General features: G+C 52.6%; 3 protein-coding genes, 1 long non-coding RNA gene and 3 pseudogenes across 4 annotated transcripts; 5 read left to right on the top strand and 2 right to left on the bottom strand.

Annotated features, from left to right (window-relative positions):
• Positions 1 to 61770: 61770 nt before the first annotated feature.
• Positions 61771 to 71751, top strand: LOC139669980 (ESF1 homolog; annotated as a pseudogene).
• LOC139669548 (arginine-hydroxylase NDUFAF5, mitochondrial-like) lies at positions 68456 to 77768 on the bottom strand. The gene is given in 11 exon segments (XM_071550048.1): positions 68456 to 70864; positions 71524 to 71663; positions 72883 to 72943; positions 73528 to 73677; positions 73680 to 73727; positions 75293 to 75332; positions 75843 to 75928; positions 76032 to 76079; positions 76710 to 76773; positions 76986 to 77039; positions 77389 to 77768. Coding segments are annotated over 9 exon segments (930 nt in total). The 3' UTR covers positions 68456 to 70864; positions 71524 to 71663; position 72883.
• A 74-nt stretch (positions 77769 to 77842) lies between these two features.
• On the top strand, positions 77843 to 87354 carry LOC139669979 (ESF1 homolog; annotated as a pseudogene).
• LOC139669981 (centrosome-associated protein CEP250-like) lies at positions 86594 to 104005 on the top strand. Its single transcript, XM_071551005.1, has 5 exons — positions 86594 to 86680; positions 102210 to 102337; positions 102520 to 102662; positions 103211 to 103342; positions 103892 to 104005. The coding sequence occupies exons 2-5, from the start codon at positions 102226 to 102228 to the stop codon at positions 103955 to 103957; spliced, it is 453 nt and encodes a 150-aa protein (XP_071407106.1). The 5' UTR covers positions 86594 to 86680; positions 102210 to 102225; the 3' UTR covers positions 103958 to 104005.
• Positions 103979 to 116237, top strand: LOC139669547 (serine/threonine-protein kinase PAK 3-like). The gene is made up of 12 exons (XM_071550047.1): positions 103979 to 104005; positions 104281 to 104377; positions 104987 to 105027; positions 105945 to 106083; positions 107444 to 107507; positions 108778 to 108826; positions 110185 to 110294; positions 111116 to 111233; positions 113324 to 113423; positions 113854 to 114050; positions 114881 to 115018; positions 116021 to 116237. The coding sequence occupies exons 1-12, from the start codon at positions 103979 to 103981 to the stop codon at positions 116201 to 116203; spliced, it is 1263 nt and encodes a 420-aa protein (XP_071406148.1). The 3' UTR covers positions 116204 to 116237.
• A 9218-nt stretch (positions 116238 to 125455) lies between these two features.
• Positions 125456 to 127957, top strand: LOC139669982 (uncharacterized). Its single transcript, XR_011697373.1, has 6 exons — positions 125456 to 125566; positions 125738 to 125868; positions 126089 to 126265; positions 126389 to 126547; positions 126703 to 126786; positions 127324 to 127957. It is a non-coding gene; the product is annotated as an uncharacterized lncRNA (long non-coding RNA).
• Positions 127958 to 128132: 175 nt separating this feature from the next.
• On the bottom strand, positions 128133 to 129295 carry LOC139669546 (splicing regulatory glutamine/lysine-rich protein 1 pseudogene; annotated as a pseudogene).
• Between the last annotated feature and the right edge of the window lie 10535 nt (positions 129296 to 139830).

Below are 139830 nucleotides of genomic sequence, written 5' to 3'. Positions count from 1 at the left end.
GGAACCGCTTCTAAACCGCCCCTTTTCGCCTCACACGTCGGCCCGCCCACTCCTTTTCCAGCGCTCGAGTGCCCACTGTTCTGAATGCCAAAGGCAAGCGATTCCAGGAAGTGCGGGTAAACGGGGGGAGTAGCTGGGACTCTCTGAAAGTGGGCGAGATAGGCACCGGCCGCAGCCTCACGCCCGCGGGCACCGGGGTTTGCCGCCTCTTTTCCGCCGAACAGGTCTTCCCGGCCCCTGCGGTTGGTTGTTAGGATGGAAAGGCTTTTTTCGGACCTCGGCTCTGCCCGCCGAGTTGCGGAAATCAGGTCTACCCGCCGGCTCGCGGGTGCCAGGTCTACCCGCCGGCTCTCGGCGACCAGGTCTACCCGCCGGTCTTCGTCGACCAGGTCTACCCTCCGTCTTTCGGCGAACAGGTCTACCCGCCGTATTTGGGTAAGCGCGTCTCTTCCTCTCCTCTGCGAGACCAGCTCTAACCCGGAGCTTTCGGATCCGCTTCTAAACCGCCCCTTTTCGCCTCACACCTCGGCCCGCCCACTCCTTTTCCAGCGCTCGAGTGCCCACTGTTCTGAATGCCAAAGGCAAGCGATTCCAGGAAGTGCGGGTAAACGGGGGGAGTAGCTGGGACTCTCTGAAAGTGGGCGAGATAGGCACCGGCCGCAGCCTCACGCCCGCGGGCACCGGGGTTTGCCGCCTCTTTTCCGCCGAACAGGTCTTCCCGGCCCCTGCGGTTGGTTGTTAGGCTGGAAAGGCTTTTTTCGGGCCTCGGCTCTGCCCGCCGATCTGCGGAAATCAGGTCTACCCGCCGGCTCGCGGGTGCCAGGTCTACCCGCCGGCTCTCGGCGACCAGGTCTACCCGCCGGTCTTCGGCGACCAGGTCTACCCGCCGTCTTTCGGCGACCAGGTCTACCCGCCGCCTTTGGGTAAGCGCGTCTCTTCCTCTCCTCTGCGAGACCAGCTCTAACCCGGAGCTTTCGGAACCGCTTCTAAACCGCCCCGTTTCGCCTCACACGTCGGCCCGCCCACTCCTTTTCCAGCGCTCGAGTGCCCACTGTTCTGAATGCCAAAGGCAAGCGATTCCAGGAAGTGCGGGTAAACGGGGGGAGTAGCTGGGACTCTCTGAAAGTGGGCGAGATAGGCACCGGCCGCAGCCTCACGCCCGCGGGCACCGGGGTTTGCCGCCTCTTTTCCGCCGAACAGGTCTACCCGGCCCCTGCGGTTGGTTGTTAGGCTGGAAAGGCTTTTTTCGGGCCTCGGCTCTGCCCGCCGATCTGCGGAAATCAGGTCTACCCGCCGGCTCGCGGGTGCCAGGTCTACCCGCCGGCTATCGGCGACCAGGTCTACACGCCGGTCTTCGGCGACCAGGTCTACCCGCCGTCTTTCGGCGACCAGGTCTACCCGCCGCCTTTGGGTAAGCGCGTCTCTTCCTCTCCTCTGCGAGACCAGCTCTAACCCGGAGCTTTCGGAACCGCTTCTAAACCGCCCCGTTTCGCCTCACACGTCGGCCCGCCCACTCCTTTTCCAGCGCTCGAGTGCCCACTGTTCTGAATGCCAAAGGCAAGCGATTCCAGGAAGTGCGGGTAAACGGGGGGAGTAGCTGGGACTCTCTGAAAGTGGGCGAGATAGGCACCGGCCGCAGCCTCACGCCCGCGGGCACCGGGGTTTGCCGCCTCTTTTCCGCCGAACAGGTCTACCCGGCCCCTGCGGTTGGTTGTTAGGCTGGAAAGGCTTTTTTCGGGCCTCGGCTCTGCCCGCCGATCTGCGGAAATCAGGTCTACCCGCCGGCTCGCGGGTGCCAGGTCTACCCGCCGGCTATCGGCGACCAGGTCTACCCGCCGGTCTTCGGCGACCAGGTCTACCCGCCGTCTTTCGGCGACCAGGTCTACCCGCCGCCTTTGGGTAAGCGCGTCTCTTCCTCTCCTCTGCGAGACCAGCTCTAACCCGGAGCTTTCGGAACCGCTTCTAAACCGCCCCGTTTCGCCTCACACGTAAGCCCGCCCACTCCTTTTCCAGCGCTCGAGTGCCCACTGTTCTGAATGCCAAAGGCAAGCGATTCCAGGAAGTGCGGGTAAACGGGGGGAGTAGCTGGGACTCTCTGAAAGTGGGCGAGATAGGCACCGGCCGCAGCCTCACGCCCGCGGGCACCGGGGTTTGCCGCCTCTTTTCCGCCGAACAGGTCTTCCCGGCCCCTGCGGTTGGTTGTTAGGCTGGAAAGGCTTTTTTCGGGCCTCGGCTCTGCCCGCCGATCTGCGGAAATCAGGTCTACCCGCCGGCTCGCGGGTGCCAGGTCTACCCGCCGGCTCTCGGCGACCAGGTCTACCCGCCGTCTTTCGGCGACCAGGTCTACCCAACTCTTTACGGCGAACAGGTCTACCCGCCGCCTTTGGGAAAGCGCGTCTACGCCTCTCTTCTGCGACACCAGCTCTAACCCGGAGCTTTCGGAACCGCTTCTAAACCGCCCCTTTTCGCCTCACACGTCGGCCCGCCCACTCCTTTTCCAGCGCTCGAGTGCCCACTGTTCTGAATGCCAAAGGCAAGCGATTCCAGGAAGTGCGGGTAAACGGGGGGAGTAGCTGGGACTCTCTGAAAGTGGGCGAGATAGGCACCGGCCGCAGCCTCACGCCCGCGGGCACCGGGGTTTGCCGCCTCTTTTCCGCCGAACAGGTCTTCCCGGCCCCTGCGGTTGGTTGTTAGGATGGAAAGGCTTTTTTCGGACCTCGGCTCTGCCCGCCGAGTTGCGGAAATCAGGTCTACCCGCCGGCTCGCGGGTGCCAGGTCTACCCGCCGGCTCTCGGCGACCAGGTCTACCCGCCGGTCTTCGTCGACCAGGTCTACCCTCCGTCTTTCGGCGAACAGGTCTACCCGCCGTATTTGGGTAAGCGCGTCTCTTCCTCTCCTCTGCGAGACCAGCTCTAACCCGGAGCTTTCGGATCCGCTTCTAAACCGCCCCTTTTCGCCTCACACCTCGGCCCGCCCACTCCTTTTCCAGCGCTCGAGTGCCCACTGTTCTGAATGCCAAAGGCAAGCGATTCCAGGAAGTGCGGGTAAACGGGGGGAGTAGCTGGGACTCTCTGAAAGTGGGCGAGATAGGCACCGGCCGCAGCCTCACGCCCGCGGGCACCGGGGTTTGCCGCCTCTTTTCCGCCGAACAGGTCTTCCCGGCCCCTGCGGTTGGTTGTTAGGCTGGAAAGGCTTTTTTCGGGCCTCGGCTCTGCCCGCCGATCTGCGGAAATCAGGTCTACCCGCCGGCTCGCGGGTGCCAGGTCTACCCGCCGGCTCTCGGCGACCAGGTCTACCCGCCGGTCTTCGGCGACCAGGTCTACCCGCCGTCTTTCGGCGACCAGGTCTACCCGCCGCCTTTGGGTAAGCGCGTCTCTTCCTCTCCTCTGCGAGACCAGCTCTAACCCGGAGCTTTCGGAACCGCTTCTAAACCGCCCCGTTTCGCCTCACACGTCGGCCCGCCCACTCCTTTTCCAGCGCTCGAGTGCCCACTGTTCTGAATGCCAAAGGCAAGCGATTCCAGGAAGTGCGGGTAAACGGGGGGAGTAGCTGGGACTCTCTGAAAGTGGGCGAGATAGGCACCGGCCGCAGCCTCACGCCCGCGGGCACCGGGGTTTGCCGCCTCTTTTCCGCCGAACAGGTCTACCCGGCCCCTGCGGTTGGTTGTTAGGCTGGAAAGGCTTTTTTCGGGCCTCGGCTCTGCCCGCCGATCTGCGGAAATCAGGTCTACCCGCCGGCTCGCGGGTGCCAGGTCTACCCGCCGGCTATCGGCGACCAGGTCTACACGCCGGTCTTCGGCGACCAGGTCTACCCGCCGTCTTTCGGCGACCAGGTCTACCCGCCGCCTTTGGGTAAGCGCGTCTCTTCCTCTCCTCTGCGAGACCAGCTCTAACCCGGAGCTTTCGGAACCGCTTCTAAACCGCCCCGTTTCGCCTCACACGTCGGCCCGCCCACTCCTTTTCCAGCGCTCGAGTGCCCACTGTTCTGAATGCCAAAGGCAAGCGATTCCAGGAAGTGCGGGTAAACGGGGGGAGTAGCTGGGACTCTCTGAAAGTGGGCGAGATAGGCACCGGCCGCAGCCTCACGCCCGCGGGCACCGGGGTTTGCCGCCTCTTTTCCGCCGAACAGGTCTACCCGGCCCCTGCGGTTGGTTGTTAGGCTGGAAAGGCTTTTTTCGGGCCTCGGCTCTGCCCGCCGATCTGCGGAAATCAGGTCTACCCGCCGGCTCGCGGGTGCCAGGTCTACCCGCCGGCTATCGGCGACCAGGTCTACCCGCCGGTCTTCGGCGACCAGGTCTACCCGCCGTCTTTCGGCGACCAGGTCTACCCGCCGCCTTTGGGTAAGCGCGTCTCTTCCTCTCCTCTGCGAGACCAGCTCTAACCCGGAGCTTTCGGAACCGCTTCTAAACCGCCCCGTTTCGCCTCACACGTAAGCCCGCCCACTCCTTTTCCAGCGCTCGAGTGCCCACTGTTCTGAATGCCAAAGGCAAGCGATTCCAGGAAGTGCGGGTAAACGGGGGGAGTAGCTGGGACTCTCTGAAAGTGGGCGAGATAGGCACCGGCCGCAGCCTCACGCCCGCGGGCACCGGGGTTTGCCGCCTCTTTTCCGCCGAACAGGTCTTCCCGGCCCCTGCGGTTGGTTGTTAGGCTGGAAAGGCTTTTTTCGGGCCTCGGCTCTGCCCGCCGATCTGCGGAAATCAGGTCTACCCGCCGGCTCGCGGGTGCCAGGTCTACCCGCCGGCTCTCGGCGACCAGGTCTACCCGCCGTCTTTCGGCGACCAGGTCTACCCAACTCTTTACGGCGAACAGGTCTACCCGCCGCCTTTGGGAAAGCGCGTCTACGCCTCTCTTCTGCGACACCAGCTCTAACCCGGAGCTTTCGGAACCGCTTCTAAACCGCCCCTTTTCGCCTCACACGTCGGCCCGCCCACTCCTTTTCCAGCGCTCGAGTGCCCACTGTTCTGAATGCCAAAGGCAAGCGATTCCAGGAAGTGCGGGTAAACGGGGGGAGTAGCTGGGACTCTCTGAAAGTGGGCGAGATAGGCACCGGCCGCAGCCTCACGCCCGCGGGCACCGGGGTTTGCCGCCTCTTTTCCGCCGAACAGGTCTTCCCGGCCCCTGCGGTTGGTTGTTAGGATGGAAAGGCTTTTTTCGGACCTCGGCTCTGCCCGCCGAGTTGCGGAAATCAGGTCTACCCGCCGGCTCGCGGGTGCCAGGTCTACCCGCCGGCTCTCGGCGACCAGGTCTACCCGCCGGTCTTCGTCGACCAGGTCTACCCTCCGTCTTTCGGCGAACAGGTCTACCCGCCGTATTTGGGTAAGCGCGTCTCTTCCTCTCCTCTGCGAGACCAGCTCTAACCCGGAGCTTTCGGATCCGCTTCTAAACCGCCCCTTTTCGCCTCACACCTCGGCCCGCCCACTCCTTTTCCAGCGCTCGAGTGCCCACTGTTCTGAATGCCAAAGGCAAGCGATTCCAGGAAGTGCGGGTAAACGGGGGGAGTAGCTGGGACTCTCTGAAAGTGGGCGAGATAGGCACCGGCCGCAGCCTCACGCCCGCGGGCACCGGGGTTTGCCGCCTCTTTTCCGCCGAACAGGTCTTCCCGGCCCCTGCGGTTGGTTGTTAGGCTGGAAAGGCTTTTTTCGGGCCTCGGCTCTGCCCGCCGATCTGCGGAAATCAGGTCTACCCGCCGGCTCGCGGGTGCCAGGTCTACCCGCCGGCTCTCGGCGACCAGGTCTACCCGCCGGTCTTCGGCGACCAGGTCTACCCGCCGTCTTTCGGCGACCAGGTCTACCCGCCGCCTTTGGGTAAGCGCGTCTCTTCCTCTCCTCTGCGAGACCAGCTCTAACCCGGAGCTTTCGGAACCGCTTCTAAACCGCCCCGTTTCGCCTCACACGTCGGCCCGCCCACTCCTTTTCCAGCGCTCGAGTGCCCACTGTTCTGAATGCCAAAGGCAAGCGATTCCAGGAAGTGCGGGTAAACGGGGGGAGTAGCTGGGACTCTCTGAAAGTGGGCGAGATAGGCACCGGCCGCAGCCTCACGCCCGCGGGCACCGGGGTTTGCCGCCTCTTTTCCGCCGAACAGGTCTACCCGGCCCCTGCGGTTGGTTGTTAGGCTGGAAAGGCTTTTTTCGGGCCTCGGCTCTGCCCGCCGATCTGCGGAAATCAGGTCTACCCGCCGGCTCGCGGGTGCCAGGTCTACCCGCCGGCTATCGGCGACCAGGTCTACACGCCGGTCTTCGGCGACCAGGTCTACCCGCCGTCTTTCGGCGACCAGGTCTACCCGCCGCCTTTGGGTAAGCGCGTCTCTTCCTCTCCTCTGCGAGACCAGCTCTAACCCGGAGCTTTCGGAACCGCTTCTAAACCGCCCCGTTTCGCCTCACACGTCGGCCCGCCCACTCCTTTTCCAGCGCTCGAGTGCCCACTGTTCTGAATGCCAAAGGCAAGCGATTCCAGGAAGTGCGGGTAAACGGGGGGAGTAGCTGGGACTCTCTGAAAGTGGGCGAGATAGGCACCGGCCGCAGCCTCACGCCCGCGGGCACCGGGGTTTGCCGCCTCTTTTCCGCCGAACAGGTCTACCCGGCCCCTGCGGTTGGTTGTTAGGCTGGAAAGGCTTTTTTCGGGCCTCGGCTCTGCCCGCCGATCTGCGGAAATCAGGTCTACCCGCCGGCTCGCGGGTGCCAGGTCTACCCGCCGGCTATCGGCGACCAGGTCTACCCGCCGGTCTTCGGCGACCAGGTCTACCCGCCGTCTTTCGGCGACCAGGTCTACCCGCCGCCTTTGGGTAAGCGCGTCTCTTCCTCTCCTCTGCGAGACCAGCTCTAACCCGGAGCTTTCGGAACCGCTTCTAAACCGCCCCGTTTCGCCTCACACGTAAGCCCGCCCACTCCTTTTCCAGCGCTCGAGTGCCCACTGTTCTGAATGCCAAAGGCAAGCGATTCCAGGAAGTGCGGGTAAACGGGGGGAGTAGCTGGGACTCTCTGAAAGTGGGCGAGATAGGCACCGGCCGCAGCCTCACGCCCGCGGGCACCGGGGTTTGCCGCCTCTTTTCCGCCGAACAGGTCTTCCCGGCCCCTGCGGTTGGTTGTTAGGCTGGAAAGGCTTTTTTCGGGCCTCGGCTCTGCCCGCCGATCTGCGGAAATCAGGTCTACCCGCCGGCTCGCGGGTGCCAGGTCTACCCGCCGGCTCTCGGCGACCAGGTCTACCCGCCGTCTTTCGGCGACCAGGTCTACCCAACTCTTTACGGCGAACAGGTCTACCCGCCGCCTTTGGGAAAGCGCGTCTACGCCTCTCTTCTGCGACACCAGCTCTAACCCGGAGCTTTCGGAACCGCTTCTAAACCGCCCCTTTTCGCCTCACACGTCGGCCCGCCCACTCCTTTTCCAGCGCTCGAGTGCCCACTGTTCTGAATGCCAAAGGCAAGCGATTCCAGGAAGTGCGGGTAAACGGGGGGAGTAGCTGGGACTCTCTGAAAGTGGGCGAGATAGGCACCGGCCGCAGCCTCACGCCCGCGGGCACCGGGGTTTGCCGCCTCTTTTCCGCCGAACAGGTCTTCCCGGCCCCTGCGGTTGGTTGTTAGGATGGAAAGGCTTTTTTCGGACCTCGGCTCTGCCCGCCGAGTTGCGGAAATCAGGTCTACCCGCCGGCTCGCGGGTGCCAGGTCTACCCGCCGGCTCTCGGCGACCAGGTCTACCCGCCGGTCTTCGTCGACCAGGTCTACCCTCCGTCTTTCGGCGAACAGGTCTACCCGCCGTATTTGGGTAAGCGCGTCTCTTCCTCTCCTCTGCGAGACCAGCTCTAACCCGGAGCTTTCGGATCCGCTTCTAAACCGCCCCTTTTCGCCTCACACCTCGGCCCGCCCACTCCTTTTCCAGCGCTCGAGTGCCCACTGTTCTGAATGCCAAAGGCAAGCGATTCCAGGAAGTGCGGGTAAACGGGGGGAGTAGCTGGGACTCTCTGAAAGTGGGCGAGATAGGCACCGGCCGCAGCCTCACGCCCGCGGGCACCGGGGTTTGCCGCCTCTTTTCCGCCGAACAGGTCTTCCCGGCCCCTGCGGTTGGTTGTTAGGCTGGAAAGGCTTTTTTCGGGCCTCGGCTCTGCCCGCCGATCTGCGGAAATCAGGTCTACCCGCCGGCTCGCGGGTGCCAGGTCTACCCGCCGGCTCTCGGCGACCAGGTCTACCCGCCGGTCTTCGGCGACCAGGTCTACCCGCCGTCTTTCGGCGACCAGGTCTACCCGCCGCCTTTGGGTAAGCGCGTCTCTTCCTCTCCTCTGCGAGACCAGCTCTAACCCGGAGCTTTCGGAACCGCTTCTAAACCGCCCCGTTTCGCCTCACACGTCGGCCCGCCCACTCCTTTTCCAGCGCTCGAGTGCCCACTGTTCTGAATGCCAAAGGCAAGCGATTCCAGGAAGTGCGGGTAAACGGGGGGAGTAGCTGGGACTCTCTGAAAGTGGGCGAGATAGGCACCGGCCGCAGCCTCACGCCCGCGGGCACCGGGGTTTGCCGCCTCTTTTCCGCCGAACAGGTCTACCCGGCCCCTGCGGTTGGTTGTTAGGCTGGAAAGGCTTTTTTCGGGCCTCGGCTCTGCCCGCCGATCTGCGGAAATCAGGTCTACCCGCCGGCTCGCGGGTGCCAGGTCTACCCGCCGGCTATCGGCGACCAGGTCTACACGCCGGTCTTCGGCGACCAGGTCTACCCGCCGTCTTTCGGCGACCAGGTCTACCCGCCGCCTTTGGGTAAGCGCGTCTCTTCCTCTCCTCTGCGAGACCAGCTCTAACCCGGAGCTTTCGGAACCGCTTCTAAACCGCCCCGTTTCGCCTCACACGTCGGCCCGCCCACTCCTTTTCCAGCGCTCGAGTGCCCACTGTTCTGAATGCCAAAGGCAAGCGATTCCAGGAAGTGCGGGTAAACGGGGGGAGTAGCTGGGACTCTCTGAAAGTGGGCGAGATAGGCACCGGCCGCAGCCTCACGCCCGCGGGCACCGGGGTTTGCCGCCTCTTTTCCGCCGAACAGGTCTACCCGGCCCCTGCGGTTGGTTGTTAGGCTGGAAAGGCTTTTTTCGGGCCTCGGCTCTGCCCGCCGATCTGCGGAAATCAGGTCTACCCGCCGGCTCGCGGGTGCCAGGTCTACCCGCCGGCTATCGGCGACCAGGTCTACCCGCCGGTCTTCGGCGACCAGGTCTACCCGCCGTCTTTCGGCGACCAGGTCTACCCGCCGCCTTTGGGTAAGCGCGTCTCTTCCTCTCCTCTGCGAGACCAGCTCTAACCCGGAGCTTTCGGAACCGCTTCTAAACCGCCCCGTTTCGCCTCACACGTAAGCCCGCCCACTCCTTTTCCAGCGCTCGAGTGCCCACTGTTCTGAATGCCAAAGGCAAGCGATTCCAGGAAGTGCGGGTAAACGGGGGGAGTAGCTGGGACTCTCTGAAAGTGGGCGAGATAGGCACCGGCCGCAGCCTCACGCCCGCGGGCACCGGGGTTTGCCGCCTCTTTTCCGCCGAACAGGTCTTCCCGGCCCCTGCGGTTGGTTGTTAGGCTGGAAAGGCTTTTTTCGGGCCTCGGCTCTGCCCGCCGATCTGCGGAAATCAGGTCTACCCGCCGGCTCGCGGGTGCCAGGTCTACCCGCCGGCTCTCGGCGACCAGGTCTACCCGCCGGTCTTCGGCGACCAGGTCTACCCGCCGTCTTTCGGCGACCAGGTCTACCCGCCGCCTTTGGGTAAGCGCGTCTCTTCCTCTCCTCTGCGAGACCAGCTCTAACCCGGAGCTTTCGGAACCGCTTCTAAACCGCCCCTTTTCGCCTCACACGTCGGCCCGCCCACTCCTTTTCCAGCGCTCGAGTGCCCACTGTTCTGAATGCCAAAGGCAAGCGATTCCAGGAAGTGCGGGTAAACGGGGGGAGTAGCTGGGACTCTCTGAAAGTGGGCGAGATAGGCACCGGCCGCAGCCTCACGCCCGCGGGCACCGGGGTTTGCCGCCTCTTTTCCGCCGAACAGGTCTACCCGGCCCCTGCGGTTGGTTGTTAGGCTGGAAAGGCTTTTTTCGGGCCTCGGCTCTGCCCGCCGATCTGCGGAAATCAGGTCTACCCGCCGGCTCGCGATTGCCAGGTCTACCCGCCGGCTATCGGCGACCAGGTCTACCCGCCGGTCTTCGGCGACCAGGTCTACCCGCCGTCTTTCGGCGACCAGGTCTACCCGCCGCCTTTGGGTAAGCGCGTCTCTTCCTCTCCTCTGCGAGACCAGCTCTAACCCGGAGCTTTCGGAACCGCTTCTAAACCGCCCCGTTTCGCCTCACACGTCGGCCCGCCCACTCCTTTTCCAGCGCTCGAGTGCCCACTGTTCTGAATGCCAAAGGCAAGCGATTCCAGGAAGTGCGGGTAAACGGGGGGAGTAGCTGGGACTCTCTGAAAGTGGGCGAGATAGGCACCGGCCGCAGCCTCACGCCCGCGGGCACCGGGGTTTGCCGCCTCTTTTCCGCCGAACAGGTCTACCCGGCCCCTGCGGTTGGTTGTTAGGCTGGAAAGGCTTTTTTCGGGCCTCGGCTCTGCCCGCCGATCTGCGGAAATCAGGTCTACCCGCCGGCTCGCGGGTGCCAGGTCTACCCGCCGGCTCTCGGCGACCAGGTCTACCCGCCGGTCTTCGGCGACCAGGTCTACCCGCCGTCTTTCGGCGACCAGGTCTACCCGCCGCCTTTGGGTAAGCGCGTCTCTTCCTCTCCTCTGCGAGACCAGCTCTAACCCGGAGCTTTCGGAACCGCTTCTAAACCGCCCCGTTTCGCCTCACACGTCGGCCCGCCCACTCCTTTTCCAGCGCTCGAGTGCCCACTGTTCTGAATGCCAAAGGCAAGCGATTCCAGGAAGTGCGGGTAAACGGGGGGAGTAGCTGGGACTCTCTGAAAGTGGGCGAGATAGGCACCGGCCGCAGCCTCACGCCCGCGGGCACCGGGGTTTGCCGCCTCTTTTCCGCCGAACAGGTCTACCCGGCCCCTGCGGTTGGTTGTTAGGCTGGAAAGGCTTTTTTCGGGCCTCGGCTCTGCCCGCCGATCTGCGGAAATCAGGTCTACCCGCCGGCTCGCGGGTGCCAGGTCTACCCGCCGGCTATCGGCGACCAGGTCTACCCGCCGGTCTTCGGCGACCAGGTCTACCCGCCGTCTTTCGGCGACCAGGTCTACCCGCCGCCTTTGGGTAAGCGCGTCTCTTCCTCTCCTCTGCGAGACCAGCTCTAACCCGGAGCTTTCGGAACCGCTTCTAAACCGCCCCGTTTCGCCTCACACGTAAGCCCGCCCACTCCTTTTCCAGCGCTCGAGTGCCCACTGTTCTGAATGCCAAAGGCAAGCGATTCCAGGAAGTGCGGGTAAACGGGGGGAGTAGCTGGGACTCTCTGAAAGTGGGCGAGATAGGCACCGGCCGCAGCCTCACGCCCGCGGGCACCGGGGTTTGCCGCCTCTTTTCCGCCGAACAGGTCTACCCGGCCCCTGCGGTTGGTTGTTAGGCTGGAAAGGCTTTTTTCGGGCCTCGGCTCTGCCCGCCGATCTGCGGAAATCAGGTCTACCCGCCGGCTCGCGGGTGCCAGGTCTACCCGCCGGCTATCGGCGACCAGGTCTACCCGCCGGTCTTCGGCGACCAGGTCTACCCGCCGTCTTTCGGCGACCAGGTCTACCCGCCGCCTTTGGGTAAGCGCGTCTCTTCCTCTCCTCTGCGAGACCAGCTCTAACCCGGAGCTTTCGGAACCGCTTCTAAACCGCCCCGTTTCGCCTCACACGTAAGCCCGCCCACTCCTTTTCCAGCGCTCGAGTGCCCACTGTTCTGAATGCCAAAGGCAAGCGATTCCAGGAAGTGCGGGTAAACGGGGGGAGTAGCTGGGACTCTCTGAAAGTGGGCGAGATAGGCACCGGCCGCAGCCTCACGCCCGCGGGCACCGGGGTTTGCCGCCTCTTTTCCGCCGAACAGGTCTACCCGGCCCCTGCGGTTGGTTGTTAGGCTGGAAAGGCTTTTTTCGGGCCTCGGCTCTGCCCGCCGATCTGCGGAAATCAGGTCTACCCGCCGGCTCGCGGGTGCCAGGTCTACCCGCCGGCTCTCGGCGACCAGGTCTACCCGCCGGTCTTCGGCGACCAGGTCTACCCGCCGTCTTTCGGCGACCAGGTCTACCCGCCGCCTTTGGGTAAGCGCGTCTCTTCCTCTCCTCTGCGAGACCAGCTCTAACCCGGAGCTTTCGGAACCGCTTCTAAACCGCCCCTTTTCGCCTCACACGTCGGCCCGCCCACTCCTTTTCCAGCGCTCGAGTGCCCACTGTTCTGAATGCCAAAGGCAAGCGATTCCAGGAAGTGCGGGTAAACGGGGGGAGTAGCTGGGACTCTCTGAAAGTGGGCGAGATAGGCACCGGCCGCAGCCTCACGCCCGCGGGCACCGGGGTTTGCCGCCTCTTTTCCGCCGAACAGGTCTACCCGGCCCCTGCGGTTGGTTGTTAGGCTGGAAAGGCTTTTTTCGGGCCTCGGCTCTGCCCGCCGATCTGCGGAAATCAGGTCTACCCGCCGGCTCGCGGGTGCCAGGTCTACCCGCCGGCTATCGGCGACCAGGTCTACCCGCCGGTCTTCGGCGACCAGGTCTACCCGCCGTCTTTCGGCGACCAGGTCTACCCGCCGCCTTTGGGTAAGCGCGTCTCTTCCTCTCCTCTGCGAGACCAGCTCTAACCCGGAGCTTTCGGAACCGCTTCTAAACCGCCCCGTTTCGCCTCACACGTAAGCCCGCCCACTCCTTTTCCAGCGCTCGAGTGCCCACTGTTCTGAATGCCAAAGGCAAGCGATTCCAGGAAGTGCGGGTAAACGGGGGGAGTAGCTGGGACTCTCTGAAAGTGGGCGAGATAGGCACCGGCCGCAGCCTCACGCCCGCGGGCACCGGGGTTTGCCGCCTCTTTTCCGCCGAACAGGTCTTCCCGGCCCCTGCGGTTGGTTGTTAGGCTGGAAAGGCTTTTTTCGGGCCTCGGCTCTGCCCGCCGATCTGCGGAAATCAGGTCTACCCGCCGGCTCGCGGGTGCCAGGTCTACCCGCCGGCTCTCGGCGACCAGGTCTACCCGCCGGTCTTCGGCGACCAGGTCTACCCGCCGCCTTTGGGTAAGCGCGTCTCTTCCTCTCCTCTGCGAGACCAGCTCTAACCCGGAGCTTTCGGAACCGCTTCTAAACCGCCCCTTTTCGCCTCACACGTCGGCCCGCCCACTCCTTTTCCAGCGCTCGAGTGCCCACTGTTCTGAATGCCAAAGGCAAGCGATTCCAGGAAGTGCGGGTAAACGGGGGGAGTAGCTGGGACTCTCTGAAAGTGGGCGAGATAGGCACCGGCCGCAGCCTCACGCCCGCGGGCACCGGGGTTTGCCGCCTCTTTTCCGCCGAACAGGTCTTCCCGGCCCCTGCGGTTGGTTGTTAGGCTGGAAAGGCTTTTTTCGGGCCTCGGCTCTGCCCGCCGATCTGCGGAAATCAGGTCTACCCGCCGGCTCGCGGGTGCCAGGTCTACCCGCCGGCTATCGGCGACCAGGTCTACCCGCCGGTCTTCGGCGACCAGGTCTACCCGCCGTCTTTCGGCGACCAGGTCTACCCGCCGCCTTTGGGTAAGCGCGTCTCTTCCTCTCCTCTGCGAGACCAGCTCTAACCCGGAGCTTTCGGAACCGCTTCTAAACCGCCCCGTTTCGCCTCACACGTCGGCCCGCCCACTCCTTTTCCAGCGCTCGAGTGCCCACTGTTCTGAATGCCAAAGGCAAGCGATTCCAGGAAGTGCGGGTAAACGGGGGGAGTAGCTGGGACTCTCTGAAAGTGGGCGAGATAGGCACCGGCCGCAGCCTCACGCCCGCGGGCACCGGGGTTTGCCGCCTCTTTTCCGCCGAACAGGTCTACCCGGCCCCTGCGGTTGGTTGTTAGGCTGGAAAGGCTTTTTTCGGGCCTCGGCTCTGCCCGCCGATCTGCGGAAATCAGGTCTACCCGCCGGCTCGCGGGTGCCAGGTCTACCCGCCGGCTATCGGCGACCAGGTCTACCCGCCGGTCTTCGGCGACCAGGTCTACCCGCCGTCTTTCGGCGACCAGGTCTACCCGCCGCCTTTGGGTAAGCGCGTCTCTTCCTCTCCTCTGCGAGACCAGCTCTAACCCGGAGCTTTCGGAACCGCTTCTAAACCGCCCCGTTTCGCCTCACACGTAAGCCCGCCCACTCCTTTTCCAGCGCTCGAGTGCCCACTGTTCTGAATGCCAAAGGCAAGCGATTCCAGGAAGTGCGGGTAAACGGGGGGAGTAGCTGGGACTCTCTGAAAGTGGGCGAGATAGGCACCGGCCGCAGCCTCACGCCCGCGGGCACCGGGGTTTGCCGCCTCTTTTCCGCCGAACAGGTCTACCCGGCCCCTGCGGTTGGTTGTTAGGCTGGAAAGGCTTTTTTCGGGCCTCGGCTCTGCCCGCCGATCTGCGGAAATCAGGTCTACCCGCCGGCTCGCGGGTGCCAGGTCTACCCGCCGGCTCTCGGCGACCAGGTCTACCCGCCGGTCTTCGGCGACCAGGTCTACCCGCCGTCTTTCGGCGACCAGGTCTACCCGCCGCCTTTGGGTAAGCGCGTCTCTTCCTCTCCTCTGCGAGACCAGCTCTAACCCGGAGCTTTCGGAACCGCTTCTAAACCGCCCCTTTTCGCCTCACACGTCGGCCCGCCCACTCCTTTTCCAGCGCTCGAGTGCCCACTGTTCTGAATGCCAAAGGCAAGCGATTCCAGGAAGTGCGGGTAAACGGGGGGAGTAGCTGGGACTCTCTGAAAGTGGGCGAGATAGGCACCGGCCGCAGCCTCACGCCCGCGGGCACCGGGGTTTGCCGCCTCTTTTCCGCCGAACAGGTCTACCCGGCCCCTGCGGTTGGTTGTTAGGCTGGAAAGGCTTTTTTCGGGCCTCGGCTCTGCCCGCCGATCTGCGGAAATCAGGTCTACCCGCCGGCTCGCGGGTGCCAGGTCTACCCGCCGGCTATCGGCGACCAGGTCTACCCGCCGGTCTTCGGCGACCAGGTCTACCCGCCGCCTTTGGGTAAGCGCGTCTCTTCCTCTCCTCTGCGAGACCAGCTCTAACCCGGAGCTTTCGGAACCGCTTCTAAACCGCCCCTTTTCGCCTCACACGTCGGCCCGCCCACTCCTTTTCCAGCGCTCGAGTGCCCACTGTTCTGAATGCCAAAGGCAAGCGATTCCAGGAAGTGCGGGTAAACGGGGGGAGTAGCTGGGACTCTCTGAAAGTGGGCGAGATAGGCACCGGCCGCAGCCTCACGCCCGCGGGCACCGGGGTTTGCCGCCTCTTTTCCGCCGAACAGGTCTTCCCGGCCCCTGCGGTTGGTTGTTAGGCTGGAAAGGCTTTTTTCGGGCCTCGGCTCTGCCCGCCGATCTGCGGAAATCAGGTCTACCCGCCGGCTCGCGGGTGCCAGGTCTACCCGCCGGCTATCGGCGACCAGGTCTACCCGCCGGTCTTCGGCGACCAGGTCTACCCGCCGTCTTTCGGCGACCAGGTCTACCCGCCGCCTTTGGGTAAGCGCGTCTCTTCCTCTCCTCTGCGAGACCAGCTCTAACCCGGAGCTTTCGGAACCGCTTCTAAACCGCCCCGTTTCGCCTCACACGTCGGCCCGCCCACTCCTTTTCCAGCGCTCGAGTGCCCACTGTTCTGAATGCCAAAGGCAAGCGATTCCAGGAAGTGCGGGTAAACGGGGGGAGTAGCTGGGACTCTCTGAAAGTGGGCGAGATAGGCACCGGCCGCAGCCTCACGCCCGCGGGCACCGGGGTTTGCCGCCTCTTTTCCGCCGAACAGGTCTACCCGGCCCCTGCGGTTGGTTGTTAGGCTGGAAAGGCTTTTTTCGGGCCTCGGCTCTGCCCGCCGATCTGCGGAAATCAGGTCTACCCGCCGGCTCGCGGGTGCCAGGTCTACCCGCCGGCTATCGGCGACCAGGTCTACCCGCCGGTCTTCGGCGACCAGGTCTACCCGCCGTCTTTCGGCGACCAGGTCTACCCGCCGCCTTTGGGTAAGCGCGTCTCTTCCTCTCCTCTGCGAGACCAGCTCTAACCCGGAGCTTTCGGAACCGCTTCTAAACCGCCCCGTTTCGCCTCACACGTAAGCCCGCCCACTCCTTTTCCAGCGCTCGAGTGCCCACTGTTCTGAATGCCAAAGGCAAGCGATTCCAGGAAGTGCGGGTAAACGGGGGGAGTAGCTGGGACTCTCTGAAAGTGGGCGAGATAGGCACCGGCCGCAGCCTCACGCCCGCGGGCACCGGGGTTTGCCGCCTCTTTTCCGCCGAACAGGTCTACCCGGCCCCTGCGGTTGGTTGTTAGGCTGGAAAGGCTTTTTTCGGGCCTCGGCTCTGCCCGCCGATCTGCGGAAATCAGGTCTACCCGCCGGCTCGCGGGTGCCAGGTCTACCCGCCGGCTCTCGGCGACCAGGTCTACCCGCCGGTCTTCGGCGACCAGGTCTACCCGCCGTCTTTCGGCGACCAGGTCTACCCGCCGCCTTTGGGTAAGCGCGTCTCTTCCTCTCCTCTGCGAGACCAGCTCTAACCCGGAGCTTTCGGAACCGCTTCTAAACCGCCCCTTTTCGCCTCACACGTCGGCCCGCCCACTCCTTTTCCAGCGCTCGAGTGCCCACTGTTCTGAATGCCAAAGGCAAGCGATTCCAGGAAGTGCGGGTAAACGGGGGGAGTAGCTGGGACTCTCTGAAAGTGGGCGAGATAGGCACCGGCCGCAGCCTCACGCCCGCGGGCACCGGGGTTTGCCGCCTCTTTTCCGCCGAACAGGTCTACCCGGCCCCTGCGGTTGGTTGTTAGGCTGGAAAGGCTTTTTTCGGGCCTCGGCTCTGCCCGCCGATCTGCGGAAATCAGGTCTACCCGCCGGCTCGCGGGTGCCAGGTCTACCCGCCGGCTATCGGCGACCAGGTCTACCCGCCGGTCTTCGGCGACCAGGTCTACCCGCCGTCTTTCGGCGACCAGGTCTACCCGCCGCCTTTGGGTAAGCGCGTCTCTTCCTCTCCTCTGCGAGACCAGCTCTAACCCGGAGCTTTCGGAACCGCTTCTAAACCGCCCCGTTTCGCCTCACACGTAAGCCCGCCCACTCCTTTTCCAGCGCTCGAGTGCCCACTGTTCTGAATGCCAAAGGCAAGCGATTCCAGGAAGTGCGGGTAAACGGGGGGAGTAGCTGGGACTCTCTGAAAGTGGGCGAGATAGGCACCGGCCGCAGCCTCACGCCCGCGGGCACCGGGGTTTGCCGCCTCTTTTCCGCCGAACAGGTCTTCCCGGCCCCTGCGGTTGGTTGTTAGGCTGGAAAGGCTTTTTTCGGGCCTCGGCTCTGCCCGCCGATCTGCGGAAATCAGGTCTACCCGCCGGCTCGCGGGTGCCAGGTCTACCCGCCGGCTCTCGGCGACCAGGTCTACCCGCCGGTCTTCGGCGACCAGGTCTACCCGCCGTCTTTCGGCGACCAGGTCTACCCGCCGCCTTTGGGTAAGCGCGTCTCTTCCTCTCCTCTGCGAGACCAGCTCTAACCCGGAGCTTTCGGAACCGCTTCTAAACCGCCCCGTTTCGCCTCACACGTCGGCCCGCCCACTCCTTTTCCAGCGCTCGAGTGCCCACTGTTCTGAATGCCAAAGGCAAGCGATTCCAGGAAGTGCGGGTAAACGGGGGGAGTAGCTGGGACTCTCTGAAAGTGGGCGAGATAGGCACCGGCCGCAGCCTCACGCCCGCGGGCACCGGGGTTTGCCGCCTCTTTTCCGCCGAACAGGTCTACCCGGCCCCTGCGGTTGGTTGTTAGGCTGGAAAGGCTTTTTTCGGGCCTCGGCTCTGCCCGCCGATCTGCGGAAATCAGGTCTACCCGCCGGCTCGCGGGTGCCAGGTCTACCCGCCGGCTATCGGCGACCAGGTCTACCCGCCGGTCTTCGGCGACCAGGTCTACCCGCCGTCTTTCGGCGACCAGGTCTACCCGCCGCCTTTGGGTAAGCGCGTCTCTTCCTCTCCTCTGCGAGACCAGCTCTAACCCGGAGCTTTCGGAACCGCTTCTAAACCGCCCCGTTTCGCCTCACACGTAAGCCCGCCCACTCCTTTTCCAGCGCTCGAGTGCCCACTGTTCTGAATGCCAAAGGCAAGCGATTCCAGGAAGTGCGGGTAAACGGGGGGAGTAGCTGGGACTCTCTGAAAGTGGGCGAGATAGGCACCGGCCGCAGCCTCACGCCCGCGGGCACCGGGGTTTGCCGCCTCTTTTCCGCCGAACAGGTCTACCCGGCCCCTGCGGTTGGTTGTTAGGCTGGAAAGGCTTTTTTCGGGCCTCGGCTCTGCCCGCCGATCTGCGGAAATCAGGTCTACCCGCCGGCTCGCGGGTGCCAGGTCTACCCGCCGGCTCTCGGCGACCAGGTCTACCCGCCGGTCTTCGGCGACCAGGTCTACCCGCCGTCTTTCGGCGACCAGGTCTACCCGCCGCCTTTGGGTAAGCGCGTCTCTTCCTCTCCTCTGCGAGACCAGCTCTAACCCGGAGCTTTCGGAACCGCTTCTAAACCGCCCCTTTTCGCCTCACACGTCGGCCCGCCCACTCCTTTTCCAGCGCTCGAGTGCCCACTGTTCTGAATGCCAAAGGCAAGCGATTCCAGGAAGTGCGGGTAAACGGGGGGAGTAGCTGGGACTCTCTGAAAGTGGGCGAGATAGGCACCGGCCGCAGCCTCACGCCCGCGGGCACCGGGGTTTGCCGCCTCTTTTCCGCCGAACAGGTCTACCCGGCCCCTGCGGTTGGTTGTTAGGCTGGAAAGGCTTTTTTCGGGCCTCGGCTCTGCCCGCCGATCTGCGGAAATCAGGTCTACCCGCCGGCTCGCGGGTGCCAGGTCTACCCGCCGGCTATCGGCGACCAGGTCTACCCGCCGGTCTTCGGCGACCAGGTCTACCCGCCGCCTTTGGGTAAGCGCGTCTCTTCCTCTCCTCTGCGAGACCAGCTCTAACCCGGAGCTTTCGGAACCGCTTCTAAACCGCCCCTTTTCGCCTCACACGTCGGCCCGCCCACTCCTTTTCCAGCGCTCGAGTGCCCACTGTTCTGAATGCCAAAGGCAAGCGATTCCAGGAAGTGCGGGTAAACGGGGGGAGTAGCTGGGACTCTCTGAAAGTGGGCGAGATAGGCACCGGCCGCAGCCTCACGCCCGCGGGCACCGGGGTTTGCCGCCTCTTTTCCGCCGAACAGGTCTTCCCGGCCCCTGCGGTTGGTTGTTAGGCTGGAAAGGCTTTTTTCGGGCCTCGGCTCTGCCCGCCGATCTGCGGAAATCAGGTCTACCCGCCGGCTCGCGGGTGCCAGGTCTACCCGCCGGCTATCGGCGACCAGGTCTACCCGCCGGTCTTCGGCGACCAGGTCTACCCGCCGTCTTTCGGCGACCAGGTCTACCCGCCGTCTTTGGGTAAGCGCGTCTCTTCCTCTCCTCTGCGAGACCAGCTCTAACCCGGAGCTTTCGGATCCGCTTCTAAACCGCCCTTTTTCGCCTCACACCTCGGCCCGCCCACTCCTTTTCCAGCGCTCGAGTGCCCACTGTTCTGAATGCCAAAGGCAAGCGATTCCAGGAAGTGCGGGTAAACGGGGGGAGTAGCTGGGACTCTCTGAAAGTGGGCGAGATAGGCACCGGCCGCAGCCTCACGCCCGCGGGCACCGGGGTTTGCCGCCTCTTTTCCGCCGAACAGGTCTTCCCGGCCCCTGCGGTTGGTTGTTAGGCTGGAAAGGCTTTTTTCGGGCCTCGGCTCTGCCCGCCGATCTGCGGAAATCAGGTCTACCCGCCGGCTCGCGGGTGCCAGGTCTACCCGCCGGCTCTCGGCGACCAGGTCTACCCGCCGGTCTTCGGCGACCAGGTCTACCCGCCGTCTTTCGGCGACCAGGTCTACCCGCCGCCTTTGGGTAAGCGCGTCTCTTCCTCTCCTCTGCGAGACCAGCTCTAACCCGGAGCTTTCGGAACCGCTTCTAAACCGCCCCTTTTCGCCTCACACGTCGGCCCGCCCACTCCTTTTCCAGCGCTCGAGTGCCCACTGTTCTGAATGCCAAAGGCAAGCGATTCCAGGAAGTGCGGGTAAACGGGGGGAGTAGCTGGGACTCTCTGAAAGTGGGCGAGATAGGCACCGGCCGCAGCCTCACGCCCGCGGGCACCGGGGTTTGCCGCCTCTTTTCCGCCGAACAGGTCTTCCCGGCCCCTGCGGTTGGTTGTTAGGCTGGAAAGGCTTTTTTCGGGCCTCGGCTCTGCCCGCCGATCTGCGGAAATCAGGTCTACCCGCCGGCTCGCGGGTGCCAGGTCTACCCGCCGGCTCTCGGCGACCAGGTCTACCCGCCGGTCTTCGGCGACCAGGTCTACCCGCCGTCTTTCGGCGACCAGGTCTACCCGCCGCCTTTGGGTAAGCGCGTCTCTTCCTCTCCTCTGCGAGACCAGCTCTAACCCGGAGCTTTCGGAACCGCTTCTAAACCGCCCCTTTTCGCCTCACACGTCGGCCCGCCCACTCCTTTTCCAGCGCTCGAGTGCCCACTGTTCTGAATGCCAAAGGCAAGCGATTCCAGGAAGTGCGGGTAAACGGGGGGAGTAGCTGGGACTCTCTGAAAGTGGGCGAGATAGGCACCGGCCGCAGCCTCACGCCCGCGGGCACCGGGGTTTGCCGCCTCTTTTCCGCCGAACAGGTCTTCCCGGCCCCTGCGGTTGGTTGTTAGGCTGGAAAGGCTTTTTTCGGGCCTCGGCTCTGCCCGCCGATCTGCGGAAATCAGGTCTACCCGCCGGCTCGCGGGTGCCAGGTCTACCCGCCGGCTATCGGCGACCAGGTCTACCCGCCGGTCTTCGGCGACCAGGTCTACCCGCCGTCTTTCGGCGACCAGGTCTACCCGCCGTCTTTGGGTAAGCGCGTCTCTTCCTCTCCTCTGCGAGACCAGCTCTAACCCGGAGCTTTCGGATCCGCTTCTAAACCGCCCTTTTTCGCCTCACACCTCGGCCCGCCCACTCCTTTTCCAGCGCTCGAGTGCCCACTGTTCTGAATGCCAAAGGCAAGCGATTCCAGGAAGTGCGGGTAAACGGGGGGAGTAGCTGGGACTCTCTGAAAGTGGGCGAGATAGGCACCGGCCGCAGCCTCACGCCCGCGGGCACCGGGGTTTGCCGCCTCTTTTCCGCCGAACAGGTCTTCCCGGCCCCTGCGGTTGGTTGTTAGGCTGGAAAGGCTTTTTTCGGGCCTCGGCTCTGCCCGCCGATCTGCGGAAATCAGGTCTACCCGCCGGCTCGCGGGTGCCAGGTCTACCCGCCGGCTCTCGGCGACCAGGTCTACCCGCCGGTCTTCGGCGACCAGGTCTACCCGCCGTCTTTCGGCGACCAGGTCTACCCGCCGCCTTTGGGTAAGCGCGTCTCTTCCTCTCCTCTGCGAGACCAGCTCTAACCCGGAGCTTTCGGAACCGCTTCTAAACCGCCCCTTTTCGCCTCACACGTCGGCCCGCCCACTCCTTTTCCAGCGCTCGAGTGCCCACTGTTCTGAATGCCAAAGGCAAGCGATTCCAGGAAGTGCGGGTAAACGGGGGGAGTAGCTGGGACTCTCTGAAAGTGGGCGAGATAGGCACCGGCCGCAGCCTCACGCCCGCGGGCACCGGGGTTTGCCGCCTCTTTTCCGCCGAACAGGTCTTCCCGGCCCCTGCGGTTGGTTGTTAGGCTGGAAAGGCTTTTTTCGGGCCTCGGCTCTGCCCGCCGATCTGCGGAAATCAGGTCTACCCGCCGGCTCGCGGGTGCCAGGTCTACCCGCCGGCTCTCGGCGACCAGGTCTACCCGCCGGTCTTCGGCGACCAGGTCTACCCGCCGTCTTTCGGCGACCAGGTCTACCCGCCGCCTTTGGGTAAGCGCGTCTCTTCCTCTCCTCTGCGAGACCAGCTCTAACCCGGAGCTTTCGGAACCGCTTCTAAACCGCCCCTTTTCGCCTCACACGTCGGCCCGCCCACTCCTTTTCCAGCGCTCGAGTGCCCACTGTTCTGAATGCCAAAGGCAAGCGATTCCAGGAAGTGCGGGTAAACGGGGGGAGTAGCTGGGACTCTCTGAAAGTGGGCGAGATAGGCACCGGCCGCAGCCTCACGCCCGCGGGCACCGGGGTTTGCCGCCTCTTTTCCGCCGAACAGGTCTACCCGGCCCCTGCGGTTGGTTGTTAGGCTGGAAAGGCTTTTTTCGGGCCTCGGCTCTGCCCGCCGATCTGCGGAAATCAGGTCTACCCGCCGGCTCGCGGGTGCCAGGTCTACCCGCCGGCTATCGGCGACCAGGTCTACCCGCCGGTCTTCGGCGACCAGGTCTACCCGCCGCCTTTGGGTAAGCGCGTCTCTTCCTCTCCTCTGCGAGACCAGCTCTAACCCGGAGCTTTCGGAACCGCTTCTAAACCGCCCCTTTTCGCCTCACACGTCGGCCCGCCCACTCCTTTTCCAGCGCTCGAGTGCCCACTGTTCTGAATGCCAAAGGCAAGCGATTCCAGGAAGTGCGGGTAAACGGGGGGAGTAGCTGGGACTCTCTGAAAGTGGGCGAGATAGGCACCGGCCGCAGCCTCACGCCCGCGGGCACCGGGGTTTGCCGCCTCTTTTCCGCCGAACAGGTCTTCCCGGCCCCTGCGGTTGGTTGTTAGGCTGGAAAGGCTTTTTTCGGGCCTCGGCTCTGCCCGCCGATCTGCGGAAATCAGGTCTACCCGCCGGCTCGCGGGTGCCAGGTCTACCCGCCGGCTATCGGCGACCAGGTCTACACGCCGGTCTTCGGCGACCAGGTCTACCCGCCGTCTTTCGGCGACCAGGTCTACCCGCCGTCTTTGGGTAAGCGCGTCTCTTCCTCTCCTCTGCGAGACCAGCTCTAACCCGGAGCTTTCGGATCCGCTTCTAAACCGCCCTTTTCGCCTCACACCTCGGCCCGCCCACTCCTTTTCCAGCGCTCGAGTGCCCACTGTTCTGAATGCCAAAGGCAAGCGATTCCAGGAAGTGCGGGTAAACGGGGGGAGTAGCTGGGACTCTCTGAAAGTGGGCGAGATAGGCACCGGCCGCAGCCTCACGCCCGCGGGCACCGGGGTTTGCCGCCTCTTTTCCGCCGAACAGGTCTACCCGGCCCCTGCGGTTGGTTGTTAGGCTGGAAAGGCTTTTTTCGGGCCTCGGCTCTGCCCGCCGATCTGCGGAAATCAGGTCTACCCGCCGGCTCGCGGGTGCCTGGTCTACCCGCCGGCTCTCGGCGACCAGGTCTACCCGCCGGTCTTCGGCGACCAGGTCTACCCGCCGTCTTTCGGCGACCAGGTCTACCCGCCGCCTTTGGGTAAGCGCGTCTCTTCCTCTCCTCTGCGAGACCAGCTCTAACCCGGAGCTTTCGGAACCGCTTCTAAACCGCCCCGTTTCGCCTCACACGTCGGCCCGCCCACTCCTTTTCCAGCGCTCGAGTGCCCACTGTTCTGAATGCCAAAGGCAAGCGATTCCAGGAAGTGCGGGTAAACGGGGGGAGTAGCTGGGACTCTCTGAAAGTGGGCGAGATAGGCACCGGCCGCAGCCTCACGCCCGCGGGCACCGGGGTTTGCCGCCTCTTTTCCGCCGAACAGGTCTACCCGGCCCCTGCGGTTGGTTGTTAGGCTGGAAAGGCTTTTTTCGGGCTTCGGCTCTGCCCGCCGATCTGCGGAAATCAGGTCTACCCGCCGGCTCGCGGGTGCCAGGTCTACCCGCCGGCTATCGGCGACCAGGTCTACCCGCCGGTCTTCGGCGACCAGGTCTACCCGCCGTCTTTCGGCGACCAGGTCTACCCGCCGTCTTTCGGCGACCAGGTCTACCCAACTCTTTACGGCGAACAGGTCTACCCGCCGCCTTTGGGAAAGCGCGTCTCCGCCTCTCTTCTGCGGCACCAGCTCTAACCCGGAGCTTTCGGAACCGCTTCTAAACCGCCCCTTTTCGCCTCACACGTCGGCCCGCCCACTCCTTTTCCAGCGCTCGAGTGCCCACTGTTCTGAATGCCAAAGGCAAGCGATTCCAGGAAGTGCGGGTAAACGGGGGGAGTAGCTGGGACTCTCTGAAAGTGGGCGAGATAGGCACCGGCCGCAGCCTCACGCCCGCGGACACCGGGTTTTGCCGCCTCTTTTCCGCCGAACAGGTCTACCCGGCCCCTGCGGTTGGTTGTTAGGCTGGAAAGGCTTTTTTCGGGCCTCGGCTCTGCCGGCCGATCTGCGGACATCAGGTCTACCCGCCGGCTCGCGGGTGCCAGGTCTACCCGCCGGCTCTCGGCGACCAGGTCTACCCGCCGGTCTTCGTCGACCAGGTCTACCCTCCGTCTTTCGGCGAACAGGTCTACCCGCCGTCTTTGGGTAAGCGCGTCTCTTCCTCTCCTCTGCGAGACCAGCTCTAACCCGGAGCTTTCGGATCCGCTTCTAAACCGCCCCGTTTCGCCTCACACGTCGGCCCGCCCACTCCTTTTCCAGCGCTCGAGTGCCCACTGTTCTGAATGCCAAAGGCAAGCGATTCCAGGAAGTGCGGGTAAACGGGGGGAGTAGCTGGGACTCTCTGAAAGTGGGCGAGATAGGCACCGGCCGCAGCCTCACGCCCGCGGGCACCGGGGTTTGCCGCCTCTTTTCCGCCGAACAGGTCTTCCCGGCCCCTGCGGTTGGTTGTTAGGCTGGAAAGGCTTTTTTCGGGCCTCGGCTCTGCCCGCCGATCTGCGGAAATCAGGTCTACCCGCCGGCTCGCGGGTGCCAGGTCTACCCGCCGGCTCTCGGCGACCAGGTCTACCCGCCGGTCTTCGGCGACCAGGTCTACCCGCCGTCTTTCGGCGACCAGGTCTACCCGCCGCCTTTGGGTAAGCGCGTCTCTTCCTCTCCTCTGCGAGACCAGCTCTAACCCGGAGCTTTCGGAACCGCTTCTAAACCGCCCCGTTTCGCCTCACACGTCGGCCCGCCCACTCCTTTTCCAGCGCTCGAGTGCCCACTGTTCTGAATGCCAAAGGCAAGCGATTCCAGGAAGTGCGGGTAAACGGGGGGAGTAGCTGGGACTCTCTGAAAGTGGGCGAGATAGGCACCGGCCGCAGCCTCACGCCCGCGGGCACCGGGGTTTGCCGCCTCTTTTCCGCCGAACAGGTCTACCCGGCCCCTGCGGTTGGTTGTTAGGCTGGAAAGGCTTTTTTCGGGCCTCGGCTCTGCCCGCCGATCTGCGGAAATCAGGTCTACCCGCCGGCTCGCGGGTGCCAGGTCTACCCGCCGGCTCTCGGCGACCAGGTCTACCCGCCGGTCTTCGGCGACCAGGTCTACCCGCCGTCTTTCGGCGACCAGGTCTACCCGCCGCCTTTGGGTAAGCGCGTCTCTTCCTCTCCTCTGCGAGACCAGCTCTAACCCGGAGCTTTCGGAACCGCTTCTAAACCACCCCTATTCGCCTCACACGTCGGCCCGCCCACTCCTTTTCCAGCGCTACGAGTGCCCACTGTTCTGAAATTCAAAAGCAAGCGATTCCAGGAAGTGCGGGTAAACGGGGGGAGTAGCTGGGACTCTCTGAAAGTGGGCGAGATAGGCACCGGCCGCAGCCTCACGCCCGCGGGCACCGGGTTTTGCCGCCTCTTTTCCGCCGAACAGGTCTACCCGGCCCCTGCGGTTGGTTGTTAGGCTGGAAAGGCTTTTTTCGGACCTCGGCTCTGCCCGCCGAGTTGCGGACATCAGGTCTACCCGCCGGCTCGCGGGTGCCAGGTCTACCCGCCGGCTCTCGGCGACCAGGTCTACCCGCCGGTCTTCGGCGACCAGGTCTACCCGCCGTCTTTCGGCGACCAGGTCTACCCGCCGCCTTTGGGTAAGCGCGTCTCTTCCTCTCCTCTGCGAGACCAGCTCTAACCCGGAGCTTTCGGAACCGCTTCTAAACCGCCCCGTTTCGCCTCACACGTCGGCCCGCCCACTCCTTTTCCAGCGCTCGAGTGCCCACTGTTCTGAATGCCAAAGGCAAGCGATTCCAGGAAGTGCGGGTAAACGGGGGGAGTAGCTGGGACTCTCTGAAAGTGGGCGAGATAGGCACCGGCCGCAGCCTCACGCCCGCGGGCACCGGGGTTTGCCGCCTCTTTTCCGCCGAACAGGTCTACCCGGCCCCTGCGGTTGGTTGTTAGGCTGGAAAGGCTTTTTTCGGGCCTCGGCTCTGCCCGCCGATCTGCGGAAATCAGGTCTACCCGCCGGCTCGCGGGTGCCAGGTCTACCCGCCGGCTATCGGCGACCAGGTCTACCCGCCGGTCTTCGGCGACCAGGTCTACCCGCCGTCTTTCGGCGACCAGGTCTACCCGCCGCCTTTGGGTAAGCGCGTCTCTTCCTCTCCTCTGCGAGACCAGCTCTAACCCGGAGCTTTCGGAACCGCTTCTAAACCGCCCCGTTTCGCCTCACACGTCGGCCCGCCCACTCCTTTTCCAGCGCTCGAGTGCCCACTGTTCTGAATGCCAAAGGCAAGCGATTCCAGGAAGTGCGGGTAAACGGGGGGAGTAGCTGGGACTCTCTGAAAGTGGGCGAGATAGGCACCGGCCGCAGCCTCACGCCCGCGGGCACCGGGGTTTGCCGCCTCTTTTCCGCCGAACAGGTCTACCCGGCCCCTGCGGTTGGTTGTTAGGCTGGAAAGGCTTTTTTCGGGCCTCGGCTCTGCCCGCCGATCTGCGGAAATCAGGTCTACCCGCCGGCTCGCGGGTGCCAGGTCTACCCGCCGGCTCTCGGCGACCAGGTCTACCCGCCGGTCTTCGTCGACCAGGTCTACCCTCCGTCTTTCGGCGAACAGGTCTACCCGCCGTCTTTGGGTAAGCGCGTCTCTTCCTCTCCTCTGCGAGACCAGCTCTAACCCGGAGCTTTCGGATCCGCTTCTAAACCGCCCTTTTTCGCCTCACACCTCGGCCCGCCCACTCCTTTTCCAGCGCTCGAGTGCCCACTGTTCTGAATGCCAAAGGCAAGCGATTCCAGGAAGTGCGGGTAAACGGGGGGAGTAGCTGGGACTCTCTGAAAGTGGGCGAGATAGGCACCGGCCGCAGCCTCACGCCCGCGGGCACCGGGGTTTGCCGCCTCTTTTCCGCCGAACAGGTCTACCCGGCCCCTGCGGTTGGTTGTTAGGCTGGAAAGGCTTTTTTCGGGCCTCGGCTGTGCCCGCCGATCTGCGGAAATCAGGTCTACCCGCCGGCTCGCGGGTGCCAGGTCTACCCGCCGGCTCTCGGCGACCAGGTCTACCCGCCGGTCTTCGGCGACCAGGTCTACCCGCCGTCTTTCGGCGACCAGGTCTACCCGCCGCCTTTGGGTAAGCGCGTCTCTTCCTCTCCTCTGCGAGACCAGCTCTAACCCGGAGCTTTCGGAACCGCTTCTAAACCGCCCCTTTTCGCCTCACACGTCGGCCCGCCCACTCCTTTTCCAGCGCTCGAGTGCCCACTGTTCTGAATGCCAAAGGCAAGAGATTCCAGGAAGTGCGGGTAAACGGGGGGAGTAGCTGGGACTCTCTGAAAGTGGGCGAGATAGGCACCGGCCGCAGCCTCACGCCCGCGGGCACCGGGGTTTGCCGCCTCTTTTCCGCCGAACAGGTCTACCCGGCCCCTGCGGTTGGTTGTTAGCCTGGAAAGGCTTTTTTCGGGCCTCGGCTCTGCCCTCCGATCTGCGGAAATCAGGTCTACCCGCCGGCTCGCGGGTGCCAGGTCTACCCGCCGGCTCTCGGCGACCAGGTCTACCCGCCGGTCTTCGGCGACCAGGTCTACCCGCCGTCTTTCGGCGACCAGGTCTACCCGCCGCCTTTGGGTAAGCGCGTCTCTTCCTCTCCTCTGCGAGACCAGCTCTAACCCGGAGCTTTCGGAACCGCTTCTAAACCACCCCTATTCGCCTCACACGTCGGCCCGCCCACTCCTTTTCCAGCGCTACGAGTGCCCACTGTTCTGAAATTCAAAAGCAAGCGATTCCAGGAAGTGCGGGTAAACGGGGGGAGTAGCTGGGACTCTCTGAAAGTGGGCGAGATAGGCACCGGCCGCAGCCTCACGTCCGCGGGCACCGGGTTTTGCCGCCTCTTTTCCGCCGAACAGGTCTACCCGGCCCCTGCGGTTGGTTGTTAGGCTGGAAAGGCTTTTTTCGGACCTCGGCTCTGCCCGCCGAGTTGCGGACATCAGGTCTACCCGCCGGCTCGCGGGTGCCAGGTCTACCCGCCGGCTCTCGGCGACCAGGTCTACCCGCCGGTCTTCGGCGACCAGGTCTACCCTCCGTCTTTCGGCGACCAGGTCTACCCGCCGCCTTTGGGTAAGCGCGTCTCTTCCTCTCCTCTGCGAGACCAGCTCTAACCCGGAGCTTTCGGAACCGCTTCTAAACCGCCCCGTTTCGCCTCACACGTCGGCCCGCCCACTCCTTTTCCAGCGCTCGAGTGCCCACTGTTCTGAATGCCAAAGGCAAGCGATTCCAGGAAGTGCGGGTAAACGGGGGGAGTAGCTGGGACTCTCTGAAAGTGGGCGAGATAGGCACCGGCCGCAGCCTCACGCCCGCGGGCACCGTGGTTTGCCGCCTCTTTTCCGCCGAACAGGTCTACCCGGCCCCTGCGGTTGGTTGTTAGGCTGGAAAGGCTTTTTTCGGACCTCGGCTCTGCCTGCCGATCTGCGGAAATCAGGTCTACCCGCCGGCTCGCGGGTGCCAGGTCTACCCGCCGGCTCTCGGCGACCAGGTCTACCCGCCGGTCTTCGGCGACCAGGTCTACCCGCCGTCTTTCGGCGACCAGGTCTACCCGCGCCTTTGGGTAAGCGCGTCTCATCCTCTCCTCTGCGAGACCAGCTCTAACCCGGAGCTTTCGGAACCGCTTCTAAACCGCCCCTTTTCGCCTCACACGTCGGCCCGCCCACTCCTTTTCCAGCGCTCGAGTGCCCACTGTTCTGAATGCCAAAGGCAAGCGATTCCAGGAAGTGCGGGTAAACGGGGGGAGTAGCTGGGACTCTCTGAAAGTGGGCGAGATAGGCACCGGCCGCAGCCTCACGCCCGCGGGCACCGGGGTTTGCCGCCTCTTTTCCGCCGAACAGGTCTACCCGGCCCCTGCGGTTGGTTGTTAGGCTGGAAAGGCTTTTTTCGGGCCTCGGCTCTGCCCGCCGATCTGCGGAAATCAGGTCTACCCGCCGGCTCGCGGGTGCCAGGTCTACCCGCCGGCTCTCGGCGACCAGGTCTACCCGCCGGTCTTCGGCGACCAGGTCTACCCGCCGTCTTTCGGCGACCAGGTCTACCCGCCGCCTTTGGGTAAGCGCGTCTCTTCCTCTCCTCTGCGAGACCAGCTCTAACCCGGAGCTTTCGTAACCGCTTCTAAACCGCCCCTTTTCGCCTCACATCGGCCCGCCCACTCCTTTTCCAGCGCTCGAGTGCCCACTGTTCTGAATGCCAAAGGCAAGCGATTCCAGGAAGTGCGGGTAAACGGGGGGAGTAGCTGGGACTCTCTGAAAGTGGGCGAGATAGGCACCGGCCGCAGCCTCACGCCCGCGGGCACCGGGGTTTGCCGCCTCTTTTCCGATAAAAAACAGGTCTACCCGGCCCCTGCGGTTGGTTGTTAGGCTGGAAAGGCTTTTTTCGGGCCTCGGCTCTGCCCGCCGACTTGCCGACATCAGGTCTACCCGCCGGCTCTCGGGTGCCAGGTCTACCCGCCGGCTCTCGGGCGTCAGGTCTACCCGCCGGTATTCGGCTGCCAGGTCTACCCGCTTTGTTTTGGCGACCAGGTCTACCCGCCGAGTTTCGACGACCAGGTCTACTCGCCGTCTTTCGGCGACCAGGTCTACCCACCGGCTTACGGCGAACAGGTCTACGCGCCGCATTTGGGCAAGCGCGTCTACGCCTCTTCTCTGCGACACCAGCTCTACACCGGAGCTTTCGAACCGCTTCTAAACCGCCCCTTTTCGCCTCACACCTCGGCCTACCCGCGGCTTTTCCAGCGCTACGAGTGCCCACTGTTCTGAAATTCAAAAGCAAGCGATTCCAGGAAGTGCGGGTAAACGGGGGGAGTAGCTGGGACTCTCTGAAAGTGGGCGAGATAGGCACCGGCCGCAGCCTCACGCCCGCGGGCACTGGGTTTTGCCACCTCTTTTCCGCCGAACAGGTCTACCCGGCCCCTGCGATTGGTTGTTAGTGTTGCCGTAGAAGTCTGTAAAAAAGACTCCGAGCCAAGTTTTGTAGGAGATAAGATAATGGGCAGGCACTTTAATGAGCAGCCCCGCTTATCCAGGAATACATCCCTGCGCGCGCAGCAAGCTCTAAGTTGTATAGCTTTTATAATATAACCTATCCAATCACTACTGTCCACATGTCCAGTTCCACCTCTGTCCCCTTCCAGTTCCCACCCCCGTTGAATTGGGGCTGGGGTCGTTGGGACCCTCTGTTTTCATCCACCTCCTCTTCTTCAGTACACAAAGGTCTCTTGAACGCTCTCCAGGGCTTTGGGTCACACTGCTCCATGTTTATGTTCTCTTCTGATATGCTTTAATCAGGTACCTTGTGGAAGAGACTAAACAGCTGGCAGATCTTAGCTGCCTGTTCTGGAGCAGGGGTAGAGATAGAAGGACTTTGTCCTACAAGCTGCTAAATATTAATTCACTAAAATCTACAGCATTGCATCTACTGTGTCTCTAAAATCTACAAAATATGAAAATTGAAAAGTTAAAAAAACCCTTTCGGCATCATGTCCCCCCTTTTAGAAACGGACAAAACTCAAAATTTTGTTCGCTTCTACTTTCCAAACTTGAAATTGTACCAAAGAGATGAACAGCATTTGCAACATTTGATCATGCAATAAGCGATTATGCAAACACTAATTATATATATCACTACCAAAAACAGCTGTTTCATCCAGGTCCAGTTCGGCAACCATGACGTGAGCTTGTGGAAAACATCATCCAGGCCTAATGAGACATTATCAAGGGTTACCGGATGCAGAATTTTGGTTTGCTTCCGAATTGCAGCCAGATCTTTCTCAATTCTCCCACTTTGGTCTATGTAGGAACAACAACTAGTGTTAATGACTTTACACACACCTCCCTGTGAGGCTAGTATCAAATTCAGGGCCATTCTATTTTGCAGAACTACACGAGAGAAACTGTGGACCTCTTCTTTCAAAGCTGTAATAGCATCTGTGGTTTTATCTTGGAGGTTTTCGAGGATAGCTGAGATATTGACAACTGCTTTTTCTAATTCACTTACTCCCAAGGATGGAATTGCAGCTCTGACTATGCTGTGGAAAAGTGTGGGACGATCTATAAGGGGATTATTGGTTCTCTTTACCCTTCTGAGATAGATTCCTCCCCACCCTTCTTGTTCATCAATTTGGTCAAAGATTGTTATGTTTGGTATCACAGCTCCTAAAGTGCAGACCCTGTCTTTATTGAGGGGTAAAACTTTCCAGGCTTCATTTTCACAGATCCAGTACCACCCTGAGCCCTGTTTAGGGACTATTCTCCAGGGTCGTGCTGCCATTTTTATCACCATCTTTGGGGTTAACCCCTTGGTAGCTGTGCTGGTGTCACAATAGGTAGGAAGGGTGACGTTTCCTGTAACATTAATATACAGACAGGGAACAGTTTGATCGTCTTGACCGAGAATTACATTGCTCAGGGGTATTGAATAATAGGCTCTCTCAACTAGTTTCCATGTCCCCGGGACTCCGAAAGTCTCACCAAAGTTTGTCTCGTTCATTAGAATACCAATCAGGGGCCAATCAGTCTCATTATCATCAATTGCTGGTGTTTGTGTACAAATCCAGCAGTCAGTTTTGTGAAGGATTTTAGACACATTTTGCACCAGGGTCACATGTAAATTTTAATTCCACACTCGCATCATAGTTACCGACTGTACAGACCACATGAACAGAAGAAGCAGTCTAAGCCGCATCATCGTCATCAGTGTCCGGTTCTGCTTTGTCAATTGTCCCAGGAATTGATGCTTTCTTCACTCTGGAGTAATGGAACCAGGGTCCTTTCCCGGCAACTTTAACTGCAGTAAAAGAAGTCAGCAGGACTTGGAAGGGTCCTTTCCACTTAGCTCGCAGCGGATCGTTGTCCCACCATTTGACGTAGACCCAGTCTCCGGGCTGGAACTGATGAGCAGGTGAGTCTAGTCCGATCGGTCTGGATAGCTCAACAAATTTCTGGAGTTTCTGTAAAGTAGAGCTTAAAGCCATTAAATACTTTTGTAAATCAACTTTCCCTTTTATGTGAATGTCCCCCGGGAGGTGCGGAGCTTGGTATGGTCTCCCATACAGTATTTCATAAGGGCTTAAGTTATCCCTCCGCCTTGGTTGAATATGAATTCTCAGGAGAGCCAGAGGCAGAGCTTGAACCCATGACATGGATGTTTCTTGACAAATTTTACTGATTTGCATTTTGAGGGTACCATTCATGCGTTCAACTTTGCCACTCGCCTGAGGCCTGTAGGGGGTATGCAAGTCCCAAACAATTCCGAGGGTACGACACACCTCCTTAACTATGGTTGCAATGAAATGTGTCCCTCTGTCTGATGACATTCCCAGAGGAACTCCAAATCTTGGAATTATGTGGTTAAGTAGAGCTTTTACCACTTCCCTTGCTGTGTTGGTGCGACAGGGGTATGCCTCAGGCCATCCACTGAATGTGTCAACTAGTACCAGTATGTACTTATACCCTTCTCTGGGTGGTAACTCAGCAAAATCTATTTGCCAGTAATCTCCAGGAAAGTCTCCAGCCTTTGTTACCCCTAGCACCACTCTCTTGGTTGTGTCAGGATTATTTTGCCTGCAAATTTCACATTTGCTAACAGTGGATTGCACGACCTCGGTCATGCCTGTCCCTATGATTACCTTTTTTAGGTGCTTTAGAAGGTTTTCACTTCCCCAGTGTGTAGCTTCATGTTCCTGCAGAGCTATTTCTCTAAGGATTGGGGCTGTAACTACGACCTGTCCTGTGGGTGTAACTGCCCATCCACTTTCTTTAATTTCTGCATTAAGGGACTTAATTAACTGCTGGTCTTTTTCATGGTATTTTGGGGTGAATCCTGTCAAGTCAATTTCTTTTTGTGGTATTACTGGCAGGATGCCTTTTTCTGCAGCCCTTTTTGCTGCCTGATCAGCAAAATGATTTCCCAATTCAGGGGCTGTTTTCCCCTTCTGGTGAGCTCTGCAATGAATGATAGACACCTTCTCTGGTTTCCAAATGCTTTGCAGAAGTGCATTAATTTGGTCTGCGTGTTTGATTCCACTGCCCTGAGCAGTTAACAGGCCTCCCTCCTTCCAGATTGCTCCATGGGCATGAACCACGCTGAAAGCATATTTAGAATCTGTCCAGATATTTACCTTCTTTCCTTCGCTTAGTTCCAGGGCTCTCGTTAATGCAATTAGTTCTGCTTTCTGGGATGATACATCTGGTGGTAAGGCTTTTGCTTCAATCACCTCATCTTTCGTTGTGACGGCATATCCTGTCAAACGCTTACCATCCTGCATGAAGCTGCTCCCATCTGTGTACAGCTCCCAGTCTGGATCCTCAAGGGGTGTGTCCTTCAGGTCTGGTCTGCTGGCGTAGATCTCCTCTAGTGTCTGTAAGCAATCATGCTCGGGCACGCTGTCAGTTAGTGTCGAGGACAGAAACATGGCAGGATTTACATTGGATGTTGTTTTCAGGGTAACATCATCCTGTTCCAACAACACAGCTTGGTACTTGAGCATTCTGCTAGGGGACAACCAGTGACCCCCCTTTCGCTCAAGCACTGCCTGAACTGCATGGGGTACATACACGACAATGCACTGCCCCAGGGTGAGTTTCCGAGCTTCTTGGATTAGGATAACAGTCGCAGCCACAGCTCGCAAACATCCCGGCCACCCCTGGCTGACATTGTCTAGCTGTTTGGAGAAGTAAGCCACAGCCCTGCGCTGGCATCCTAGGGTCTGTGACAGTACCCCCAGGGCAACACCTTGTTGCTCGTGTGTGAACAGTTCAAAAGGTTTGGTTAAGTCTGGCAGTCCCAGTGCTGGAGCTGACATCAAGGATTGTTTCAGCTGTTTAAATGCAGCTCTAGTTTCGTCAGTCCATTCCACGACTCCTCCCTGGGCTGCTTTCAGTGCTCCATATAAGGGTTTGACTAGTAGTCCATAATTAGCCACCCAAAGTCTGCACCATCCTGCCATGCCCAGGAAAGCCTGCGTCTCTCTGACGGTGTGGGGCTCTGGGAGACGGCAGATGGCTTCTTTCCTGTCTGCACTGAGCCGTCGATGTCCCTTGTATATTTCCAGCCCCAGGTAGATGACTAGTTCCTTTGCAATTTGTGCTTTCCCTTTTGAGACTTTATATCCATTTAAACCCAAAAAATTTAAAAGACTTACAGTGAGTCTGATGCATTCATCCCGGCTTCTCGTGCCGAGCATCAGATCATCGACATACTGTAGGAGGATTCCCTCTGGCTCCTGCCTTCTCCATTCCTCCAGCTCCTTAGCGAGTTGGTTCCCGAATAGCGTTGGGCTGTTCTTATAGCCTTGGGGTAGAACTGTCCAGGTGAGTTGGGTCTTTCTTCCTGTTTCAGGGTTCTGCCATTCAAAAGCTAAGAGCTCTTGGCTGTCTTTATGCACAGGAATACAGAAGAAGGCATCCTTGAGATCAAGCACAGTAAACCACCCTAAATCATCAGTTAATGTGGTGAGCAGGGTATATGGATTAGCCACTACAGGGTGTATGTCCTCTGTTATTCTGTTAATTGCCCTTAGATCCTGCACTAAACGATAGCTCTTGCCATCGGCCTTTTTCACAGGCAGGATAGGGGTATTATATTTGGATTCACATTCTACCAATAGCTTGAATTTGAGAAACTTTTCAATTAGGGGTGCTAATCCTTTCAAGCTCTCTAGGCTCAAAGGGTATTGTTTTTGTCTTACCGGTGTTGCTCCTGGCTTGAGAGTGATGCTTACTGGTTCTGCTTGCCTGGATCTTCCAGGGTAATCACTGGCCCATACTAAGGGGATGACAGCATCCTCTACCTCTGCTGGGATTTCCTCGTGGCTTTCCTGTATGAAAAAGGTAGCTGCTTCGATATATTTAGTATCAGGAATTATGACTTTTATTTTCCCCCCTTTGCAGAATTTAATCTCAGCCTCCAACTTTTCTAACAAATCTCTGCCTAGTAAAGGCTTGAGAGAGTTTGGCATATAAAGAAATTGATGAGTTACCCAGTGCTTGCCTAATTTAAACTTCAGAGGCTTAAAGAAAGGCCTGGTTTCACTTACCCCGGTAGCACCAACTACAGTTATAGAATCATGACTCAGTTTCCCTTCCAAAGTGTTTAACACCGAATAAGCTGCACCTGTATCAACCAAGAATTCAACTTCTTCTTCCCCCAGCTTAGCTATAACCAGAGGTTCTGCTGGGGTAGTAACCTCCGGTCTGCTTCATGCATTCTGACTCACAGTCAGCTGGGGGGCTGGAGGGGGAAGAAGAGGGTTTTCATCCTTTCTCAGGTCTGGGCAATCCTTTCTCCAGTGCCCCTTCTTTTTACAGTAGGAACACCTATCATATTGGTAATGATGTTTACACCCCTTATTCTGGGTATTGTGTTTACGACGCTCCTGGCAGTTACAGTGTCCATGACCGTCATCTTCTTCCAGTTCCAACACCTTTGTTTTGCCCTTTTGTTCTCTATTCCGGTATACCACCCAAGCTATATCCAGCAACTCACTAATATCCTTTTTGTCCCCTGCCTTCTGCAGTTTCCTCCTTATGTCATCTGCAGACTGGCCTATGAACAAATTAACCAAATGCTTTTTCCCTGTGTCTGATTCTGTATCTATGTCTGTGTATTTTCTTATGACATCTTTCAGCTTATTCAGGAAATCAGTAGGAGATTCATTTTTGTCCTGCTTTACCTCATACATCTTAGCCCAATTCACTGCTTTTGGGATAGCATGTCTGAACCCATAAACCACATACTCCTGGTATCGTGTCAGTGCTTCCCTCTGTGCTGGCACATTAGGATCCCATTTTGGATCCATTGGGGGAAATATCTGCAGAACTTCCCCCGAAATCTGCCCAGCTGCCCTCAGCAGCTGAATTCCAGCTTTTGCTGCTCTCTTAACCATTTCTTTCTCTGTGCTGTCCAATAGGGTGTCCATCAGCACTTCAAGGTCGAACCAATCAGGATCTTGAGTCTTTATTGCCCTTTCTACATAGTTAGCAACTTTATCGGGATTGTCTCTATATGACCCCACTGAAGCCTTCCACTGCTGCAGCTCTACCAGTGAAAAAGGAGTCTTTATATACATAGGACCTTGGTTTCCCATAGCCTGCCTTAAAGGAGCTTCTAGCACAAGCTTTTCCTTCCCTTTTCTTGTTCTCCTAGCTATGGGATCAGGATCTGATAAGGCAGTCAGCAATCTCTTCCCTGCTTTCCTAGTGGGCGCCGCAGAAGCTTTCACTTTTGGCTTTACCACAGGAGCTTCTTCCTCCTCTGAGCTATCCGATTCATCGCCTGAAGGCTCCACGTCTGATTCCTTATTCCTGGGGAACAAAAGTGGGGTGAGGCTTCCCCTCCTCTGTTCCCTTGCTCCCTGTTGCTGTGAGCTCGAAGCAGGAAATTCCCCCGCTGCCCCCCCGCCTCTGCTCCGTGGCTCTGTATGCCAAGGCGGAGCAGTGGGGACAACCCCACCTCCACTGTACCCCCCTGGGTACAGATATAATCCATACGGGTAAGGAACGGGAGGTGTTAAGGGGAAGGAGGCATGCCTGGCCCTGCCTTGGAAGGCAGGATCGAAAGCTCCCAGGTTGTATGGAGAAGGTCTCTCGATTTTGGGTACCACCTCAACCCCTCCTGCGGCTCCTGCCACCACACCATCGCTCGCACTGAACTATAAGATCAGCTGGTCCTGCTGGCTTTGCCGTCCCTGGGGGGTCGAGCACAGCCCCTCCAGGTCCATGATCTCCCCTTCCCACGGGCTGATCTGTTCTAGCCGTGAGATCCGTTCCAACCTGAGCCCCTGCCCCGGCTCCAGCCGCTCCTATGGCCCCTGTTGCTATGGTAACCACGCCTCGCTGATCGAACGCCCCGGCTTTCCCCGCCGTGGTAGGCTGCAAAGCCGCAGCCCCATCAATCGCTTGCAGAGCGTCAGCCCCGCTTCCACCAGCCTGCACGCTCTGTGCCACCAGCTCCGGCCTCGGCAAGGGGACAAGCAACTCCCTGTCTCCAGCAGCCACCCCCGCTGCTGCTCCACCAGGTCCCGCCGGCAGCCCTGGGCTGGGAACTGCTGCTCCAGCAGCCCCTGCCCCCACGCTAGGACCAGATCCAGCAGCCACCGCTGCCCCCGCTCCAGGACCGGATCCAGCAGCCCCTCCGGCTGCTCCAGCCCTCAAGTTTGGAGCAATTAAGAGGTCCCAATCCTCTTCCTTAGGAATATAAACCTGGCTAATATCTTCTTTCTTGGTTTTTCCATGCCGTTTCCCCTTTGCCTTTCCCAGAACAAACACAGGCTCTCTCGAGTCCCCAGCAGGCGAGCCAGCCTTAGAAATACCCTTCTCATACCCTCTCATCCATTCTGGATGGGACAAAAAGGCCAAAAACAACTCAGCATACTTCACTTCATTCCATCTCTCCTCTGTATGCATGATCGAAATTAGCTGTAACACATCCTCTAGCACAAAAGACCCAGTTTCGGGCCAAACCTTTCCCCCACGCTTACAATGAAGTGGCCACATATTAAGACAGAGCCTACACAGTTCCTGTTCCTTCAAAGATGTTTCAGAACCAGTAAGAGGACTCCAGTGATCTAAAACCAAGCCTAAAGGGGAATCTTTTGGTATCTCGTCCTCTGAACTTTGGACACAGCCCATAGTGATTCTTTAGCAACACCACCACCAGTGCCTCAGGCTAAACCAAACAGCTTTGACTCCGGAGTTCACAAGAGGCGTCCCCCTTGCAGCCGGCTTCCCAGCCTGCTACCCTCCTGCAAATGCTGCGTGGTCTGCCCTTCCCGAGGCTCAAGGGACAACCCCGTCCCTCCCAGGCGAAAACCCTCACCCTCCCAGGCCAGGAAACTGGCTAGGCCTAAGGCCAGTTCTCCCTCCCGGCCCTTCCGTATTCCTACCAGGGGCAAAAATCCCCCCTTTCCGTAGCCAAATGCCACAGAAACCCAAAGTAACTGCCCGTTATCTCACCTCCGTGGTCCGGACCAGGAATTTGAAGTGAATCAGGTCCTGCTTCCACCGTTCGTGCAGCCAAACTGTTGCCGTAGAAGTCTGTAAAAAAGACTCCGAGCCAAGTTTTGTAGGAGATAAGATAATGGGCAGGCACTTTAATGAGCAGCCCCGCTCATCCAGGAATACATCCACGCGCGCGCAAGCAAGCTCTAAGTTCTATAGCTTTTATAATATAACCTATCCAATCACTACTGTCCACATGTCCAGTTCCACCTCTGTCCCCTCCCAGTTCCCACCCCCGTTGAATTGGGGCTGGGGTCGTTGGGACCCTCTGTCTTCATCCACCTCCTCTTCTTCAGTACACAAAGGTCTCTTGGACGCTCTCCAGGGCTTTGGGTCACACTGCTCCATGTTTATGTTCTCTTCTGATATGCTTTAATCAGGTACCTTGTGGAAGAGACTAAACAGCTGGCAGATCTTAGCTGCCTGTTCTGGAGCAGGGGTAGAGATAGAAGGACTTTGTCCTACAAGCTGCTAAATATTAATTCACTAAAATCTACAGCATTGCATCTACTGTGTCTCTAAAATCTACAAAATATGAAAATTGAAAAGTTAAAAAAAATCCTTTCGGCATCATTAGGCAGGAAAGGCTTTTTTCGGGCCTCGGCTCGGCCCGCCGATCTGCGGAAATCAGGTCTACCCGCCGGCTATCGGGTGCCAGGTCTACCCGCCAGTTTTTGGCGACCAGGTCTACCCGCCGCGTTTCGGCGACCAGGTCTACCCGCCGTGTTTCGAGAACCAGGTCTACCCGCCGTCTTCTGGCGACCAGGTCTACCCGCCGTCTCTCGACGACCAGGTCTACTCGCCGCTTTTCGGCGACCAGGTCTACCCGCCGGCTATCGGGCGTCAGGTCTACCCGCCGGTCTTCGGCTGCCAGGTCTACCCGCTTTGTTTCGGTGACCAGGTCTACCCGCCGTTTTCCGGCGAGCAGGTCTACACGCTGTGTCTGGGTGACCAAGTCTACCCGCCGTTTTCGGCGAACAGGTCTACCCGCCGCTTTTCGGCGAAGAGGTCTACCCGCTGCCTTTGGGCAAGCGCGTCTACTCCTCTCTTCTGCGACACCAGCTCTAACCCTGAGCTTTCGGAACCGTTTCTAAACCGCCCTTTTTCGCCTCACAGGTCGGGCTGCCCGCTCCTTTTCCAGCGCTACGATTGCCCACTGTTCTCAATGTCAAAGGCAAGCGATTCCAGGAAGTGTGGGTAAACGGGGGGAGTAGCTGGGACTCTCTGAAAGTGGGCGAGATAGGCACCGGCAGCCGCCTCCCGCCTGCGGGCACCGGGCTTTGCCGCCTCTTTTCCGCCGAACAGGTCTACCCGGCCTCTGTGGTTGGTTGTTAGGATGGAAAGGCTGTTTTCCGGCCTCGGCTCTGCCCGCCGACCTGCGGACTCAGGTCTACACGCCGGCTCTCGGGTGCCAGGTCTACCCGCCGGCTATCGGGTGCCAGGTCTACCCGCCAGTTTTTGGCGACCAGGTCTACCGCCGCGTTTCGGCGACCAGGTCTACCCGCCGTGTTTCGAGAACCAGGTCTACCTGCCGTCTTCTGGCGACCAGGTCTACCCGCCGTCTCTCGACGACCAGGTCTACTCGCCGCTTTTTGGCGACCAGGTCTACCCGCCGGCTATCGGGCGTCAGGTCTACCCGCCGGTCTTTGACTGCCAGGTCTACCCGCTTTGTTTCGGTGACCAGGTCTACCCGCCGTCTTCCGGCGAGCAGGTCTACCCGCTGTGTCTTGGTGACCAAGTCTACCCGCCTTGTCCTGGCGAACAGGTCTCCCCGCCTCTTTACGGCGAACAGGTCTACCCTCCGCCTTTGGGCAAGCGCGTCTACGCCTCTCTTCTGCGACACCAGCTCTAACCCGGAGCTTTCGGAACCGCTTCTAAACCGCTCTTTTTCGCCTCACAGGTCGGGCTGCCCGCTCCTTTTCCAGCGCTACGATTGCCCAATGTTCTGAATGTCAAAGGCAAGCGATTCCAGAAAGTGCGGGTAAACGGGGGGAGTAGCTGGCACTCTCTGAAAGTGGGCGAGATAGGCACCGGCAGCCGCCTCCCACCCGCGAGCACCGGGCTTTGCCGCCTCTTTTCCGCCGAACAGGTCTACCCGGCCCCTGCGGTTGGTTGTTAGGATGTAAAGGCTGTTTCCGGCCTCGGCTCTGCCCGCCGATCTGTGGAAATCAGGTCTACCCGCCGGCTCGCGGGTGCCAGGTCTACCCGCCGGCTATCGGGTGCCAGGTCTACCCGCCGGTTTTCGGCAACCAGGTCTACCCGCCGTCTTTCGGCGACCAGGTCTACCCGCCGTGTTTCGACGACCAGGTCTACCTGCCGCCTTTGGGTAAGCGCGTCTCCTCCTCTCCTCTGCGACACCAGCTCTAACCGGAGCTTTCGGAACCGCTTCTAAACCGCCCCTTTTCGCCTCACACATCGGCCCGCCCACTCCTTTTCTAGCGCTCGAGTGCCCACTCTTCTGGAAGTCAAAGGCAAGCGATTCCAGGAAGTGCGGGTAAACGAGCGGAGTAGCTGGGACTCTCTGAAGGTGGGCGAGATAGGCACCGGCCGCAGCCTCACGCCCGCGGGCACCGGGTTTTGCCGCCTCTTTTCCGCCGAACAGGTCTACCCGGCCTCTGCGGTTGGTTGTTAGGATGGAAAGGCCGTTTTCCGGCCTCGGCTCTGCTCGCCGACCTGTGGAAATCAGGTCTACCCGCCGGCTCTCGGGTGCCAGGTCTACCCGCCGGCTCTTGGGTGCCAGGTCTACCCGCCGGTCTTCGGCGACCAGGTCTCCCCGCCGTCTTTCGGCGAACAGGTCTACCCGCCGCTTTTCGGCGAACAGGTCTACCCACCGCCTTTGGGAAAGCGCGTCTCCGCCTCTCTTCTGCGACACCAGCTCTAACCCGGAGCTTTCGGAACCGCTTCTAAACCGCCCCTTTTCGCCTCACACCTCGGACTGCCGGCGGCTTTTCCAGCGCTACGAGTGCCCACTGTTCTGAAATTCAAAAGCAAGCGATTCCAGGAAGTGCGGGTAAACGGGGGGAGTAGCTGGGACTCTCTGAAGGTGGGCGAGATAGGCACCGGCTGCAGCCTCCCGCCCGCGGGCACCGGGTTTTGCCGCCTCTTTTCCGCCGAACAGGTCTACCCGGCCTCTGCGGTTGGTTTTTAGGATGGAAAGGCTGTTTTCCAGCCTCGGCTCTGCCCGCCGACCTGCGGACTCAGGTCTACACGCCGGCTCTCGGGTGCCAGGTCTACCCTCCGGCTATCGGGTGCCTGGTCTACCCGCCAGTTTTTGGCGACCAGGTCTACCCGCCGCGTTTCGGCGACCAGGTCTACCCGCCGTGTTTCGAGAACCAGGTATACCCGCCGTCTTCTTGCGACCAGGTCTACCCGCCGTCTCTCGACGACCAAGTCTACTCGCCGATTTTCGGCGACCAGGTCTACCCGCTGGCTATCGGGCGTCAGGTCTACCCGCCGGTCTTCGGCTGCCAGGTCTACCCGCTTTGTTTCGGTGACCAGGTCTACCCGCCGTCTTACGGCGAGCTGGTCTACCCGCTGTGTCTCGGTGACCAAGTCTACCCGCCGTTTTCGGTGAACAGGTCTACCCGCCGCTTTTCGGCGAACAGGTCTACCCGCCGCCTTTGGGCGAGCGCGTCTACTCCTCTCTTCTGCGACACCAGCTCTAACCCAAGCTCTACCCAAGAGCCAGGCTAATGAGGAGCATCGTAACAACGAGCAGGTGGATCGAGCTGCCAGGATTGAAGTCTCTCAGGTAGATCTGGATTGGCGGCATAAAGGTGAATTGTTTCTAGCCCGCTGGGCCCATGATGCCTCTGGTCATCAGGGCAGAGATGCGACATACAGATGGGCTCGTGACCGAGGGGTGGATCTAACCATGGACAGTGTCTCACAGGTTATCCATGACTGTGACACATGTGCTGCCATCAAGCAGGCCAAGCGGGTGAAGCCTCTATGGTATGGTGGACGGTGGTCGAAATACAGGTATGGGGAAGCCTGGCAAGTTGACTACATCACACTTCCCCAAACACGCCAAGGCAAGCGCTATGTGCTGACCATGGTAGAAGCAACCACTGGATGGCTGGAGACATACCCCGTATCTCACGCCACTGCCCGGAATACCATCCTGGGCCTTGAGAAACAAGTCCTGTGGAGACACGGCACCCCAGAGAGAATAGAGTCTGACAACGGCACCCACTTCAAGAACAGCCTCATAGACACCTGGGCCAGAGAGCACGGCATTGAGTGGGTGTATCATATCCCCTACCATGCTCCAGCTGCCAGGAAAGTTGAGCGATGTAATGGACTGCTGAAAACAACCTTGAAGGCGTTGGGTGGGGGAACTTTCAAACACTGGGAGCTGCATTTGGCAAAGGCCACCTGGTTGGTCAACACTCGGGGCTCCATCAATCGAGCTGGCCCTGCCCAGTCAGAACTCTTGAATACTGTAGATGGAGATAAAGTCCCTGTGGTCCATATGAGAGGTATGTTAGGAAAGACTGTTTGGGTGAGTCCCACCTCAAACAAAGGCAAACCCACCCGAGGGATTGTCTTTGCTCAAGGACCTGGTTGCACTTGGTGGGTAATGCAAAAAGATGGAGAAACACGTTGTGTACCACAAGGGGACCTAATTTTGAGCGAGAAGAGTTTGTAATGTTTCATTGTATATATGTGTATATATATGTATAGGTAAAAAGGGGGATTAATTTGGGAATGACTAGATGGGGTAGAATAAGGGGTGGATAATGTCCTAGTTCAGCAGGAGGGACCAGCTAACCCTGTGTGGTGGTGATCAAACCTGTGTATTCCACCCCCTCTATTCATTCCCCAAGGACAATGGGCCATTAGCAGCAGCTGCCCAGGGAGCCATTATCACTTTCACACCCAGCCTGAGGGGGGCGAAGCTGCTAATGAGCCATCAACAGCTCCCAGAGTTAATCACCCATTGTGTGAGTCCCCGCCCAGGGGGAGGGACTGAGAGCTCCCTGAGGGTACATAAGGGGTGGGTAAGAAGACCTCGGAAACCTCTCGTCGGATCCAGAGCAGCAGCAGGACCTTGACAGGAGGAGATCCCCGCTCTCGCCCAGACCTCAGCCCTCGCCTGCACCAACAGGTTTTTCTTTTCCTTTTGCTCTGGACTTGGGGGAACCACAGGGGTCTCAGCACAAGGGCAAACAAACCCCCTTGGGTTTGTGCCCCAGGACACTGGGTTATACTGCTGGGGTTTTGTGAGTTGAAAGCAATCTCCCTTGTGTGTCAGTGTTGTTATTGCAATATTATTATTAAATTTTAGGTCTGACTTATAATCTCTCTCGTGGTGAGTTCATTTCCCCTGCTGGTTCACCTTTAAACCAGCACTTCTTTTGGCGCCCAAAGTGGGGCCACGAGAGAGAAGTCAGAATTACAATTACATTTTGTGTATTTGGATACAGAAACTCCCTGACTACCATGTTGATTGATGTATTCATGTGGATGGTGTATCTGGGCCTGTTCATATTTCGACACATGGGGAACCATGTGCCTATTTTGATGCTCTCTTTAATACCAGGGAGAAGGATCAAAATTGCTTTATTAATATACTATGTTTATGTTGTCATAACATCAGAAGCAATGAATTTCATTGTGAATGTATATTCAGTCTGGTGTGCCTGTCCTGGTTTGGGTTGTTACCTCTGGAGTCTCATTAAAAATAGCACCCAGACTGTGGGGAAAACAGGTGGAGATGGTTATTCCCACCTTTTCACCTCTGCTACAACAATCATTGAAAATATTGAGCTTCCTTTTGATGTTAGGGACAGCATAATCCTACTGTTAGTGCTGTTCGTGTTGCTTTGTCTCCTCTGTACTGTATACACCATGTTTAGGGTCAGAACTGGGCTTTCTAAGGAGACTTGCTGGAGGCCTGCCCTGGGAGCGGATGATGTTGAGTGGCACGGGAAGTGGGAAGATATGGGCCAGTATTTGGAGACCTTCTCTCCCCAAATGATCTGGAAATTCACCCCAGAACAACTGCAGGACCCTGCCAAAATGCTAAGCTATGTGAAAGGAAGATGCTCTGGTAGTCCCAGAGAGGTGCAGCTCACAGCAACCTGCTGGGCCCTGGCCACTGCCTACCGCACACTGCTTGGGGTGGTACAGCATCATCAGGAGGAGGAGAAAAGGAGCAAATCCACAGGCACCATGTCCACCCAAACCACGGCTGAGCCAGAGAGGAAGAGAGATACATCAACCATCACCATGTCCACCCAGACCATGACTGAGCCAGAGAGGAAGAGAGATACATCAACCAGCACCATGTCCACCCAAACCATGGCCGAGTCAGAGAGAAGAGACACATCAACCAGCACCATGCCCACACAAACCACAGCTGAGCCAGAGAGAAAGGGAAACAAATCAACCAGCACCATGTCCACACAAACCATGGAGGAGCCAGAAGGACAACAGAAACCGATAGCAGTTGCCCCTGTCCAGAAAAGAAAATCAAAGACCAAATCAGTTCGTATAGTGCATGACGAGGAAGAGTCAGGACCTTCATCTCAAGCAGAAGAAATGGAGCCAGAAATAATCACCCGGTCCCTATCCCTGGGAGAGCTGCGTGAGCTCCGGAGAGAGTTCACACGACAGACAAATGAGTCCATCTTGACCTGGCTACTTCGAATCTGGGATGCGGCGGCCAATGATACAATTCTAGATGGGAGTGAGGCAAGGCAGCTGGGATCCCTTTCTCGAGATGTTGTCATTGATCAGGGCATTGGAAAGAGACAGGAAACTCTCAGCCTCTGGCGGCGACTGTTGTCAAGCGTGAGGGAGAGATATCTTTGTAACGAGGACCTCCACGTACAAGGAGGTCCTCCACGTACAAGGACAGTGGAACACGATGGAACAAGGTATCCGGTGCTTAAGGGAATTAGCCGTACTGGAGATAATCTTTTCAGAGGATGAGAGATTCCCTAAAAGTCCAGATGGTGTCCAGCGCACATCCCAGATGTGGTTAAAATTTGCACGACTTGGGCCAGAAATGTATTCTCGCTACCTTGCAACATTGCAGTGGAGAGAGGGAGAAGACAAGGTGGGTGCACTGGTCAGCAAACTCAGGATTTATGAAGACACTGTCACTGCTCCATTACGAGCCCACGTCTCAGCTGTGGAAACAAAACTGGCTGAACTGGAAGAGAAGATTAAGGAAGGACTCTTCCATATCTCTCCAGAACAAACGAGAGTCTCTGCCATCAGAAGCAGGCGTCTTCCAGCTAAGGAGAAAGGGTACACTCCATGCGGCAATCTGTGGTTTTACCTCCATGAGCATGGAGAAGATATGAGGAAGTGGGATGGGAAACCCACCTCTTCCTTAGCAGCTCGGGTACGTGAATTGCAAAGAGGCACAACTAACACAGGGAATTCTTCAAGGTTGAAGGCTGCCCCGGTCTCTCGTGGGCAAGGCTCCAGACAGTATAGGAATGATGATGTTATGCCCGATCCTCTTGAAGGAACCTCCCGGTCATATTCACAGGGAGAGCGCAGTGAATACCATGACCAGAACTAGGGGGGCCCTGCCTCTAGCCAGGTAGAGGAGAGGGACAATCGGGTTTATTGGACTGTGTGGATTCGGTGGCCTGGCTCATCAGACCCACAGAAATACAAAGCTTTAGTGGACACTGGTGCACAATGCACGTTGATGCCATCAGGATACGTTGGGGCAGAATCCATCTCTATTTCTGGGGTGACAGGGGGATCCCAACAGCTGACTGTACTGGAAGCTGAAGTCAGCTTGACTGGGAAGGAATGGCATAGACACCCCATTGTGACTGGTCCAGAAGCCCCATGTATCCTTGGCATAGACTACCTGAGGAATGGATATTTCAAAGACCCAAAGGGACTGCGTTGGGCCTTTGGCATAGCTGCTGTGGAGACAGAGGAAATCAGACAGCTGAGCACCTTGCCTGGCCTCTCAGAGGACCCTTCTGCTGTGGGACTGCTGAAAGTTGAAGAACAATTGGTACCGCTGGCCACAGCCACGGTGCACCGTCGGCAATACCGCACTGACCGAGACTCTGTGACCCCCATACACAAGATGATTCGTGAGCTGGAGAGCCAAGGGGTGGTCAGCAAGACTCACTCACCCTTTAATAGCCCCATATGGCCAGTACGAAAGTCCAGTGGAGAGTGGAGGCTGACGGTGGATTACTGTGGTCTCAATGAGGTCACACCCCCCCTGAGTGCCGCTGTGCCAGACATGCTGGAGCTTCAGTATGAGCTGGAGTCCAGGGCAGCCAAGTGGTATGCCACCATCGACATTGCCAATGCCTTTTTCTCCATTCCGTTGGCAGCAGAGTGCAGGCCGCAGTTCGCTTTCACCTGGAAGGGGGTGCAGTACACCTGGAATCGACTGCCCCAGGGGTGGAAACACAGTCCCACCATCTGCCATGGACTGATCCAGACTGCATTGGAAAAGGGTGAGGCTCCAGAACATCTACAGTACATCGATGACATCATTGTGTGGGGGAACACAGCAGGGGAGGTTTTTGAGAAAGGAAAGAAGATAATCCAGATTCTCCTAAGAGCTGGCTTTGCCATTAAACGAAGTAAGGTCAAGGGACCTGCTCAGGAAATTCAGTTCCTAGGAGTGAAGTGGCAAGACGGGCGTCGTCAGATTCCAACAGAGGTGATCAACAAAATAGCAGCTATGTCCCCACCGACCAGCAAGAAGGAAACTCAGGCTTTCCTAGGTGCCGTGGGCTTTTGGAGGATGCATATCCCTGAGTACAGTCAGATTGTAAGCCCTCTCTACCTTGTGACACGGAAGAAAAATGATTTCCAGTGGGGCCCTGAACAACAACAAGCCTTTGAGCAGATTAAACAGGAGATTACCCATGCAGTAGCCCTTGGGCCAGTCAGGACAGGACAGGATGTGAAGAATGTGCTCTACACTGCAGCCGGGGAGAATGGCCCATCCTGGAGCCTCTGGCAGAAAGTACCTGAGGAGACTCGAGGACGACCGCTGGGATTCTGGAGTCGGGGATACAAAGGATCTGAGGCTAGCTACACCCCAACTGAGAAAGAGATCCTGGCAGCTTATGAAGGAGCTGCCTCAGAAGTGATTGGCACTGAGGCACAGCTCATCCTGGCACCCCGACTACCAGTGTTGGGATGGATGTTCAAAGGAAAAGCTCCTTCTACCCATCACGCCACTGATGCCACATGGAGTAAGTGGATTGCTCTGATCACGCAGCGAACCCGGATAGGGAATCCTAATCGCCCTGGGATTCTGGAAATCATCACTAACTGGCCGGAAGGTGAGAGTTTCAGATTGTCCTCTGAAGAAGAAGAGGAGCAGGTGACACGAGCTGAGGAGGCCCCACCATATAACCAGCTACCAGAAGAGGAGAAGCGATATGCTCTCTTCACAGATGGCTCTTGCCGCATTGTAGGGACAAGCCGGAAATGGAAAGCAGCTGTATGGAGTCCTACACGTCGAGTTGCAGAAGCGACTGAAGGACAAGGTGGATCAAGTCAGGTTGCAGAGCTGAAAGCTGTTCAGCTGGCTTTGGATATCGCTGAACGAGAGAAGTGGCCAAGACTCTACCTTTACACTGACTCGTGGATGGTGGCCAATGCTCTGTGGGGATGGCTGGAGCGTTGGAGAAAGGCCGGCTGGCAGCGCAAAGGAAAACCCATCTGGGCGGCTGAGATGTGGCAGGACATCGCTGCCCGGGTAGAGAAGCTGAGTGTGAAGGTCCGTCACGTAGATGCTCATGTACCCAAGAGCCGGGCTAATGAGGAGCATCGTAACAACGAGCAGGTGGATCGAGCTGCCAGGATTGAAGTCTCTCAGGTAGATCTGGATTGGCGGCATAAAGGTGAATTGTTTCTAGCCCGCTGGGCCCATGATGCCTCTGGTCATCAGGGCAGAGATGTGACATACAGATGGGCTCGTGACCGAGGGGTGGATCTAACCATGGACAGTGTCTCACAGGTTATCCATGACTGTGACACATGTGCTGCCATCAAGCAGGCCAAGCGGGTGAAGCCTCTATGGTATGGTGGACGGTGGTCGAAATACAGGTATGGGGAAGCCTGGCAAGTTGACTACATCACACTTCCCCAAACACGCCAAGGCAAGCGCTATGTGCTGACCATGGTAGAAGCAACCACTGGATGGCTGGAGACATACCCCGTATCTCACGCCACTGCCCGGAATACCATCCTGGGCCTTGAGAAACAAGTCCTGTGGAGACACGGCACCCCAGAGAGAATAGAGTCTGACAACGGCACCCACTTCAAGAACAGCCTCATAGACACCTGGGCCAGAGAGCACGGCATTGAGTGGGTGTATCATATCCCCTACCATGCTCCAGCTGCCGGGAAAGTTGAGCGATGTAATGGACTGCTGAAAACAACCTTGAAGGCGTTGGGTGGGGGAACTTTCAAACACTGGGAGCTGCATTTGGCAAAGGCCACCTGGTTGGTCAACACTCGGGGCTCCATCAATCGAGCTGGCCCTGCCCAGTCAGAACTCTTGAATACTGTAGATGGAGATAAAGTCCCTGTGGTCCATATGAGAGGTATGTTAGGAAAGACTGTTTGGGTGAGTCCCACCTCAAACAAAGGCAAACCCACCCGAGGGATTGTCTTTGCTCAAGGACCTGGTTGCACTTGGTGGGTAATGCAAAAAGATGGAGAAACACGTTGTGTACCACAAGGGGACCTAATTTTGAGCGAGAAGAGTTTGTAATGTTTCATTGTATATATGTGTATATATATGTATAGGTAAAAAGGGGGATTAATTTGGGAATGACTAGATGGGGTAGAATAAGGGGTGGATAATGTCCTAGTTCAGCAGGAGGGACCAGCTAACCCTGTGTGGTGGTGATCAAACCTGTGTATTCCACCCCCTCTATTCATTCCCCAAGGACAATGGGCCATTAGCAGCAGCTGCCCAGGGAGCCATTATCACTTTCACACCCAGCCTGAGGGGGGCGAAGCTGCTAATGAGCCATCAACAGCTCCCAGAGTTAATCACCCATTGTGTGAGTCCCCGCCCAGGGGGAGGGACTGAGAGCTCCCTGAGGGTACATAAGGGGTGGGTAAGAAGACCTCGGAAACCTCTCGTCGGATCCAGAGCAGCAGCAGGACCTTGACAGGAGGAGATCCCCGCTCTCGCCCAGACCTCAGCCCTCGCCTGCACCAACAGGTTTTTCTTTTCCTTTTGCTCTGGACTTGGGGGAACCACAGGGGTCTCAGCACAAGGGCAAACAAACCCCCTTGGGTTTGTGCCCCAGGACACTGGGTTATACTGCTGGGGTTTTGTGAGTTGAAAGCAATTTCCCTTGTGTGTCAGTGTTGTTATTGTAATATTATTATTAAATTTTAGGTCTGACTTATAATCTCTCTCGTGGTGAGTTCATTTCCCCTGCTGGTTCACCTTTAAACCAGCACACCCGGCAGCCCCAGATTGGGCGGGTAGACCCAGTTCCCCAGAGGAGACCGGGAGGCCCGGTTGCTGAGAGACAGACGTTACACCTGGTGCCCAAGAGCGGGCGGGTAGGCGAGGCGCCCGGGAGGAGGCGGGCAGGCGGAAACGACACGTCTGGGCGTGGCAGCCGAAAGCAGAGACGGGGAGGCTCCAGAGTTGCCATCTCGCGCCAGAGTTCTCGTCTCGTCCCGTCCCGTCCCGTCCCGTCCCCTCAGCCGCCGCGCAGAGCCGGCGAGACCCGGCAGCCTCGTCTCACCCCGGCCCCGGATCCAAGGGTCAGGAAATGCTCTCGGCAAAAGGCCGGAAGAAAACGGGAAGGGGCGGCAGAGCCCAGCAGGAGGCCGCCGGCCCGGGGCGCCGCTACCTCCGCCCGCCGGCAGACGGCGGCGGCGGGCGTCTTTTGCCGGGGCCGGCAAGCCCGGGCGGCCGCCGGGCGCCCTTTGCCGCCCGCCGCGTCCGGGGCCCGGCGCTGCCGGGCGCTCGCTGGCTTTCGCCTTCGGCTTTGCCCTTTCACCTCAGGCACGGGTTTTGTGCGGCCGGCTGGCGGAGGGGCCTCGAGGGCCAAGCACGCACGGGGTCGTCGCCCGCTGCCCCGGCGCCGAGGCCACGGAGGGGAACCCCGCTCCACTCTCCCCGAGGAGCACGGGAAACCGTGTCCGCCGGGCGGCGGCCGACTGAGGGAGGCTCATCCGTCGGGGCGGCGAGTCCCGTCGCCGCCCCAGGGTCCACCCGCCGGAACCCGAGAGCCCGGCAACCGGCCGAGCCGAGAGAGCCGCTCTACCCGCCGCCGCCGGCGGCCGAGCGATGCCACGTCTACCCGCCGGCAGCCGGACAGCAGGTCTACCCACTGGCAGCGGGGCGACAGGTCTACCCGCCGGCGGCGGGGCGGCAGGTCTACCCGGCGAGCGTGTCGGCTCCCTGGCGGCACCATGTCTACCCGCCGTCGACTCGCCGGGTGGACCCACCGGTGTCCCGCAGCCGGCGTGGAGACGCGGGTAGAGCGGCTTTCTCGGCTCGGCCGGTTGCCAGGCTCTCGGGTTCCGGCGGGTGGACCCTGGGGCGGCGACGGGACTCGCCGCCCCGACGGACGAGCCTCCCTCGGTCGGCTGCCGCCCGGCGGACACGGTTTCCCGTGCTCCTCGGGGAGAGTGGAGCGGGGTTCCCCTCCATGGCCTCGGCGCCGGGGCAGCGGGCGTCGACCCCCTGCGTGCTTGGCCCTCGAGCCCCCTCCGCCAGCCGGCCGCACAAAACCCGTGCCTGAGGTGAAAGGGCAAAGCCGAAGGCGAAAGCCAGCGAGCGCCCGGCAGCGCCGGGCCCCGGACGTGGCGGACGGCAACGGGCGCCCGGCGGCCGCCCGGGCTTGCCGGCCCCGGCAAAAGGCGCCCGCTGTCGCCGTCTGCCGGCGGGCGGAGGTAGCGGCGCCCCGGGCCAGCGGCCTCCTGCTGGGCTTTGCCGCCCCTCCCCGTTTTCTTCCGGCCTTTTGCCGAGAGCATTTCCTGACCCTTGGATCCGGGGCCGGGGCGGGACAAGGCTGCTGGGTCTCGCCGGCTCTGCGCGGCGGCTGAGGGGACGGGACAGGACGAGACGAGAACTCTGGCGCGAGACGCCAACTCTGGCGCCTCCCCGTCTCTGCTTTCGGCTGCCACGCCCAGACGTGTTGTTTCCGCCTGCCCGCCTCCTCCCAGGTACCTCGCCTACCCGCCCGCTCTCGGGCACCAGGTGTAACGTCCGCCTCTCGGCGACCGGGCCACCCGGTCTCCTCTGGGGAACTGGGTCTACCTGCCTGATCTGGGGCTGCCGGGTCTCCCCACCGGCTTCCGAGCACCAGGTCTACCCGCCCGTTCTCGGGCACCAGGTCTACCCGCCGGCTTTCGGGAACCAGGTCTACCCACCGGGTCTCGGGCACCAGATCTACCCGCCCGTTCCCGGGAACCAGGTTTACCGCCCGTTCTCGAGCACCAGGTCTACCCGCCGGTTTTCGGGAACCAGGTCTACCCGCTGGCGCACGGGCACCAGGTCTACCTGCCCGTTTCCGGGCACCAGGTCTACCCGCCGGCTTCTCAGCACCAGGTCTACCCGCCGGCTTTCGGGCACCAGGTCTTCCCGACAGGTGTCGTCCTCGCGCCTGCATCTCTGCCCGGCCCCCTCTGGACGTCGGGCAAAAGTCTACCCGGCTCCGGCGGTCCTCGGGCGGCAGGGCTCCGGCCCCGGCTCGCCTTCGGGCCTGCATCCCTGCCCGGCCCCGGGTGGACGTCTGGCAGCATGTCTATCCGGCTCCGAAGGGACTGGGCGGGTGTCTGGCAGTGTCGGGGTAGACATCTTCTCCCTTCCGGCTGCACACCTGCTCCAAGGGGTCGCTGTTTCAAGCTGCCTGCTGTGACGTCATGGTAAAAGGCGGCCAGCTCCCGTGCGCCTCCCCGCTCGACTCCGGTCTCCTCACTTGGAGGCGCGCCTGGGCCAGGACTAGTCTGTCCGTACTACGTGAAGGGGTGGCAGTCGTGGGCCCGAAAACCGCCTTTCCAGCCTAACAACCAACCGCAGGGGCCGGGTAGACCTCTTCGGCGGAAAAGAGGCGGCAAAACCCGGTGCACGCGGGCGGGAGGCTGCGGCCGGTGCCTATCTCGCCCACCTTCAGAGAGTCCCAGCTACTCCCCTCGTTTACCCGCACTTCCCGGAATCGCTTGCCTTTGGCATTCAGAACAGTGGGCACTCGAGCGCTGGAAAAGGAGTGGGCGGGCCGAGGTGTGAGGCGAAAAGGGGCGGTTTAGAAGCGGTTCCGAAAGCTCCGGGTTAGAGCTGGTGTTGCAGAGGAGAGGAGGAGACGCGCTTACCCAAATGCGGCGGGTAGACCTCGTCGTCGAAACACGGCAGGTAGACCTGGTCTCCGAAAGACGGCGGGTAGACCTGGTCGCCGAAAAGCGGCGGGTAGACCTGGCACCCGAGATCCGGCGGGTAGACCTGATGTCTGCAGGTCGGTGGGCAGAGCCGTGGCCCGATAAGCGCCTTCCAGCCTAACAACCAACCGCAGGGGCCGGGTAGACCTGTTCGGCGGAAAAGAGGCGGCAAAACCCGGTGCACGCGGGCGCGAGGCTGCGGCCCGTGCCTATCTCGCCCACCTTCAGAGAGTCCCAGCTACTCCCCTCGTTTACCCGCACTTCCTGGAATCGTTTGCCTTTGACATTCAGAACAGTGGGCACTCGTAGCGCTGGAAAAGCAGCGGGCAGGCCGAGGTGTGAGGCGAAAAGGGGTGGTTTAGAAGCGGTTCCGAAAGCTCCGGGTTAGAGCTGGTGTCGCAGAAGAGAGGCGGAGACGCGCTTTCCCAAAGGCGGCGGGTTGACCTGTTCGCCGAAAAGAGGCGGGTAGACCTGGTCGCCAGAAGACGGCGGGTAGACCTGGTCGCCGAAAACCGGCGGGTAGACCTGGCACCCGAGAGCCGGCGGGTAGACCTGATGTCCGCAAGTCGGCAGGCAGAGCCGAGGCCGGAAGACAGCCTTCCAGCCTAACAACCAACCGCAGGGGCCGGGTAGACCTGTTCGGCGGAAAAGAGGCGGCAAAACCCGGTGCCCTCGGGCGGGAGGCTGCGGCCGGTGCCTATCTCGCCCACCTTCAGAGAGTCCCAGCTACTCCGCTCGTTTACCCGCACTTCCTGGAATCGCTTTCCTTTGACTTTCAGAACAGTGGGCACTCGTAGCGCTGGAAACGGAGCGGGTGGCTGACGTGTGAGGCGAAAAGGGGCGCTTTAGAAGCGGTTCCAAAAGCTCCGGGTTAGAGCTGGTGGTGCAGAGCAGAGGCGGAGACGCGCTTGCCTAAATGCCGCGGGTAGACCTGGTTGCCGAAAGACGGCGGGTAGACCTGGTCGCCGAAAACTGGCGGGTAGACCTGGTCGCCGAAGAGTCGGCGGGTAGACTTGGCACCTGAGAGCCGGCGGGTAGACCTGATGTCCGCAAGTTGGCGGGCAGAGCCGAGGCCCGAAAACAGTCTTTCAGCCTAACAACCAACCGCAGGGGCCAGGTAGATCTGTTCGGCGGAAAAGAGGTGGCAAAACCCGGTGCCAGCGGAAGGGAGGCTGCGGCTGGTGCCTATCTTGCCCACTTTCAGAGAGTCCCAGCTACTCACCCGTTTACCCACGCTTCCTGGAATCGCTTGCCTTTGACATTCAGAACGGTGGGCACTCATAGCGCTGGAAAAGGAGCGGGCGGGCCGAGGTGTGAGACGAAAAGGGGTGGGTTAGAAGCGGTTAAGAAAGCTTCGGGGTAGAGCTGGTCCCGCAGAGGAGAGGCGGAGACGCGCTTGCCCAAAGGCGGCGGGTAGACCTGTTCACTGTAAGGCGGCGGGTAGACCTGTTTGCCGAAATACGGCAGGTAGACCTGGTTGCCGAAAGGCGGCGGGTAGACCTGGCGCCGGAAGACTGCGGATAGACCTGGTCACCGAAAAGCGACGGGTAGAACTGGCACCCGAGAGCCGGCGGGTAGACCTGATGTCCGCAAGTCTGCAGTAATAGCCGAGGCCCGAAAACAGCCCTTCCAGCGTAACAACCAACCACAGGGGCCGAGTAGACCTGTTCGCCGGAAAAGAGGCGGCAAAACCCGGTGCCCGCGGGCGGGAGGCTGCGGCCGGTGCCTATCTCGCCCACCTTCAGAGAGTCCCAGCTACTCCCCCCGTTTACCCGCGCTTCCTGGAATCCCTGGGCGAGACGGGCTGGTGGTGCGCCCGGGGCTTCTGGGGTACGCACACCCCGGGATCCCACCTCAGCCGGTGTGCGCCGGCCCTCACATTCATTACGCCGCGGGCTTTCGCACGACTTCTACTGACTCGCGCACTTGCTAGACTCCTTGATCCCTGTTTCAAGACGGGTCCTGTGGGTAGCCGACATCTCTGCGGACCCCGGGTTCCCGGGTGCAACCGCGCACGGCCCGGCAGTGACGCATGGTCGGGGCGCACTGAGGACATTCTGCCCCAGTTGACAGCGGTGCTGGGGGCCAGCAGGCCCGCCCTCCGCACCCCCATGCGCACGCGGCGCTGCGAGACGATGATGCCCCCTCCACGACGGGGCAGGGGGCAAGGGGGTGGGAAGGGGAAAGGAAATGTGGAGGTATGGGGGGGGGGAAGGGGGAAGTACAGGGTGCCAATAAGTTGCGGCGCCGCCAGCGGGAAGGCAGGGCTGGCCGCATGCCGGAGCGGTCGAAGACTGACAGGCATACCCACCAATGGGGTGCCGTTCTGCCTGGAGAAAGGCGGGGCTAGTCGTGGGCGGGAGCCACCGGAGACTGACAGGCGTGTCCGCCAATGGGGTTCCGTCATACTGACGGGAGATGGGGCTGGCCGTGGGCGGGAGCCACCGGAGACTGACAGGCGCACCCACCAATGGGATGCCGTCCTGCTGGCGGGGAGGCGGTGCCAGCCGTGGTACCACCAATCGGGGAGCACTGTGGCCTCCGCGGCAGCCAATTCGGACCCAGCGAGTGCTGCCGGCACCTCCGCGCCCTCCCTCATGGCTCCGTGCTCGCCGCTCCCGCTCGGTCCTTCCTTTTTTCATGGATCTGGGTTGCATAGCTTCCTATATTTTTGGTTTTACAATCGTGCACAATAAAACAAGGCGCGGCAAAGCCTCCTTGGTTCCACCGACGCTTCCAAGGCTCGTGCATTTTTCATGTAGTTTTCCTCATATTTTTTTGATTTTTTTATTTTATTCTTTTTATTTTGTTATTAGCATTACAGGCCACGCCCCCACCCCGGTGGCCGAGTGGTCAAGGCACCCACCTGGGTCTCAGCTCCCTCTGCTCAAACGCTGGTTCGAATCCCACCCTCGGCTGCCCCCCCTTTGTCTCGCTGTCGCCGCCTGGCGGACACGGCCGGGAACTGCAGCATAGTCCAGTCCGGGATCGTCTCTTTCTCCAGAGCCGCGCCTTTCCCCTCCGCACCACCCAGCAGCTACCTCTGCGCCTGGCAGAGGCCTGAGGCATCCCACTCCAGGCTCGGGGCTTCCTTTGCTTTCTTCCACTGCCACCGTCCTGCCGTACCAAGAGTTAAATCACAGACCGTAGGGGGAAGCACATTGACTGAAACAGAAATAAACTTCAACTACACAACACCTTCCCAGCTTTCTGGGAGAAGGGTCCCTTCCCTGTCCAACAGTGAGAATTGTCTCTGCCGCAGAGCCTGCCCTGATCTTGGCCTTCTCAGAGCCAATTCTCCTGGCACAGCCCACTTCCTGCAGCAAAACAGGCCACACCACATGTTAGGAGGGAATTCCCTGGGAGGGTGGGCAGGCCCTGGCACAGGTTGCCCAGAGCAGCTGTGGCTGCCCCATCCCTGGAACTGTCCAATGCCAGGTTGGACAGGGCTCAGAGCAACTTCGGATACTGGAAAGTTACCCTGCCCCTGGCAAGGGGTGGCACTGGATGGGATTTAAGGTCCCTTCCAACCCAAACCACACCAGTATTCCATGATGATTCTGTGATCAACAGATTTTTTTTAAGTGTTTTGTTGGTTATTTACATTTATAATCTATCCTTTTTTTAAAAGACTATTCTTATGTGATATTTAGTGGGAAGTGTAACATTTGAATATTTACTACAATATAAATACTTCAGTTTCTTCCACCTTCATCTTCTCAACATCTTTAGCCACTCTAATCTGAAGAAGCAGATTCCATGGATGACATTAGAAAACCAACCAAAAAACCAAAACAGACAAAAAAACAACTGCAAAAGAAACCCAGACCACATCCTGACACAAACAGTGAATTTAAGCAACTTACAAAAGAAAGGAGGGTCCAGAGTTCAGGGGTAAACCATTACTCCTACAAAATCACAGGTGTTTGGAGCTTAGGAAGTGCTGCCATGTACACATGCACAATCATCACAAGTTCTCAATGTTTGCCTGTATTAAAATAATTCAGCATTGATTTTGGAGTTTCCTTTCAAAGAACAGTCTTCTGAGTTCCATATTCTGAATGCAAACCACTTCCTGGCTGCTCCACTTGGAGTGCAGCACAGCTGATTTCAAATGTCAGGTTCCATTTGAATATGTCTCCACTCTTTAGCTCACAGAATTTTCAGAGTTGAATGCTGTACCAGTCCTTTTCACCAATAATATGATCATTTCATTGTCAAAATAAGTCACTTTTAACAAATGAAAACCTTCTTGCAACAGTACAACATCTCTATATCCAGTGTGAAAGCAACATGATGGTATAAATATATGCATACATGGTGTTACACAGAAGATATTACACACATTCCAGTTAACCATGGAACAATTACCAGTAGATGACTACTGGTCATGAGCATGAAGTATTTTTGTAAACAAGACTTTGAGAAACTTGAAGGAAAAAGTGGCTTCTGAAAAGGAATCCTCATGGGACACTCATGGACCCACAAGGACCCCCAGGGACCCCCAATATCCCCAGGGACACCCAGAGACATCCCAGGGATTTACAGGTACTCTCAGCACTCCGGGGATCCCTTGGGAACTGTGAAGACCCCCAGGGACCCCCAAGGGACCCTGGGACTCCCAAAAGCACCAGAGATCCCCAGGGATGCCCAAGACTAAAGGGATCCCCAAATACCTACAGGGACCCCTAGAGGCCCCCAGGGAACTACAGGAATCCCCAGAGAGCACCCAAGGAGCCCCAAAAAAAGAGGGGACTCTCAGGGACCCCTATGGGTTCCCCCCCCCGCCCTCGGAGATCCTTGGGGACCCCCAGCACTTCCAGGGACACCCAAGTTACCCCCCAGACTCCCAACACGCCCAGGGACCCTCACGGGACACCCTTGGACCCACAGAGACCCACAGAGACTCCCAGCACTCCAATGAACCCCCAGAGATCAATAGGGAACCCCCAGAGACCCCCAGGGATCTATAGGGACACTTGTCCCAGGGCAGTAAGACCTTCCTGTCTTGGCACCTTCTGTCTTTGAGGAATCTTCATCCTTGTTCAATTCTGGGAAGAGGACTGGCAGTTTTGGAGATGAGCTTCTGAAAATGAACAAAAGCCCTTGCCCCCAGGAAGGAAAGCCCAAAGCCCTGGGCCCTCAGCTGCAGATGATGGCCCTTCCATGGCACTCCAAAGGCAGCAAGACCTTTCTGTCCTGGCACCTTCTGTCTGGGAGGAATCTTCATCCGTGTTCACTTTTGGAGCCAAGGAGTGCTATGGGGAGCAGTGGGAGGGAACTGGGAGCACTGGGACAGAGCTGGGAATACTGCGGAGTGACCTAGCGATCCTGGGAGTGCTGGGAAAGTTTTTACTACCCATGGAGTGCCCTGGCAGGCCCATCATGTGCACCTGAGACCCCGAGGTTACAGGTTTCCTTTCCGGGGGGAAAGAACCGCCAGTCACTTCCAGGGGTCCAAGTCATCCCTAAGAATCCTCATCTCTCTCTCAACCCCCATCACCCACATCCCCTCTAAGTGCCAAATGGCACACACAGACCTTTCTCTCCATTTGAGCCATTTAAAGTGTGGGAAAACAGGGAGACCCCCTCAATTTAAACCTTAACATTGTGAAAAGGGGGCCTTGACCTCTCCCTTCTTTCTATGCTCACTGGGATGCACTGGGGAGGGACTGGGATGGGAATGGGGGCACTGGGGAGGAACTGGGGGCACTGAGATGGGGTTGAGGAGGGAATGGGATGGGACCAGGGGCACTGAGAGGGACTGGGATGGGACTTTGGAAGGAATGGGAGGATGACATTGAAAGGAGAAAGCCCTTCCCTGCCCGCCCCACACGCTGCCCCATCTGTTCAGGTGCTGGTCGCTCTCCTGCGCTGCCCCTGGCACAGACACATCGAAGTGCCATTGCCCAAGATGCCAAGATGCACTACTTACCACCCTTCAATCATGCTTTTCACTGAACTCATCTGCCACTGCCTCTAATTGCCAGTACTCTCACCACTTTTCCAAGCGAGAACACTGCACACAGTCTGAAGGATCACCAAAACCATGTTATGGCTGCATCATGTGCAAATCAGCCCTCACTTCCAACACAAGCAACACACTCTGAACACCTCTAACTGGAGACTCCAGAGAGGACACATTAATTACTCCACCTCCCTCATCCTGTACTCGGCTATGGTATGGCAGCGATGCTACATGCAGAGCTGAAGCAGTAAGACAATAATTAAAATACAGGACACAACAAATAGAAAACTTCAAATACACAACAGTCCCCACAGGACACGATATTTCTCTAATAGTTTCTCATCCTCTTCCCTTCACAGAGCTCCCAAGGCACTGCACCTGCAATGCTGGGATGCTGAGGCTCTGGGGGCATGGCCTGAGCACAGCATGGCCCTGGACAAGCTTACTGGGTCCTCACACACATCAGGGTGGCTGTAGTCTCGTTCTCTGCCCCATCACACCAAGCTCCTTCCAAAAGATCAACCTTGGGCATTCACACAGTCCCTGAGAGACTTGCTCTGGGACACAAAAAGGAGTTCCCAAGCATTGCACAGCTTCCTAAGGCTTTTGTCAACACCAACGACCCACACGGCCTTTTATCACCTTCAATACACAAGTAATATTTAATGAGTATCAGAGTAGAGGGGAGGGTTAGACACAGGAAACACACACCTGTGGAAAAAAGTCAAGACCTGACTGCCAAGATCTTCTAGCCATGAGACACACACTGGGTGTCAGGTGAATTCTGACTCCCACATCTGATTTCTTACATACACTTCTCCGGATCAAGTTTTAGAATGGAACTGGTTAAGAAATAGATGCAATGCTTCTGACACGACAGGACAGGCTCACTTTAGAGAATGAACCTCCCAGACCGACCTGACATACATGTGGCCTGCAAAAGCAAATAGGAAAAAGGGAGGAAACAGCAACCTCAGCTACTGTTGTTGGGGCTGGGGATGTACACCCACAAAAGACACAGAAAATCATCTTGTGGCAGAGGTTGGTTTCCAGGGGTCCAGACATACCAGCAGAGATCACACAGACAGCAACGGGTGACAGCACTGACACTGCTGGCTACATCAAGGTGTTCGGAGATGAGACACTTCAACACTCGGAGCTCCACCAGCCATTTCACCAAAAGGCAGCTGGAGTTCTCAAAAACACACCATATCAAAGCTTCCCTTGGTACACGTGGCTTCACTGCATGGGGGACTTGCAAACTCTTTTTCCCACAGGCCCAAAAATGCAGCTCACTCAGAACCAAACAGTTTTGTGAGGCTAGAAGGAGGCAGAAGCCCCAAGTCACACAGCAAGTCAGGTCACACAGCTGTTCTGGGCTGGAATTGCTGCAAATTCCATCAGTTCCTGTCCTTCAGACACCATTTTGTTCTGTCCTGCTCTACAATAACACAGATTTATCAACTAGTTGCCATCACCTATCTTAGCCTAGCCTGCCACCACCCAGCTTAGCTTAGCCAGCCTACAATCAACTAAGCTAGCCAGCCTGCCATCACCTAGCTTAGCTTAGCCAGCCTACAATCAACTAAGCTAGCCAGTCTGCTATCACCTAAAGCTAGCCAGCCTGCCATCACTTAGCTTAGCCTGCCATCCCCTGATGCCAGCCAGCCTGCCCCCTGGCCGTCGATGATCCTTGGGGGTCCCTTCCAACTCAGAATGTGATTCTATGATGCAAACCCCTTAACCATAGAACAGCTGCAGCTTTCCTCAGTAAATCTGGTTTTAAACTGAGTCTGACCAAGCTGAAACAAATCTGCAGCTTTATGCAGTGTAAATTGGAAATCTGCTTTTGATACTTCAAAGGAAGACCCTCCCTTTGAATTTCTCTTCCCAGCAAGTCCCTTTCTAAGAAATAACGTCTCACTTCTGTTTTATGAGGATGATACGAAGCTGTCTTCAAATAAATAAATAAACAAACTGTTATGGGTTAGCAAAGTAGGCCTAAATTTAGGCTTTAAAGTTCAGACCAGACCTGGGATCGTCAGCTGACTTGAGCTGAGCTGGGCTAGCTAACAGCTGACTTCTAGCCAATAATATTGTATTCCATACCATATTATGACATCATCTCAAAAGGGGTAAAATCCAGGGTGTGGGAGTGGTTTTTTGCAGTTGCTTCACAGCTGTGGACCCAGCAAGACACTCTGCCGTCCCAGGAGGGATGGGGAGGCCCAAGCCCAGAGCACTGGCTTACCATCATATTATCTTAGGGAAGTAAAATGTTTGTTCTTAGCTTTTCTCTCTGCTTAAGTCTGTCTCTGGGAAATTGACTCCTCTAAAGTGATTTGTAGTTAAAATGGTAGAATTTGTGTTTCCCGGAAAGTGGGAAGTTATTTCTTGTTATACATAACTTGTGTAAGTGTGTGTTATATTGTAATTTCCTCTTAATTTTCTCTTTTCTGTATAAATACATGTAGTTAGTTTCAGCATAAACCTGGTTTAGAGAGGTTTTTTTTCCTCTCCCTCTCCTTTTTCCCCTAGCTGGTTGTGGAGAGGAGGAACCCTTTCCCTCGGTCTTGGACACTTGGTGTTTTGCCAGCTCAACCCAAGACACAAACAAGCAAACAAACAAATAAATAAAGTGCACTCCCAATGTCACATTTAGAGCAAAAGCCAATCTTCACCTTTGCAGCTCCACAGACACCTGTGGATCATAGAATCATGGAATCATAGAATCGATTGGGTTGGAAAAGACCTCCAAGATCATCAAGTCCAACCTTTGGTCCAACTCCAGTCCATTTACCAGATCATGGCGCTCAGTGCCACGGCCAATCTGTGTTTAAAAATCTCCAGGGATGGGGAATCCACCACCTCTCTGGAGAGCCCATTCCAATGCCTGAGCACTCTCTCTGGAAAGAATTTTTTTCTGATCTCCACTTTCAATTTCCCCTGGCAGAGCTTGAGCCCGTGCCCCCTTGTCCTATTGCTGAGTGCCTGGGAGAAGAGACCAACCCCCACCTGGCCAGAACTTCCCTTCAGGTAGACAGTGCTGAGGTCACCTCTGAGCCTCCTCTTCTCCAGGCTAAACACCCCCAGCTCTCTCAGCCTCTCCCCACAGCACTTGTGCTCCAGTCCCTTCACCAGCCCTGTAGCTCTTTTCTGGACCCGTTCCAGCCCCTCAACATCCTTTTTGAACTGAGGGGCCCAGAGCCGGACCCGCCGCGCCGCCCTCAGCGCCGGCCGGGACATGCCCCTCATGGCCCGCGCCCGCCGCGCATGCGCACTGACGGCACGAACCGGGGCCCGCCGGGCTCCCGTAGCGCCGCCGGAAGAGGCGGGAGCGGCGGCGGCGGCGGCGTGGTGGGAGCGGAGCGTCTCGGTTCGGTTCGGCTTAGCACGGCACGGTGGGTGCGAGCGAGGCTCCTCTGGGGCTCCTGCCGGGGCTATGTCTGCCGCTGGGGTCGGGGAGGGAGCGGGAGCTGCAGCGGGGTCGGCGCACCCGGTGCTGCCGCTGGGCCGAGCTCGGCAAAGGTTTGTGCGTGGGGCTGGTGGGAAGGCACGGAGGGTTCTGTTTGGGGCTCTTTGTGGTGTGTCCGCTGTCGCCGAATCGCAGAATGGTTTGGGTTGGAAGGGATTTTAAAAATCGTAGAATAGAATCCATTGGGTTGGGAAAGACCTCCGAGATCATCAAGTCCAACCCTCGGTCCAACTCCAGTCCATTTACCAGATCATGGCACTCAGTGCCACGGCCAATCTCAGTTTAAAAACCTCCAGGGATGGGGAATCCACCCCCTCTCTGGGCAGCCCATTCCAATGCCTGAGCACTCTCTCTGGAAAGAATTGTTTTCTGATCTCCATCTCCAATTTCCCCTGGCAGAGCTTGAGCCCATTGTGCCCCCTTGTCCTGTTGCTGAGTGCCTGGGAGAAGAGACCAACCCCCACCTGGCCAGAACTTCCCTTCAGGCAGTTCTAGACAGTGCTGAGGTCACCTCTGAGCCTCCTCTTCTCCAGGCTAAACACCCCCAGCTCCCTCAGCCTCTCCCCACAGCACTTGTGCTCCAGTCCCTTCTCCAGCCTCGTTGCTCTTCTCTGGACCCAGTCCATCCAGTTCCAACCCCCTGCCATGGGCAGGGACACCTCTCACTAGCCCAGACTGCTCACAGCCCCATCCAGCATGGCCTTGAACACTTCCAGGGATGAGACAGCCACAGCTTCTCTGGGCAGCCTATGCCAGGGCTTCACCACTGTCACGGAAGAATTTCTTCCTAATATCTAATCCAAACCTCCTCTTTGTCCGTTTGAATCCCTTCCCCTTTGTCCTGTCACTCCAGGCCCTTGTAAATAGTCCCTCTCCATCTTTCTTGTGGGCTCCTTTCAGGCACTGGAAGGCCACAATTGGGTAACCCGAAGCTTTCTCTTCTCCAGGCTGAACAATCCCAGGTTCCCTCAGCCCTTCCCCACAGCAGAGGTTGCTGTGCGAGGAAAGGCTGAGAGAGCTGGGTTTGTTCAGCCTGGAGAAAAAAAGGTTCAGGGGAGACCTTATCCCAGTGTTCCAGTATTTAGATTTAAAGAAGGTGGAGACTCCTTTTTTATAGGGAGCCACATGCAAAAGACATGGGGCAATGAGTACAAGTTACTCCTGGGGAGATTCTGATTACATACAAGCCAAAAAATTTTCCTCAATGAGGGCAACCAGCCATTGGAATAATCTCCTCAGGGGAGTGGTGGATTCCCCAGCAATGGACCCTTGTGAGATTTGGCTGGGCAGGGTGCTGGAACATCTTGTCTAGGCTGAGCTTTTGCCAAGAAAGGTTGGACCAAATGATCCTTGAGGGCCCTTGCAACTTGGTGGTCTGTGATGGCATGAAATTGCCATTTGTGCCTTTGGAAAGAACTTTTTAGGTATAGGTTAAAAATCCAACTTTGCTTAATCCTTTAGGGTTTTTTTTCAGTTACTTATCTAAATCTATGTTAATTAAGGTTTTCTTAATCAGAAATACTTGGATTTTTTCCCGTGTTCTAGATGGCCAAGTCTTCAACAAGCTCAAAAATGTCATCCCAGGAGGAAATCCTGAGCGATGGGCAGTTCAGCCGCGTCGCGAGGGATCCCAGGTTTTGGGAGATGCCTGAGAAAGAGCGGAAGTCCAGACTGACGAGCGATTCCGAGCCATGTTCCATAACAAGAAGTTTAAGATGAGATGCACTGTGGATAAAAGAGGCTGCCCTGTTAACTTTTCCACCACGGAGAACCTCAAGAAGTTTCATGCCCTGTCAGAATCTGACTCTGATCTTTCAGAAAGCGAAGAACACGCTGAAAAGCAGAAAAAAAAAAGAAAGAAAAAGGTAAAGGAGAAGCAGATTCTGCAGAGGTACCTGCTGGTGATGTCCCAGGGGAGGAGAAGAAAATAAACAAAAAAGGAGTGGAGCAAACATGTGAAGCGGAGACAGAAGTAAGTGACCTTAAAAAGGAAGGAAAAAAAAAGCAAATCTAAATTGAGCTTGAAAGAGAACTCAAAGAAAACTGCAGTGGAAGTTGATCCCTGTCAGGGAAACAAGGGCCTTTTAGCCGAAGGGGGAAACAAGCAAGGAGATGCATCAGGAGGAAGGTTGACTTCAAATCAAAACAAGCAGAAGTCTTCACAACCAAGTGGTATTGAATCAACTAAAGCTCCCAGGAGGGACCTTTCCCTAGGAGGGAAAATAAAAGACTCGGGTTAGTTGTTCAAATAACAGATGGTATTCATCTGTATTTACCTGGATGTTGGTGCTCTCCATAGAAGATCATCTGCAAGATCAGTTACAAAAAAGCTGCCTGACTCAGGTTCAGTGTTGCTGAAGGATTGGAGTTGGTCAGCTCTGTATAGAGTCATTGCTCATTTTTCAGTGAGATTGTGAACATCCCTGTCCTTTTAATTGCTGGAGGTGAAATTGTTGGTTGGAAAAGTAAGGTATTTAATAGCATATAAACTATTGTATGTATCAAACCAAACAGCAAATGTGTGTCCTGATACCATGAAGGCTTCAGCACATCAGTGTGTTGACTGAAAGTGTAAAGGTGCCAGGATCGAGCCATTAATGTTAGAGAGGGGATTAGAGAGAAGAGATGACTTGAAGAAAAACTCCCTTTATGTTGCTTATACATGTTTGCAGCCTACATGACTGAAATCTGTTTTTTGCATGTTAATTTTATACATATAATTAGAATATGAGAATATTTCATTAGGTTAGGATTGCTAATACCATTCTGGGTCTAAAGAGCATTTGAATTAGATTAGACCAGACTAGACAAGATGAAGAAGCAATACTGATGTTTTATGTTATTTGCACTTCCCTGGTGTTATTTGTTCTTGCATCATTGCACCTTTCAGGGGTCTTGTAAATATGAATGAAGAAAAGCTGAAGTTTTCCTTCTTGTAAAGGATCATGTGCAATTCCACCATAAATACAGGTATCTAATGTTTATTTCTCTGTGCACAGGCACCTGTGATCAAAGTGTAAAAAGTAAAAGCCAATTAGAGGAAGAAACTTCTGCAAGTGAGGGTGCAGAATCGGGAGAAGAGGAGCAGAAGAAGATGAGGAAACAGGCGAGGAAGAGGAGCCAGAAGATGATGGAGAAACAGGTGAAGAAGACAGTGATTCAGAAGATGATGAAGACGGTGATAGTGGGCCTGATCTAGCCAGAGGCATAGGGAACATTGAGACTAGCTCAGAGGATGATGAGGATTTAAACGACCTGTTTTCGCAGGAGCCAGAGATCGAACATTCCTGGCCTGAGCTGGTCAAGGATGCCCCTCGTGGAGAGGAGGTGGCAGCACTTTGCACATGGGAAGTTGCTACATAACAAACTCAGAAATGTTATGAGTTCATCATAGCCCTTTGTCAGTGAAACAGTTTGGGGAAGTATTTTTTGTAACGGTTTTTCAGCCTTTTACTTACGGAATGCAAGTGATGATGAAAGGTTTCACTGGTGTCTCCCTTTCCCTCTGAGCACACTTACCTGTAGATAAGCTGTCTGCAAGTGGAAAAAACAAACAAAATCGAGCTTTTCATAAATTCCAGAATATAAATAATACTGCTTTTGTTCACTGCTGATTTTTTTCACTTTTTTAAAAGTCTAGTTATTTAACTCACACTGTAAGAAATTATGACTTTATTAGACAGTGAAGAACGACTTTACAATTAGTGTATAAATAATGACAGTGCTCCAGTGCTGTCACAATACCTTGCTGCTGGTTGCTGTTGTGACTAACAATATAAGATGATAACAAAATCCTAAGTGCTGTCATTGTCACTGGAGTCCTAAGTTGTGATTGGTGCAGTCTCTTTTGTGGTGCTTCACTATTTATGTCTTTTTCATCTGCTCTAGTAGTTGCTGCTTCTGATCTTTGCTAGTTTAAGTGATAAAAGGTCTTGAGGAAAATACTTTTTTTATTTTTTTCAGTAAAGTTTATTGCTGACTTTGATTTTTACCACAGAGTTCTGCCACAGAATTGTGTATTCCCCATAAAAGTCAGGAACTAAACCTATGTCCTTTTTTTTTCTCAGATTGCAAGTAGATTGGCAGTTTGTAATATGGACTGGGATAGGCTGAAGGCAAAAGATATGCTGGCTCTATTTAGTTCCTTCACACCCAAAGGAGGAACAGTATTTTCTGTTAAGGTAAGACATGGTTTCAAAAAGACTTTTACTGTTTAAAAAAAAAAAAGAAAGATCCAAAAGAAGAACAACGCCAGACAGTTCTGTGGAGAACCAAAAGAGAGATGAACGTGTTAAATGAGAAACTGTGTTGCAATTTAAGTTGCTGTGTTAGAATCAAATGTGCAGCTTTTCAGTAATGGGTATGTATTTGGTAGAGTTCAAGGCCAAAGCATTCTCATGTTTATAAGTTTGGTTCTAAGTGCTATTTTTCTGAGACTAATAGTGAAGTTCTCCAAGTCTAGGAGGGGGAGATTACATTTCCTTTTTTAGTTTAATTTTCAGTGGTCCTTATGGTAGGTAACCCCACCTTAAATCTGGCTATTTCTAAATGTATTCCAACCCCTCTTACCACTGCACAACACTTACTGTTTTTCACCACTTTAAAGTTACTAATAATCTGGTTATTTTCTGGTCAATTAAGTTACACTTTTCCATAATTAGTGTCTGCCTCCAGCTTTCTGAGAAACATTGGTCAAGATACCCCTTTCTGAAAAGGGCCAGAGTGGAATGAACAAAGTCAGGGTTCCTGTTCTTCATCTGTCTCAAAATAATTTTAGCGGGCAGTTTGGTTATTCTACTGTCTCTTCCATACATTAAAATTAGGATGGTGTTAAAGCTTATGGTATTAATTCCTTAACTGATTTTAAATAAAAAACAAAGTCTACAAGCCTGGTGAGATATTTTTTTCCTAGTTGGTGTACATTACAGCACTACAGTTAAAAGTCTAGTTTTGGGTTGTTGTATTTGTATATTTATCCTTCAGAGTTTGGAAAAGAGAGATTGAAAGAGGAAGAACAAAAAGGACCTGTGGAACTGTTTGAGCTTCCAGAGAATACCACAGAGAGATAAAACATGTTTAATTCTCAGGGAAAATCCCAATTACTCCTGTTTCCAGAAGCTTGTATGTGGAAGTCTCCTGTGGACACCTTAATTTTTTAGGTTTTTCCAGTGATGTTTTACAACTGGCCCTGGTACATTTTCAGTGCCTTTGATAAATGCATTATGATGAAACTTGAGGAGGTTTGCTTGTTCATAAGCAAATTCAAAATTGTTATAGTGCAGCTCATTGGAATAATCAGTGGAATGAATGTGAGCTTAGCACAGCATTTCTGCTCTACAAATTGATGCAGTAAACTCCCTTTGGTGCTCACTGTCAAAATTCTGATCTGTGAATCCACAGGGACCTTAATTTAGGCCAAGAATTCCAAGACTGAGGTTTCCTGAGTGCTCTGAGCAGCAGTTCTGGCTTACCAGGCTGAGCTCCTCAGTCCTACAATTCTCCAGGCATGTCTTCTGTCACTTTTTTTTTCCCCCCCAGCTTTTGTTACAGGTTTTGCTTTTATATTTTTCCTGAATTTCCAGGTTTTTGGCAGCCTGACTGGGGCCATATTTGTCCAGGACATCCTGCTGGACTGCCTTGCATTTAGAAAATCTGGTTGCTTTTAAAATAGAAGGCAGATCCCTTTGAAGAAATGTGCACCAGGGGAGTGTATGATGGACTTAGAGCACAGTCTGCAGTCACCTTCCCTGTGTGCATCAAGGTGCATCCTGAAACAGAGTCATATATAAATTGTACGCTTAATAAAACTGAATATTTTATATTATAGACATCGGTGGAACCTCATGCTGCTCAACATTTAATCTCATAAGATTGAGAGAGTGTTTGATTGGTACCTGGTTTTAATGAGTTTAATTAAATAGTTTGCAAATGAAAAACTGTAAAAGCCAGCTCACCTGACTGTGCTGTTTTCTCCACTTTTGCAGGATTTATAGGGAAAAACTGGGATGTGTGACTGGGTGCGAAAGGGCCCTGTGGAAAGGCCGTGGGCAAGAGGAGAAACCTCTCTGGTATGAAGTCTGGGTCCTCCAGCAGGTGCAGGTACCTGTGGTGTCTTGGATGGGCACCTTCCCAAGGCTTTCCTGCACCCTCCTGGTTGGAGCAGACCAGAGGATTTGGAGCTGGAGCTGCTCTCTGGTGCAGGGCAGCAGCAGGGGCAGGTCTGTCCCACCTTCCCTGTCTCCTCAATGGCACATGAGGCCAAGCAGGTCACAGCTAAAGAGCCCTGGCAGAGCTGGAGCTCCTCCTGTCCCCCCAAGACACATCTGCCTTCCCTGTCACCTCTCCAGCTCCAGGATCTGCTGCTGGAGCGCCAGAATTCCTCCCTTGCAGAAGGAGCACATTTTAACTCGTGCTTTGGAGAGGAGGCAGAGAAGACTCATTGTGAGTGTGAAGGAGAAACCCAAGCCCAGCCTGCACCCAACATCAAACCTGAATTATTGCCCCACCTAAGAAACCACAGTGACCCAACGTTTGCAGATGCTCAATGGGGAAACTTTTATTGAAACTTCTGGAGCAACTGCAGCACCCACAGAGGGTTTGGAGATGCACAACAGGGGAAACTGGGGACGTCGAAGCTTCTGGAGGAACTTCAGTGGTCACACAATGCCCTCCTGTTTTTCTATGAACTGCCTATGTCTGGTTACTGCTTACAGAATGGCTTATCTAATACACTTAAATAAACATCTTAATAGCATAATATTAACACACACAGCAATAATACTAGTAAGACTTGCTGAACTAAATTGCGAAGCTAGCTTATTCATTTTAAGGAACTGAACTAAGAATTTGAAAGAGAAACATTATTCACACCAGTTGCTAAAACAGATAAAATACTGGCATTATTAATGCTATAAGGGACTGATTAGCTATTAAAACGCTCCTTAAACATGTTTTAAAAGGGTTTCTTACTTGAGATCAGTTAACACAAAGCTCTTGCTGTCTGGTTACATTGGCAAAGGTAAACTAAATATCTTGAATTGGCAGTAGATTAAAGCTAACTTCATTCATAACAGCAGAACCACAAACAGCATTTACAGTTCCATTGCTTTTGCAGATGACAACTTATGTGACTTAAAAAATTTTTTTATTAAGATTTATTTAATCATTTACTTATTTTTCCTCCCCCCCTTTTTTTTTAGAGCTAGTAACTTAAATGCTGCTGTTATGTAATGTAGCAAGCTTAACTTAATATAGGAAGGGTACTAGTTAACAATAAGCTATAAATGCAACTTAATTCTAATGCCTTAAACTTGGACTAAATAAACATTACTTAGATAACTTAATACTTTATTTTTCTTAACATTTTAACTTTTTAATAAATTAAAAACACTATTTAATTTTACTTAAAATCCTTATTTGCTTAACAAATTAAAAATGTTATTTTATTATCTTAACAACTTAATTTTCTTAAGAAATGAAAAAACATTCTTGCAGGCATTGTCATTGGTACACCAAAAGAAACTTTAACAGAGATGTAACAACACTACACAACATTATTATTATAAACTGCATTTTTGTCACACAATGTTTGGAGATGCTCAACAGGAGGAACTGGGGATGTAGAAGCTTCTGGAGGAACTTCAGAGGTCACACAGGGTTTGGAGAGGCACAACAGGAAGAACTGGGGACGTGGAAGCTTCTGGAGGAGCTGCAGTTACAGATAGGACATGAGGAAGTTGCGCAGACCGGCGGCCTTGGTGGTGAAGCAGACCACCAGGTTCTTCTTGTTGAGCGGGCACACTGACGTGTGTCGCACGCTGCCCCGGTATGCCCCGCGCTGGCCCTTCAGCCACTCCGCCTGCTCCATGTACTGCTCCCTGATTCTTCTGGGCAGCATGTGCCACATCTTGCCCAGCCTCTTGGCCATCTGCACCACGGTCCAGCTGGAGAAGTTTCTGAAGCCCGGATAGCTCAGTCGGTAGAGCATGGGACCACCAGGTTCTTCTTGTTGAGCGGGCATGCTGACGTGTGCTGCACGCTGCTCCAGTATGCCCCACGCCGGCCCTTCAGCCACTCCGCCTGCTCCATGTACCGCTCCTTGATTCTTCTGGGCAACTCGTGCCACATCTTGCCCAGCTTCTTGGCCATCTGCACCACGGTCCAGTTGGGGTGGGCGGACCGGAGCTCCTTGCGGTGCTGCGCCATGAAGAGGAAGAAGGCGGGCAGCGGGTGGCTCTGGTCGGTGAAGCACACTCTCTTGGTGCCACGCTGGGGGGCGAAGCGCGCCTTGCCCCTCCTCATGAACCATGCCACGGCCATGGGGCGCCTGCTGGGCCCTGCCCTCAGGATGGAGATGTGGAATAGCAGCTGGGTGCTGAGGGTTTTGCCCTGGCGCCGGCTGCCCTGGTGTGCCATGGTTGCTGTGCCAGGCTGGGCTGCTGTGCCAGGCTGGGCTCAGTCCTGCTCCCTCTCGAGGCTCCTCGCTGCGCTGGGGTGGCAGGAGGCTGTGCTGTGTGTCCCCAAGGGGTGCCAGAATGCGCTGGGGTGGCACCAGGGGTGACACTGCAGTTGGCACCCGCGGCCACTGTGACATGCGGTGCCCTGGGCCAATCAGTCACAGCAGTGGAGGTGGAGCTGGATGGACACAGTTCCACGTGGAATGCCAGCGTGGGGGTGACGTCACCATGCCAGTCAGGGCGGACAGAGCTGCCTCCTGAAATGCCATTGGCTGAAGGGTTGGGATGGTGTCACAGTGATGGAGATGGAGCAGCTCTTTGACTTGGGAACATCGTGCCAGGTGGAGCACTGAGGTGTGTGGTGGTGGCCATGTCTCTGTGCCACCACAGCACAACTCCCAAAGCCCACCAGTAGGGGCCAAATGTGCAAATTTTATTCCTGTAACTCTCTTGGCTGCAGAAATTCTCTGTTATTCTGTGTTCCTGCAGAGAGTCGGGTTTGGGGGAAGAGAGTTTGGAAGAATCCTCAGTGTTTGAGCAGCTCCTCTTTATTCCTGTTCTCGTAATTACCTGCAGTTGATCCTTCCCTTCCCTCCCCACCACCCTCCTCTGGCTCTCAGTGGTTTCATTCAAGGTGCCATGCAGGAGGTGCCCTGTGATTCCCGCCCATGCCATTACTACCCACCCTCAGCCCTGTGCTTCCAAATGAGCTTCATTGAGTCCATCATCAGCAAAGTTGCTGATGACACCAAGTTGGGAGGGAGTGTCGACCTGCTGGAAGGCAGGAGGGCTCTGCAGAGGGATCTGGATAGACTTGAGGGATGGGCTGATTCCAATGGGATGGAGTTCAATAAGGCCAAGTGCAGGTCCTGCCCTTTGGCCACCCCAACCCCCTGCAGCGCTCCATGCTGGGCCCAGAGTGGCTGGAGAGCAGCCAGGCAGAAAGGGACCTGGGGCGACTGAGTGACAGGAAGCTCAACAGGAGCCAACAGTGTGCCCAGGTGGCCAAGAAGGCCAATGGGATCCTGCCCTGGATCCAAACTAGCATGGCCAGCAGGCCCAGGGCAGTGACCCTTCCCCTGGACTCTGCTCCTCACCCAGAAGAAGGCTCAGACTTTACCTTAAAAGTACATGATTCTTACCTTAGCCAATGGAGTCAGATGTGCTATACCCAGGGCGGGGTCATCTCAGGTTATAAATGTTGTGTAATTTGAATAAAGTTGGGATTTGCCTGAACACCACATTGGTGTGTTGTGATCTCCATTGGACCCGTCTGCAATACCTAAAAATATGGTTTAGCTTTAAGGAAAAGAAGATACAGCATATGCCATGCGTGAAGTGTCATGCACAGATTCTTACTAAACCAGAATAAGTACAGAATACACTGTAAGTCACTGTAACAGAAACACCACACAAAGAATTAAGTGGGTTTCTTACCTGTAAGAATCCAAAACTTTCAATTCCAATGCTTTGCAATTTACAATTTGCATTGCTAGGAACGATTTCACATAATTCCTTTTTCAGTGTGAGTCTTGAAACATTCAGGCTTTGTAGTATAACTTATTTTAAGAATGAGTACAAAGTGTTTATTCAGACACATCAGTGTATTTACATTTTTACACATAAGCCTTAAAATTACTATCCCAAGAGATTTTCAATAAGAACTAAACCCACCACAATTGTGCTCTCTTGCATCACTTAGTGCATCTGATAATGTTCCTGATAAGTTTCATTTTAATTAGGGAATTACTGCAAAACAGCAGCTGATCCAGGGAAGAAATGCCCTGCATTGCTCTGTAAGTAACAACTGACTGCGTAGGAGCAAGTGCTTTCCAGTCCATGACGAGTGCAATAGAATATTAACAAAATCATTACTCAACTGTCTGTTAATCCTCAGCAGACTCCAAACTGAGGATCTGTTTATTATCATTCCAAAGCCCTGAGATTTAGAGAGGCTTCCAGGAAGAGACAGTGTGTGGGATACAGGCTGCTGTCTCCCTTTCAGGGCTTTTCTGCCTGACACTGAAGAGGCTCACCCAGAACAGGAATTCAAGGGAAGTAGAAAATTCATAGCAGGACGTGAAATAGCACATCCTTGACTTCTGCTTCCCAACACAGACCTGCTGAGAGGCATCATCTCCTGACTCACTGGTGAGCAGGAAAATAGTAATGCTTTCACTGTTAATCATTTATTATGTATTTATAGTGCTTTAGGAAAGAAAGTTTTTGTGATGGGGTGGTATGGCACTGGCACAGGTTTCCCAGAGAGGTGGTATATGCCCCATAGGTGAAAACATTCAAGGCCAGGTTAGACAACGCTCTGAGCAACCTGATCTAGGTCAAGATGTCCCTGCTCACTGCAGGGGCGTTGCACTAGATGGCCTTTAAAGATCCCTTCCAACTGAAATTATATGGGAGTTAAGAAACACAACGGTGCAACTCTTCTGTATCTGCACCACTGACAAAGAAAACATTTATGTGCCCAAAAAGAATGTACTTGCCTTACAAGTCTTCCATCACCTCAAACAGCCCTGGGTAGATGACTTGGATTTCATCAGTATCCTAAAAAAATTGAGAAGGTCAGTTTTAGAGCATATCAAGCTAAACCAGTAGCATTATGTCAACCTTCAGAGCTGCTAAAGGACTATCCCCTGCCCATGGCAGGGGGGTTGGAGCTGAATGATCTTTAAAGGTCCCTTTCAACATAAGCCATTCTACGATTCTATTCATCTGCCTCTTCTGCTCAGTGTATTTCTCAGAAAAACGCACTATCTTAGCATTTGTAAAAACTTTGGCTTTGCAGCCCAAATACAACTAAATTTTAATTGAAATGCCGTTATTTTCTTCTTGATTTCAGAAGAAACAGCAAGTGTCTAAACACTTCTCAAGCAGGTCTAACATTCTCTGAGACTTCATCAAGAAGAACATACTAATTCTACTGGGCCATGAGCCAAAGACACATTTCAGCTGGTTCCATGAATCACCACGAAGCCAAGAAGAGCAGCAGTCCAAGCCACTTTAGAATCTTATTCAGTGAGGTGCACAACATGAAGAAGGAAGCAGTTCCTAATACACTGGTAAACAGTGATTTTTACATTGCAGCAGCTCTGATGTTCTGGGTTGTTCAATCCGATTGTTCAAATTACCACAGTGAGGGTGTTAAAGCCAGCCCTGGCCAGCAGGTGTCCCAGATCGGCGACGGCAGTGAAGGGGGACACGTGTGGGGAAAAGCCTCCCTCCCTCTCGAGCTCGGCCAGCTGCAGAGAGCAGTGCAGCTCGTATAGCGTGTCCCCCCCCCGAACACGGCCCCGATGAACAGGCCATCCGGCTTCAGAACGTGGTGAATCTGCAATGCACAAAGAGGAGCTTTATGGGCTTTGACATTAGCTTTATGTCATTAAGTTCTTAAGTTCTCACTTTTTAATCAACTGAAAAGCAGTTGTTTTAATAAGATCTTTGACTGTATTGGACAGGGCAAGCTGTGCCCCAGCTCCTCGTAATACTGGTAAACAAATGATCTGTCTGAAGAGACTCTCATAGTTCCTTAAGAAAGAGCGAATCCCCAGAAATTACACTTAACGGCAGGAAACCGTGGAAATTGAGGGTAAAACTCCTTCCAGCAGTATACTCATAAAATAATATCCTCAATTAATTTACTTCTGAAAATAGGGTAGATGAAGATAGTTAAAGTAAGAAGAATCTTTCTCAGATGAGAGCAATAAAAGCGCTTTTTAATGGCTCGGTTTAAAAGGAGGCCTCAGTGATCTTTCCACTCCTCAGAGTCAATACAGTAATGCAGTTTTTATTATGTCTCCTCCTACTTATTTTTAACCAGCCAGAACAGTAACATCACAACCCCAGGCTGTTTTTCTGCCTCCCAAGTTCTTGCCCCCTTCCTAGTGAAAAGGCCAATAAAGTCATGCTTTCTTTTTTCCTTAAGAATTGGCAATGATCCCTGCTTTAGATATCCAGAAGAGCCCTGTTAGATAAACAGGCTGAAACGACAGCAAAAGCTTACAGCAGTTTTGAAATAGAAATATTTTCAATGGTTTTTAAATTGAGCATTAATCAAGCTATCTCTTTTATGCTAGTAAGAAAGCCTTTAATTGACAAGTACAAAAATCAAGCAGTTAAAGGCAGTTTCCATTAGTTAAAGCCAGTGGTACCAACACAGGAAAGGAGCATCCATGAGGAAAGTCGGCCAAGAAACCCAGTTCCCTCCCCTGTGTGGGACATTATAATCTATCAGTTGTATTTACTGTGAAGCTAAAAATACTTGACACTCTCTAGAACACTTAAACTCCAGTGAAAATTACATACTTCTTTCCAAGGATTTTTCTAAGTACTAAAGCCATTCCAATTTATTTTTATTATTTCCATAACAGTGGGGTACTCCTATTACTACCAACAGCTGATGGAATAGTACTGTAATGACTGATCAATCTGAAATAAATTAAAAAACCAACTCGTGAAACCATTGCTTGGTCTTGCTCCAAAGGTTTGATTTGACTAAAGTTTACACCTCCAGGAACGGGATGAAGTAATCCAAAATAAGACTTGTATTTTCAGTAACAATTTTGGTTTTCTGTCCTTAACAAATATTTGCTTCATTTCAAAATGCCTTTCTCTGTGTTACCTCAGGTATCGTAAGTTATCTCAATCACAGCTGTTGAGAATTCAAAACATTATTCAAACATGTTGTTTCACTTATCTATTCCAAATTGATTTGAGGCAGTAAATTAGTACCAGCATCAACTGATGCTCCTCAAAATGGCAGAAATACTGCAAAAAATACTTGTGTGAAACATCAGCTATTTCTGTGCCTCTTATTTAAAGATCTGGAAATGCAGAGTGCTCTCAATTCAAGTGATGGCAAGTGCTGACTTTGAGTATTTATAAACAGTTTCTTACCTCTTTAAAAGCTTTAGGAAGGTTCCTCACCCAATGCAAACTGAAATAACAGAAGCATCCATAATAATAATAATAATAATAATAATAATATAATACATTTAATAAAATTTGGGGAATCCACCTGTTTCATTAACTAAGGAAGTTTCAAAAGCCAAAGCCAGAAACAAGTTTCTCAAGCTGAAGTAGTTCTGAAGAGCCTTCCTAAGAGTGATATGAAACAAAACTAAAAGTTGGTAGAAATATGTTGTTTTTCCTCTTAGGTTTTTTAGTTAAATTCAGAAGGTGCCAGTCCTGGAGACCAGTTTGTGAAAATGCAGGAAGGAGAGAAACTACAAGTGTTTTGAAGGAAAACAAACTAACCAACCAGGAAGAAGCACCAGGACAGCAATTTTTCCTAACACTTGCTCATATCAACTATGCAAATATACCATTTATTGCTCTTTAATGGACTATTAATACTTTTGTTTAATTTTCTCAAAGCTCCTCTGAAAAGAACATTATTTAACATGTTTAACAAAACAAAACAAATAAATAGATGATTAATGCACACCTTAAGCTGCTAACAACCAGATCAAATGTGTCTTCTTTGAAAAGAAGGAATTCCTCATCAGGGATTTCAGTTTCTACAGCATTTCTCTATCATTGGATTAGAAGAAAAACAACCTCAGGAACTCAGTTCTTCTGCTTTCCTGTGTTACAGAACTGAAGCACATTCAATGGCATTAAAAAAGCTCCTTACCAAAGCATTCTCTGCCACATCGACTTGGGTAAGTTTTTCAACTGTTTCCTGAAACGTAATTTTAAAAGTCTATCAGATATTTAAGTTGTTTTCTAAGCGCACATAAGTAATCTTTTGGAACACTCACACCTTCTCATATTAAGTTAAAAAGAGTCTTTTCAATTCTTGCTAAAAGCTTTATATAAAGCAGAAAACATTTTTACCCACCCAACATGGCACTTTCTCCCAGGGAGAGCAGCTGAGGCAGAAGTGGTAACAGAAAACACACTCTGTATTTCTAAAGATAAGTTTAGTTAAATACAAACTAGGGATTAACAGCCCAGGAAGCACCTTTACTTAGTGTGGGTTCATGAAGGGGAAGCTGCTCATGGCTTTAAAGTTTTCATAATTATACTTAAGAACTGTGTCCAATAGATTGATCAAAAACATCCATATTCCTACTCAAAACTAAAAGTTAACTCTCATGTAACAGAGAGCTTTCCCTTGCACTACCATTTGTCAAGTTTTCAGTGCCAATAAATATCGAACAGCCAGGACAACACACAGCTTTGGATTATAATGTGAATTGGGGAAGATTTAACTCATCAAGACCCACAAGATTGATTTAAGTTATAATAAAGCCCTACTTGAGAACAGAGGAATATAAATGCACTCATTTTAAGAACGAAGAGCCAGTACCTTGGTTAAATGCTGAGCTATGTAACCTCTTCCAGAGCCAACATTCAAAGCGAGAGGAAACGTTCTAAAGGATGAGATTAGCAACCCGAAACATAACCAAGACTTAAGAACGTTTGAAGTTTTAGACTACATTAACTTTCACCTGCAGATTTCCACAGGCCTTATGGAACGGCCCACGGCACATCCTCGTGTGGACCGCGGGAAAGGCGCTGCCCACCAGCGGTTCTCCCCGGCGGTGCCGGGCCCGGGGAATGTGCGGGACTCGGTGGGGCTCACCTGGTGATGTCAAACACCCTGTCCGCGATCTTGCCGCCGACCTGGGGAGAGAGCCTGCGGTCAGAGCCGCAGGATTAATAAGGCTGGAAAAGACCTCTGAGATCATCGAGCCCAGCCTGTGACCGAACACCACCTGGTCAGCCAGACCGTGGCACTGAGCGCCACGTCCAGTTTTTGCTTAAACACCTCCAGGGACGGTGACTCCACCACCTCCCCGGGCAACCCCTTGCAGTGTCCAATCCGTCCTTCTGTGAAGAAATTCCTCCTAATGTCCAACTTAAACCTCCCCTGGCGCAGCCTAAGGCTACAACCTCTCGTCCTGTTGTTAGTTATCTGGGAAAAGAGTCCAAGTCCCGCCTGACCAAAACCTCCTACCAAGTAGTTGTAGGAGTGGTAAGGTCACCCCTGAGCCTCCCCTTCTCCAGGGCAAACACCTGCAGCTCCCTCCTCACAGGACTTGCGCTCTAAATCCTCCACCAGCTCCGCTGCCCTTCTCCGGGCCCGCTCCAGCCCTGCGAAGTCCCTCCCGAACCGAGCAGGCCCAGAACGGGACACGACACCGCAGGTGCCCCGCGCCTCCTCCCGCAGGTAATCGCACTTGGCGGGCTCGGCCTGCAGCACCGCCCAGTTCTTCTGCTTCCGCTTCAGCCGCCGGCCGAAGGGGCTGAGCGCGCCGGGCGAGGCACCGGCGGGAGGGGGAGGAGAAGGAGAAGCGGCCCCGTCCCGCAGGGGCAGCGCCCAGAGCCGGACCCGCCGCGCCGCCCTCAGCGCCGGCCGGGACATGCCCCTCATGGCCCGCGCCCGCCGCGCATGCGCACTGACGGCACGAACCGAGGCCCGCCGGGCTCCCGTAGCGCCGCCGGAAGAGGCGGGAGCGGCGGCGGCGGCGGCGTGGTGGGAGCGGAGCGTCTCGGTTCGGTTCGGCTTAGCACGGCACGGTGGGTGCGAGCGAGGCTCCTCTGGGGCTCCTGCCGGGGCTATGTCTGCCGCTGGGGTCGGGGAGGGAGCGGGAGCTGCAGCGGGGTCGGCGCACCCGGTGCTGCCGCTGGGCCGAGCTCGGCAAAGGTTTGTGCGTGGGGCTGGTGGGAAGGCACGGAGGGTTCTGTTTGGGGCTCTTTGTGGTGTGTCCGCTGTCGCCGAATCGCAGAATGGTTTGGGTTGGAAGGGATTTTAAAAATCGTAGAATAGAATCCATTGGGTTGGGAAAGACCTCCGAGATCATCAAGTCCAACCCTCGGTCCAACTCCAGTCCATTTACCAGATCATGGCACTCAGTGCCACGGCCAATCTCAGTTTAAAAACCTCCAGGGATGGGGAATCCACCCCCTCTCTGGGCAGCCCATTCCAATGCCTGAGCACTCTCTCTGGAAAGAATTGTTTTCTGATCTCCATCTCCAATTTCCCCTGGCAGAGCTTGAGCCCATTGTGCCCCCTTGTCCTGTTGCTGAGTGCCTGGGAGAAGAGACCAACCCCCACCTGGCCAGAACTTCCCTTCAGGCAGTTCTAGACAGTGCTGAGGTCACCTCTGAGCCTCCTCTTCTCCAGGCTAAACACCCCCAGCTCCCTCAGCCTCTCCCCACAGCACTTGTGCTCCAGTCCCTTCTCCAGCCTCGTTGCTCTTCTCTGGACCCAGTTCATCCAGTTCCAACCCCCTGCCATGGGCAGGGACACCTCTCACTAGCCCAGACTGCTCACAGCCCCATCCAGCATGGCCTTGAACACTTCCAGGGATGAGACAGCCACAGCTTCTCTGGGCAGCCTATGCCAGGGCTTCACCACTGTCACAGGGAAGAATTTCTTCCTAATATCTAATCCAAACCTCCTCTTTGTCCGTTTGAATCCCTTCCCCCTTGTCCTGTCACTCCAGGCCCTTGTAAATAGTCCCTCTCCATCTTTCTTGTGGGCTCCTTTCAGGCACTGGAAGGCCACAATTGGGTAACCCGAAGCTTTCTCTTCTCCAGGCTGAACAATCCCAGGTTCCCTCAGCCCTTCCCCACAGCAGAGGTTGCTGTGCGAGGAAAGGCTGAGAGAGCTGGGTTTGTTCAGCCTGGAGAAAAAAAGGTTCAGGGGAGACCTTATCCCAGTGTTCCAGTATTTAGATTTAAAGAAGGTGGAGACTCCTTTTTTATAGGGAGCCACATGCAAAAGACATGGGGCAATGAGTACAAGTTACTCCTGGGGAGATTCTGATTACATACAAGCCAAAAAATTTTCCTCAATGAGGGCAACCAGCCATTGGAATAATCTCCTCAGGGGAGTGGTGGATTCCCCAGCAATGGACCCTTGTGAGATTTGGCTGGGCAGGGTGCTGGAACATCTTGTCTAGGCTGAGCTTTTGCCAAGAAAGGTTGGACCAAATGATCCTTGAGGGCCCTTGCAACTTGGTGGTCTGTGATGGCATGAAATTGCCATTTGTGCCTTTGGAAAGAACTTTTTAGGTATAGGTTAAAAATCCAACTTTGCTTAATCCTTTAGGGTTTTTTTTCAGTTACTTATCTAAATCTATGTTAATTAAGGTTTTCTTAATCAGAAATACTTGGATTTTTTCCCGTGTTCTAGATGGCCAAGTCTTCAACAAGCTCAAAAATGTCATCCCAGGAGGAAATCCTGAGCGATGGGCAGTTCAGCCGCGTCGCGAGGGATCCCAGGTTTTGGGAGATGCCTGAGAAAGAGCGGAAGTCCAGACTGACGAGCGATTCCGAGCCATGTTCCATAACAAGAAGTTTAAGATGAGATGCACTGTGGATAAAAGAGGCTGCCCTGTTAACTTTTCCACCACGGAGAACCTCAAGAAGTTTCATGCCCTGTCAGAATCTGACTCTGATCTTTCAGAAAGCGAAGAACACGCTGAAAAGCAGAAAAAAAAAAGAAAGAAAAAGGTAAAGGAGAAGCAGATTCTGCAGAGGTACCTGCTGGTGATGTCCCAGGGGAGGAGAAGAAAATAAACAAAAAAGGAGTGGAGCAAACATGTGAAGCGGAGACAGAAGTAAGTGACCTTAAAAAGGAAGGAAAAAAAAAGCAAATCTAAATTGAGCTTGAAAGAGAACTCAAAGAAAACTGCAGTGGAAGTTGATCCCTGTCAGGGAAACAAGGGCCTTTTAGCCGAAGGGGGAAACAAGCAAGGAGATGCATCAGGAGGAAGGTTGACTTCAAATCAAAACAAGCAGAAGTCTTCACAACCAAGTGGTATTGAATCAACTAAAGCTCCCAGGAGGGACCTTTCCCTAGGAGGGAAAATAAAAGACTCGGGTTAGTTGTTCAAATAACAGATGGTATTCATCTGTATTTACCTGGATGTTGGTGCTCTCCATAGAAGATCATCTGCAAGATCAGTTACAAAAAAGCTGCCTGACTCAGGTTCAGTGTTGCTGAAGGATTGGAGTTGGTCAGCTCTGTATAGAGTCATTGCTCATTTTTCAGTGAGATTGTGAACATCCCTGTCCTTTTAATTGCTGGAGGTGAAATTGTTGGTTGGAAAAGTAAGGTATTTAATAGCATATAAACTATTGTATGTATCAAACCAAACAGCAAATGTGTGTCCTGATACCATGAAGGCTTCAGCACATCAGTGTGTTGACTGAAAGTGTAAAGGTGCCAGGATCGAGCCATTAATGTTAGAGAGGGGATTAGAGAGAAGAGATGACTTGAAGAAAAACTCCCTTTATGTTGCTTATACATGTTTGCAGCCTACATGACTGAAATCTGTTTTTTGCATGTTAATTTTATACATATAATTAGAATATGAGAATATTTCATTAGGTTAGGATTGCTAATACCATTCTGGGTCTAAAGAGCATTTGAATTAGATTAGACCAGACTAGACAAGATGAAGAAGCAATACTGATGTTTTATGTTATTTGCACTTCCCTGGTGTTATTTGTTCTTGCATCATTGCACCTTTCAGGGGTCTTGTAAATATGAATGAAGAAAAGCTGAAGTTTTCCTTCTTGTAAAGGATCATGTGCAATTCCACCATAAATACAGGTATCTAATGTTTATTTCTCTGTGCACAGGCACCTGTGATCAAAGTGTAAAAAGTAAAAGCCAATTAGAGGAAGAAACTTCTGCAAGTGAGGGTGCAGAATCGGGAGAAGAGGAGCAGAAGAAGATGAGGAAACAGGCGAGGAAGAGGAGCCAGAAGATGATGGAGAAACAGGTGAAGAAGACAGTGATTCAGAAGATGATGAAGACGGTGATAGTGGGCCTGATCTAGCCAGAGGCATAGGGAACATTGAGACTAGCTCAGAGGATGATGAGGATTTAAACGACCTGTTTTCGCAGGAGCCAGAGATCGAACATTCCTGGCCTGAGCTGGTCAAGGATGCCCCTCGTGGAGAGGAGGTGGCAGCACTTTGCACATGGGAAGTTGCTACATAACAAACTCAGAAATGTTATGAGTTCATCATAGCCCTTTGTCAGTGAAACAGTTTGGGGAAGTATTTTTTGTAACGGTTTTTCAGCCTTTTACTTACGGAATGCAAGTGATGATGAAAGGTTTCACTGGTGTCTCCCTTTCCCTCTGAGCACACTTACCTGTAGATAAGCTGTCTGCAAGTGGAAAAAACAAACAAAATCGAGCTTTTCATAAATTCCAGAATATAAATAATACTGCTTTTGTTCACTGCTGATTTTTTTCACTTTTTTAAAAGTCTAGTTATTTAACTCACACTGTAAGAAATTATGACTTTATTAGACAGTGAAGAACGACTTTACAATTAGTGTATAAATAATGACAGTGCTCCAGTGCTGTCACAATACCTTGCTGCTGGTTGCTGTTGTGACTAACAATATAAGATGATAACAAAATCCTAAGTGCTGTCATTGTCACTGGAGTCCTAAGTTGTGATTGGTGCAGTCTCTTTTGTGGTGCTTCACTATTTATGTCTTTTTCATCTGCTCTAGTAGTTGCTGCTTCTGATCTTTGCTAGTTTAAGTGATAAAAGGTCTTGAGGAAAATACTTTTTTTATTTTTTTCAGTAAAGTTTATTGCTGACTTTGATTTTTACCACAGAGTTCTGCCACAGAATTGTGTATTCCCCATAAAAGTCAGGAACTAAACCTATGTCCTTTTTTTTTCTCAGATTGCAAGTAGATTGGCAGTTTGTAATATGGACTGGGATAGGCTGAAGGCAAAGGATATGCTGGCTCTATTTAGTTCCTTCACACCCAAAGGAGGAACAGTATTTTCTGTTAAGGTAAGACATGGTTTCAAAAAGACTTTTACTGTTTAAAAAAAAAAAAAGAAAGAAAGATCCAAAAGAAGAACAACGCCAGACAGTTCTGTGGAGAACCAAAAGAGAGATGAACGTGTTAAATGAGAAACTGTGTTGCAATTTAAGTTGCTGTGTTAGAATCAAATGTGCAGCTTTTCAGTAATGGGTATGTATTTGGTAGAGTTCAAGGCCAAAGCATTCTCATGTTTATAAGTTTGGTTCTAAGTGCTATTTTTCTGAGACTAATAGTGAAGTTCTCCAAGTCTAGGAGGGGGAGATTACATTTCCTTTTTTAGTTTAATTTTCAGTGGTCCTTATGGTAGGTAACCCCACCTTAAATCTGGCTATTTCTAAATGTATTCCAACCCCTCTTACCACTGCACAACACTTACTGTTTTTCACCACTTTAAAGTTACTAATAATCTGGTTATTTTCTGGTCAATTAAGTTACACTTTTCCATAATTAGTGTCTGCCTCCAGCTTTCTGAGAAACATTGGTCAAGATACCCCTTTCTGAAAAGGGCCAGAGTGGAATGAACAAAGTCAGGGTTCCTGTTCTTCATCTGTCTCAAAATAATTTTAGCGGGCAGTTTGGTTATTCTACTGTCTCTTCCATACATTAAAATTAGGATGGTGTTAAAGCTTATGGTATTAATTCCTTAACTGATTTTAAATAAAAAACAAAGTCTACAAGCCTGGTGAGATATTTTTTTCCTAGTTGGTGTACATTACAGCACTACAGTTAAAAGTCTAGTTTTGGGTTGTTGTATTTGTATATTTATCCTTCAGAGTTTGGAAAAGAGAGATTGAAAGAGGAAGAACAAAAAGGACCTGTGGAACTGTTTGAGCTTCCAGAGAATACCACAGAGAGATAAAACATGTTTAATTCTCAGGGAAAATCCCAATTACTCCTGTTTCCAGAAGCTTGTATGTGGAAGTCTCCTGTGGACACCTTAATTTTTTAGGTTTTTCCAGTGATGTTTTACAACTGGCCCTGGTACATTTTCAGTGCCTTTGATAAATGCATTATGATGAAACTTGAGGAGGTTTGCTTGTTCATAAGCAAATTCAAAATTGTTATAGTGCAGCTCATTGGAATAATCAGTGGAATGAATGTGAGCTTAGCACAGCATTTCTGCTCTACAAATTGATGCAGTAAACTCCCTTTGGTGCTCACTGTCAAAATTCTGATCTGTGAATCCACAGGGACCTTAATTTAGGCCAAGAATTCCAAGACTGAGGTTTCCTGAGTGCTCTGAGCAGCAGTTCTGGCTTACCAGGCTGAGCTCCTCAGTCCTACAATTCTCCAGGCATGTCTTCTGTCACTTTTTTTTTCCCCCCCAGCTTTTGTTACAGGTTTTGCTTTTATATTTTTCCTGAATTTCCAGGTTTTTGGCAGCCTGACTGGGGCCATATTTGTCCAGGACATCCTGCTGGACTGCCTTGCATTTAGAAAATCTGGTTGCTTTTAAAATAGAAGGCAGATCCCTTTGAAGAAATGTGCACCAGGGGAGTGTATGATGGACTTAGAGCACAGTCTGCAGTCACCTTCCCTGTGTGCATCAAGGTGCATCCTGAAACAGAGTCATATATAAATTGTACGCTTAATAAAACTGAATATTTTATATTATAGACATCGGTGGAACCTCATGCTGCTCAACATTTAATCTCATAAGATTGAGAGAGTGTTTGATTGGTACCTGGTTTTAATGAGTTTAATTAAATAGTTTGCAAATGAAAAACTGTAAAAGCCAGCTCACCTGACTGTGCTGTTTTCTCCACTTTTGCAGGATTTATAGGGAAAAACTGCGGGAATATCAGTTTAAGCGCCTGAAATACTTCTGTGCCGTTGTAGAATGTGATTCTCTTGAGACAGCCAATAAAATTTATGAGGAATGTGATGGACTGGAATTTGAAAGTAGCTGTTCTTTCATAGACCTGAGGTAACTGCACTGGTGATGTTTTCACGTGTTGGCTGGGGAGGGAGAATTAAAGGCAGTTTTCAATAATTCTGAGTAAATTATTCTGTAACCAAAGTGAGATATGAAGAAAAATTGGGTATGTGGTGAGTTGTTAGGTTTCCCTTTGGTTCTTTTTTCTCCTTTTTGGCCATTTTTTATTGGAATATGGAAAGTTTGAGAGGTTCTCTGCATGAAGAGATTATTTTCAGAAAAGCCAGACAAAATGTTCTGGTTGCATCTTCAACCTTTTGGTAAGTAAAGTGGTAGGATTTATAAAAAAACCAACATACTGTTGCCTTTTTCTCTTTTCCCAAGGGTCCAGAAGTGGCATTTTTTCAGGCTTGCTTCCCACAGGGCAGGAATATTGCTGCTGTTGTCCTGAAGCTGCAATAGATAAGTTGGTTCCTATGAAAGAGCTGAAGCTCTAATATTTCAAAAGTCACGTTTGGGGAAGAAAGGATTCAGACTTATTACTTGCTTCATTGTTAGTATTTCCTTTTGTTGCAGAAAAGCTTTTCAGTTTGAGCACAAAAGTTCCTAAATCATAAAAAGCTGTGACAGAAGCCCTGTTTGTGCACTGGGGGCCCCTGTTGTGGGCACTCTTGGAAGTCAGTGAAAGTTGAGGTTTTTGCTTTGGATCGTTTTCTAGAGGAACTTAATTCATTTGCTTTGAACCATTTTGGAGAAGATGATCTTTGCCAAGTGAGCATGTAACTTTTTGCCATTTTAAACATAGATAATGTTTTACAACAGGCACAGCTGTTTGCAATACTACAGTGATTTTCCTAATCTTTTGCTTTGTTAAATTTTAATCTCTCAGAGTGTACCAGGGTTTTTGGTTTTTTTTAAACCAAGTTCTTCAATTGTTACCCATGTCTTTGGTCTTTTGAGCATTTTTTTCCCTACTAATTATCATTTTGAAGCTGTACCAGGCTTTCCTAAAATGCTTTGATTTTTTTTTAATTTATCTGTTTCCAAATTCTATTTTACTCATTTTTTCTCTTTTAATTTTTAATATTAAGCTTCCTGAAAAGATGACTCTTATAACAAAGGAAACCACTCAAAAAACCACTCTTGCCCCTGTTTATACCAAAGTGAAAATTGATTTACTTCCCAACAGTGTGTTGTTACACATGGAAAACCTCTGCAATAGCTGTGCAGAAGTCAGGCAGTTCATCTTACATGTGTGGAATATTTGCCCATTTGTTCCCTTTTCGGGCTTACCTATTTCTTGTAGCAGATTCTTTCATGCTGATGTCCCACACTCATGAAAAGCTTAGACTGTTTATACCATGAAATTTCCCAATGTATTTGAAGAATGTTTTGTTTGCCCTTAAGATTTATTCCAGACAATGTTAAATTTGATGAGAAACCAAAAGATGCAGCCTCAGAAGTGAATGTAGCTGCTTATAAGCCAAAGTACTTCACATCTGCTGCTATGGGGACATCAAAGGTATCTTTACAATGTTTTTCTAATGTTTTTCTAATTTGTTTCGTCTTGCTGTCAGCTTGTAAATTATATATGTAGCAGGGAAAAGATTCCTGATTATCTCCACTATTTCAAAATAAAGACATCAAACACGTTAAAAGATTTAAGTGTGTTACAGACCTACAAGTTGCAGCCCTGTCTTGGAATTGAAATGAGATTCAGCATCTGTGTTACAAGTTAAATACTGTGTTTTAACCTAACACAACTTGCTCATGAAATTACTTTGTTATTTACCATTAAATCTTTTAATTTGCCAAAAATGGGTGTTTATGGGTAAATCCTTAAGGCCTTGCTGGTGGTAATGCCAGGCTTAAAACAGTTGCTTCCCCTCCTGGTAGCGATTCACCCCTATCCTGTCTTACTGACAGCCAAAACTTCCATCTGGCCATGAAGGGAACCAGATTGGAGAAGGGATTAGTTGAGAAATGAGTCCTTTGTGCTGGATCATTTCTCACTCAAATCTGTTCCATGTCCCAGCTGAGGGTGCAGTTGTGTAAACGCTTTCATTGTCCACGCTGCAATCCCTGTGTGATTCCAGGAGTGAGTTGGGCTGGAAGAGGAAAAGAGAGGAGCTGGTGGCTGCTTCAGCACCAGTATCTGCTGCCACAAAGGAAATTTGGCTTGCAGAGGGTTTGTGTTGTGTGACCTGCTGTTGCAGTCTCTTCGGTGCATGAGGAGATTTTTTATAGATCTCAAACTCCTTGAAACTCACTGTGGAATAAGTTCATAAATGTTAAAGTTATTTTAGTAAATGGTTATTATAGCTAATTATTGTAGAGAGCTTTACCAACAGGTTTATATTTCTGGTATCAAATAATTTTCCCCAAAAATTCAGTGTTACAATGTTTAGTGTTAGTGTTCCAGCTTCTACAACTGGCATTGTTGTTTTTAAGGTAGATAACACATGGGACAAGACAGACCACGAACGAGTAACATCACTCAGCAGAACTTTCAACAAAGAGGAACTTCTTGACATGGATTTCCAAGCCTATTTGGCTTCATTAAGTGAAGAAGAGAAAGAACAGCAGCAAGGTACTTTGGTAATGAAAGCTGTCCACAGAGTCATTGGCTCCAGTGTTTTCAACATGAGTTTTTTAGAGATTTAAATTCCATATCTCCAGAAAATGCTTTTGTCGTAGTTCAGCAGGAGGGACCAGCTAACCCTGTGTGGGGGTGATCAAAGCTGTGTATTCTACCCCCTCTATTCATTCCCCAAGGTCAATGGGCCATTAGCAGCAGCTGCCCAGGGAGCCATTATCACCTTCACACCCAGCCTGAGGGGGGCGGAGCTGCTAATGGGCCATCAACAGTTCAACACCCCCTGGCTCCCAGAGTTAAGCACCCATTGTATGAGTCCCCGCCCAGGGGGAGGGACTGAGTGCTCCCTGAGGGTGCATAAGTGGCGGGTAAGAAGACCTCAGGAACTTCTTGTCGGATCCAGAGCAGCAGCAGGACCTTGACAGGAGGAGATCACCGCTCTCACCCAGACCACAGCCCTCGCCTGCACCAACAGGTTTTTCTTTTCCTTTTGCTCTGGACTTGGGGGAACCACAGGGGTCTCAGCACAAGGGCAAACAAACCCCCTTGGGTTTGTGCCCCAGGACACTGGGTTATACTGTTGGGGTTTTGTGAGTTGAAAGCAATTTCCCTTGTGTGTCAGTGTTGTTATTGTAATATTATTATTAAATTTTAGGTCTGACTTATAATCTCTCTCGTGGTGAGTTCATTTCCCCTGCTGGTTCACCTTTAAACCAGCACAATAAGTCTTCTGTGTGGTGCACCAGTGTGTAAATTTCCAATTGAACTTGCTTGTTTTCATTCTAAAATTCATCATTCTTTTAGTAACATATATGTAGCCTAAATTACAAGGCAAATAAAATTTCATTAAGCCTTAATCAGGTCTTTCAAGCAGATTTATCCTGCTTTAAAGCAGGTTGTTGCAGTCAGAGATGAACTTGGGGCATGGAAAGGAACATTACAGATTTTTCTGTTTATAGAGTTGGGAAATCTTTTGGCAGCAAACGCAGCTTGGCGGTATCTTGGCAGGGTTCAAGTTCATTTGTTTCTCGTCTTACATAAAAACTCACTTACAAACTGTCCCATTGTGAGCTTCAGTGAAGTCTGGAAATGAGAGCAGGAGGTGCAGGGGAAGAATTCCCATCTTCTATCACATACAAGATGACCATGATGTTAAAGATCAGCATCTGTGACAGGGCAGTGAGGAAAGTAAATATCCCTGTGAGCAACACCTCAGAAATTTTAAAGAGCAAAACTCCACTGTTGGGAAGGAAAAAATACTGACCTTAAAGTGATCTTACCACAGTAATAAATGTTAAACCTGGAAATATCAGGATTCTAATCATGTTTGGAAAAGTAAGTTATCAATAGAGGAATTACGTTGTCATGTCTTAAATGTGTTCCTGACGTTTTCTCCATCCAGTTATGTGATACAAAACAGGATCCCATCTGTCAGGATTCCATCCAGCAGAATTATGTGGCACTGTGCACAAATGGGAAAAATCAATGTCAGCTGCTTGAATGGAAATGTAGGAGTGTGATAAGGAGGGAAAAAATGTCCTGGACTTTTATTCATATTTTTTAATCTTACCAAAATGTTTTATTTATCATCAGCTTTTTGTTGGCATGTTCTAATCTGGGTTTTTTATGGAATTTTTCAACTTAAAATATGTGCATCTTGAATGTTAGTATTACTGTTATGCAACAGTTTTGTAATGTCAAGTCTTTCAGTGACCTGGACTGTTGTGGTTCATTGCACTGATGCCTAAGGATGTGATTTAATGCAATTTTATAAAGGTTTTAGAATCATAGAGTCTTTGCTGAGTTGCCCTGATCTTAAGTCTGAATATTAAAGTGTCTTTCCCACCAGCTAGCAGGCTTTGTCAAGGCCAAGCTATTTTTCAGCAGACACCTGCAAGATAACAGGAGACAAACAACAGGAGACGGCCTAACTGCCCCCCGTGACGAAGGGGGCAGATTGGCAGGACTTTTGGGTGGGCATTAGAGAGAAATGGGAACATCTGATTGGGTGTCCATGAGGGGTATAAAACCCTGTGACTTCCTGACCATAGGGTCAGACCTGGGGTCAAACCCCCTTGGGTTTGATTGTGGAAGGTCCTTCTAATAAAACCCTGTATCTTTCTCCATTAACTTGTCTGCAGTGTGTCTCTGTTCACAGGGGTACGCAATCTACAGGCATCGGCACAAAGCATCTCCTGAATTTTCTGTTCCTTGGGTTCATTCATTCCGATCAGGAAGTGCTTGTGGCATTCACCAAATCTAGCTCATAACTGCTGTTGGGACCATGAGCACCAGGGGCTTGGTGCCATGGCATTTGAAACAGGCTTCAAATTAAGCATTATGGGGTTTAGGCCTGAGCTTTGAATTTTTGCAAGAGGTTTTTTTAATCTTTGCAAGTGCAACATCTTTTCTGCTGTGCTGCTTTGCACAGCACACAAATACTGGAACAGACGATATGACAAAATACCTTTATAGGTGTATTTTTAATTAGCTGGTCTTGATATTGTGATCACAGAATCATAGGATATCCTGAGTTGGAAGGGACCTACCATTAGTGCTTAATATTAAATAAAATCAGACCATTTATTAAATCTTGTTACAATCCTGAAATACATTTGATGCAATAGCTGACAACATACATAAATTTAAATGCATATATAGCATTTTATCAGGTGACAGTACAGCCTTCCTTTCTCTCTTAATAATGAACAGTGCTCATATGTGTTTATATTTGCTAGAACTATTACAGAAGGCTAAGACATAAGTTGGTAGGAACTGCTGGAAGCAGGAATAGAGGGCAAGCAGGCCCTTTTTCCTAAAGACTGAGAGTTTGAAGACTGAGGATCATGTTCATGTTCCCTCTTTCTGTGTCCATTATAGTCAGTTTTCTGTGGCTCACAGATGTGCCCAGGGAAGCTTCCAGAGGTGAGTCACAGGTCCCAAAGGCTTTCCTGGGATGCAGCAGCTCTGCAGCAGCAGGTTCATGTAGGTTTGTCACTTGGCTTTCCCCACGAAGGTGTCATTCTTCCTTCATCATGCCCTACAATTTGCTCGGTGATGTGAGCCCTGCATTAAATGGGGAAAATGACAGGCTTTCAAATCTAGGGAGCTGTCCTGGATAACTGATGCAAGAGTTCATCAACATCAATGTCTTTCAGCATTTGGATCGATGTCCCAATGGCACCCTCAGCCTGTTCTCCAAATCCTTGCTTTCTGTATCTTTACAGCAGAGAACCTAGAGAACTACAAGAGCTTGACAATTAGATCTCCTTGGTAGCTGTAGTAACCCTCAGTGTTAGGATTTTGAGAGCTGAAAGGCAGGCAGACTCTTTGCCCAGCAGTGGTGTCCTGTGGCATGCTGAAAGCGGATTCTGTCAGGGTGGGGGTTTCCTTCACATCAGATAGCAGTGACCATTTCAGCAAAATGTGTTTGTGTTCCTAAGTGTGAAAAGTCCAATGTAAAGCTCCTGAAGCGAACTGTGCTGTTCATCAATAGTTGTCCTGTCTGTGCAAGAAAAGAAAGCTTAAGCTTTAAATCATTATCCCATGGAAGAGCAGAGTAGAGGTTCATGAGCTCTTTTCCCTCTCACAGTCATTACATTCTTTCCTATTTCAAGCTGGGTCCTGGTTTTAGCTCTAGATTTGGATGTAGAAGGGAATGGTTGCATCAACGTTTAATCATGAGGTGTCAATCCAAATGTCTGCAAGTAATCTTGATGGATGAGGATCCCAGGGAGCATGGGATCTGTGAGGCTGCAGCTTTGGTGTATTCTAAAGCTGCTTATTTCCCATTAACCTCTGCAGAGAATTGCACAGCTACAACAGAACAAAACTGGAGCCAAAGAGCCACTCACCAGTTGTTCTCAATGTACTCAGATGTTAGGAATCAGAAGAAACAGCAAGCAGAAATAGAGGAGCTTTGCATAGGAGATAAGCCAACATCTCACTGCTACGGAGTATATATGTGCTTGGTGCATTGTTGGAGTTATTCTTGGATCCTCAGAACAGTAGGTTGTGGACAGCAAGGGGTTTTGTGCTGCTTTGGGGCAGAGGAGAACTCTGCAGGCTTTTCTTTTGCATTTGCTGCAGAGAAGATTGGGTTGCTATGCGTGAATTTGCAAAGCAGCATGGAGTGGGCTGCCATTGTGACGTCAGCGGAATGTTGCCGTGTCACAGCGTTGCCCAGCGAAGGTTGCCCTGGTGCGCGGAAGGTCTCCGTGTGCAGAGCAGCTCTTTGGCTGGCTCAGTGCAGGAGGATCCTCCCGATCGAGTCACCTCAGCCAACCATTTGCACCCTGTCAGGGGTGTCCTTTTGGGTTTTCCCTTGGTGTTGTACAGTCTGCGGACTTGTGCAGCATTACCCAAACAATGGAACAATTCTGTAGAGCAGTTTGCAGTGCTTTGACTTCTTCTGGTTATTATTTTACTCACCTGGCACGTAAGTAGAGGGTTTTCCTAGGTACAGCATCTGGGAACAAAAATGCCACAAAGATGGCATTAGTTTGATAAAGCTCCTGTCAAGAGCTTCAGCTAAAAAGGGGATGTCTCTAGCCAGTGGGGCTTGGGCAGCATTTGGAATGTTACCTGCAGATCTTCCCTTCCCTTCATGGGATGGTCTGTGCCAGTGGAGTCTGTAATTTCCTCAGTTTGCTTGTTCAAGCAAGACAACTTCTAAAACGCAGCCTAGGAGACTACACCAGGAGTCCTTCTCAAAACTTGGCAGTTCTCTCCAGACTGGAGGGAAAGCATCTTTCATTCCCTCAGTAAAGGATTTGGCTGTGTGACTTGACACTCCCTGTGTGCTAAAATAGCAACTGCCTTTGGTATGAAGTGCAAACTCAAAAAGGGTTAGTGTATGCTCCTGAAGCCAGGAGGTGTTCCCATGCTGTGTCAGAACAGAACTGCCACCTCTGAGGGGGATTTGGAGGAAGCTTTTCTGGGGAAATGTTTTCAGCAAGTTAATGGGAATTAGATCATGCAGTTTATAAAAAGAAAGAAAGGAAGAAAGTACAGGAAAGAGGGAAGAAAAAAGATGCCTTAGCTCGTGCTGGGTAGAAGAAAAGCATTGACTGTTTGCATTTTGTTCATGAAGTTACTACTTAATTACTGGCAAAAGATGGTGTCTCGGTTTGAGGGGAAAAAACCAAAATGTTTTACCCACAAGCAGGGGAGGGGCCTCCTCCGCGATAATCACACCACTCTTTATCAAATTTAAGAAAAGGAATTTTAATACAAGAAGGATAACTGCTATATATATATATATATATATATATATGTAAACAGACTAGTGCAACCCACTTCCCCAACACCACAAGAGAGGAAAAAAAACAAAAAAACCAAACAACAACAAAACCCAGCAGGTTTTTTCTCCGGGAGGAAAGGTTATACTCAAGTGTTCATATCACAGCCCGGCTGGCTGCAGAGTGAGTTTCAGTCCCTCTCCAGCGAGACAGACGAGCAGTGAGCTTTCAGATGGACTCAGTCTCTTCCCTCTGTGTTCCCCGTCCAAGAAGCAGAAAGGTACGAGCAACCAGCAGCAAATCCAAGGCAGGCAGCAGCAGCAGCGCGGCACGAAAAGTAGTCCGAAGTAGGCAGCGGCAAGACAGCCAGGAAAACCCCAGCAGTAACCAGCAGGGCAGCTGCCTCCTTCGAGCCCCCACTCCCCCGTTCCGCCGAGCCAAGACTGGGGAGAATATCCAAAAAAACCCCAAAAGAGACAAACCTGCCCCCACCCCAGCGATCAACAGTTAACTGCTTCTTTTGTTAACCGCTGGCCTGGGCAGTTAAGTGGCAGAGGAGAGAATTTACATAATAATCCCAAACTACAACATTATCCACCCCTAAATTCTCTTCCATGCCGATACTCTACATTAAACTTAAATTTTCTTTCAAATAATTAAGTGTTTACAAATACAGTAATATGAGTCGTTTACCCAGAGATAAGTTCCCCTTGAGGTACACATCGTGTCTCTCCATCTTCCTGCATCACTCACCAGGTGGAACCAGATCCTTGAGCAAAGACAACCCCACAAATGGGTTTGCCTTTGCCTGAGGCAGGGTTGATCCAGACTGTTTTCCCTAGCATACCTCTCAGGTGTATTACAGGGACTTTGTCTCCATCTACAGTGTGAAGGGGTTCTGATTGGGCAGGACCGGCTCGATTGACAGAACCTCTAGTGTTGACTAGCCATGTAGCCTTTGCTAAGTGTTGATCCCAGTGTTTGAAAGTCCCTCCACCCAACGCCTTCAAAGTGGTTTTCAACAGTCCATTACACCGCTCAACTTTCCCGGCAGCTGGTGCATGGTAGGGGATATGATACACCCACTCAATGCCATGTTCTCTCGCCCAGGTAGCAACTAAGCTGTTTTTGAAATGAGTTCCATTATCTGACTCAATTCGTTCTGGGGTGCCATGTCGCCACAGCACTTGTTTTTCCAGGCCTAGGATGGTGTTCCGAGAAGTGGCATGAGGCACTGGGTGTGTCTCCAGCCACCCTGTGGTTGCTTCCACCATGGTGAGCACGTAGCGCTTGCCTTGGCGGGTCTGTGGCAGTGTGATGTAGTCAACCTGCCAGGCCTCCCCGTACTTATACTTATCCCAGCGTCCACCATACCACAGGGGCTTCACTCTCTTAGCCTGCTTAATGGCAGCACATGTCTCGCAGTCATGGATAACCTGAGAGATAATGTCCATGGTTAAATCCACCCCTCGGTCTCGTGCCCATTTATAAGTGGCATCTCTGCCCTGATGGCCCGAGGCATCATGGGCCCATCGAGCCAAGAACAGCTCTCCCTTGTGCTGCCAGTCCAGATCTGTCTGTGATACTTTCACTTGCGCAGCTCGGTCTGCCTGTTGGTTGTTGAGATGTTCCTCATTGGCCCGATTTTTGGGCACGTGTGCGTCTACGTGGCGGACTCTCACAATCAGCTTCTCTACTCAGGTGGCAATATCTTGCCATATATCGGCAGCCCAGATGGGTTTCCCTCTGCGTTTCCAATTGGTTTTCTTCCATCGGTCTAACCATCCCCAGAGAGCATTGGCCACCATCCATGAGTCGGTGTAGAGGTAAAGCTTTGGCCATTTCTCTCGTTCAGCAATGTCCAGGGCCAACTGCACGGCTTTAAGCTCTGCAAACTGACTCGACCCACCTTCTCCTTCAGTAGCTTCTGCAACTTGTCGGGTGGGACTCCATACAGCTGCTTTCCATTTGTGATTAGTCCCTACAATGCGACAGGAGCCATCGGTGAAGAGGGCGTAGCATCTTTCTTCTTCTGGCAATTGATTGTATGGTGGAGCTTCTTCCGCACGTGTCACCTGCTCTTCCTCTTCATCTGCTAGACCAAAATTTTCACCTTCAGGCCAGTTCGTGATGATTTCCAGGATCCCAGGGCGATTTGATTTTCCTATACGGGCGCGCTGCGTAATCAGGGCAATCCATTTGCTCCAGGTAGCATCAGTGGCGTGATGTGTAGAGGCAGCCTGTCCTGACAACATCCACTTCAGCACTGGTAGTCGAGGTGCCAGAAAGAGCTGTGCTTCTGTGCCAATCACCTCTGAGGCGGCTTGAACTCCTTCATAGGCGGCTAGGATCTCTTTCTCTGTGGGGGTATAGTTGGCTTCAGATCCTCTGTAGCCTCGGCTCCAGAATCCAAGTGGTTGGCCTCGAGTCTCACCAGGCACCTTCTGCCAAAGGCTCCAAGACAGGCCATTATTCCCGGCGGCGGAGTAGAGCTTGTTCTGTATGTCTGGTCCTGTCCTGACTGGTCCAAGGGCTACAGCCTGAGCAATCTCATGCTTGATCTGGTCAAAGGCTTGTTGCTGCTCAGGGCCCCAGTGGAAATCATTCTTCTTACGGGTTACCAAGTAGAGAGGGCTTACGATCTGACTGTATGCTGGGATATGCATCCTCCAGAACCCTATGGCACCCAGGAAGGCTTGTGTTTCCTTTTTGCTGGTAGGTGGAGACATTGCTGTGATCTTATTGATGACTTCTGTTGGAATCTGACGGCGTCCATCCTGCCACTTCACTCCCAGGAACTGGATCTCTTGGGCTGGTCCCTTAACCTTACTCTGTTTGATGGCAAAGCCAGCTCCCAAAAGGATCTGGATGATTTTCTCTCCTTTCTGAAAAACCTCTTCTGCTGTGTCCCCCCACACAATGATGTCATCAATGTATTGCAGGTGTTCTGGAGCCTCACCCTTCTCCAGTGCAGTCTGGATCAGTCCATGACAGATGGTGGGACTGTGTTTCCACCCCTGGGGTAGTCGGTTCCAGGTGTACTGCACGCCCCTCCACGTAAAAGCAAACTGTGGCCTGCACTCTGGTGCCAGAGGAATGGAGAAGAACGCATTAGCAATGTCAATAGTGGCATACCACTTTGCTGCCCTGGACTCCAGTTCATACTGGAGCTCCAGCATGTCCGGCACAGCGGCACTCAGTGGTGGGGTAACTTCATTCAAGCCACGATAGTCCACAGTCAATCTCCATTCTCCATCAGACTTATGCACAGGCCAGATGGGGCTGTTGAAGGGTGAGTGGGTTTTGCTGACCACCCCTTGGCTCTCCAGTTCACGGATCATCTTATGGATGGGGATCACAGCATCGCGGTTCGTTCGGTATTGCCGACGGTGCACTGTCGTGGTGGCAATTGGCACTTGCTGTTCCTCAACTTTCAACAGTCCAACAGCAGGACTTTCTGAGAGACCTGGCAATGAGTTCAATTGTTCAATCCCTTCTGTCTCTACAGTGGCTATTCCAAAAGCCCATCTATGCCCCTTTGGGTCCTTAAAATATCCATTCCTGAGGTAGTCAATGCCCAGGATACATGGGGCGGCTGGACCAGTCACAATGGGGTGTTTCTGCCAATCTCTCCCTGTCAAGCTCACTTCAGCTTCTAGCACAGTCAACTCTTGAGATCCCCCTGTCACCCCAGAAATAGAAATAGTTTCTGAGCCCACATGTCCTGATGGCATTAATGTGCATTGAGCGCCAATATCAACCAAAGCCTTATACTTTTGTGGGTCTGATGTACCAGGCCATCGAATCCACACAGTCCAATAGACACGGTTGTCCCGTGCCTCTACCTGGCTAGAGGCAGGGCCCCTCTAACACTGATCCTGGTCATAGCGGTCAGAACCTTTTCTCGATGAGTACACCTGGGAGGTGCCCTCCTGTGGGACAGATTCTTGCCCGTGGGAAACTGGGACTGCACTTACTCACTGACCTTCTTCCATTCTCCTTCAGTTCTTGTACTCGGGCTGCAAGGGCACGGGTGGGTTTCCCACCCCACCGTCCCATGTCTTCTCCATGTTTGGCCAGGAAGTACCACATCTCAGTTCGTGAGGTCTGTCCACTTCCTCTGGCTGGGGGGCGTCTGGCTCTGACTTCAGAGGTTCTCATTCGCACTGGTGCCACTTGGAGACTTTCCCTAATTTCCTCTCTGATCGCTTTTACCTCTGCAGGCAGCGTCTTGAGACTCTCAACCAATGTCTCTACAGCAGAAATACGGGCCTGCATTGGGCTGTGGGTCATGCCTTCATATATCCGGAGCTTATTTGCTACAGCGCCCACTGTTTCATGGTTCTCTTCCCTATACATGGATGCCAGGAAATCGGTGTATTCAGCTGGCCCCGAGTGTGAAGGGTTCCACCACATATGTGGTGTGCATCTGACCTTGTCAGGGTCATTATTGGCTTGCCCACCTCTTCCAAAAAGCACGTCCATCATTGCCATCTCCCTCAGACGTAAAATTCCTTCTTCCATCGTCTTCCGAGTCTTCCTAATATGATGTTCCTGCAGGATTTCTCTATAAACAAACTTCTCTCTTACACTCGTTAGAAGTCGTGCCCAGAGTGAAAGGGGCTTTGATTCCCTCACAAACACCTGTTCAATAGCCACATCCTGGGCCAGAGCCCCCAAAAACCTGGCTTCAGCACCATCCAGTTGTAAGGTTTCACCCATAAGGTCCCAAACTTGGATCAGCCAAGTCAGGATGGGCTCACCCGGGTGTCGAGCAATGTCTCCGCAAACTACGGAGATTATCAAATGACAATGACTCAGTGATGATCTCAGGCTCTGGGTCTGCTTGCTGTGGAGGTGCAGCAGCCCCCTCATCGTCCGCTGGATGGTCTAATTTGGTCTTATATTTCCTTTTCTGGATAGGGGCAACTTCCATAGGCTTGGCCTGTCCTCCTGGTTTAGCCTCGTCCTGCATCACTGTAACATCAGAGGTTTTATCCTCTTCCCTTTTTTTAGCCCCATCCTGCATCACTGTAACGTCAGGGGTTTTACCCTCTTCCTTCTCCCTCTTCACTGTAACGTCGGGGGTTTTACCCTCTTTCTTCTCCATCTTCACTGTAACATCAGGAGTTTTACTCTCTTCCTTTTCCCCTTTCACTGTGGCATCAGGGGTTTTATTCTCTTGCTTTTCCCCATTCACTGTGGCATCAGGGGTTTTATTCTCTTGCTTTTCCCCCTTCACTGGGCTAGGCTTCTGAATGCATTCTGGAAAAACCCTGGCCCTACCTTCAAACATTCTGCAAACCACAGGGATACAACCTTGCAGAAAAACCATAAAGAGCAAGATATCTCTGGCACCCAGGGAGAATTTAAACATCTCAAAAGCTGTTGTAGCAGACTTGAATGGGGAATGGACAAAGGGTTGGGAGAAAAAATTTCCCTTTGTTCCTTCCCAAGGGTCCGTACTATTATCACTGAATCCCCAGAGGTAGCAGCTTAGGTTGCGGCAGGAAAACAGTCTGGAGAACACCACCCACATGACATCCAAAGGCATCGAATTCATGGCACCATAAATCCAGAGTAAGAACTCAATAATAATTGCGGCTATTTGAGTTTTACTCATTGATTTGTTGATAAGACTTAAACCTGCCGCTCCTTTTGGCATGAATTTGTACCAACAAAAAGCCAATATATTATACAGGATGGTCCTGATGAACCCTAAACTCAAGACCCACATGGTGCCACAAAATAGCAGTTATCCTTCTTTGTTTACAAGCCCCACGTTGGGCGCCAAGAAATGTCTCGGTTTGAGGGGAAAAAATCAAAATGTTTTACCCACAAGCAGGGGAGGGGCCTCCTCCACGTTAATCACACCACTCTTTATCAAATTTAAGAAAAGGAATTTTAATACAAGAAGGATAACTGCTATATATATATATATATATATGTAAACAGACTAGTGCAACCCACTTCCCCAACACCACAAGAGAGGAAAAAAAACAAAAAACCAAACAACAACAAAACCCAGCAGGTTTTTTCTCCGGGAGGAAAGGTTATACTCAAGTGTTCATATCACAGCCCGGCTGGCTGCAGAGTGAGTTTCAGTCCCTCTCCAGCGAGACAGACGAGCAGTGAGCTTTCAGATGGACTCAGTCTCTTCCCCCTGTGTTCCCCGTCCAAGAAGCAGAAAGGTACGAGCAACCAGCAGCAAATCCAAGGCAGGCAGCAGCAGCAGCGCGGCACGAAAAGTAGTCCGAAGTAGGCAGCGGCAAGACAGCCAGGAAAACCCCAGCAGTAACCAGCAGGGCAGCTGCCTCCTTGGAGCCCCCACTCCCCCGTTCCGCCGAGCCAGGACTGGGGAGAATATCCAGAAAAACCCCAAAAGAGACAAACCTGCCCCCACCCCAGCGATCAACAGTTAACTGCTTCTTTTGTTAACCGCTGGCCTGGGCAGTTAAGTGGCAGGGGAGAGAATTTACATAATAATCCCAAACTACAACAGATGGGCAAACCTAGGCACAACCTGTTCTTTTGCTTCTGTGCTGAAGAACTGTGTGGACATCCCTGGAGGAATGTGTCGAATAGAAACTGTCCTCTCTTTGGTTTGACCTCTTCTGTGGGATTCCCCAGCACAGAGAGTTTTCTAACAGCATTTTGTTCCTTTTCCCTTTCCTGTTACAGGACACCTCACATGTGGATGGAGAGAAGCCCATCCTACGGTGAGTGGGAAAGCCTCCTTTGACATTCCTGGTGTTTGGGAATTGTGGAGCAAGCTGTGAGCTTGGCCTGTTGCGCTAGAGTGCCAGCCTGGTAGGCTGAAAGAAACTCCATCTCAGTGTCTGCATCAGCAATAGCAAAGGGATCACTGCCTCTTCCCTAATGTTCCACTTAAGAGCTTTTGAATGGACAAAAGTCAAGTTTGCAGACAGAAGGTTGCTGGCTGATTCCAGCTAGGGTGGAATATCTAATTCAGAGTAATATCCATTGCTATCTAATGGCTCTACTTAGCCCATTTTAATGTAGTTGGAGTGTCTTAGAATCCTCTGTCAAAGTTCATGATTTCTTCTCAGTCCAGCTGGGTATAGCAATCAGTAAAATTCAGGTTCTAAATGACAGGTTATTCCCTGTCCCTCATGCTGCAATCTGTCCACAGAGCACAACACCAGCATCAGAACCTCCTGTGGCTCCCTCTGTTCCTGAGGATGAGGCTAAGGAGGAAGCAGGTGCCCAGGAACTTCCACCTGTTGTCACTCCACATCCCGAAGCAGTAAGTGGCAGCTTTGGTTGGCACTGTCTTTGGTGCAGTGCAGATCAGAAAAAGGAAACGCTCCCTGCTTCTCTTGTGGCACACACACACCAACTCAAGAGTCATTTTGAAGGCCCTGACAGAAGAGCTTTCTGCCAATGAGGACTCTTCAGCCCAGGCAGAAAAGGTGGAGTGGGAAGAGAGGATGGATGGAGCGCTCAGTGTCCAGGAGCTCCTGTGAGTGTTACACTTTCTCATTTTCTCTGGGCAGGACAGGGCATTGATGGGCTTTAGGAGGTCCAGTGTCAAAGAAGGGATTTTGCATGCTTGTCATTGGAGCATAGATGGGAGAAGCAAGCACGTGGGCAGGTGTGGCTGCCCCCTGATAGCTGCCTCCTTGTACTTGCTTTATGAACCTTGAAAAAAATCCTTCCAAACCAGACCAGAGTAGCTGGTGAAAGGCATAGGCTGCAAGAAGAGAGGTTCACACATAGTTTCAGGAGAGAGCAAAGAATTGAACCACAAAGGCAATCAGGCAGCAGAACAAGCGACTGAGAGAGCCTCTGCAGATTCCACCTCTGGAAATTTGGAAGTCACAACTGCATAGCAACCTGCCCGGATCCCTTAGCCGACCCCAACTGCTTCGAACTGAAGATTGGGCCAGAGGCTTCCTGGGGTCCCTGCCAGCCTGAATCATCCTGTGATTGTATGATTATTGAACTGGAAATTCATACACCATATATGAATGAGCTTGCAGGCTCTTTCATTGTTTCCCCACTGAAGGCAAGAGTAATTGTGGGAATAAAAATCTGGACTAAGAAAATGTGTCTTAGCCAAAGAACACCTTTGGGAAGTAACCAATGTATTAAAAAAGAGAGAAGAGTTAGCAGGCAAGAAGCTGTTGAGAATACCTGAGCTTTCTGGAAAGGTCTAGGATTTCTGGAACCTTGTTTTCCTTTCTCAGTGAGGAGTGTTTTACCTGCATCAAGGACAAAGAGTGATGCAGCTCTAGTCAGGGAATTCCAGCACTCTGAATTAGGACTAGAAGGCTGTTGAAAGTCCCTTGGACTGCCATAGGTGGGACATGATGTGTCACCTTGGTTTTGGAAATGAGACTTCTTTGCTATTAAAGACTTGTTTGTCTGTCCCCTGCTCGTAGAGCGACAGAGCTGTCTACTGTTGAGAGAAACCCCTCTTTATTAGAGAGGGATTTGGCCATGGTGGAAGAGAGAGGGGAGGAATTGAAGCTCCTGAGGGATCTGCTGAAGGAGAAGAAAGATGAGCTTCGGTTTGTGACCCCTTGCGCTTTCTGGTGCCAAGTCCCAAGGAAGCCAACCTGGCTCTGAACAGAGTAGCAGGGAAACTATGCAGATGTTCGCTGAAACCTCAAGTTTTTCTCTGGTTTTGGTTTCTTCTTCTGTGCTTCTGAACATCAGTCTTTCCTTGCCAAGTAGTTTGACATGAGATCTTCAGAATTCAAGGCCCTGAGACACAAGTGTTGTGAGCAGGTCACTGCCATTTTAGGGTGAAGTGAGAGGGTCAAGCTGAAAATCGAGGGCCTTCTGGGCTAACTCATGTGAAGCATGTTCAGGACCTAGAGTTGCTTACAGCAGCAACAGCAGCAGCAGCAGCAGGGAAATGTCTTTTGACTTCTACACAATCTCTGGGCATTCTTGCTCACCATTCCTGTCCACTGAGCTCTCTAACCTGTCAAGTCCCTTTGGATGGTCCTGCTTCCTATTTAAATAATGCTTAGTAAGCTATAAATAAAGGTAGCAAGTTCTTCTGTTACCTTCCAGGAATTTAAACTTCAGGATACCTGTCTCTCATCCCACATAGTTGTTGTCCAGAGAAAATCTACTTCAGATTTCTAACAAATGCTGCTACAAGCCTGAGATTTTACTGTATCATCGGATATATCCCTTTAGTCCCTTTTAAATAGAAGTGTCTGGAAAATTAGGTACCTCCATGTACACTGTTAACAGCATTAAAATGTCCCGAATCAGACAGGAAAATAGTCTGTTCGCTGCCCCTGCAGAGTGCCTTGAAGGTGCTGATGAGATCAGGGCTGTGAGCAGAAGCTGTGCTTTTGCTCCTGGGCACAGACTGTTTGGGCACACTACATGTGTGTGGTTGGTCAGACAACAGCAGTTTAAGATTTGGCTGTTGAGATCAAAGTGGGCTGAGCTTTATCTGCTGTGCTAGGCAAGGTCATAACAAAAGCCTGGGCGCTCCCTCACAGGGGTCTGCTTTGTTATTTTAAATACGCTTGCTGTCTCTGAGTTTCCATGGACTCCATTTCCATACTGTGCTAGTTTAAAGGTGAACCAGCAGGGGAAATGAACTCACCACGAGAGAGATTATAAGTCAGAGCTAAAGTTTAATAATAATATTACAATAACAACACTGACACACAAGGGAAATTGCTTTCATCTCACAAAACCCCAGCAGTATAACCCAGTGTCCTGGGGCACAAACCCAAGGGGGTTTGTTTGCCCTTGTGCTGAGACCCCTGTGGTTCCCCCAAGTCCAGAGCAAAAGGAAAAGAAAAACCTGTTGGTGCAGGCAAGGGCTGTGGTCTGGGCGAGAGCGGTGATCTCCTCCTGTCAAGGTCCTGCTGCTGCTCTGGATCCGACGAGAAGTTCCCGAGGTCTTCTTACCCACCACTTATGTACCCTCAGGGAGCACCCAGTCCCTCCCCCTGGGTGGGGACTCACACAATGGGTGATTAACTCTGGGAGCCAGGGGGTGTTGAACTGTTGATGGCCCATTAGCAGCTCCGCCCCCCTCAGGCTGGGTGTGAAGGTGATAATGGCTCCCTGGGCAGCTGCTGCTAATGGCCCATTGTCCTTGGGGAATGAATAGAGGGGGTAGAATACACAGCTTTGATCACCCCCACACAGGGTTAGCTGGTCCCTCCTGCTGAACTAGGACACATACTCAGGTGTAGGGGTCTTGAACCACATCTTCCTGGAAAGACTCCCATGTGGCTGTCCAGAGCAAGAAAGTGATTTCTGTTCATCTTCATAATTTGTAGGTCAGAGAAGGAGAGCATGGAATGCAGCCTGTCTGAGGCTCAGCAGCACGTCTCTCAGCTGGAGATGGTCAGGAGTCACCTGAAAGGCCAAGTTCACACAATCATGCAGGTCAAGGAGGTGATGAAAGGTGAGACCCTCATGTACTTTGTTTCTTCTGATGCTCCTGCCCAGAGAAGATGCTACAAAACCACCTGTGTCTGCTGGGCCTCTGAGCAGTGAAGGAGCTGGGGGCAGGTCCCTCCTAGAATAAGGTCAGTAAAGTCCACTCCTTGAGTAGACTTTGAATGTCACCCTTTGTCATGTTTGCAGAGAATGTGAAGGGCCTTGAAAATCAAGTGGAAGAATGGAGATCCTATAAGAAGCAGGAACTGGCAGATTTGGATCAAGAGCTGCAGTCGATAGAAGAGCTGAGCCACATTACACACAGGATTTTGGAATACGCTTGTGAAGAGGTAAAAAGAAAGCTCTTGCAAAAGGTGGTAAGAAACAATATGCATCTGAATTTTTCAAGCAAGCTTTATGGCCAACCATAGTCACAGGAACTGCCTTCCTTTCTTTCTGTCCTTCTATGGTGGATAGAGATGACCTTACCTCTGCTCTTGAAGCATATGGAACAGGCTACTAATTCCTGGTACTTCAGCTAATGGCCTCTCTTGAGACTAGGGCATCAGGGTGCTGGCCTCCTTAGTGCCCTGCAGTCCATCTGCAGCTCTACATGGATGAAAAGGCTGGTGAACTTTGACAGCAGAGTCCCTGAGAACAGGGAGAAATCCTGAGGATAGTGGTGCCAGGAAACAGACAGCTAGGAAAGAGGGAAAGGGGACATCTCCATTTCTTCCCCCTGCTTTTCAGTTCCTTGTTTGAACATGATTCCTAGAGGGCACAAAGACACTACTGGGGACTGTTCAGGTGGGGGGTTGTGGGAGGGATGAAGCTTCCCTTTCTTCATTTGAGGAGCTTGGCTGGGCCTTCATGTGGAAGTGTGTTCCTCCCCCATCAGACAAGAAAGCTGGAAGGCTTGGACACTCAGGAGCCTCAGAAGACCTGCAAGGCAAGGAGAGAAAGAGAGCACCAGAGAGCTCTGCTTGAGATGAAGCAGGAAGTCACCACCATGCGAGCTGAACAAGACAAGGTAGGAAGCAGAACCAAGCAAGAAAGAGACAGTGAAAGGAGAATTTGCTTTTGACTCTTCTGGGATCCTTTTCTTAGTCCTTCACTGGACACCATCCTTCTGGGTAAAATTTTCTCTTAGATGTGTCTTTGTAAACAAGTGATTCTTGAGCAACCACGAGAGCTTGTGCCTTGAGGAACAGGGAGTCGCTACCAGAGGGGAGATGTAAGGAAGGCACAGGTGGTGTTGCAGGCCTGAAGAGAAAACGAATCCCACAACTGTATCTTCTTGCAGAAGAGGAGGGATAGCCTGGGCAGCAAGGCCAGGCGCTTGAGAACTGCTACCCATTTCCTGTTAGCAACCTAAGAGTTTGTTGGAGTTTCAGTCAGGGCTGGACCATATATATACTGCTGGTCTCACTTAGGAAACTGAGCCTCCCCATGGGCAGAAGGCAACCCAGGAGAGCAGAAGCACAGTGCCTTGGGAATGTGCGAGACTGTCAGTTTTCAGTCTTAAACCACAAGTGTTCTACAGGAAGTTTAAAGATGTCTCCTCTACCTTCCTGTGCAGGTCCTGCAGGAAAAGGACTGTGAGAAGACTGCGCTCTTTGAGAGGCTGCTCCAAACCCAGCAGTAGCTTGAGCAGCTGAGGCAGGAGATGAAAGAGGAGCAAGAGAATGGCCAGGTAAGCCTGAGTAGCCCCCAGACAGAAGGAAAGCAGTGGCAAGGGCCGGCAAGGTAGGTCTTGGTACTGAGGAGGGAAGGACCGTAGCAGGCCCTGAAAGCACAGAGCCCTTCAGGTCCAGAGATGAGCACCAGGAAGGAAGGGTTAGGATGGAAGCAGCGCTGGGGAGAGACACAGAACAAAGTGTCTGAAAGAACAGGAGTTGGAGATTGAAAGAGGAAAAACCTGAGCGTAACGGCAGGTCCCAGTCACTTTGCATCCATTTGTGTTTTTAGAACATCAAGGAACAGCTGGAAGCAGAGCTGCAGGAAGCTCAGAGTAAGACCAGGGAAGTGGAGAAGAGGCACAAGGAAGAAATAGAATTCAAGAGGAGTACAATCTTGTGCTTCAGCTCGGGGAGGCTCTGCAAAACCAGGTGAGGGAACAGCGGTAGGCACTGCAGTCATGCAACAGTGGTCTCTGTCCTTCCGCAGCAGGATGATGGGGGCACTCCCTCTGATGGCCATCCTCTTGTGGTCTTCATCACAGCTGGTCTGAAGGAGACTTACTGGTCCACTGAATCTCAGCTGCCACCCTGGACAGCAGGGCTGGTCCACTTGCCAGCAGTCATCCCAGTGGATTTCTGCTGGCCTGTTACTACTACCCTAGTTTTTTGAGATGTTTTTTCCGGTGAACATGGTGACCGAGATAGATTTTAGATCAAGTGGTCCATATCCATTGTGATTCTTGTTCTCATGATGGGGTGAAATTTAAAGCTGTTCTTTGCCTTTCCCCATAGTCTCTGATATGGCTGACAGTAACAAGGCTGTAGTCTCTCACTGCTTTGCTCTGTTTGATTGGGGGTGGAAGAGTTGAGATCTGAGCACGCAACCTGACACAGGTGTTGTATGGGAAGTTTAAAGCCATCTCCTCTACCTTCCTGTGCAGGTCCTGCAGGAAAAGGAGCATGAGAAGAATGTGCTGTTTGAGAGGCTGTGCCAGATTCAGGGAGGGGTACTCCAACCTGGCAGCAGCTCGAGGAGGTGAGGCAGAAGGCAAGAGGGCAATATCCATTGTGATTTTTGTTCTCATGATGGGGTGAAATTTAAAGCAGTTCTTTGCCTTTCCTCTTAGTCTCTGATATGGCTGACAGTAACAGGGCTGTAGTCTCTCACTGCTTTGCTCTGTTTGATTGGGGTGGAAGAGTTGAGATCTGAGCACGCAACCTGACACAAGTGTTGTATGGGAAGTTTAAAGCCATCTCCTCTACCTTCCTGTGCAGGTCCTGCAGGAAAAGGAGTATGAGAAGAATGTGCTGTTTGAGAGGCTATGCCAGATTCAGGGAGGGGTACTCCAAACCTGGTAGCAGCTTGAGGAGGTGAGGCAGGAGGCAAGAAGGCAGGATGAGAATGGCCAGGTAAGACTGAGTGGTGCAGTGATAGAGGGAAGGGCAGTAGCAAGGGCCTGCAAGGTAGATCTTGGTACTGAGGAGGGAAGGACTATAGCGGGCAAGTCCGAACTGATGATTGGTCCCAAAGCTGAGCAAGGTCTGAGTGAGGCACAGGCACTTTCAAGGAAGAAGTGTCGGAGGCTGAAGACTTATCTAAGATATTGCAGAAATAGAAGAGTTGATGGGAGGTGGTAGAACATTAGAATAAGGAGCTACAAGTGTGTGTGCAGTCTTTAGAGTGGGAAGGGAATTGTTGGAAAGAAGTGGAGCAGTCATTCTTGCAATCATATCTCAGAAAATCTGAACATGTAACATGAAACTGGCCATGAGCTAGTGGAAGACTAGGCTTTTGTTTTTGCGTGTTCACTTTTAGAAGAGGACATAAAAAATAAAGGGAGCAGTTTTAAGAGCGCTGGATGTGGCATCTTCATAAGGGCTTGCATTTGAAATGTGATTCCTGGGGCATCTCTGCCTGATACTTTTCTGACATAAACCAATTTTTTGTCCCAGATATACAGAGGTGAACCTTCCATCACACCTCTTGATGCAGCAGCACCCTTTAAAGAAGCCTTTGCTCTCCAGCCTGAGAAGTCAAGCCCAAGCCGTTCATCCATCTTGCACCTGGACGCAGAGCAGCTTGAAGAGATAAGTGAGGAGGAGTCCCTGAAGCTGCTATGTCTTGTGTGTTTCTGGTCTGCTAGAGCAGTGTACTGTGTGCATGTCTCAGCATGAGCTGTGCCACGTGTTCCTTCTCCGTTTAGTGTCCCAGAGGCATTTACACCTGCCTACAGAACCTGTTGCTGTGCTGTGAGGCAGCGAGAAAGCACTTGGGGTGTTTCTCCTGCCTCTGAGGGCAGCTCGCCCTGAGATGCCTTGCCTGAGCTTCCTTCTACACTAAAGGCAAAAAGCAGGGATTGTTGCCAGATGAGCAAAAGGCTGTGACCTAGCAAATGACCTAGAGAATTCCTGTGTGCTAGTGGCCTAATGGAGCAGAATATTTGGCTTCCTAGTTTCTCTCTAGACTCCTGACGTCTCACCAGTCATAAGAGCCAAAATACTTCACTGAAATCAATTGGTTTTGGAATTGGTTTCTTATTGGTGTAATTTTGGGCTGGTATTACTACTGCCATTACATCTACAGTTTGTTTTTGCAAGAATTCTACAGTTTTGTCAGCAAGAACCCCTTTGAAAGAATATCAGGTGACAGCATGAATAAGAGAGGAAGGGAAAGGTGTTTTCAGTGTGCCCCAAAAGCAAGAAAGGATACTTTTATATCATTCCCTATTCCATTTCTTTCTTTTATGCTTATAAAGATGTATTAAAGGGGTATATCTATGTGGCATCATCAGGTAAAAGTGCCCTGCAGGCCATTCTCATGAGCAAGCCTCCAGCCCACCCCACTGGATAGTCCGTAGACACAGGGCACTTTGTTACGGCTGATTCCCAGCCTGTTCATGCTCTTGCCACACTAAGCACTGGCTTCAAGCCCTGAGCATATCATACTTTAGGAAAAGAGTTTACGACTCTGTTTAATCTGTGCCTATCGTCAAGTGTTGGACCAAAAAGCAGATTGATCTACTGCTTCATGTGTCCATTCTCAAAGGCAATAACGTTCTGTCTTGAATGGGGCAACAGTTCACAATGGGGCTCAGCTTGGCTGTGGCTTCTTCACAGTGGTTGTCAATGCTCCTTCTTGGGCTTTAGAAACCCTTTTGTCATACCTGCCCTGCCATTGAGGGCTGGTATGACTGCAGAGGCTGGAGCCTTCCTTAGCTGTTTCCCCATGCACTTACTTTCCTGTCAAGGAACTTTAGGGTGCAAACAATCAGACTTTGTGCAGGCCATCTGTGCTACAAAGCTGCCTGTGTTGTTGTTGTTATAGTTGTTGTAGTTGTTACCCAACTGACCACAAAGTGCTCAGAGCCCCAACCGGAGGGGCTGCATGTTGGATGTGCTGGAAGGTGGGATCTCTGTTTTGAAGTCAATGTGTTGCCTTTTGTGTCTTTCAGGGAGCACTGTAAATGTGGGAAATCCGGTGAAGAAATACATTGGATGGGAAAAAATTGGAGAAGGGTGAGTGCAAACACACTTACTTCTAGAAAACCATGAGCCAGGTATTTTGCTGATGCCATATCAAGTGTGAAGTCAGGCAAGCTCTAAGCACGCTCAGACACTGGGCTCAGAGTCTCCCGTCTCTTAGAGCTGATCAGGATTTATGAGTGTGTCCCGAAGACATGGTCAAAGACATCTAGATGCAGGCAATGTCTTACCTGCAGCAGGGAGCAGGATTTGGAAGATTTCCTGGCCCTCAAGTGTGTGGCAGCTGTTTGCTTATTTTTTTAGGAGAAATGCTTTTTGCATGGCTCACGAGGAGGCAACCAGGCTAATGGAAATAGAAAAAGTTTTACTGCCTAAAATAGCAACTTTCCCTCTGGTGGCTGTCGGATGACAGTTCTCAGTAACATGTTTTCCAATCTTCTGCTGAGAACAATATGCAGTAGTCAGGATTATTACCACCAAGTTTAGAAAGTGAAATGAGAGATGAAAGAAGGAGCTGTCTTTCCTAGCCTGTGCGGTGAAAACTCAGAACTTCAGGAACAGAGTGCTAGTGCACTTGAGAGAAAAATGCATCACCTGTTGGATGGCTTTAGGAGTTGATTGAAAATAATCCCCCAAGACTCTTTTTCAACCCAACTTTCCTTCCTGTATGTCAGGAGGCAATAACAAAAGATACCTCAAAAGTAGCGTCTTTCCCCTGTCTGGTGCATCTAACAGAAGTACCTGCCAATGGGTCTTGACACATCAAAAAGCTGTCTAAGCATCCTGTGTTTTCAGCAGTTTTCCCTTTTGTGTGTGAAACAATCGACCCCTTAAACTCCTCTAGCTGTGACCTAGCAGGATGGCTGGAGACTGCTTTCCTTGCATGCTGGAGAAAGCTTTGTCCAGATCCTTTCCTGAAAGGGCCATCACCAGTGTTCGAACTTCTCAGAATCACTGCATGGTGCTGCCTGGTTTTGGCAGAGAGATTCAGAAAAGAGGTGTGAGAAGGCCCACCAGAACTATATGCTCCACTGCCTGGGAAAAACACACGTGAGCACAGGCACAAAAAGAAAACGGGAAAGAACTGCTCCCCATAATCTCACGTGTCTATTTGAAATTTGGACCGGCTCTTTTTCTTCCTGTTGGACCTCTCTTGGACACTTAGCATAGCAAAGGGCTGCTGGGCTGCTGAAGAGTAGATGAAGCCAGGTTGTTTATTAGAAACAGTCCAGGCAGTCTGGGCTGGCTTTCACTCCTAGGCACTAATCAGCTTCTCTTTTCTTCACTGCTCTTCTGTTTCTAGGGGTTTCGGAACCATTTATAAAGCATTCAGTGCTGTCACAGGAGGAGCGGTAAGTGCCAACAAGTCAACAAGTTTGCAACTCCTGAGAGCTTTGCCCTCTGGTGTGAGCTGTGGTTGGACCTTTGGGTCGCTGGTGTTTGCTGCAAAGGCTGTTCCTCAGAAGCCCAGGCTAGAGGCAGCTTGCAAAAGGCATTTTGGGCAAATTTTGTCTTTCTTAACTACTGAAAGAAAGCAAGGAGAGCAGTGTTATCTTTCAGAGAAGGACACGCTAGCATGGGTTTAGTTGACTAGCTGATGGTGACTGCTGTCATTCAGGCTCAACTTCTCTTAACCCAAGGTTCACACACAGATAAGACTTAACTCTCTTCTCCACCCTGTGTTTCATCTTGAAAATCTAATGCAAAAGATTATGAAGGAGAGATCATGTTTGCAATGAAGGTTTGTGCTTCAGTCCTGGTGAAGCTGGCTGACATACACACTCATCTATGAGAAGACGTTTACCGAGAGCAAAGATCTCTCCTGAGCAATACAGCTGTGTTTTGGTCCAGTGTCCATGACAGCCCATTACAGAGATGCTGTTTGTAATAAGCAGACACGGCAGTGTCTTAGAGAGTCCCTCTGCTCTTTCAGTTTCCAGCTTCATATTCCTGAATTCTCATATCTGGCTGTCAGCAAACAGATCGGAATCTTTGTGGTAGTTCCTTATCCACCTGCAGTGCTGTGCTTGGGAACTGTGCTTAGAGAGAGGTCTACAAGGTGTCTAAAAGCCCTAAGCCCTGCTTATAACCTGGGGCATAGCCAATTGCAAAGCTAAACTGTGTTAAAGATTTTCTTTAGAGTTGCAAAGTCCAAACTGAAGAACTTAGGAAGTGCTAGGATTGTATTTTTGTTGGAGTAACCTTGGAGTAAACTTTTTCAGACGTATGGAAATGATCTGTAACATATGGTTCTGTTGGCTTTGTTGTGCAATCAAGAATAGCAGTAGTTTATGAAATACTGATCAAGTCCCCTAGAAATGCTAAAGGATTACCAGCTGTTTTGATATATTTTCACAGGAGCAAAATTGTTCTGTGTTTGCAAAACGTGTAAATGATAACTGTGGTGGTAGACTAAGGCCTTTTGAGAAGCACGTGGGTGCAGAGTGTTGTTAGAGCTTTGTGGTTGCCAGTTTCCAGCCCATTTGAGCCAAGTCAACAAGGCAAAACATCCATGGCCTTGGGTCCTGTAAGTGGCACCTGAGCGAGCTGAGGAAGGGGCCATAGAAATGTCAGTTACAAATTGTGCTGATGTCGAACCACAAGACCGTTGGGCACAGCTTGGCTGTGTCATTCCAAAATTGTGCACTCCACTCTTGTTGTGGTCGCAGGCGGGAGACTCCTCAGTTCATGGTATTCAACATCATTTTAGGTGGCCGTAAAGCTGATCAATCTCCAAGGACAGAGTAACAAGGAACTGCTGAAAGAAATCCTGGTCATGAGGGATAAGAAGCACCCCAATATTGTTACTTATTTAGACAGGTAAGTAATTCTGGTGTTATAATGTGAATGTTCACTTACATACTTGCAAGGCAAAGGCTAAAAATCCCTTTACTCACTGGTAAAAAAATGGATCTTATTATTATTTTTAATGTACTTGTGTACCATGTATGGGAGGAGATTGCATTTTTCTTGGCATACACAGTTTGGATACTGTTTTCAAAAACCTGGATCTCTCACTAAATCAACAACCTGTATGTTCTCTCCCTCCACGTTGTTTTGTGCTTTGATTTTATTTGAGTGCCTTATGCTAAGTGCTGATAAACCATCCCAGAAATGTTTTTCTTTGGGCTGGTCCTACAATTTTCCATTGCCAAAAGACCAGGTTCAGACACACCTGATTTGCCAGCCTTTCAATGGGTTTTCCTGTTTGGGAGTGTACCTTACACAAGGTTTTCCAAAGGCTTGACCTAATTCTGTCCCAAGTCCTGCACACCCTCCTCCCCTGGATAAAAGTTGTGAAAACTGTGTCTCCTTGCTGCTGGCGTGACTGGTGGAATTCTTGTGTTAAAAGGGTAAACCAGCTGAGGGGATGTGTCCCAGTTCCAGATTTATCATTGCTGTTACTAAACTGCTTTTTTCCCTTGCTTGTCACCTTTGCCATCTACCTCTTTATGGCTCTGCCTTTCTCACTTAGACTGCACAGATTGCAAGTCCTGTGTACAGCCTAGGCAGAATGTCTCTGCCTTTTAATCTATCTTCATGTGCAAGTGACCTAGAAACAAAACTCAGCAGAGTAGTCTTTTCCATAAAGCAATTTAAGTGTGCACATTTCTCTCCACGCTGTTGTTTTCTTCTTCCAGCTACCTTGTCAGAGATGAGCTCTGGCTGGTGATGGAGCACATGGGTGGAGGCTCTTTATCTGATGTTATTAGCAAGACAGTACTGGCTGTAGGGCAGACAGCAGCTGTCTTTCGGGAGGTAAGGGATCCCATTTGTGCTTCTGATGGCTTGGAATGGATTGTCCTTATAAAGAGGTGTTGGGAGCAGGAGGGATTTCCTGTTCACAGTTTTGTTCGTGGATGACTCTTGGGATACAGGGGAGAAAGATGCTCTGAAGCGAACTGCCTGCCAGTGTCCCTGCACTTACCATACTCTGTTCTTATTGTTATAAACGACCAACTAAATAGCCAATCATTTGGTATAAAGGATAGTTTAATTTTATAAGTAGTGAAAGCTATAGAGTAAACAGTGCGGCGCTGGGTGCACTGGGAGTCTCCGTTCCATCTGTGACACCCATTCGAGCTCACAGGCTAGTTTTTTATACAGTTAAAGGAGGTTTATTTTTAACCAGTTCCAATAAATGATTTTCTTTTTTCTCTGTTTTGAGATCCTTTCATCTGATTCTGCCTGTTACTTCTCCATGGTCGTGGGGGTTGGGTTCTTCTTTGCTGTGATTCTTAACTTGAAATTTAACTGGAGACATTCTCGTTAGTTAAGCCTTACCTGATGTCTTTAATGCTTCTTCCTTATCTTGGTTGGGTTTACTTCTTCATTGTATTTAGGTCATTGTATTTAGGTATTTTTGGATAATCTTTGGTTTGCACTATGTTTATTTTCCTTCAAAAGGCTGCTTAGTTATTAACTTTAGTTCTATTCTTTTTCTACTTTTAATGCATTGATAAGCTCATAGATATTGTTGCTAAATCTTTACAGCATCAAGCTACACAGAAGTCTCGTTATGGTCTTGACATGAATGAAGTCCTATATTTATCACTTTATGATACCCTTATCCACTGTTGTTGCACACTCTGTCTCTGGTTTTCACATTTATTTACTGCTCTGCACTCTGCCTCTCTAAACATTTGCCTGGAGTCTCTCTGTACTGCATTCCTTGCCTGTGAAAGCAAAGGTGCTGGTGGCAGAATTTTGAAGTAATGACATAGAAAAATAGACTCATTTCTCCCAGTCCTCATCTTCAAAGGACAGCATTGCACCCGAGGTGGTGTTTCTTTCTGAAGACTCACTAATATGCTACTTCCAAGGTTGCTGTCAAGGCAAGCAATCAAATGCTGATCATGCAGACCCCTGCCCAAGGCCATCCACTTCATGCCAGTTTTTGGCAAAGCCTCATTTGTCCTCTGGGTGGAGAGGGCACATCCCCTGCAGCAGCAGTCATTCTGGTTTGCAGGGGACAGCCTATAGCAACAATTGATGTTTCTCTTTCAAAAGCGATGAGCCTTCCCTGAGAAAGACACTGCCAGTGTCCTAGTTCAACACTCCTAGTGCTGGTGTAGCGAGCTCTTCCTCTTGACAGAACCGTGCCCTGCCATTGCTCAGTATTTCCCTAGTGTGCTGGTTTGAAGGTGAACCAGCAGGGGAAATGAACTCACCACGAGAGAGATTATAAGTCAGAGCTAAAATTTAATAATAATATTACAATAACAACACTGATACACAAGGGAAATTGCTTTCAACTCACAATACCCCAGCAGTATAACCCAGTGTCCTGGGGCACAAACCCAAGGGGGTTTGTTTGCCCTTCTGCTGAGACCCCTGTGGCTCCCCCAAGTCCAGAGCAAAAGGAAAAGAAAAACCTGTTGGTGCAGGCGAGGGCTGTGGTCTGGGCGAGAGCGGTGATCTCCTGCTGTCGAGGTCCTGCTGCTGCTCTGGATCCGACGAGAAGGTCCCGAGGTCTTACCCACCCCTTATGTACCCTCAGGGAGCACTCAGTCCCTCCCCCTGGGCGGGGACTCACACAATGGGTGATAACTCTGGGAGCCAGGGGGTGTTGAGCTGTTGATGGCCCATTAGCAGCTCCGCCCCCCTCAGGCTGGGTGTGACGGAGATAATGGCTCCCTGGGCAGCTGCTGCTAATGGCCCATTGTCCTTGGGGAATGAATAGAGGGGGTGGAATACACAGGTTTGATCACCACCACACAGGGTTAGCTGGTCCCTCCAGCTGAACTAGGACACCTAGAAATGGGAAAATATTTTAGAGCGGTTTCTTTTCTTGCATGATGAAATCAGATTGCTAATTGTTACCCTCCTGCTTGTTCATTCTCTCTCAGTGCCTGCAGGGACTGGCCTTCCTGCATTCCAACCGCGTGATACACAGAGACATTAAAAGCGACAACATTCTTTTGGGACTGGATGGATCTGTGAAGTTGGGTTGGTATTCTCCCTAAGGCTCAGCATTCTGGGGACGTAGTGTGGGGCTGCTTTGGAGTGATTGTCACTTGCCCAACAGTGGTTCATGTGGGAGTACACTGAGCCCTGCCGAAAGCTAAGAGCATGGCTGCAATGGGCAGAGCGGTGAGAGGAAAACAGTGTTTATGAGTGTTTTTGGTTTGGGTGTGTCCCTTGCAGAGGGGAGGGCGTTACAGTCTAAACCTTCAGGTGAATAAATAAAAGCCACTGTGTGAAGCACAGGGGGTTTGTTGAGCAGACAGTGCCTTATTCCTTTGGTTGCAGCCCTGAGGAAAGAGAGCACGGTCGGCTGCTTTTCCCAATAGGTTCAACACTGCATTCTCAGTGGGAAATTCTTTTCCTTGGTTTCCTACTTGAGGGTTGTTTTAAAAGAGTTTGTTTTTTTCCTCAGCTGATTTTGGCCTCTGTGCTCAGCTCACCACTGAGCAGAGTAAATGCAGCTCCGTAGTTGGAACTGTTTACTGGATGGCCCCTGAAGTTGTGAGAAAGGAACCCTACGGTGCCAAGGTGGATATCTGGTCACTTGGCATTGTGGGAATAGAGATGCTGGAAGGAGAACCTCCTCACTTTAAGAAAACCCCTTTCATGGTAAGGTGCAAATACCCTCAGACAGTGGGTGTCTTTCTAAACCGTCCCATGAGACAAAATGCCATCCCCACCACCTTCAGCTAGTTGCACCAAGGTCCACTTCTAAAAAGGTCCCTGCAGCACATCAGCATCTGCTGTAGTTCTGTTTCCATCAATGGGAGAACCTCAAAGGAGAAGTGGCACATAGCCAGCTCAGAAACATTTCATCTTGTCCTTCAGCGATGCTGGAAGTATCTCGTGTGTAGTTTGAACTCTCTTTGAGCTCTGTCTCTGCTGGACAAAACCGTTTCAGGCTTCTGCCTCATCTGTGTATTGTTCTGGCGTGTGCCTGGGTGGTCTGGGTGAGTTTAGGACCTTGTATCTCTTTGCCAGCTGCATCAGAGGAAACAAAAGCTCAGCTTCCCATAGACCTTTTTCTGTTGTGGTAGAAATATTTCAAAGGTGTGGTACCTGGCTAAAGAGGAGTCCCTCATGATTCATCATCCCTGAAGAAGCTAGCAGTTGAAAGAGCTCAGCTTGTCCTGGCACTGCTGTTGTGCAGTCAGGTGAATGTGGCTGGAATCCCGTGTCTGCAGTCGACATGGGTGCTGTGCTTCTTTTGGCTGCAGGAGCAGGAATGTCCCTTGGAAGCACAGCTGTAAACAGAATGAGGAAGGGCACTGCAGCTTCCCACCATGTCCAGTGGCTGAGATCAGCTGCAGAGGGACAGTATAAGACTGAATTGGTGACCTTTTATGCCACTGGAGGCTGGAGCTTAGAACATGGGGCCTGGGTGAGCAGTTACTGATAGGGAAGAAAGAGATTGAGTCTCATGTTTCCTTTTCCTTCAGGCTCGACCCCTGATAGCCACAAGAAGTGCACCCAAGCTGCGGAATCCCTGGCTTCGCTTCCCTCTCTTGCATGCCTTTCTGAACTGCTGCCTGCAGAGGGATGAGGAGAGGCGAGCATCTGCCTTGGAACTTCTGCAGGTAAAGTGGGAAGTGGCTGCAGGTGAAACAGCTGTGCCCTGTCAGGGATTCCTTCCCAGCTAAACTCCAAGGCATCAGATAAGCCCCTCTTCTATTCATCTCCACTCTTGGTGCTATTCAGATGGAACTTAAGGAAGATCCTAGACTGCTTGGTCTTGGATGGGACCTGTGTAGGTCATCTAGTGCAGCCCTGACCTCAAGTGTTTCCAAGAATGGGGCGATTAGCGGCTTTCTGGGCAATCTCTGCCACTGTTTCACCACGCTCCCCAGAAACAGTTGCTTCCTTACAGCCAGTATGAATTGACCTCTTTTAGTTTAAAACTACTCCCCTTGGTCCTATTGAAACTAGTCCTGTGAAAACATGTGCCCCTGTGCTTCACAGAAGTGAGCTTGGAGTACTGACAGGTGAAAAGGTCTCATCAGGGCCTCCTCTTCTCCACGCTGAGCAAGGCCAATTCTCTCAACTTTTCCTCAGAGTAGAGGCTCTACGTTCTGATCCTTTCTGTGACCCCATTTTGCACTCGGATGGTGTATTCAGTTTTACCTGGTAGCAAAAGAGCTGAAGTAGAATGATGCCAGGCCTGAAAGTTGGTGGAGGAACGCAGTGAAAGCAGTCCCAGCCAAGCGGTCTGAGACTTGGCTGTGTTCAAGGTGTTGGAGTGTCCCGAGGGAAGCCTTATGTCTCTCCTGTATTTTGGCAACTAAAATATCCCATATGTGTAGAAAAGGGGAACCTAGAGGGAGTATCCTGAAAGGATAAAAACCCTGGCCCACCAAGTAGCATTCCCAGAGTACTGTCAGGACCAAAATCCCAAGAAGCCAAAGACCTGGAAGAATGGCCACCTTTGCCTGTGATAGTAAGGTCCTGGACACGAAAATAGAGATGCAGATGGTCCCCTCGGTCTTATTTTTGTGTCATTTTGGGAACCAGAGGAATCCTAATTGAGTCTGTGAGGAAGTGAACTTGGAAAATAATGGTTCTTTTTTTTTTTTCCCCTTTAGGCAGCATCCATTTGTAAATTCAGCCAAGCCTCTCTCCAGACTGCTTCCTGTGGAGGGAGTACCTACTCTGTTTTAACTGGATATAGGAGCCTAGCTACAGGGCCAGCTCTGAGGGGGGCTCAGAACAACAGCTCTGTAAGACCTCAGCTCTCTTGGAAGATGGCCAGCCTTGTCATGCTATGAGTCATCACAGCATTCACTTCTGAATTTTCCATTGTTTCTTACAGATGAAAAGTCCCCAATGAAGAGCATGGCTGCCAAGACATCGTGTGGAGATCCACACTTTCAGTTTTGTACATAGACAGTTACAGTTCCTGACTAATACAGCCGATGTGTCTCCTCTGCGACTGCCTCCACTTCCAAGGTGCCCATGGATAACGGGGACTCTGCAAGTGGAACAGAACACGGAGGGGACGTCTGCTGGCAGTCCAGTAGAGTGGACAACAAACAGGCCTGGAGGTTCCTGGAATGCGAGGTTGAGAACTTCCTGACACAGCAGGTGAGTGAGCCGAGTAGGGAAGGCACCTGCCAGACCTCCTGTTTGTGACCAGAGGAGGACTGGAGGATGTCAGGAGGGTTGGAGGCCATCTTGGGCTCAGTGGTTGTGAAATGATGGGGTTTGATTCCTGGAAAAGGAAGGAAGGGGCTCAGCAGATCTGCTGCCTTGGACTGCTCTGCCCTTCCCACCTTGAAAGAGAAAAGAGTTTTCCTGCAGAGAGAAACTGAGCAGCTTGTTGACTGGTTTTGTCCCTGTTCCTGTGGCCTCTGTTGTCCCTGTGCTGGGTGGCTGCTACCCGTGACTGTGTAGCTGGCACAGCTAAGGAGCTGGAGACTCTCATTTCTCTGTGCTGTTCACAGCAACCTGTTCAATCTGGGAGCTCGGTCTGGAGAGGGAGTCCTGCTCTCCGTTTGGTGCATAACCTTCAGGAGCTGGTGCCTGTGCTCTGAAATCTGAGGTGGCACTGAGGGCTGCCAGGGGCCTCAGGCTGGTGCAACACTGCTGCAAAGGGGAGGGGACAGTGGCAGGGTAGCTGCCAGAGGTGGCCCAAATGCTCCTTTGAGAAGTCATAGCACTGCATCAGCTTTCTGGAAAAGGTCTAGGATTTCTGGAAGCTTATTTTCCTTTCATAGCGAGGAGTGTTTCACCAGGGTGAAAAAGTGATGCAGCTCTAGTCAGTGAATTCCAGCATTCTTTAAACGGAACTCGAAGGCTGTTGGAAGTCCCCTGGACTGTCATATGTGGGATGTAGTATGTTGTCCTGCTTTTGGAAATGGGACTGCTTAGCTAATAAAGACTTGTTTCTCTGTCCCCTGCTCATGGACTGAAGGAGCTGTCTGCCGCTGAGAGAAACACCTGCTTATTAGAAGAGAGGCATTTGGCAGTGGTAGGAGAAACAGAGGAGGAGTTGTTACTCCAAAAGGATCTGCCGAACAAAGAGAAAGGTGAGCGTACCCAGGCCCTGATGAAGGTATGGTCACCTTTTTTCCAGGCGGCACTTTGGGAGAGGGAGTTGCACTGAGAGGTGGAAAAGAATCCCTTCTTGGGGTTGCTGCCCAACTGACCACAAAGAGCTCACAGCCCCAGACAGTGGGACTGCAATTTGGGACTTCTGCATAGTGGGATTTCTGTTGGAAGAGAACACATTGCATTTTGTTCCTTTCAGGAGCATTGTGAGTGTGGGTGAGCCAAGGAAGAAATACAGAACTGGAAGAACTTGGCCCAGGCTCAGTCTGATCCCTCTTCCTGATACACAATCACAGGCCAGGTACTTTGGCAGCTGGAATAAGAAGCATGAAGTCAGGCAAACTCCAAACATATTCAGATTCTCCCGTCTCTCAGAATATGTAACTGTGCTCAGAAGGCATCATTAAAGACAGTGTGATGCTGGCAATGTCTTGCTCGCAACAAGGAGCAGGACCTGAAGGATCTCCTGTCTCTGAAGCTTTATTGCTTAAAAGAGCAACTACCCACCTGACAGCTGTCAGACAATAGTTCTCAATAGCAGTGGTTTCAAATATCTTGTCTACAAGCTTTTAAGAGACACACACACACACTCCCCGCCCCATTAGGTTTTAAAGTAAACTAATGAGGTGTGCCCATTGGAGATTTGCTGCAGCCCTTTGTCTTCCTGGGGGACCTAAGTTTTCTCCTGGACACGCTGCCAGGTGGAGGGCTGGTGGGCTGTTGTGCTATTGGCTGAAGAGTAGGTGAAGCCAGGTGTTGTGAAAACACTCTAGGCAGCAGAGATCTCTGCTGGGCCCTAAATGGCTTCTCCTTTCTCCACAGCTGTTTTGTTTCTAGGAGCTTCAGAGCTGTTTATAAAGCATTTGATGCTGGCACAGGGCAAGAGGTAAAGTGTCCCCATCCCCAGCAGATTTTGCAGCTCTCAAACACTTTCCCCTCTGGTGTGAGCTGTGGCTATAGTTTTGAGTTGCTGGTACTTGGTTGCTGCAAAGGCTATTCCTCTGCACCATAGACTAGTGTCAGGCTGCAAAATGCATTTTGCACAGACTTTTGTGCTTCTACTAATCTTTGCTGTCTGAAAACAAGACTTGGCCTCTGTTGTTGCAGAAGCACTCGCTCCATGTTCATTGTCATCTCATGCAATGAGCAACTTCTCGAGTTAATGGTCTTCAATGCCATTTTAAGTGGCCATAAAGAAAAGGAATCTTCAGGAGAAGATGTCTGAGCAACTGATGGTCAGTGAAATCCCAGTCACCAGGGACAGTCCAAATATTGTTAGTTACTTGGACAGGTTCTGGTACTCTCATGCGAGTATTAAGTTAGACTCTGCAAGCCAAAGATGAAAGAAACCATTTGGTCACTGGCAGAAAATTGAGTTCTGCTATTTCTCTATTTGTCTCCAGTGGATGGGAGGAGATTGCAATGTGTCTGCATTAAACTCTTCTGGTAAATGTAGTTTGAAGATCTTCAAAAACCTGGGTCAGCCCTAAGGTAGTTTAGCTGTGCACATTCATCTCCATTGCATTGCTTTCTTCTTTCAGCTACCTGGTCGATGCAGAACTTTGACTGGTGATGCAGTACGTGGACAGCGGCACGTTACACGATGTACTTTGTGCAGTATACGTCGAGGAAGGAGAGATAGCCAGTGTCTGTTGGGAGGTAAGGGACCCTGCTTGTGCTTCCAATGGTTTGGACAGGATAGTCCTTGTAAATAGGTGGTAAGAGCAAGAGTGATTTCCTGTTCAGAGCTTTGTTCCTGTGTTGCTGTGATGATATAGTAAAGGACTGTCTGCAGTCATCTTCCTGCCAGTGTCCCTGCACCTCCTAGAGCCTGTTTGTATACTCCGATGTACTGTTGTCCTAGTCTTGCTCTAGTTTTTAATTGGCTCTTCACCACTTTGCTTCTCTAACCACTTGCCTGGAGCCTGTCTGCACTACATTCCTTCCCTGTAAAAGCAAGCATGCACATGGGATAAGGAAGTCTTCTCATCTTCAAAGGATAGCATTCCCCTCAAAGTAGCATTTGCTTCTGAAAAAGACCTAAGGTGCTACTTGCCAATCTGCTACCCAGGCTAGCAATAAAATCTTAATCAGATGGCCTCCCACCTGAAAGTGATCCACGTGGTACTGAAGGGAGGAAGGACTTTTTCAAAGCTAATATGCCTTCATTTCCATAGATAGGACTATAACAGAGTTGCCTGTGTTCTTTTTGTTGTTTTTGTAGTTGTTGTAGTTGTAGTTGTTACCCAACTGACCACAAAGTGCTCAGAGCCCCAGCCGGAGGGGCTGCATGTTGGATGTGCTGGAAGGTGGGATCTCTGTTTTGAAGTCAGCGTGTTGCCTTTAGTGTCTTTCAGGGAGCACTGTAAATGTGGGAGATGCAATGAAGAAATGGAGGGGAAAATCTGGCAAAGGGTGAGCGCAACCACACTTAGTTCTATCTAGAAAACCATGGGCCAGGTATTTTGCTGATGCCATATCAAGTGTGAAGTCAGGCAAGCTCCAAGGACGCTCAGACACTGGGCTCAGAGTCTCCCGTCTCTCAGAGCTGATCAGGATTTACGACTGGGTCCCAAAGGCATGGTCAAAGACATCTAGATGTGTGTAGAAAAGGGGAACCTAGAGGGAGTATCCTGAAAGGATAAAAACCCTGGCCCACCAAGTAGCATTCCCAGAGTACTGTCAGGACCAAAATCCCAAGAAGCCAAAGACCTGGAAGAATGGCCACCTTTGCCTGTGATAGTAAGGTCCTGGACACGAAAATAGAGATGCAGATGGTCCCCTCGGTCTTATTTTTGTGTCATTCTGGGAACCAGAGGAATCCTAATTGAGTCTGTGAGGAAGTGAACTTGGAAAATAATGGCTCTTTTTTTTTTTTCCCTTTAGGCAGCATCCATTTGTAAATTCAGCCAAGCCTCTCTCCAGACTGCTTCCTGTGGAGGGAGTACCTACTCTGTTTTAACTGGATATAGGAGCCTAGCTACAGGGCCAGCTCTGAGGGGGACTCAGAACAACAGCTCTGTAAGACCTCAGCTCTCTTGGAAGATGGCCAGCCTTGTCATGCTATGAGTCATCACAGCATTCACTTCTGAATTTTCCATTGTTTCTTACAGATGAAAAGTCCCCAATGAAGAGCATGGCTGCCAAGACATCGTGTGGAGATCCACACTTTCAGTTTTGTACATAGACAGTTACAGTTCCTGACTAATACAGCCGATGTGTCTCCTCTGCGACTGCCTCCACTTCCAAGGTGCCCATGGATAACGGGGACTCTGCAAGTGGAACAGAACACGGAGGGGACGTCTGCTGGCAGTCCAGTAGAGTGGACAACAAACAGGCCTGGAGGTTCCTGGAATGCGAGGTTGAGAACTTCCTGACACAGCAGGTGAGTGAGCCGAGTAGGGAAGGCACCTGCCAGACCTCCTGTTTGTGACCAGAGGAGGACTGGAGGATGTCAGGAGGGTTGGAGGCCATCTTGGGCTCAGTGGTTGTGAAATGATGGGGTTTGATTCCTGGAAAAGGAAGGAAGGGGCTCAGCAGATCTGCTGCCTTGGACTGCTCTGCCCTTCCCACCTTGAAAGAGAAAAGAGTTTTCCTGCAGAGAGAAACTGAGCAGCTTGTTGACTGGTTTTGTCCCTGTTCCTGTGGCCTCTGTTGTCCCTGTGCTGGGTGGCTGCTACCCGTGACTGTGTAGCTGGCACAGCTAAGGAGCTGGAGACTCTCATTTCTCTGTGCTGTTCACAGCAACCTGTTCAATCTGGGAGCTCGGTCTGGAGAGGGAGTCCTGCTCTCCGTTTGGTGCATAACCTTCAGGAGCTGGTGCCTGTGCTCTGAAATCTGAGGTGGCACTGAGGGCTGCCAGGGGCCTCAGGCTGGTGCAACACTGCTGCAAAGGGGAGGGGACAGTGGCAGGGTAGCTGCCAGAGGTGGCCCAAATGCTCCTTTGAGAAGTCATAGCACTGCATCAGCTTTCTGGAAAAGGTCTAGGATTTCTGGAAGCTTATTTTCCTTTCATAGCGAGGAGTGTTTCACCAGGGTGAAAAAGTGATGCAGCTCTAGTCAGTGAATTCCAGCATTCTTTAAACGGAACTCGAAGGCTGTTGGAAGTCCCCTGGACTGTCATATGTGGGATGTAGTATGTTGTCCTGCTTTTGGAAATGGGACTGCTTAGCTAATAAAGACTTGTTTCTCTGTCCCCTGCTCATGGACTGAAGGAGCTGTCTGCCGCTGAGAGAAACACCTGCTTATTAGAAGAGAGGCATTTGGCAGTGGTAGGAGAAACAGAGGAGGAGTTGTTACTCCAAAAGGATCTGCCGAACAAAGAGAAAGGTGAGCGTACCCAGGCCCTGATGAAGGTATGGTCACCTTTTTTCCAGGCGGCACTTTGGGAGAGGGAGTTGCACTGAGAGGTGGAAAAGAATCCCTTCTTGGGGTTGCTGCCCAACTGACCACAAAGAGCTCACAGCCCCAGACAGTGGGACTGCAATTTGGGACTTCTGCATAGTGGGATTTCTGTTGGAAGAGAACACATTGCATTTTGTTCCTTTCAGGAGCATTGTGAGTGTGGGTGAGCCAAGGAAGAAATACAGAACTGGAAGAACTTGGCCCAGGCTCAGTCTGATCCCTCTTCCTGATACACAATCACAGGCCAGGTACTTTGGCAGCTGGAATAAGAAGCATGAAGTCAGGCAAACTCCAAACATATTCAGATTCTCCCGTCTCTCAGAATATGTAACTGTGCTCAGAAGGCATCATTAAAGACAGTGTGATGCTGGCAATGTCTTGCTCGCAACAAGGAGCAGGACCTGAAGGATCTCCTGTCTCTGAAGCTTTATTGCTTAAAAGAGCAACTACCCACCTGACAGCTGTCAGACAATAGTTCTCAATAGCAGTGGTTTCAAATATCTTGTCTACAAGCTTTTAAGAGACACACACACACACTCCCCGCCCCATTAGGTTTTAAAGTAAACTAATGAGGTGTGCCCATTGGAGATTTGCTGCAGCCCTTTGTCTTCCTGGGGGACCTAAGTTTTCTCCTGGACACGCTGCCAGGTGGAGGGCTGGTGGGCTGTTGTGCTATTGGCTGAAGAGTAGGTGAAGCCAGGTGTTGTGAAAACACTCTAGACAGCAGAGATCTCTGCTGGGCCCTAAATGGCTTCTCCTTTCTCCACAGCTGTTTTGTTTCTAGGAGCTTCAGAGCTGTTTATAAAGCATTTGATGCTGGCACAGGGCAAGAGGTAAAGTGTCCCCATCCCCAGCAGATTTTGCAGCTCTCAAACACTTTCCCCTCTGGTGTGAGCTGTGGCTATAGTTTTGAGTTGCTGGTACTTGGTTGCTGCAAAGGCTATTCCTCTGCACCATAGACTAGTGTCAGGCTGCAAAATGCATTTTGCACAGACTTTTGTGCTTCTACTAATCTTTGCTGTCTGAAAACAAGACTTGGCCTCTGTTGTTGCAGAAGCACTCGCTCCATGTTCATTGTCATCTCATGCAATGAGCAACTTCTCGAGTTAATGGTCTTCAATGCCATTTTAAGTGGCCATAAAGAAAAGGAATCTTCAGGAGAAGATGTCTGAGCAACTGATGGTCAGTGAAATCCCAGTCACCAGGGACAGTCCAAATATTGTTAGTTACTTGGACAGGTTCTGGTACTCTCATGCGAGTATTAAGTTAGACTCTGCAAGCCAAAGATGAAAGAAACCATTTGGTCACTGGCAGAAAATTGAGTTCTGCTATTTCTCTATTTGTCTCCAGTGGATGGGAGGAGATTGCAATGTGTCTGCATTAAACTCTTCTGGTAAATGTAGTTTGAAGATCTTCAAAAACCTGGGTCAGCCCTAAGGTAGTTTAGCTGTGCACATTCATCTCCATTGCATTGCTTTCTTCTTTCAGCTACCTGGTCGATGCAGAACTTTGACTGGTGATGCAGTACGTGGACAGCGGCACGTTACACGATGTACTTTGTGCAGTATACGTCGAGGAAGGAGAGATAGCCAGTGTCTGTTGGGAGGTAAGGGACCCTGCTTGTGCTTCCAATGGTTTGGACAGGATAGTCCTTGTAAATAGGTGGTAAGAGCAAGAGTGATTTCCTGTTCAGAGCTTTGTTCCTGTGTTGCTGTGATGATATAGTAAAGGACTGTCTGCAGTCATCTTCCTGCCAGTGTCCCTGCACCTCCTAGAGCCTGTTTGTATACTCCGATGTACTGTTGTCCTAGTCTTGCTCTAGTTTTTAATTGGCTCTTCACCACTTTGCTTCTCTAACCACTTGCCTGGAGCCTGTCTGCACTACATTCCTTCCCTGTAAAAGCAAGCATGCACATGGGATAAGGAAGTCTTCTCATCTTCAAAGGATAGCATTCCCCTCAAAGTAGCATTTGCTTCTGAAAAAGACCTAAGGTGCTACTTGCCAATCTGCTACCCAGGCTAGCAATAAAATCTTAATCAGATGGCCTCCCACCTGAAAGTGATCCACGTGGTACTGAAGGGAGGAAGGACTTTTTCAAAGCTAATATGCCTTCATTTCCATAGATAGGACTATAACAGAGTTGCCTGTGTTCTTTTTGTTGTTTTTGTAGTTGTTGTAGTTGTAGTTGTTACCCAACTGACCACAAAGTGCTCAGAGCCCCAGCCGGAGGGGCTGCATGTTGGATGTGCTGGAAGGTGGGATCTCTGTTTTGAAGTCAGCGTGTTGCCTTTAGTGTCTTTCAGGGAGCACTGTAAATGTGGGAGATGCAATGAAGAAATGGAGGGGAAAATCTGGCAAAGGGTGAGCGCAACCACACTTAGTTCTATCTAGAAAACCATGGGCCAGGTATTTTGCTGATGCCATATCAAGTGTGAAGTCAGGCAAGCTCCAAGGATGCTCAGACACTGGGCTCAGAGTCTCCCGTCTCTCAGAGCTGATCAGGATTTACGACTGGGTCCCAAAGGCATGGTCAAAGACATCTAGATGTGTGTAGAAAAGGGGAACCTAGAGGGAGTATCCTGAAAGGATAAAAACCCTGGCCCACCAAGTAGCATTCCCAGAGTACTGTCAGGACCAAAATCCCAAGAAGCCAAAGACCTGGAAGAATGGCCACCTTTGCCTGTGATAGTAAGGTCCTGGACACGAAAATAGAGATGCAGATGGTCCCCTCGGTCTTATTTTTGTGTCATTTTGGGAACCAGAGGAATCCTAATTGAGTCTGTGAGGAAGTGAACTTGGAAAATAATGGTTCTTTTTTTTTTTTCCCCTTTAGGCAGCATCCATTTGTAAATTCAGCCAAGCCTCTCTCCAGACTGCTTCCTGTGGAGGGAGTACCTACTCTGTTTTAACTGGATATAGGAGCCTAGCTACAGGGCCAGCTCTGAGGGGGGCTCAGAACAACAGCTCTGTAAGACCTCAGCTCTCTTGGAAGATGGCCAGCCTTGTCATGCTATGAGTCATCACAGCATTCACTTCTGAATTTTCCATTGTTTCTTACAGATGAAAAGTCCCCAATGAAGAGCATGGCCGCCAAGACATCGTGTGGAGATCCACACTTTCAGTTTTGTACATAGACAGTTACAGTTCCTGACTAATACAGCCGATGTGTCTCCTCTGCGACTGCCTCCACTTCCAAGGTGCCCATGGATAACGGGGACTCTGCAAGTGGAACAGAACACGGAGGGGACGTCTGCTGGCAATCCAGTAGAGTGGACAACAAACAGGCGAGCTCCCCTTCTCCCCACTGCCCCTGTCATTTCTGCCCTATGCACAGGGCACCCCACACAGTGTCTGTGCTCATGGGTCAGAGGGCCTTGTCACCGAGGGGTGGCTGAGCAGGCTGGAAGAGGCTGGGAGTAGCAGGTGCACAGGAGGAGCTGCTGCCCAAAGCACCTCTGTCCTCTTCCAGAGTGGTGGGGAAAGAGCAGGCCTCTGGGAGTGGGTCCTGGAACAGCTTTACTTACCTGGCTAACAGCATATGGTGCCTTTTCCCCTCTGCCAGTGAAATGGACTGTATCTCGACATCCTGGTGTTTCCAGGTCACACCCCACATGCTGAAGCTGCTGAGCAGGGAGGACCCTGCTGGGAGCTCCCCACTCTGGTGTTCCTTGCTGAGGTGAGCCTGCTGGCGAGCACTGCCTCAGCGAGCTGCCTTCACCCCTCTGCCCTCTTGCAGCTGAAGCTGCCTGGGACGGTGCCCGCGCCCCATGCTGCTGCCTGAGCCCAGCCCTGTGTGAGTGCGGGCTGCTGCCGGCTGGGCACCCCGTCACTGCTCTGTGCCTTTCAGGGGGTGACCTGCCTGGACATGAGTGAATGAGGTGACAGCGTCCTGTAGGCTCTTTCAAGACACCTGCTGAGGGAAAGCCCAGAGACTTGGCAACCCAAAGCCTTGTGGCGCTCAGCCAGGATCCCGTGATGGTGAGAAGAGGCAGCCGGCTGAAGCTGTGCCAGCAACGCAGGGCTGGGCAACGCAGTCGCTTGGGCTTGGCTGGGCTTTGGGGGCTGGGGCAGCTGCTCCCAGTTCTTCTGCATCCCCGTTCAGCTGCCCGAGTCCTTGGGGACAGGCCTTGGGCCTCTGGGCACGTGCTGGTGGTGGAGCTGATCATGGCTTCACAGCACAGCATTGCGTTCCACACAGGCTGAGGGCAAGGGGAGACATACACAAAACCTCGTGCAACTCCTGTAGAATGGAGACAGAGATGTGGTTAGGGTGATCCTCTTTCTGTTCATCAATGTACCCCAGAAAAACAACCTCCAAGTCTCCAGCCGCAGCGCCCTGCAGCTGGTTGAGGTGCTCCAGGCACTCCTTCAGGATGTAAGGCTCTGCACCCCCCCACCACGGGCTCTTGGTGCTGCCAGGAAACTTTGTGCCCAGGCAGCACTCCAGATGGGTCTGGAGAAGCTGGTGCTGAGGTCTTTTCCTCTTCCTTTCTTATAGGAGAACAACGATATTTGGCTGCAGTCAATTCTCCTATTCATAAAGGTGATGATATTCCTAGAGTTTCAGAGAGAAGAAGCTTTGATGAAACCAGTGCCCCAGAGCATGTTGGCATTATTACTGAGCTGGTCTGATGAATCAAATGAGAATGTGCAAAAGGTGAGGACTCCTGGACTCTGATGTCCCTGTGCGAGGGGGCTGGGCTGCCTCCTCCCTGGCACCTCCCAGGCTCCAGCATCCTCTTGGCCTTGCTCCAGGGACGCAGGTCCTCTGCCCTGCTCTGGGGTGCCATATCCTGGTTCCTTGCTCTGCAGGCCTCTTGGAAAGCACTGCATTGGGCAGCCAGGATCCACGTGGATTTCAAGAGTCATCTGTGGCCACAGAGCAGAGAGTTCCTGGTAAGAACCGCCCCAAAGCCCCAGCCCCAGGCTGGACAAGCCCCCAGCCCCTGATGCCCAGTCTGCGGGGCTGGCACAATGCCCCTGCCCCCACTGCTGCAGCTCCCTGTGGGACACCAGCCTGCACCTCACCCGCTGCTGCTCGGAGCTCCAGCCTAGCTGGTGTGTCAGCGGGGACTGGCAGGGGGAGCACAGCCCTTGTGTGGGGAGCTGAAATCCTGCCCCGAGCTCCAGCCCAGCTGGTGTGTCAGCTGGGGCTGGCAGGGGGAGCACAGCCCTTGTGTGGGGAGCTGCAATCCTGCCCCACCTGCAGAGGGCTCTGCTCCCTGCATGGACGTGGGGTGGTGTGGGCACAGCAGAGGGAGATTTCAGGGGCACGGGGGGTGGTTGTTGGCCAGCACCTTCTTGCAGATGCTGCTGGACCCTGCTCCCTCCTGCCCGTGGCAAGAGCTGGGTGGGATGGCCCTGGCAGGAGGAGCTCCTGGGCTCGACACTTACCTGGTCTCTTAACTATGGCTCCCTTCCTCTCTGTTCCAGCCCTTTAAGCACAGAGAAAAGACCACTGTCCATCCTACACAAGCAAGATGGTTCAAGACTTCTATTAAATTCATCTTCTGCATGGAGACAACCAAGGTCCCTAGAACAGCAGCAGATACCACACGACAGGAGACCACCTGGAGACCAGAGGGGACCATCTGCAGCTGCAGGGACTGATGCTGGGCCCAACTGAGGCAGCCAGGAAGCCTTTGTGACTCCTGGGCCTCTCCTTACCTATGGACCCCTTTCCTGCCACCAGAACACTCCCTCCCTCCCTTCTTCTCCCCCTCCCCCCCTTTCTATCTCCCTCCGTCCCTGCCTCCCAATGTCTATCACTCCCTCTCTCCCTTCCTCCATCAATCTATTCTTCTCATTGTTCCTCTCCACCTCTATCCCTTCCACCCTCTGTCACTCCCTCCCTCCACCTCTCCTTCTCTTCCTCCAACCATCCCTCCTTCCCTCTCTCCCTCTGTCCCTCTCTCCATCACTCCCTCCCTCTTTTTCTTCTCTCCCTCCTCATTCCTTGTCTCCCTCTTTATGACCCTCGAACCATCCCATTCTCCCTCTCTCTCCCTCTGTCTTTCCCTTCATACCTCGCTCTCTACCTCCGTATTGTCCTCCCTCCCTCCCTCCCTCCCTCCCTCCCTCCCTCCCTCCCTCCCTCCCTCCCTCCCTCCCTCCCTCCCTCCCTCCCTCCCTCCCTCCTCTCCTCTTTCTTTCTCTTTCTTTCTCTTTCTTTCTCTTTCTTTCTCTTTCTTTCTCTTTCTTTCTCTTTCTTTCTCTTTCTTTCTCTTTCTTTCTCGTTCTTTCTCGTTCTTTCTCGTTCTTTCTCGTTCTTTCTCGTTCTTCTCTCGTTCTTTCTCTCGTTCTTTCTCTCGTTCTTTCTCTCGTTCTTTCTCTCGTTCTTTCTCTCGTTCTTTCTCTCGTTCTTTCTCTCGTTCTTTCTCTCGTTCTTTCTCTCGTTCTTTCTCTCGTTCTTTCTCTCGTTCTTTCTCTCGTTCTTTCTCTCGTTCTTTCTCTCGTTCTTTCTTTCTTTCATTCTTTCTGTTGTGGGTTCACCTAGGTGGGCCTAGATTTGGGCTCTGAAGTCTGGACTAGGCCAAAGCTGTCAGCTGACTTGAGCTGGGCTGAGCTAACAGCTGACCTCTTCTAGCCAGTAATTTTGTATTCCATACCACATTATGACATCATCTCCGGGGAAGTAGGAAGCAGTGTGGGAGTGGTTAAGTCAGTTGCTTCTCAGCCCTCCCCTTGGGAGGACGCACAATGCTGTCCCGGGGGGATGGAGAGGACCAGGCCCACCACTGGCTCACAGGGCATCTCAGGAAAGTAAAATGTGTTGTTCGGGGTCTCTCTTTTCTGCTTGAGTTTGTCTCCCTGGGGAATAAGTCTTTTCTTAAGTAATGTGTAGTTAAGACAGTAGAATTTGTGTTTGTTAAGAAGTTGAAGTGGGGAATTTGTTGTTGCAGACTTGTGTGAATGTATGTATATTTGTACTCTCTTCTAATTGTCTCTTTTCTTTCTGTGAAAAATATATGTAGTTTTAGTATAAATGCGGTTTGAAGTGTTTTTTTTCTTTCCCCTCTCTTTTCCTCCCTTTCTCTGGTGTTAGGAGGGAGGCTTTTCTCTCTGTGCTTGGGGGGGTTAGCAGTTTGCTATCTCAACCAAGACACTCTTTTCTTTCTTTTCTCTTTCTTTCTTTCTTTCTTTCTTTCTTTCTTTCTTTCTTTCTTTCTTTCTTTCTTTCTTTCTTCTTTCTTTCTTTCTTTCTTTCTTTCTTTCTTTCTTTCTTTCTTTCTTTCTTTCTTTCTTTCTTTCTTTCTTTCTCTCTCTCTCTTTCTTTCTCTCTTCTCTCTCTCTCTCTTCTCTCTTCTCTCTCTCTCTCTCTCTCTTCTCTCTCTTCTCTCTCTCTCATCTTTCCTCTCTCTCTCTCTCTTTCTCTCTCCTTATCTCTCTCTCTCTCTCTCTTTCTCTCTCTCTCTCTCTTTCTCTCTCTCTCTCTTTCTCTCTCTCTCTCTTCTCTCTTCCTCTTTCTCTCCTTTCTCTCCTCTTCTCTCTCTTTCTCTCTCTTCTCTCTTTCTCTCTTTCTCTCTTTCTCTTCTTTCTCTCTTTCTTCTCTTTCTCTCTTTCTCTCTTTCTCTCTTTCTCTCTTTCTCTCTTTCTCTCTTTCTCCTCTTTCTCCTCTTTCTCTCTTTCTCTCTTTCCTCTCTTTCTCTCTTTCTCTTCTCTCTTTCTCTCTTCTTTCTCTCTTTCTTTCTCTCCTTTCCTCCTCCCTCCCAGCCTTCACACTCTGCCTCTTCCCTTCTCCTGCTCTTGCCTTCCTCACTTAGCCCTCCCCTTCCCTCAGTAAACCATTGCCTTTCTTTCCCCCACCTGCCTCTCTGTGCAACTGAAATGGCACAAAGCCTGAGCCCTGCACCACTCGCGCCTTTCTTTTGCCCCTGCGCCACCAGCAGAGCTCGAGAGGTACAAGGGCAGCTCGGGCTGGAGAGGGGCCTGTGCTGAAGGGGCAGTTCCACACCATTGTTGGCCTGGGGGGAAAACCCTCCCGACTGAATGTTCCCCATTCCCCCCGTGCAAGGGGCAAGGCAAGGGCTGCTTCCCTGCCCACTGGAGTAGGCGGGCCCCGAGGGGACAGCCCGGCACCAAGCCAAACTAAAGGCTGCCTGACAGGCTCTGCAATCCCAACCGCATGGCTGGGCAAAGCTAGCAATGCAGAAACACAGCACTGCAGGGTTACGGTGAGAAAGTAAATTTTGGCTCAGCTAAATCCACTCCACACACACACACAGGAGACTCATTCCCTGGTGGAATCCCAGTCACAACTTCCAGACAAATGTGCAGTTTAAGGTCTCACAGCCTGACCAGGGCAATCTCCTGCCTTTGGACATGGAAAAGGAGTTTTCCATTGTTACAGTCCCAGCTCAAGGTGATTCTGAACTGATGCCATTATTTTTATTTTGGGCCCATGGAGGAAATCCGCTTGATGCCGTGAATGACCCTTCCCCCCAAAAACAGGACTTCGAGCCACGTTAGTGTAGGGTAAGATAAAAAGTAAATGTCCTTTAATAACACAGGGCCTACAGTCCACAAGAATACAGGATGACATGCGTGTGTCTCAGTTCTTGTTTCCATGGCTTTTATAATAAGATCCCTCCAATCATTGCTTTACACATTTCTCAGTCCAGCCCCAGTCCCATCCCTGGTCCAACCCCCTGGAATTGGGTCTGGGGTCGTCAAGACCCTCTGTCTTCATCAGCTCCTCTTCCTCAGGCACACAAAGATCTCTTGGAGCTCATCCAATTCTGGCTTTTGGGTCACTCTGACCTATGTTTATGTTTCATTCTGTAGGCCTTCTGATATCCTTCAGCTCTTTACCTTGGAAAGGAGTCTAAACAAGATTAATTAACTAAAGGAATTTGAGCTCCCTGTTCTGGGACACGGGTAGTGATAGAAAGGCATTAAACTTAGACTGTTAGAAATATTAACCCTCTAAAAATCTACAACTACTGTGTTCCTAAAATCTATAAAATGTGAAAATCAGAACAAAAACCCCTTCGGCATCAAGTAGAGTAGCCAACTCTGCTCCATCTCCAAGGACAACCCTCTGGGTCTGGGATTGTGATTTGTGCATGGGCAATGTCCTCACAGAATCCTAGGAGGCTGAACAAGGACAAGGAACCTTCTGAGATGGGAAGAGTCGGCGCAGGTTGTCGTGGGAAAAGAAAATGTAATGTGGTAAGTGCTAAAAACTTGGTTCTTCCCTTGTCCTGTGCTCTGTACTCAGTAATAGGTCAGCTTCAGAAATTTCCTGGGAACCTTGGAAAATGATCCCTGGTCTGCTGAAAAGTGGGAAAATCCTGCTGACAAACTGCAGCCCCTGAGGCTGGGGGCAAAAAGAGCATGATCTTGGTGTGTGATTGTCTGAAAGATAAGGGAGAGACCAATGTATAGACCATCCTCTGCCTCAGGGGACCAGGGAAAGCCATGGACTAAACACTGAACTGCTGTTCCACAGGGAGCCCCTGCACAGGCCCTGGGAGTTGGGCTCATCTTGTCTTTCCTTCCAGAGCAAGAGTGGGCTGCAGCCAGCCCAACCCCCCAATCCCAGTTCCTGGGGCTCTGACATCGGACAAGGAGTGGGGCAGGAACTGTCACTCCCAGCCCAGAGTGCCTGTGCTCACCCAGCTCAATCCACAGGCAGGTCAGCCAGGATTTCATTGGAGTGTCATCAGCTCCTTGGGAATTGCCTTAGGTAGGATTGAACTTCATTCTGTGCTTCCTGTCCCTTTCCCACAGGTGCCCAAGTGCTGGGTTTAGGTCATGCAGGACTTGAGGTGCTAAGGACAAACTCTGGCAATGTTTGGGAATTAAGGTGGGAGAACTTGTTCTGAAAGTGTTTGATTTGCTTTTTCATCCCTGAGAACTTCCATGATATTTGAAATGGAATCCCTCTGAGGGGTTTATCTCCACATAAACCCTGAATAGCCCAGTAGGTTTCAGCTGGAAAGAAGGAGCTTCTGATGATATTTTTTTCTCTATCTGATGGGTCTGCTTTCAATTTTAGCTAAAATCTCAGCCAGCTGTTCCCTGAAATCAGGTTAAATGAAGATTTCCACAGCCAGCTTGATAGTGAAAAACACCTCAATATAAATAACTGCTAAGAAGCTTTTTATCTTTTTAGCAGCAAAGGTATTTATTGACAAAATTGGAGGCAAGCCAGTTCATACTAGGCAAAAACTTGCCAAACTTGCTTATGTAAAAGAAGCTATTGATACAGTCTCGAGTTCATAGCTAACACCTGCTAATTTCCGTTTAATGACTGGACAAAAGCTTGGGCAGAGCTTTCCTTTTGGCCTGAAATTTGGGTAGCGCTCTTCTGACTTCATCCCTCGGGTGGTCTTGAAGCATCTGCATCACTGTTGGACTTCTGCCTTTTCTTTGTTCAATGACATGACCTGTCAAACTTGTAAAATCATGACTTTAACTCTCCAAACTCTTGGGTCTTTACCGTTTCATCCCATTGAAGTGTCTCGCTTACTTTGTATGACTTGTAATACATGGTACACTGGTCCTTGTAATTGCTAGACAGTGTGGACCAGAACAAAGCGACTCTATAACCTCGTGCTGTTCATGAGTTAACCAGCCTTGCTGTGCAAACAACATTTTGCAAAGCAGAATTAAAGATTTCACAGAGCTAGGGGGTTTGGTCTCTTTTCTCTTTCCCAGCTCCCTTATGCAGCACTTTATTAGGAAGCCCCTCAGGACACCTCTTTCCTGGGGTGTTTGGGACATGCCCTTGGAGGTGACTGAGGGTTTGGGGTCCCAGCACTGCAGCCCTTCTCTGACATCTCCTTGCAGGTTTACCAGCACGCTGCCCACCAATGACATCGTGCAGACGCTCTTGCAGCTCATGTCAGGAAGGATCCCTCAGGCAGCACTGGTCTGTGAGCAGGAGGTGTGTGTTCCCCTGTGCTGTCACCTGCCAGTGAGACCCACCTTGTGGTGACCATCTCTGCTCACCTTTGCTCTCCCTCTTGTCTCCCTCCAGTGCTGTGGGGATGCCACATGGAGGGACTGGAGGCCCCACCTGGGCATGATGTTGTCCCAACAAGGTTGGAGACATGGAGCTGAACCACGAAGCCATTGTCACCATGGGAGACACTTTGGGTGAGCTGAGACCTTTGGGAGCAGCTGTAATGGGGGGGGTGGGCACCTGCACTGTAATAGAGCTGGAGCTGGACCCTGCTCAGGCTCCCCTAGTTCTGCCAGGGAACTGAAACTGAGGTACGAAAAGCAGATATCAGGGAAAAAGGACAAAAACAGGGAGAAGGGAGGGATCAGGGTCTGTGTGGGCAGGGAAGGAAAGTGGGGTGGTTGATTTTGGGGTTTTGTGTGAGCTTGGGGGCCTCCAAAGCAATACTGACCATGTGGTGATGTCTCAGGACTAGAGGTTCGTCTTTTTCCTCCCATCCAGCCAGCAAGGGAGCAGTTGAAGCAGCTCATTTCTGCTACCTGATGGCAGACAGTCCTTTTGCTTACTTCAGGAACAAGGCAGACCCTGTGGCTCTGCTGGGCAGCAGCCACTGGTGAGTGAGCTGGGAAGGCTGTTGCTCCTGACAGAGGTCCCTGTCCCACTTTCTGCCCATCCCTGGGATCTCACTTCTATGCAAAAGCAGTCCCTGTTTGGGGTTCTTCTGCTGTTACCGTGAGCTGTGTGGGGCTTTTGGGGCAGGCACCTCTTCCCTTGCCTGCTGAACCTACTCTTCTCTGCAGCCAGGCATTTGCCCAGTTTCCCAGGACAGAGGCCATCCAAAGGATGGAAATGTTTGAGTACTGCCCACAGCTGCAACAGCCTGAATCCTTCCTACTCCACTTCCAGGCAGTAGAGATGCTCAAGTACATCTTGTGCAGCAGCTCAGATTTGTCTCAAAACTTGCACACACTCCCATGAAGCCAGGGGTTCAGACTGCTCCTGAGGCTTGTTCCCTTGTTGGGCTTCGGGAATGCTGGTGATGCTGCCTTGGCCGAGAGCCTCATCCAGGTCTGCTTTTGAGGTGCACAGTGTGTGTGATCAGTACTTGCTCAGGTCTGCTTTCCTTGCTGCTCTCTGGGTAGTAGATGGGTTTTTCCTATGGCAGATGGGAACCTGGCTGTTGCTGCCTTGGGCACTGCATAGATTGGTTGGATGCACCCCTGGAAGTGCTCAGGCCAGGTGGGACAGGGCTTGGGGCAACCTGGTCTAGTGGAAGGTGTCCCTGCCCATGGCAGGGAGGCTGAAAATAGATGGTCTTTAAGGTTCCTGCCAACCCAAACTGTTCCGCAATTCTATGAAGCTGCTGTGCTCTCCCCACCACACACGCCTGGTGCATGGAGAGGGCTGGATGCCCCCGTGGGAATGGGTGGAAGTGCTCCCAAGTGTCAGGCCGTGATCCAGAGTGCTCTGAATCACACTGGGATGATGCACCATGGCAGAGGCATCCACAGGCATGTCCCTCTCCCTGCTCACCTGTGGCTGCTCTGCTTCCCTCTCCCAAGCTGTACAAGCTGCTCCACGCCTCCCACTTGGCTGACCACGGGCTCCCATCCCAGGCCCTGCAGTAATGTGAGCACATCTCCACAGTGCTCCTGCACCAGGATCCGGCCACCCACCCTGTCCTGGCCTGCCAGGTGACTCTGGGACATCCTCCATCCTTGTCAGGGTGTAATACCCACCCTGTAGTGTGGGAAGCATCCTTGGGTTTTCCCATGGCTGGAGGTGCTTGGCAGTTCTGAGCAGATCCCCAGGGTTTGCTGCCTGATGGAGACTCTAATCCCCATAGGTTTAAGGTAGAAAAGACAGGACTTATGTTGACTGCCAAGCAGGAACAGAGTTAGTTGGAAACACAGGATGCTTTGAATTCTGGAGGGCTCTCTGAACTTGTAAATGGCCCAGACTTAAGAAGCTGGAGTGTGAGTGCTTTACATTTCCCCTCCAGCACATCAGTCATGACTCCATTTACCTGCTGGGGGCATTTTTGGGGTGAGAGTGAGTAGGAGCATGTTCCAGCTTGTAGCACCAAGAGCAGCCCCTCTGCTTCGTGAGCAGGGTGCTGGGGCAGGGAGGGGTGAAGCCACGTATCCCAGGTTTCCTGGGAATGTTGGGAGCTGTAGGAAGACCAGATCTCTCTGTGCACATCACCAGAGCAGTGTCAAAGCCATTTCAGCCTTCCTCCATCCTTCAGGGAGGGGTTAGATGGGGTTTGGAGCAACCTAGTGTAGTGGAAGGAGTTCCTGTCCATGGCAGGGGATTGGAATGAGATGATCTTTAAGGTCCCTTCCAGCCACAAACCATTCTGCAATTCTATGAAAGGGCCAAAAGCTGTGGTGATGTGAGGTGAGGGGCAGGAAGGATGCTCATCTGAAGCCCATGCTGCCCAAATCACCCAAACCTTGGCTGGCACAGCCCACTTCCCCCCATCATCAAAGCCTACTTACTAACAGATGCTCAGATCTGGAGTGCTGCTCTGAGGGGATACAAGCTCTTCAGAAAGGACAGGCAGGGTAGGAGAGGTGAAGGGGTGGCTCTGTATGTTAGAGAGTCTCTTGACTCTGTAGAACTTGAGGTCATTAACAATAAAATTGAGTGCCTGTGGACCAGAATCAGGGGTGTCTTGGTTTGAGGGGGAAAACCAAAATGTTTACCCACAAGCGGGGGAGGGGGCCTTCTCCACAATAATCACGCCACTCATTATCAAATTTAAGAAAAAGGAATTTAATAGAAGAAGGATAACTGTTCTTAACTGCTGTATATAAACAGACTAGTGCAAACCGCTTCCCCAACACCACAAGAGAAAGAAAAAAAACAACAAAACCCAGCAGGTTTTCCTCCGGGAGGAAAGTTATACTTAAGCAGTGTCAAATGTCACAGCCCGGCTGGCTGCAGAGTGAGTTCCCAGTCCCTCTCCAGCGAGACAGACGAGTGGTGGCTCTCAGATGAACTCTGTGTCTCTTGTCCCAGATGAAGGAGAAAGCAAGCTGAAAGTGGGGAACCGCCACGTGTCCTGCAAAAGCAGCTGCAAACTTCTCTCTCCCAGGTCACTGCCCCAGCCGGGCAGTGGGGAGACTGGCACAGAGGCCGGGACCCCAGATGCAGGAACCAGGAGAAACAGCAGCGGCGAGGAGAAAAAAAAACAGCGTCTCAGCCAGAAGCCCCAGCAGTAGCCAGCAGAGCATCTTCCCTCCTCAGCAGCCACTGCTCCCGCGTTCCGCCCAGCTAAGAATGGAATAATGTCCCCAAAAACAAAAGAGACAAACCTGCCCCCACCCAAGCGATCAACAGTTAACTACTTCTTTTTGTTAACTGCTGACACAGGCAGTGAGTGGCAGGGGAGAGAATTTACATAATAATCCCAAACTGCAACAGGGAGGGTCTCCCCACCCCCTAAATTGGGGTGCAGCCTCCCGGCCCCCTCCCCAAATTCCACAGGGACCCCCACAAATTCCTCAGGACCCCCCCAAACCCCAAGGACCCCCAGACCCCCAGTTTGGGGTCTGCTCCATCTTGGGGGTCTCTGTGCACCTCAGAGAGACCCCCAGACCCCTTAGAGGGTGTCCCTGTTCCGTTGGGGGGTCTCCCCCTCCCCTAAACTGGGGTGCAGACCCCCGCCCCCCTCCTCAGATGCCCTTGGGACCCCCCACACCCCCAGTTTGGGGTCTCTGCTCCATCTTGGGGGTCTCTCTGCACCCCAGAGAGACCCCCCAGACCCCTTAGAGGGGGTCCCTGTTCCTTTGGGGGGTCTCCCCACCCCCCAAACTGGGGTGCAGACCCCTGATCCCCTCCCCACATTCCCCAGGGACCCCCCCAAATACCCCAGAGACACCCCCCCCAGACCAACAGAAACCCCCCAAAAATTGACCCAAAACTGCTCTAAAATTAACACAAAATTCACCCAAAACTGCCCCAAAATTGACCCAAAATTCACCCAAAATTGACCCAAAACTGCCTCAAAATTGACCCAAAACTGCCCCAAAACTGACACAAAATGGCCCCAAAATTGACCCAAAACTGCCCCAAAATCACCTTTGGAACTCCCCAATTACCCCCCTGACCCTCAATTGCCCCCCCAGACCACCCAATTGCGCCCCTGACCCTGTTATTACCTCCCTGACCCCCTGTTATTGTCCCCAGACCCCCCCAACTGCCCCCCAGTTGCCCCCCATGTCCCCAATTGCCCCCAGACCCCCCAGACTCCCCAATTACCACCCTGACTCCCCTGTTGTTGCCCCCCCAGGCCCCCCAATTGCCCCCCTGACCCCCCAATTGCCCCCCATGGCCCCCAATTACCCCCGACGCCCCCATAATTGTCCCCCCAAGCCCCCCATTGCCACCCTAACCCCTATTATTACCCTCCCAGCCCCCTAATTGCCCCCTGACCCCCAATTGTTGCCCTCCCAGATCCCCCAATTGGCCCCCAGCTTCCCCCAATTGCCCCCCCATGACCCCCTGTTACTGCCCCCAGACCCCACCAATTGCCCCCCAATTGCCCCCAGATCCCCCCTGACCCTGTTATTGCCCCCCTGACCCTGCTATTACACCCCCAGACCCCCGAATTACCCTCCTGACCCCCCCATTATTGCCCCCCAGACCCCCAGTTACCCCCTGACCCCCCTTAACCCCCCAATTAACCCCCTGACCCCTCATTATTGCCCCCCAGGCCCCCCAAATGCCCCCCTGACCCCCCATTATTGCCCCCCGATCCCCCATTATTGCTCCCTGACCCCCCTGTTGCCTCCCATGCCCCCTAATTGCCCCCCTGACCCCCCAGACTCCCCACTTACCCCCCTGACCCCCCCATTATTGCCCCCCAGGCCACCCAACTGCCCCCCCTGGCTGGACACACTCTGAACCCCTCGGGGGTCCCCGGAGGTTTTTCTGGTCGGAGGTTTCTCCCCCCAAAGCAGCTTCAACACCGACCTTCGGGCTTTGGGACGCCTGGCAGGTGGGCGCTGGGGCGGAGGGGGCAGGGCAGGCCGGGACCCCCCCCGGGTGAGTCAGACCCCCAAATACCCCCCCAGACCCCCCTATTACCCCTCATAACCCCTGCAGAGACCCCCCAACCCAATAGGGACCCCCCAGGGACCCCCCAAAATACCCCCATAGACCCCGCATGGACCCCCCATAGATGCCCATAGACCCCCCACAGATGCCCACAGACCCCCATAGACCCTCACAGACCCCCATAGACCCCCTATAGATCCCCATAGACCCCCCACAGACCCCCCCCCACAGACCCTCACAGACCTCCCATAGCTCCCCATAGACCCCCCCCGACCCCGACCCCCCATAGGACCACCCACAGACCCCCCATAGCGCCTCACAGACGCCCACAGACCCCCCCATAGCCCCCTATAGACCCCCATAGATCCCCCACAGACCCCCCATAGCTCCCATAGACCCCCACCAGACCCCCATAGACCCGCCATAGACCCCCCATAGCGCCCCACAGACCCCATAGGCCCCCCAGTGCCCCCACAGAGCCCCATAGACCCCCCACAGATCACCCAATGTCCCCCTCGAGATCCCCAAATAGCCCCCAGACCCCCTCCCAGACCCCCCTCAGATCCCCCATAGACCCCCCATAGAACCCTGTAGACCCCCCACAGACCCCCCACAGACCCCCCCAATGCCCGCCACAGACCCCCATATACCTTTGTAGACCCCCCATAGACCCCCAATGTTCCCCAAAGCCTCCCAATATCCCCCCAATGCCCCCCAATCCCCCCCTGACCCCCCCCGTGCCCCCCAATTGCCCCCCCAGGGCTCTATGGTCACTCCTCCGTGTACCACGAGGGGCTGGACTCGCTCTTGGTGTTTGGAAGGCAACGATTCCACGTGGAGAGGGTGGGACCCTCGGCCAAGCTGTACCTGCTGAGCTGTGCCAGCCTCACCTGGCACCTGCTGGCACCCGCCCGGAAGGACAAGGTGGGTCTGGGGGGGGGGGGGGGGGATTGGGGGGAATTTGGGGGGTCTGGGGAGGATCGGGGGAGGATTTGGGTGGTCTAAGGGGGATTTGGGGGGATTTGGGGGGTCCCAGCCTCACCTGGCACCTGCTGGCACCTGCCCGGGGGGACAAGGTGGGCGTTTGGGGGGGATTGGGGGGATATGGGGGGATATGGGGGAGTTTGGGGGGTCCCAAACTCACCTGGCACTTGCTGGCACCTGCCCGGGGGGACAAGGTGTGGCTGGGGGAGATTGGGAGGATTTGGGGGGGATCTTGGGGGGTTTGGAGGGGATTGGGGGGGACTTGGAGGGTCTGGGGGGGATTTGGGGGGTCCTGGAGCCTTCCTGGGCACCAAGGTGGCATGGGGGGGCCTAGGAGGATTTGGGGGGAATTTGGGGGGTCTGGGAGGGGATTGAGGGGGATTAGGAGGGATTTGGGATGGATTTGGGGGAATTGGGGGGGATTTGGGAGGGATTTGGGGGAATGAGGGGGATTTGGGGGGGATTTGGGAGGGATTTGGGGGGATTGGGGGCATTTGGGGGATTTGGGGGGTCTGGGGGGGATTGGGGCAGATTGGGGGGGGATTTGGGGGAGTTTGGGGAGGTATTTGGGGGATATGGGGGGAATTTGGGAGGGTCTGTGGGAGATTCGGGGAGATTTGGGGGGTCTGGGGGGTATTTGGGGGGTCCCAAACTCACCTGGCACCTGCCCGGGGGGACAAGGTTGGCCTGGGGGGGATTTGGGGGGGTCCTGGAGCCTGCCCTGGGTATCAGGGTGGGGATTTGGGGGGGTCCTGGTACCTGCCCGGTGCACCAAGGGGGGGATCTGGGGGGCTTTGGGGGGTTTCGGGGGGACTGCGGGGGATTTGGGGGGGATTTGGGGGGTCTGGGGGGGATTTGGGGGTGTCTGAGGGGATTGGGGGGGAATGGGGGGTCCTGGGGGGATTTGGGGGGGATTGGGCGGGATTTGGGGGGGTCTGGGGGGATTGGGTGGGATTTGGGTGTGTCTGGGAGGGATTTGGGGG

The sequence above is a fragment of the Pithys albifrons genome, chromosome 3 (genome assembly GCF_047495875.1).
Source record: "Pithys albifrons albifrons isolate INPA30051 chromosome 3, PitAlb_v1, whole genome shotgun sequence".
Classification (NCBI taxonomy): domain Eukaryota; kingdom Metazoa; phylum Chordata; class Aves; order Passeriformes; family Thamnophilidae; genus Pithys; species Pithys albifrons.
This window is presented reverse-complemented; position numbering and strand designations above follow the sequence as displayed.

Coding starts and splice junctions, on each gene's coding strand:
- LOC139669981 (XM_071551005.1), top strand. CDS start 102,226: ATGGAATGCAGCCTGTCTGAGGCTCAGCAGCACGTCTCTCAGCTGGAG. Junction 102,663..103,210: donor TGGAATACGCTTGTGAAGAG/GTAAAAAGAAAG, acceptor CTCCCCCATCAG/ACAAGAAAGCTGGAAGGCTT. Junction 103,343..103,891: donor TGCGAGCTGAACAAGACAAG/GTAGGAAGCAGA, acceptor CTTCCTGTGCAG/GTCCTGCAGGAAAAGGACTG.
- LOC139669547 (XM_071550047.1), top strand. CDS start 103,979: ATGAAAGAGGAGCAAGAGAATGGCCAG. Junction 104,378..104,986: donor AGAAATAGAATTCAAGAGGA/GTACAATCTTGT, acceptor AGGCTGTGCCAG/ATTCAGGGAGGGGTACTCCA. Junction 108,827..110,184: donor GTGCTGTCACAGGAGGAGCG/GTAAGTGCCAAC, acceptor ACATCATTTTAG/GTGGCCGTAAAGCTGATCAA.